The 132,772-nt window shown below is 49.1% G+C and overlaps 1 long non-coding RNA gene across 1 annotated transcript; it reads left to right on the top strand.

Moving 5' to 3' along the window:
• The first annotated feature begins 24,370 nt into the window (after window positions 1-24,370).
• Window positions 24,371-96,285, top strand: LOC109369250 (uncharacterized). Its single transcript, XR_014885320.1, has 8 exons — window positions 24,371-24,826; window positions 30,847-30,983; window positions 38,855-39,037; window positions 65,294-65,570; window positions 68,924-69,076; window positions 74,985-75,181; window positions 82,509-83,942; window positions 95,925-96,285. It is a non-coding gene; the product is annotated as an uncharacterized LOC109369250 (long non-coding RNA).
• The last annotated feature ends 36,487 nt before the right edge of the window (window positions 96,286-132,772 follow it).

Consider the following 132,772-nt stretch of genomic DNA (forward strand, 5'->3'; position numbering starts at 1 on the left):
GATTCAGTATTCACAGCATACTGATGTGCAGCAGCATGTTCTCAATCGATTTACTATAGCCAATACTTATTAATAATAGATGTGAAACAGACAAGATGGGAGCCTTCTGATGTTGTAGATAAATATGGATCTGTTCACTCCCCCCAAAATCTGCGGTCTGCTCTCAGGAGAGCCACAAATCCTTACTTATAATCTCAGTCTTTTGCCTGGACTTGTAAAATTAATGTTTGTATTGGCAGAAAGAGGTCTTTCATTAGTCCTGTTATTCTGGAGCAGGTGAGGAATAAATAGTGTGCTATTGGGCTAGATCAATGTGGTGTGGTTATTTTGGCAGACCCCGTGCTGTTGGCTGTGCAGTCCCACCAGTCCAGCTGTCATAGATGCTGTTACCCAGGTTTGTATGGAGTTGTCCTGGGATGGAGCTCTGCATTGGGACTGTAGGGAGCAGGGTGGCATCTTAAATAATTTGCAGCATCCTGCAGTGTTGCTACCTGAAAGGTCTGAGTTAATGATCCAGTTGACTTGCAAGTCAGCTGCGTGTCAATAGAAATTAATATTCACTGATGAGCCAGTGAGAGATTAGCTGTGGCTGTCAGGAGGAGAAGGCACCTTTCTTTGGTACAATAAGCTGACTTGTAGCTGGAAGCTGATGGCTGTGGCGAGTCTCTCCCTGCAGTAGGATGCTGTATGGAGGGCACTGCTGCTAGTAAATTGGCTGCTTAAGCTGTGTTTAACCCAAAGAACTGTTGTGTCCGTTGCCTGCTGGATGCATGGATGGGTATTGGCTGGCTGAGGGCAGTTTCTTGCCACCTGCAGGGTGACTTTGGAGATCTCTGCATTTAAGGGTGGTTTTTTATTATTATTTTTTTTTCCCTTTCTTGTGCTGGATTGTGCTGAGCTGCACCTGAGGCAATTCCCCATCAACCCTGGGAATCCCAGGGACGCATCAACCCTGGATGTGTTTTAGCAGGGAGAGAAGCGTGTCCCATCTCATCATGCTGCTGTTGAGCATTAGTAGGGACTGGGTGTGGGTAAATAGGCACATGACAAGTCCTGGAGCAAGGCTCCTTGCTCTGCTTTTTGCTTTCCGGGGTCCTGTGAGGGATGTTACAACATCCCCAGGCTATCCATCTCCCGTGACTTCTTTCTTGTACATCCAGTATTTAGCAAAATTCCTCTAACAGCCTTTATGGTCTTAGCCCAGTTTCTTTCAAAAGTGCCATATGCTGTGAGCTTTGGGGAGGGATTAAGAGCATGAGAAGTCTGCACTTGTAAATCCCATGGAAAGGAGACGTGGCGATCTGAGTGCCTGCAGGCAAAGAAGAGAGGGATCTTGTCACTGCTTTGGTTTTGGGGCAGAAAGACTTATACCCTTCCCAAATTTAAGGCTGCCTCCTTCAGCAAGGATTGTTCCTGATTAGAGGGAAAGCGAGGGGAATCTCATTTGCTGTTTTGTTGTCTTATCATGTGATGCTCTGAGAGGCTTCTAAAGCTTACAAAGAAATAATGAGGCCATGTAGATGATGAATTCCAAAGGAAAACCAGGTGCTGTGGAGAGTGACTCGAGCCTCCTGCTGAGTAACCAGTTCTTTCCACTTCAGCATGAGATCTGTCCCAGTCATTAGGGAGACTTCTGCAGGGGGGATGAGCCAGCCAGGTGCTTTCTTCTGTATCACTGTACTGACATGTCATGAGAGGTAACATCCTCTGGTTCGAGCGTTAAGGCCTTAACACTAGAGGTTAAACTGGAAGAGATAAGACAGATTCAGAGACAACATCCTGGCAGCTTCTCTGGTAATTTGGGATCCTGGAGTGCAGGGCTTCTAACATAGCACTGAAATCCATGAGCGCTCGTGGAGTGGGGCATGCTCTCCATCCAGTATGTCAGGCTGTAGTGCCTGCTGCCCCAGTGATGTCCTGGCTGGATCAGGAGATGGAGCAGCGTTGAGAATGCCTCCATCTGGGTGTGAATCTGTCTTTGTAGCTCGAGGAAGACTTCTTGTACTGAAGCTGAAATAGCAGAAGACAAGCATTTCTTAGGTATGCACAGGGGAGCTGTGCAGAGTGCATAAATTAAAATGGGAAGCACTTTTTCTCATGTGAAATACCTAGTCTTTGGTCTCGTGGTTTTGGTAGCCCTGTGCAGGGAGTGGTGCATCACAGCACTGGGATGGTGAATGAGGAGGGCTGTGGTATGAGTTTATTTTGCGTTTAAAGAGGGCTTTGGTGTGCTTTGTCCATCAACCACAGCCTGCAGTGATGGAAGCAGTTCTGAGAAGCAGGATCCTGAGGTCAATTAGTGAATGAGCAGGGATAAGAAAATGGAGGTTGAAAAAGAGTCAAAGATATTTACAGCCTGCATGGCCTTCCTTCCCTCTGCTGGTGCTTTATTTTTAATGGCTTGCTGCTTTTACCTCTCTTTGTTTAATGAATATGTTGCTGAGTTATTGGAAGCACAAACTGCATCCAAAAGCAGGACACTCCGAGTTTATTATATTCATATAACTCAAAAACAGCCAAATTGATTTTTTTTTTTTTTTTCCTTTCTCTCTCCTTCCCCATCTCATCTTTAAATCTTGCAGTGGGTTTCACAGTAGTGACAGATATGAGACTGACAGCACTGGAGATGGAGAAGCCATGTGTAGGTAACGACCCTCTCTGTGCCTGCTTTGCTTTCAGCCACCTTTCCTTGGAGCCTGGTGCAGATCCAGCTCTTGGCTGCCTGTTTGATGTCCCACTCCCTGATGCCACTTTTGGGCTGCTCTTTCCTACTCAGTTACCAGCATGGCTTCAGGCTGATGCGGCTGCCTGCTCTCATATGGCTAGGCTTCGGAGGGAGTAGATAGCTTGAGTCCTTGCTGTGCAGAGGGGGAACTGGCAGCTCTGCGAAGGTGGCTGGAGCCCACAGGGCGGCTTCTGGTGCCTTGGAGATGGGCAGCCCTGCCTTTGTGCCACCTTGCTGCTTTTTCCTCCTGTGCTCTCTGCTTACCTGAGAGAGCAGAACTGTACCTGGGAGGGGCTCTTGGGCTTTTATCTGGTGGGAGGTTGATAGCAGGAGGCTCTTCCTGATATAAAAGGCTATTCGATTCTCAGTCTTGCTCCTATCTGTTCAGGAGGAATTGATGAGCAACTCCTCTGCAGAGTAGGGTTTCTCAGCTTTCTAGGCTGGCTGTTCTCATGTGATGAGTTTCCTGGGAGCTGCAGCTACCCCACCTGTCCAACGGGCATCCTGTAGGTGTCCCTGTTCGTTGCAGAGGAGTTGGACTGGATGGCCTTTGGGATCCCTTCCAACTCGATCGATTCTGTGATGGGAGCGTGGCTCCAGAGGCATCCCTGCGTTGTCCTCCAGAATGGAGAAGGAAGGGGAGGAGAAAACCAAGAGGAAAGGAGATGTTTGGTCCCGGTGGGAAATAAAGGACTTCACCCTCAGCACGAGACAGAGGGAGGTTTTCATCTCAGCCCTGGTTAATGAGGGCATTTTGATCTACAATAGTTGACTGCAGAAAGAGCCCCCCTGGTATAGGGGGAAGGGACATCCTGGGGGAGAGGGTCGCTGAATATGCATGGCCCCGGGTCTCTTTGTTTAGCTGATATCTGACTATATTTATTCTTCTAGATTACACATTCTGACTGCGGAACAAAGGGCTGGCAGGAGCTGCTCTCTTGTGCTTAATAATTTGAGTGAATTTACATTTCAATGCAGCCCTGCGCCACTTCCCACCCCCCATGGAAAGAGCAGAATTTCCCTGTTGTGGGGAGGGGGGGGGGGTGAACCAAAACTCCCACTCCGATGGCCAGGCTGGGAGATTTATTGATATTCTGCTCTGAATTTATTCCTAGCAAATCCTGTGTGTGTGTGCATGCCCACCCGCCCAGTGCAGAGATGTTTGCTTCCCTACCACCTTCCTCCACCAGATCCTCCCTGCCGAGTGCTATGATTCAGCCTCAAGTAATTAACCATCCGCAGTACAGCAAGTACCTGGCTAGGCAGGAGTGTGAAAACACATCTACACCTAATGGGAACTGGATGGAAGGTTTCCAGTTTGAGTGACACGTGGGAAGCTGCGAAGTGACAAAGATAGAGTTAGCCATTGCCAAAACTCCTCAAATGTACTCTGCTTTCCATGCAGTGTCCTTTGCACTCGGCTTTGGGGCCTGAGGGTGCTAAAAAAAATTGTTTGCTGAGTCAGGATAGGGTCACAGAGGGGTCTGGAGGTGGAGAAGTTTCTCACTTCTGTTCGACCAGGTTTGGATCTCTGCCTGTAGTGAGTGATTTGAGCCCATCTCTTATTTCTGAGTTGGATTCTCTCTGTTCTGCATCCTCAGGTTAATCTGCAGTGACAGAGCAAGGGGAAATGGCTTTAAACTGGAAGAGGGTAGATTTGGAGTGGGTATCAGGAAGAAATTCTTTACTGTGAAGGTGGTGAGACACTGGTAAGTGTTGCCCAGAGAGGTTGTGGATGCCCCCTCCTTGGAAGCATGTAAGGCCAGGCTGGATGGGGCTGTGAGCAACCTGGTCTGGTGGGAGTTGTCCCCACTAAAAGGGAGCTGGAACTAGATGGTGTTAAAGGCCCTTTCCAACCCAACCCAATCCATTCTATACAAGTGTGGCTCTGTGTGCTGGTGTAGGATCCTGGGCCATGCACACGCCAGTGTCCTCTGCTAGCTGCCAGCCAGCTCTTCCAGAGCCACAGTCCTGTGGTTTAATAGTTGCACAGTCCCACATCAGCTCATGTGGTGCAGGATGAGTCGGGTCCCCCCTGCTCTAGAGACTGAAGAGCAGGTCAAGATGGATGGAGCAGCCTCAGGTGGGGGAGTCCAGCAGCCCCTCCTCCAGACTCGTTTCATTTTCTTGGGGTGCTCAGGGGATTATGTACTTTTGTTCTGAATCCTTTCCTTGCCTTCTCTTGCCTTCTTTTTGAGTCTATATGAGGGGACACGAGCACAACAGGGCTCCACGGAGCTTCAGTCTAAAGGGTAAATCAGTGGGTGGTTGTCGGTAATTGTCTCAAACACTCACTGGAACAAGAAAGTGTGTTTTAATGGATAAATATATACACTTATTTTTTCATTCGTGTTGCATTGTGTGCAGGCAGGAGCAGAGATACGTATGGATGTTACGTATGACACATACACAGCCTGTGGTATACGTGAATGCAATGCAGCATTAAAACAAGATTTTTCGCTCCTCTTAATTACCTAATTATATTGATTTTTTTTTTTTAACATTCTGTACATTTTGGTTTTATCTGAACTTTACAGAAGGTGTAAGCAATACACATCTTGTCACATCCCATTTTCACACTAGCGCTGTTGCTGTATGAACCATTGCTAGAAATAAAACACGACTAGAATAGTCAGCCATCTGTCTGGAAAGCACATGCGGTCCCAGATGGCAGTTTCTCTCCCGCTCGCTGGTAGCAAAGTCCTCTGTCTAAGGAACACAGCAGAAATGTGTAACAATTCAGCAGGGATATGTCTAATGTGCAGCCCTCCCCCACGCTGGGGCTGAGGGCCCTCCAGCAATGGAAGAGGAGGGAAACTTTGAGCACTGAGCCAGTCCCTAAGGGGGGCAGGTGTTGGGCTCCTGCAGAGCAAAGAGAGCAGCATCCATCAGCTCACTGTGCTGCTGCTCAGCTCTGCCTGCTCTGTGCAGTGAGTGGTTGTGCTCTGCAAGGGTGCGGTAGGGTGAGAGCAGGAGAGGCTCAGCAGGACCTCAGGAGGAGCTGCAGTGAGATGACAGCTATTTGTGGGACGGTCTGTAGGAGAAATGAGTCCTGCTGTAGAGCTTGATGGCTTGGCCACCAAGAACTAACACTTGTCAAGGCGCCCAAGCCTTCAGGAGACTGGAATTCTGCTTCAAAACCTGAGCCCTGTTGGGCTGTTCTGTCTGGGGATGAGCTGACTGAGAGGTTAGGATGGACTGGGCACTGAACACATGATGGAGTTGTAGATATCCCCACTGGTTGTGGGGGAGTTGGACTAGATGGCCCTTAAAGGTCTCTTCCAACTCTAAGGAGTCTATGAACACACTAAACATCCCCACCTTAACTTGCCCATGTGCTTTTCCTGCAGAGGAACTATTCCAGGCTATGGATGAGCAGGTGTCTCTGTGCCTGCTAAGCAGATGATGTCAGGTCTGTGGCACCAATAACTGGCTGGGTTTTCTTTCCTGGCCACTGGCATGACAGGGAGTGCGTGAGCTCTGCAGCACAAGAGGAGAGCAAAGTGCATGGATTGGGGCAGTAGGAGGTTAGTAGGGCCTGTAGTTATGTCACGGGGTGTGATAGGGAGTAGGGAAGGTTTTGCTTTGTCATTGAAAGCTTTGTCTCTTTGGAGATGCTAAAACTCGTTATTTTTCCAAGTTTTGCCTTGAGTGCACGAGGTCGTGGGCAAAAGATGACTAAAGGGAGGTGCTTAGGAAGTACAGAGCACATTGAGGGGAGAAGCACAGAGTGATACAAGTGTGTGCTTGCAGCCCAGAAGGCCAATGGCATCCTGGGCTGCATCAACAGAGGGGTGGCACAGGGTAGGGAGGGGATTGTCCACTTCTGCTCTGCTCCTGTGAGGCCCCATCTGGAGCACTGTGTCCAGAGTTGGGCCCCTGCACAGGAGGGATGTGGAGCTTTTGGAGGGGGTCCATAAGAGAACCAAGAGGATGATAAGGGGCTGGAGCACCTCTCCTATGGAGAAAGGTTGAGGGAGCTGGGCTTGTTCAGCCTGAAGGAGAGAAGACTTCATAGTGACCTTGTTGTGACTTTTCAGTACTTGAAGGGAGCTTATAAACAGGAGGGGACCAACTTTTTACACAGTCTAATAGTGATAGGACAAGGGAGAATGGCCTTAAACTACAAGAGGGGCAATTTAGATGAGATGTTAGGAGGGAATTCTTCACTCAAAGTGGTGAGGAGCTGGCACTGCTGCCCGGAGCTGTGGGTGCCCCATCCCTGGAGATGCTCCAGGCCATGGATGGGCCTGAGCTGGGGGGCAGCCAGCCCGTGGCAGGAGGGGGGCTGGGGGGCTTTGGGGTCTCTTCCAATCCATCCATACTGTGTTTCTGTGCTCACTCTGCTCTGAGAAGACACCTGTGGGGCACATTGTGATGCCTGGAGGACTGTATGACAGCAGTGACTGCACCAGCAGAGAAGTCTGTCTGAACTGGGCTCAACTGTGATCAGAGAAGAGCATGGGAAGGGTAGAAAACATAGACCTGCATCCTCAAAGCAGGACCCGCCTGGACGTAAGCTTCAGGCCAACGTGTTGTTTGGCAGCTGCCATGCTCTAAGCCTTCTACCCTGGGCTAGAAAGCTGGAAACCCTGGCTGGGGCTTTCCTCAGAGATCTCACCAGTATAGGTGGGATTCTGCTCTCCTGGGCTGGCTCACGTCTGTCCCAGCTCAGGCAGCCACCAGCAAGAAGGTCGTTACCGCAGGGCCCTGCTCGGCAAAGCAGGGAAGCCCGTCTCTATTTGTCACCGAGCGTCAGGGCCTTGGAGGTGAATCAGATGCACTGTATTAATAGATCTAATCATCGCAAGCCTTGGTCGTGCCGTATGTAGCAATCTGTTTCCTGGCTGACAGTGCGCTCGCTGCTAGCAGGAGGGAGAGGCAAGGGAAGAAGTATGGCCCATCCACAGCTCTGCAGGGCAGGACCTTGATGGTGGCTGAGCTGGGTGGCTGGTTGCACGGTGGGTGAAATGCTGGCCTGGTGGTCATCAGTGGCAAATCTACCAGTGGGAACAGATCCCGGCCAGGCGGGGTTTTGGGTTTTGAAAACCTTCCCATTCTTCCAGAATGGGGGTTTCTCTTTTTTTCTTTTTTTTCTTTTTTTCCTTGGGTATCCTTGAGAAAGAGAAGCTAAAACTCTTCTTGTTTTACCCTGCTGGCAATCCCTTAGTGTGAATTTCTCTTTCCTAGCACTGGTAGTTGGTGCCACTGCTGTTTTTTTTTTTCATATTGGCTTCAGATCCATAGGGAACACTCACTGGCATCGTATTAATTGAGCCTTATGCTCAGAGCCCTCGTGCTATTGATTGTAACTGTAACTTCAGCTGGAATTTGGGAAGCACTTACTTGAAGTCTAAAAAATGAGAGGAAAGCAGAATGCTGGGTGATTGGATTGACTTCATTTCCAGCAGATTACACTGTAATAATTGCGTACGTCCAATCTACTCTTGTTACTTGTCCCTTTAATAAAAGTACCAGGAATGCTTTCAGATTTCAATACGCAGGATCGTAGGCTTCTTGGGAGCAAGCACCAGAGTACACCAGGCAGGAGCAATACGAGAGGCTTTATATTAATACATAGCAGAAAATATCCACTCACTCCATTCTCTGCCCCATTCACACCTTTTTACTTTGCTTTCCTTCCTCTTAGAGAAGAAATTTAAAAAAGAAAAGAGGAAAGAAGAAACAAAAATGCCAATTACTGACCAAGAACATGAATTTTTTATTGATCTCCTGTAATTCCCCGCCAAGCTGAAGAGCCTGGAAGGTAATGAAATGAGGTTTCTTCAAAGAACAAATGAACAAGAGGAGATAACTGCCTGAACCAAAAGCCCAGTGAGATGCAGGTGGCATCAAGGGTCTGCCTTTGGGGTGCAGGGAGGACATGTTTTGGGGTGAAGAAGGATGAGAAGGGGGCAGCCAGAGGGGTGGCTGGAAGCTCCTTGCATGTCCTGGAGTTCACCCTCTACCCCAACAACCAATGGCCCTGTGGGTTGGCTGTGGACACCCCGGGGTTTTGGGGCAACCTTAGTGTGATAGCTCAGGGCTCTTGTTTTCTTCTGATGTGCAGCCTTGTGTTATTGCTCTTGCTGGGGGTGAAGCATCCCGTGTGCACTGAGGCTGAGGGTGCTTTGGCTGTCAAACCCCTGAGCTTGTTTTGCAGAGCTCTTTATGGAAGAGCCCTGCTTGCTCATGGCTCCGAGTTTGCTGGGTCTTCCCACCTTCCTCTATGCCACGCTGGGGCTTTCTAGGACTCAATTACCTGGCAAAATCTGCTCTCAAATTCATTTATTTTTTACAAAGCTCCCACCCCTCCTTTTAAAAAAAGAAAAAAAAGATGCTGGCGAAGTGCACTTCTTAGAATTCATGGTGGATTTCCTCTGCCTGCCTCTGTTACCCAATTTAAATACACAACAGTAAGAGGGGTTGAATGCCACTATGTTAACATGGTGCCAGAGACCTCTGTGAGGTTGTTTGTTAAAAGCAAATTGTACCTGTTAAGGGGCTGGGAAGGGGAGCACAGCTGCTGTTAACTGCTTTACCAAATTGACTCTGACTCATTCGTTTCAAATGAAAATTGAAATGCTTTTGACTTCTTTTTTCTCTTTTTTTTTTTTTTCCCATCCTTCCAGTGGCAAATTTGCTTTACTTAACGCTAAGTGGGGATCATTTCTTGTGATTACTGAAAAATGCATCATAACTTTTGATTACGCTGCTATTAAGGATGCAGAATGGCAATTGCTGCTCATGGAGAGAGAGAGGAAGAAATGCTGCTGGAAGAGCTGGTGTAACCCTTTGCTATGCTGAATGCTGCAAAGATGTCACCACTGTAGGGCTGGGGCTACAGGCTGCTGGGGCAGAACCGAGGGGTCTGGCAGCAAGGCAGGGAATTCTGGAGGCTGACTGCTTGGCTACCTGCTTCTTTATGGCTCCTTTCCAAGGGCTTACTGCTTTCACTGTCTATTTGCAGCTCTCGCAGGGCACTGCCTGCCCTCTGTGAGTGCCTTAGTCCTGGTTTCTCACTGGGAACTACATTTCCCAGAGTTCCTACCATTAAAGGACTGAAGCACAGTAACAGTGCTGAGCAGCCTCCAAAGAAGCACAACAAGAAGTGTTAGGAGCGAGGCTGCATGTAATTAGGTAGTAAGCAGAGAAGAACAGCCATCACAGATACAACAGGGCTGTCTTAAGAGTGAGAGAAACCATTTCTTTTGCTGCTGCAGCCCTCATTGCTCTGGGGAACGCTGCAACCAGCTGCAAACAGCTGCTTCTTCCTCCTGCCTTGATATAGCAGTGGTGTTAGTGGGAGTGAAAGTGTGATCTCAGGAGTTAGCTAGTCTGTGCTGGGAAGGGAGCCCTGTTAGGCTCTCAGCAGACTCGGGGCAGTGTTTCTGCCCTAACAGAGCTTTACACGGAATGTTTAAGGTTAGAAGAGACCTCTTAACCATCCTGCTATAAGCTTTCTGCTTGAAGATAGTGTCAGCAAGGCTGGAAACGCTGGGTATGCACTGAGGAAACAAGGAATGAATGTAAGAGCTATTATCATTGATGAGATGGGCAGTGGCCTCTGTGGGGAGCTGTGATTTTTTGCTTTTTCTTTCTCCTCTCTTCTCCAAACCAAGCTAGATGGCAGACAGGCTTGGCTGGTCCATACAGTGAAATCTGGTTGCACAACAGAGCCTGCTTAGGAAACCTGGGCAGCTGTTTTAATTGATTCTGAAACTCTCCGTGCAACTCACTGCTAACCTCATCTCCAGCTGGAAGGGCCCTAAACTACACATAGGCGTAGCTGTGTCCTGGGAGGATGGGGGTCCTCATGGCCAGAGGCTGGAGCTTGGCCACCCAATCTCAACGTTCCCAGAAATTTATATTACGCATACTTAAATATCCACATATATATGTATATGTATAAAGTATATATATGTATTTTTTTGCTGGCAGCTGAGATAAAAGGATATAATGAAAATGTAAACGAAAAACTTTACACCAGGCATGGCCTGACAGAGGGAAGATTGATATCCCATGATGCTTTGTCTTGATGAGACAATGAAAAATAACCACCACGGCAGCTGTGTCAATATCAGACTTGGTAATGCACCACTAGCTGTGGGTTTTTATTTAATCCGCTTTGCTTTAAGATGATAACGGTTGTTACTTTTCAATGCCTGTCTGTCAGCACCCTGGCATTGCAATATTCCTCCGCAGCTTTGCGAGCGGGTTTCATTTATTTTAAAATACCATTTCACACACTGCTGACTTTTAACAGTGTTCCATGTGAGTTTGGGAGATTGAATAGTGACAGAAACAACACTTTTTATGAGAATACAGAATATTAAAAATGGGGCACAATATACAGATGGCAGTTTTCACTACAGCTTGTTTTTTCCCCCCAACCTGCTCCTGCTACTCAGCTTCCCACTGAATGCATTTGTAGTAACACCATAAATGTCACTTTCGCTGACTGCCTTTTGGCATTTTATTTAAATGGGAATGCGGCTCTTGCTGCTGCCACCGCTGCATCGAGGTTGTTTTGCAGGAAAGCACGGTCCTCCTGCATCCAGCACATCTTGGAGCAGCCAAAACAGCAGCCCCAGCTGTGCTGGTGCGATGCTGCGCATCTGTATGTGCACACCTGCCTCTCTCTGGTTGGATTGGGATGGTCGCTGCAAGCCATCCGAGTGTGCTTATCGCTTGGTAAGGTACTTTTCTCTCTACTCAACTCCTCTAAGGCTCACATCTTGCCAACGAAACGCAAAGTCATTTGCTGCTGCGATGGCACCAAGAGGCGGATGAGATCTGCAGTTGGTAACTGGTGCTTTTAACTCCTGGGGCTCTTTTGGCTGTTTTCTGCCTAAAATCTGGCTGTTTGCTCTAGCTTTGTTGCTGTGGTGCTGAAGGAGCCCTGTCCCCTCCAGGTTCCCTGGGGCTGCTACCGTTAAGTGCTGCAGCCACCCAGCAGATCTCTCTGCTGGTCTTCTGCAACCATGTGCAGCTCCAAGGCTTGGCGTATTGAGAGCTGTAATGGGTGACAGTTTTTGGCAGTCCCAACCCACCTCCTGTCACGGGGCTGTGGATAACTGCTGTTCTTTGAGTGCTTTTCCTGAAAAAGCAGAAGGGAATGGGATAAGTTGAGGGCTTGCTCTGCTTTTTCCCATCCAAAACATTTGCCTGGGTGCAGCTGGAGATGACCAGCGACCTTCAGAAACACCCTCCTCTCGGGAACAGACAAGAATTTCACTGGCTTTTGCTCCATAGAAGCCTCTGAGGGAAGAGAGTGTCAACTGCTGTTTGTGTCCTGGATGCTGTGGGTCACTTTGCTGACCTGAAACATCTGTGCTCCCTGCTTTTCCTGCTGCATGCCAGCACTTTGAGCTGTGATTCTGTAAATCTGGGAGGACTCCAACCAGCAACACCTCACCCAGTATAGAACACATCCTTTAGAACGCACAGTTCCTTGTGGGGAAAAAGTTGGGGTGAGCCTGATCCATGTGCTTCTTCCCCCTGTTCCTCCTGCCCTATAGCTGGCGTACCCTCTATGCTTATTCACTGTCCTCTCTATCACAGCCACTGTAGGGATGGATTGCACTCCTGCCTTGTTTTGAGAGATTTGGAGAAGGATAGATGTAGGATTATTCTTTTTGTCTCTGCAAAATGCTTTTTTGTTTTAACCTCTGAGAACTGGAGGCTCATTGTCCCTGGATATTTGTGCATTATATAGAATATAACGACCAGAAACCACATTATTTCCCTTCTCAATATTTTCCCAGTTACAGATTGTGTTATTGCAGGACAAAACACACCTGAATGCCTCCAACTCTGCTGGGAGATGGGGAAATTTGTCCTTTTCTGTTCCACGGGGACAGAACTGCTATTTCTGGCTTTGTAGGATGCAATGCCATCAGACTCGCGAGCGGTGGTATTTTAATGTACATAAAGCTGTTTTCCAGTGCAGGCTGAATCTTTTCCCCCCCTCGGCCCCGAGGGAGCGTGTGGCGGGGGCTGGGAGGAGCGGGATGAGCCATTACCAAGCAGGTTGACTTTTTAAAGAAAATGTGAGCTGTTTGAAAATGCTCTTCCATGTACAATGTTCCAAGCAATCCTGGGAGATGGATGAGCAGCGAGAGTGCAGGTGAGGCAGGCAGAGGCACAGGAGAAAACGTTACTCTCGCATCTCTGTCCCAACAGGAATAATTTCCACATAAATAGCACCTATCTGTTATTTAACACTTAAATCATCAAAGTGTCCATCAACGCGGAGCTCTTTTGTGTGCGGCTCTACAAATGTGAAAGTGTGTGGATGGGGAAGCGTGAGATGGTTTATGGCTCCTGCGTTAGGACAAGGAGATGTTGCAGGTGACCTCTTTGCAGCCCTTACACCCCATCATCTATTCATCACCTATCATAGCTGTTCTTTGTTGCGCAAAGTTTGCCATATATTTCGTTAAGTAGGAGCCTGGCATGCACGAATCAGATCTGCGGTCTGGTTCGCCAGAGTTAACCTAGGGAAACTAAAGTTTCCTTCTGGTGTCTAGGTAAAATCACTCAGCTACACCTCTGTGTGGGTTGGCATTGTGCCATCAGTGGTAACACTCAATTTGCATGATCTGTCTGAAAAAACGTGTGTATCTTTAACCCTGATCCGGGTTCTTGGAAAAAACAACATCACAGAAAAGCTTAGGTTGGAAGGGAATGGAAAGATCATCAAGCTCCAACCCCTGCTGTTGTCCCACACCAGCTCAGGCTGCCCCATCCAGCCTGTCCTTGGGCACCTCCAGGGATGGGGCACCCATGGCTCTGGGCAGCATGTGCAACGTGGCAAAGTGGATAACAGGGATAAGCCTTTGTTACAAGGCTGATGCCAGCTTGGAATGTTTTGGTCTCTCTTCATGCGCAACAAATGGGGAGATGCACTGGGTGAGGGGATGTTGTTATGGCTTGGTGAGTTATAGTGATGTGAGAATCATGGGTCACATCTGTGTCTCAACTGTGAACCTTAAGGAATGTGTCTTTCTAGTGATGATGGACAGCATACCTCACATGCCCTGTGAATGCCTCTTAATTCCTAGCATGGCATTTCTGGAGCATCAGGAAAACAGCAGGAACAGAACAGGATTTCCCAAGACAAGCTAGAAACGGACCCCACCTTTAGGATGATTGTCAGAAGGCATTTCATCTTTAGCAGCTGTTTCTGTTCTCCCAGTAAGATCTGTTCAGATGAACCACCAAGTCAATTCGTTGCTCCCAAGGATTTAGATTTGTATTTCCACTGTGTGGGAGGAAGGACCTATTTTAAAGCTGAGTGTTCTTAGCCTTACCATGAAGCTCGTGTATTTCCACACCACCTAAGCAAGCTGTCCTTTTATTCTCTTTCCACAGGTAGGATTAGATCATGCACACTGCTCATCTGCTGCGTGCTGCTGGGCACACTGCAGTTGGCTGGTCTGCAAGTCTATCTGTGTGCCCTGTTGAGGGAGGTTCCTACCGTCTCAGAAGAAAACAAGTTTGTCCAAGGAACAGCAGCAGCCTTTGGAGTATGGAAAACCACAGAAGAAAGTGAGTAGGTCCCAATTGCCTTTGTACTGACTCCTGTTGGCTGAGTATATGCAGAGTTAGGCTCTCAAGACAGTAGATTTGGGTCTTCACTAACTAGAGTGGAGCGATTACATCTAGGGATGGCCCATAGAAGAATGTTCCATGTGATTACGTGGAGGTAAGGAGCCAGGAGGTCAATGCAGTGTGCATGTAGGAGGCAGGTGGGTTAAGGAAGGGATACTGTTCTTCCCTGACTCCGGTTTGGGACCTGTTCTGGGGTTTCTGGGCAGGAGTTGGCAATTTCATTGTAGACCTGGTGCTGCAGTTGCTGTTTTTTTCTGTCTCACTTCACATCTTGCTCTACAACACATGTAACCCATGGGTGCTGAGCCTTGAGGAAGGCTGAGATGAGTTGCGAGGTTGAGCACTGAGAAAATTCAGGGTGGTCACTGCATTATAAGGATGGGAATAATCCATCTCCTGTGGAATGCCCTGAAGGGCTGGTGTGTCACCTGCACTATGTGTTCCCTCCACTTTCTTCCCAGCACCCCATAGTAAACTTCACGCTGACTGTTCACAGTGATAGGTGTGAGAAAGGCAACTGCAAGAGGCCGAGCTGTGCTGCGTGCAGGGTTACCAGTTCTCTGTGCAGAGCACTGAATGCCATTGGGAGTTTCCAGCACTTCCCCCCTTTATTCCAATACTGTTATTATTATGGATAGCAGTATAGGTACCTGGTAACCCTTTCATGGCAGTTGCTGTTTCAGAAGCTATTAAGCTTCTGAAGATGAACAGTTCTTTGTCTAATCTTTCACGTGACAGTATCTTTAGAGTTCTACCCATCTGGAGTCTGAGTCAAAGTCAGATTTGCTTTCTGTTAAAACTGCAGATCAGGAGAATTACACCGTGTCAGCAGGGGAAGGGTGAGAGCTTTTTGGTGAAAAGATGAGGGAGATGTGGATACAAAATGGTAACGTTAAATCTTAGTCAGTGGATGTAAGGAGGGATAATGCCTTGCTACATGAAAAAAAAAACACATCAGAGAATGGACATTTCTATGAATGGAAGAGATACATGATTTTTGAGCGTGCTGGGATCTTCCCTCTGTAATGGACTACTTGTTCAGATGTTGCCCTTTAAGTTCGTTAGCTTTGTTCCACCCTCCACTTGGTATTTCAGTATATTCTGAGCATATTCTAAAACACTGCTTGCGTTACATTTGTGTTTGAAAATATGGGCTGGGAAGGCTTTAGTTATCCTTGCATTATCTCTTGCTTGGGATCTGAGTATTGATATGATTTGAAGGATGAAATACGGGTTCATGTATTTACCATGCTGCTCACTGTAGAGCTAGGAAATTACTGACTTGACACCTTCCGTTCGTCTCTATGTTTTCAGTTACGTGTGATGCTCCCTGCCAACAGGGGTGAGTTATGGATGGGAGCTGCTGGGGTTTTAATCTTCAACGCTGCATGCTGTAGGCTGAGTTTTTCATATGGCTCTGGTTCTGCTTTCAGATGAGGGTTTTGCTGTTGAAGTGAGGTGATGCTGGAGAAATGCATGCCCCTGGCAGTCCTTGGGCCTAAAATCATAGAACTCTTTCAGTTGGAAGGGTCATCTGGGCCAACTGCCCTGCACTGAATGGGGATGGAACAGACCTGTACGTGTCTGTGTCAGTATTATTTGTGTGTGTGTCTCCTTTCTGGTGCTCCATGACCCCCACATCCCTCTGAACGGCTTCCTGGATCTGTGCTCCTGGAAGGAAACATCTGAGTTTGCTCTGCACACAGAGCCGTGGGGATGCATGGATGGGATGACACCATTACACAGCACAAGACTGCAAACAGTTCTTGGGTGTGAATAATTTCCCCCGCTTCTTTCCCTTTGTGGTTTGGTTATGTTTGGATGGCCTAAAAAAAACTAAGCAAAAGCCCCCACAACAGCAAACCACCATGTACGTCTCCCAAAATGCTGTTTTGTACTTCCACTTCATCTCCTCATCGCTCACAAACCTTGTTTCTTTCTCATTGTGCTTTTGTTTTTTTGTTACCTATTTTAATTTCTCTGGATATGAATAACGTCTAAAGGGTACAGCCAGAGTTTTTCTTTCCATTTCTTACATACTTTGTTTTTATTAAAAGACAGCTTGTAAAACATGGTGTGAAAATACCTTCATCATTTCTAACGATGCTGTACCAATTTCTTACTGTGGTTGACCCTCTGACCAAACAATGCCTTCAGCTGCTTAGATATCCTCATTAAAACCATTAGGCTAAGTACTGAGGACAGAATGTACACGCTGTACCTTGAGTTCCTAATCACAATGGAGAGTGCAGATTGGCACTCCCCTTTGTTACAAGCAATTCAGTGTCTTGGATGAGGCAGTTAATTGGCTCTTTATTGTTTATAGCCTCAGTTTTTATTTTACTTTCTGTTACTGAAACCTCATACCCTCTGCTTCTGAGTGTTATCTATTTATATAGAGAAAATGTGAAGGAATTCTACACAAGATTTGTCTGTGTGCAGATTTTGATCGAAAAGGCATTTTTTTTTTTTCCACTGCAGTGCAAAATCCCAATGTGTAAATGGATCTGAAACACCAGCTGAGCTCTGAGTCATGGCTCTGAGTCCCAAGGTGAGATGAGGGGCCATGGAGGGTTACGTGGGGGAGTGAAACTTAAGGAAAATTGCATTAGAGACTTTCCATTTGTTTGCCTGCTGCTTTCAAGGACTTAACAGCCATAGAGGTTAGAAGCTTGTAATTATCCTTTAGCATGACTGCTGTGGCTCTCATGCGATGGCTTGCCACCAGCAGTTTGGAGCTTGGGAAAAGCTCCTAAAATACTGTAAGTTGAGGAAAGCTTGAGGGTTTGGGAAAGCTGCATTGCAAATCTGAACTTCCATCTCTCTGGAAATGTTGGGGAATTGCTTTGTCATGGATGTGGCTTTGGGTGCCAGGTGAGGAAGAGCGCTCAGGTATTTGCATGCATGAAGTAACTGCAAAGCAAGCTGTTTTGTACTAAAATATGAGCTACTGGCCACTGTGTGCTTAAACAACCAACATATTGTATTGCACTTCTGAGAAAAATCCCATAAGTGGGGGAATTTGCAGTTGGGTGAGCTGAACGTGATCCAGTGCTCTTGCAAAGCAGAGGAAGGTAGGGTGGCTGTGGCCACGCCAGTCAGTGAACGTGAACCCAGCCTTGTGGTTGGAGGCTGCCACAAATCCATGTGATTTCCTTTGTGCAAAAGGAGGAGGGGTTCAAGTGTTGAAGTGCCCTTTTGATTGAGAAGGTGACACTGGGGACACTGGTTCATTATGGACTGCTGAAGGCAGGAAATGCCGGGGCTAAACTTTAACCTTTTTGAGTCGAGCAGAGGTTGTTTTCCTTTCCAATCAAATTGAGGCCGTTCAGGTCTACACTGAGCTGTAGGTTCCAACCTTGAGAAGCACGTTCATTGTGGGTCACTAATTACAGGCAGGAGGGAGGGCTGACATACCTCCCTTGGGAGACTTGGTAGAAAGGTCATACACAAAGCAGTCAGGGAGAAATATATTTGTTTCTTCTGCAAGGCAGTCATTTGGGATGAGAGCACTCCTGCGCCCATTGGGGCAGAAGTGTTTATTGATGGAGTGGTTAGCCCTTAGAATGCTCTTCTGGTCATAACTTTGTAGCTTTGCAGTCCTGCAAACGTCGAGGTTGTGTGAAAATATGGCCAATGAGTACTCATAAAAATTATGAATCCAAGTCCTGAGTGCAAGTATCAGTGCTGGAGACATAACGAATTCTCATAACTCAGTGAGTATTCTCAGGACTTGCGCTTAGTCACGGAATGGCCAGGGTTGGAAGGGACCTCAAGGACCATGAATCTCCAACCCCCCTGCCACATGTAGGGCCACCAACCTCCCCCTTTAATACCAGACCAGGCTGCTCGAGGCCCCATCCAACCTGGCCTTGAACACCTCCAGGGATGGGGCATCCACAACCTCTCTGGGCAGCCTGTTAGTCAAAAAGGATGTATTAGAGCAAAATGACTGAATTGGTTTAAATCTAGGAAAATAGCTGTGTGATGTTATTTTACAGAGAAACAGTGCAGGATGAAGAGTTGTAAGCATCTGTTTTCTTGGGCAGGTTTTGAGGAGGACAGCGTGTGAGGGCAGCCTGTAGGGGCAGAAATGTTGGAGGGGCACAAAGCGTTGGCAGGAGGAGCTGGTGTGGCTGGGCTGTCCCTGTGTTGTTGTCATGGAGCCATAGAATCCTTTGAGTTGGAAGAAACCCTTAAAGGTCAACTACTCCCACTGCTCTGCGCTGAACAGGGTCGCCCACAGCTCCATCAGGTGCTCAGAGCCCATCCAGCCTGACCTTGGCTGTCTCCAAGGATGGGGCATCTACCATCGCTGTGTCCGAAATGTTCTCCCATGCTGCTGGAGAGCATCCCTGTGGCCTTGGGCTGCTCTGAGCCTTGCAAAGGAGTGGGTAGGGGACCTGCCCTGCAGCCCTGACTGTGGTGGCTGCAGGCTCTGTGGGAACTTGCTTTTGCATATGTAAGCCCCAGGTTTGCAGTCATTCTTAGCCCCACAGGGAGCTATGAACACTTATGTTAGCTGTGCTTACAGCACGTTATTCCTTAGCTCTGCGCTTACGCAGCGCCGCTAAGCACCTGCTAATGCTCAGGAGCATTTTTAGCCATGCACAGCTTGATTAAATACAAACCGAGTCAGATATGCAGGGAAAACATGGCTGTGTTTTGAATCCATGCGCCTGTAGCTAGATGTGGGTGATTGTAACTGGGTGTTCTCTATCCCAGCAGGCTCCTGGTGATAATGTCACTTTGCTACCTGTGATTGTCATTGTTGGAATTGGGTAGGGCAAATACTCCCTGCAGGCATCAAAAATTTCCTTGCTGCTTTACAGAGATTAAACAAAAGCAAGGGATGTGGCTCCTGATCACAAGCAAGTCCCTTTGATTTACAGCCTTGTGGGCAAGAGTAGAGCGACTTACAAACACTTGGAGAGCAATTTATAGAAGGAGCACAATGGCAGTGAAATAGCTTTGGAGCCTGCAAGGTGCTGATGAAATGCACGCCGTTCTCATCAGAATCCACTCATAGCTGCTGTGTAAGTTGTCTGAAAATCCCACTGCCTCTTTTTGAGGCTTAGGGCCAGGTACGCAGCTTGGGGCAGGTGGTCCTAAGCTCGTAGGGAAATGGGTTGTCGGATGGGAACTGCTCAGGAGGTGGGTCCAGCCCATCCATGGGCTCTGCTGAGGAGGGCTGGGGATGTTCCTCCCTGGGAAGAGCTGTCTGAGCTGCATGTGGGCCAAGGCGAGAGAAGAGCGTGGCTGTAAGTAAATTGTCAGCCGCCTTTCTGTGTGTGTCCTCCCCTCGCTCCTGCTTTCTCCTCACCGACATATCAGCGATGTTTATTAAGAGATGACAAGTCTATCAGGCCTCATAAGCAGCCTTTCACAAGGAGGAGATCTTATATCCAGAGAGCATCATCAATCTTGTCTCTGCTCTGCTCTTCCGAGCAGCTGATAGCAAACAAGGCTCCATCCTCTTCCCCCCTCCTTCCCACCCCTTCCCCTTTCCTCCCCTCCACCAAACCTCTGCAGCGCAGCGGGAGCCAGCAGAAGAGATTGGATTTACATAAAACCATTCTGGTAAAGAAATGAAAGAAGCGGAAATGAAAGAAACTCGGCTTCTCTTGGCAAACAGCATGGCTCCGGGTGGGCTTCCTCCATTGCCTGTGCCAGGGATGGTCTAGGTATGTGGTGAAATGCACCCCAACTCGCTGCCTGCAGCTGAAGGCTGATTTTCTCCGGGGGAATTGCACTGAGCAGGTCAGCAGATAGGCAGAGAGCAGAAAATCACCATCCCGAGCTGAGGCTGGTGCTGCAGCAGTGGGAGCGAGGCTGTGGTCCAGCTGTGTCCTTGCAGGCGTGTATCACTGCTCCTAAGGGAAGGGACTGTTGTGATAGGACAAGGGGAAATGGTTTCAAAGTAAAAGAGGGGAGGTTTAGGTTGGATGTAAGGAAAAGGTTTTTTTCCAGTAAGGGCCATGAGGCACTGGCACAGGCTGCCCAGAGAGGTGATGGGTGCACCGTCCTTGGAGACAGCCGAGGTCAGGCTGGAGCTGACCCGATGGAACTGTAGGTGTCCCAGTTCATTGCCTGGCCATTGCCTGTGAGCAAGGCTGGCAGAAAGGCTGTCCTGTGCGGGGCAGAGTGGTAAAGCAGATGCATCATCCTTTAGGATGAGAGAGGGAGGGCCAAATCCAGAAAACCCAGTGCAAAGGCTTGTAAATCCCACCTGAGAAGAGGAATCATCACATTTGTTTCTATTTCACAAAATTCATCGCAGAGTGATCTCCGTGAGAGAGGGGGCCGAATCCTGGATTTATATATGTACATATATTTGATAAAGGTGATTTTGCAGCTATCAGGCTTGCAAGTGCAGGATGGAGATTCTGATGTGTTTCAGTGTAAAACATTGCTAGAACTCGCATATCTGGTTTGTTTTCTTCCTATAACTAAAATCTCCAGGCAGCTCCTTAGGTACGGCGCGGATGCACCTCACCAAGTTCTGCGCAGCCAGACAATTTCGGTTTGAAGACGTATCAGAAAAACTGGCAATTTCGAAGAGTTCCCATTAAAACTTTATGATGAGAGATGGAACGCAAACCTCGCGGAATATTCACAGCATAAAAACTAACCCTGTGTGAAATCCCCCACCGATCCCTCCAGGAGGACTTGTACTTCCAGTGGAGGAGGCAGCAGTTTATGCTCCGTTTTAAGACTCCTCGAGCACCAGCACGGCAGAACGAGCCGCCTGTGTAACAGATCCTCGTGGGACGTGCGGTGGGAAGAAATACGAGGTTTTCTTGGAGGCATTTGAAGTCTGATCTTGCTCCCTGGAGCTCGGTGGGAAATGTGTTAGCGTGTGCGGCGCAGGCTTGAGCGTGATGAGAGCTGAAGGGCGCAGGAGGGCTGCGTGGTGTACGTATCTGTGCATCTGCTCTTGGAGCCCAAATTGCCTCGGCAGCGTGAGTGGGATTGGAGCTTGGTCAGGCTGAGAGGGGCTTTGATTAGTGAACCTACAGCTTGCAGCTGTCCTCTCTGCCACGTCCCCTGAGATGCACGGGATGTTTGGGGAGCAGGGGGTGAAGCTACTTCAAAACTTCTTGCAACAGTGCGGTCCGTAATTTGGTTTGTATTGAATAAAGGCTGAGATAAAGAATTGGAAAGAAGAAAGGAAGAGACAGAATGGCTCTTTTTTTTTTTTTTTTTAATAAATTATTTTTTGTTTTTAAAAGAACTGTTAGGAAATGATTTGCTGTTTTAATTAGTGAATCACAGAGGGACAGTAGGAGCTGGCCCACTTGACTCAGGCTGGTGTTGGTGATTGCTCCAGCACAGTGTTTTGTAGGAAGATGGAGGGAATTGTAGAGCAGGTGGCAGTGGTTGTGACTGACTTTCATTCTTCTCTCTGTCTTTCAAAGGTCATTTGATGCCCAAGGGCTTATGTCCCTTCTAAAATTCTGTAACGTTATGATTGTGTCATTAAACTTGCTGTCTGTAATAGCCAACATTACCCTTTTAATGCATACACATTCCCCTCCTGCCCTCATTCTCAGGAGTGGGGAGCTGGCTGTGTTCTTAGCTCTGCCTGACACATCTTTGTTGTCCCTGCACTCCCTGGATCCAAGGGCAGGCAGTGCCAGCACTGCAATTTGAGCTTTGCTTCAGACACAGCAACTGACGCCACAGATTTTGTTTTTGTGAGGCCTGCATTTTCCCAAAGTTAGCTACTGGTGGGCCTTTTGGAGGCAATGTGCTTGCTCCTGGCTTTGTAGGAGGACATAGGTTCACTGTGGGCTGCAGCATCCTTTCCCCAGAGAGGCGTGCTGTGTCGCTGGCTCTGATTGCTCCATCGTGGCTCAGGCTGGGCCAGCAGCCAGAAGGGCAATTAGCACTGAGGCAAATTATGTATTGCAAGTTCACCAACACCACTCTGTGTTTTGGTATGCAAGTGGCTTCACGCTATCCAGGTCTCTTTCCCTGGGGTAAATGGGCACAGGGCTTTTTGCACCCATGCAGGATTTGGTTGTTTATATATATCTCTCTGTGCTGCTTTGGCCTTCAGGACATTTATTTCCCTGGGCCAATGCCTTGCTAAGAATGGGGAGAGTTAGCTGTAACAGATCAGCTTTTGCTGCTGCCTGAGTCTGTAGCTCATGTCCAGCTGGCTGTTGCTTTGCAGAGGGGCTCAATGGCTCAGGCCCTCACAGACAGTGATCCATCACAGGCTCACATGGCCTCACCGTGTAGGCACAGCTGTGGAGATGGGCTGCAGCAGGAGTGGAGCTGGAATTACCTCCTGTCCCCTGGGATGGGCAGAGTGGCAGAGGTCACCATGAGGAGAGGCCACTGGAGGAGCACACAGAGGAGCTTCCAGCTGGGGCTGGCTGGGAGTAGGGAGAGAGATCAGATCACTGATGCTGCAGGTCTTTCAGCCACGGAGTGGACTTTTCCATCTCTATGCTGCTGCAAGTTGCATTCCACACAGCTGGGGGGTACTGGTGGGTGGCAGGCTGGATGTGAGCCAGCACTGTCCTCGCAGCCTAGAAAGCCAGCTTGCAAGGGCTGTTCTTGGATGAACTGCATCAAAAGAAGTGTGGTCAGCAGGGTGAGTGAGGTCATCCTGCCCCTCTACTCTGCACTGTGAGACCTCATCTGGAGTGCTGTGTCCAGATGTGGAGCCCTCAGTACAGGACAGACACAGACCTGTTGGAGTGCATGCAGAGAAGGGGCACAAAAATGATCCAAGGGATGGAATGCCTCTCCTACGAGGACAGGCTGAGAGCTGGGGCTGTTCAGCATGGAGAAGAAGAGGCTCCAGGGAGACCTGAGAGCAACTTGTCAGTATCTACAGGGCTGTAAGAAAAAAGGCGACAGACTCTTCAGCTGAGTCTGCTGTGATGGAACAAGGGGAAATGGTTTCAAACTGAAAGAGTGGTGATTTGGACTGGATGTAAGGAAGAAATACCAGAGCTATGGGCAAGCCAACTTCATGGCTGGCTTTTGCTCTGCCTCTGAGGTTCGAGCACGGCGTTGGGGCTCTGCCTTCAAACACCAGCGTGGCTGCGGCCGTGCTATGGCTGGTGGCCTTGCAGCCACTAATGAGCTCACAGGAGCACTCCTCGCTCCTCTGCAACACTGTGACTCACGTCTGACCGCAGAGAGGAGCAGCTGCAGCCTCCAGGAGAGCCCGTAATGAGGCCAGGATCTCCAGCACAGGGCCTGCTTTCTGTCAGCTCTTGGAGGAGACCGCGGGTAATTACCTCTCCTGTCTGCTCTTCTCCGCTGCCGGCTTCGCTTCAGGTTCAAACGCTCCCTGACAGGGAGAAGGGCTCTTAGATACATAATTTAGAATTCTGATGGCATGTTGTCAGGTCAACATGCTGCAACATGGGAAGAGATTTTACATCATAAGGACTCCGGTGTCACTCTTGGCTGTGTTGCTCGTCTGGCACGTTTCTGCCTTCGAAGAGTTTGATTTCTGGCTTCCTCGCGTTTCCTCACTGTGCATTGCTTCTTCTCTCCGGATTTTTGTAGTCTGTGGTCATCCCCTCCGTCTGGTCCCATTCTGGGGGTCAAGTAGGATGCGTGGGTTGATTTAGTTGGGAAAGGTTGGGGAAGGGGTTGTCCCACTTTGCGCTGTGCAGCCTCACCTGTCTCCATGATGTCCTGTAGCTCCCTGGCACTGGAATGGGCTGTTGCTGTCTTCTGTTTTTGGATGCTAGGCCTATTCCTATGAAAAAAAAGGAAAAAACCTTTCTTTCAAAGTAACTGATCTAAATGCTGCAGGAAAACCTTTTGTAAGAGTTCAACGTGACATTTTATCAGTTATTGGATACGTGGCCTTGTCTTAAATAGAGTTAAATCTGTGCTTTAACTGGCCTCTGTGTCTATATGCTGTGCTTTGAGAGTAAGATAATGTACCTTTTGTTGTGCAATGGAACGTCAAATGTGAAGGGCATCAGTTGGCCATCAGGGAAGGTTATAGGATGATAACCCCCTCACCTGCCATTGGTAGGACGGTGCGGAACTTCTGCTCTTCAAGGATGCCTCTTTCTCATAAACTGTGTCACACGCTCTCCTCCAGTGCAGTGGCATGGCTGCTTTGCAAAATGGCCTTGCTGGAAAGCAAGCCTAATCGGAAGGCAATAGCCCTGATGTGAACGGAGAAATTGTGATGATCGATTGAAGGACATTTCTTTTGTATAACTGTCTCCTGTTCTTCTAGACTGTAAGGGAGCTGGTCTGGGCTGCCCCACTGTGACCTGAACTAGTGGAATCACTGCTAAGCAGACCGTCTGTGCCAGAGGAAATGGCACAGATCTGCAGAAGAGGAACAGCCCTGATGTAACCTCTCCAACAGCAGCCCAGGTCTGGGGTCATGTTTAGAAACAAGAGCAGGATAGTGCCTCTGCCTGGATTGTAGTGATGCTGAAACCTGTCGTGGAGAGTGCGTTGCAGACGTAAAGCAAATGGCTGGGACTTGGGGTAAGTGTTTGGGTTTTGCTAGGGCTTTTTTAACTTTTAACTTTTCTCCATGACTGTTATCCTTTCAGCCAGGAGGTGGCTCTGGAGCACGCTGTGGAGCTGGGCACAGCTTGGCGTGCATAGCCAAAGCGACAGGGAGAATCTGTGTCCATCACCAGCTTGCAGTGGAAGGCAGATGGCCTTCCTTCTAGCTTCCAGACGGGACGCGTGCGTGTCCTCTGACACACATATGCAAAGGCAGCTTCGATGCATTTCCACATGCTCCTGACATTGTGTGCTCTGATGCAATGTTTAGGAAGTGGGGAACATGCTTCTGGTGCCGGTAACATACGCTTGGCTCAGACTGTCCTTGGGGAGCTGAGGGTGACTCCAAGCACGCGTCACACCAGATGTAGCCTGTTCTCGAGAGCTCCAGGCCTGCAGAGAAAGCTGTTGTGTAAAGCAGCCGTTCTGCGTGCTCTGAAAGAGGGGAGCGGTCCTTGTGCTCCCCACATCCCCAGGAGAAAGGTACCACAAGGGTGGTAAAGCATTGACAGAAGGAGCACAGAGGAGTGTAACTGCTGTCTAGGAAGGCAGTAGCAGCCCAGGCTTTGGAGTCTGTGCCAAAACTTATGCCTGGGGCATGCAGGGCTGCCAAGTCTGAATGACTCGCACTGTGTCATCCTTCAGCAGCTCTATACAAAGGAACACTTGACGTCTGCAAAATGCTGACCCTTAGTCCTCCTGTTTGTGGAGAGCAGCAGCCCAGGCTTCAACCTCATGGTTGACGAAGCCTTGACTCTGTCGTGTAGCTCCAAATGATCTCCTCTAAGCAGAAGACTGTTGTCTGGGGGGAAATTGGCAAAACACATCCACAAAACCCTCTGGAGACAAACGTTGATATATGCCATCTTTAAATGTGCCTGTGGAAGAAACTTAGAGGAATTAGTCATGGAAATCTTAATTACTCTGCATTTTGCTGTTTACTGGAGCTCAAAGAGGGACCTTTGCTTGCAGAAACTGGAATTTGCATTTTGAGGAGCAAGAAAGATGGTGAAAGCTAATGAGGCCCAGACTCCTCAAAGGATACTTGCAGTTTTAATCAAGAAACAGGCGCAGAGCTCCTATGGACCAGGACAGAGGTGTGTTCACTTAACTCTGTTTCATGGAAATAACATCTAGACTCCACTTGATAGGTCAGATAGAAGAACTAGAAGTCAGTTTCCCTCCATCCATGGGGTGAGAAGAGAGAGAGCCATTACCTGGGGAGTTCTATGGCAAAAGGGAGAAGTGTGTTGTGACAGATAGAGGGAGGCTTGGAAGCTTGAGGCTGGGCTGTGCCAGCACCAGAGCTGAGCTTTCAAGGATTTTAGAGTTTCCCCTTCCCAAACCTTTTGATTCTAGTGACCTACAAATGTCAAGGCAAATACTGGTACTCGACAGAAAGCAAGAGCTGTCCCAGTGCTTGGCTGGGCGGGAGGAGATGGGAGACTTTCAGGACACGTCCCTGACACCCAATTAACATGATGGTTGTCCCATCCCCATGGGGCCTGGCCATCCCATGCGGCCCAAAGTGTGGCAGTTCAGGGCTCTCAGCATGCTGCAGCCTCTGCTTATGCATGAGATGCTTCTGGTGCTTTGTGTGCTTACTCCAAAGGCTTTGTCACCTCTGATGATGGTGCAGGGTCAGGACAGTGCCTGGGGAAGCTGCCTGCGCTGACCGAACAGTTGCTTGTTCAGATGGGGACAAGTTGTGCTCAGCATTGCTGTCAGCTGGTTGGGGGAGCTCTGCGCTTTGGCGTCAGCATCCATACTGCCAGCTGCAGCATTAGGCTGCTGCAATTAGCAGCTGATTTGTGTGCCTGCCCTGGTCAGGGGAATGGCCAGAAGTCATTGAGTCTGCATTAGGTGGCTGTCATGAGGAAAACACAAAGCAATCCCTTGGATAGGATGTGTGGATTTGCCTGGGCTTCTGTGGGCTGCAGGAGACAACCTGTAGCAAGCAGAGGAGGGCAGAGCATGCTCGCTTAAACCACACTCTTACGGGAATGTATAAATACAGATCCACTGCTGTTATGGAAGCAATTGTCACACTGCACACAGACAGTGCCCTGCCCAGGAGAAGGTCTGACAAAGCTTTGTCTATCCCCAGTGCCTCAGCTGTGCTGCTGGCAGAGCAGCCCAAACATTTGGTGCCCTTTCCAATGGCTGGGATGGATGGGAGCCTTGCACGGGCTTTGTGAGCTTGAAGATAAGTTCAAAATGATTTGCCTGCTGACCTGCAGAAGGCTGTGGCAGGACCGAGGGCTGCAGCTGAACCTCAGCCTTCTGTTGATCTGTCTGCAGCCTGTCCAGCTTGGCTGGGAGCCAGTGGCTGCAAATAGGCCCTGCTGTGAGCCTCTGTTTGCTTTTCATGTCCTATTTCTGTGGGCAAAAGTTGAAGAAGGAGCAAGAGTAAAGGTTTTTAATTCAACTCTGCAGTCTCTGAGGTTTGCCAGCATTGCCCAGGAGTGATGCTTCAGTACCGTTGCTCATAGGCTTCAGTTTAGGATTAGACTCCTGAGTACAGACTTACCCCAACCCTAGCAAGTCCCTACTTGCTAAATGAGTTGAATCTGGAGATACAGCTGTTTGGTTTATCACTGCAGTCTATAAGGTGAGACCCACGTTTGTGATCTGAGAAAAATAGCACGTATTGAACTCAAAAACCCAAACTTGTTGCTGTATTTCAAAGTGTGCAGTGAAGCCTGTCAATTTTCTGCGTGCCTATTGCTTCTATCTGAGCTAAACAGAAAGGGAAGAGATTCCCCAAGCGCCCTGTGAGGTGCAACTGTAATTCAGTCTGGGTTGCTGGATGCAGAGTCCATTGTGGGCTGTTGGAGCAATATGCGCTCTGCTAGGGTTAAATGCTTACATGAAATCAATAGAAGTTTTATTGCCACCACGTGACTTCAGCTGGAACTCTGCCACTTGTAATAGAAGCTGTGTTAGGTCTCCCCCCTCCAACTACAGGACAGATATATTGGTCTAGACAACTGAAAAATAGTGGTATATTGGGAGGCTGCATTTTCATTATGTAAATGGAGCTCTGCAGGAGGATTAATTGATTATTCAGTTACTGTGGATCTGTCTTGGATGTCCTGGCAAGATGAGAGAACCTGATGGAAGCTCTCCAGTGATGCTGTTTTGTAGTACAAAGGAGTCCTTGAGCATCACCTCCTCCACTCCAGACAGAGCACAGCACGTGCGCGTTGCATATCGCTCTCTCAGCGGGAGGACTTGCATCCTAGGGTGGTGTAGCTGTCTTCATGTCTGGTCTGTGTCACGGCACGGGCAATAGAGACTTGCTGGGAAAAGCCTGAAGACAACCTACTGCAGCCTACAGAGCGATGAGGTGCTGACAGTGCTGCCCAGAGAAGCTGATGGTGCCTCATCCCTAGATGGCCAAGTTGATGGGGCCCTGGGCAGCCTGAGCTGATGGAGGGCAGCCAGCCCATGGCAGGGGATTGGAACTGGGTGATCTTTAAGATCCCCTCCAACCTAAGGCATTCTGTGATTATACAACAGTGCTGTTGGAGAGTTGCTTACCTACGGATTGGGTGTTGCTGATGGCAGCTGGGGACCTAGCTGAAGGCAAGCACAGGGAATTGCTTTACCTGAGCCCTGCAGGTGAATGATACAGAAACAAAGAGGGACAAAAATTTGAAGAGGTACTTTGGGGAAAGGAAGGAACCGCAATGTGAACAGGTGAGCAAGCAGGGCTGTCACATCTTTATAACAAGTTATGTCCCTTCTGGCCAGGGTAACACATTATTAACTGCATTGGAAATACCTGTAATGTCCTCTGCAATAATGAGAAATAGATCTGCACAGTCTGTTGGGTTCAGGTTGCTGGAGGAGGAGAGGACAGCTGTGGTGAGATGGATGCACTCACTTTCTACTGTCCTCTTGCATGGCATATAATTGCTTTATCGTTCTTTGTTTTTGCAGAACCATTTCGGTACTGCTGCCCAGATCAAATTTTGTGGAGATCATTTTAAAATGAATCTTAGCCTTTGGCCTGAAATCCATCACCTGCAGAAACTTTTACAAGCAATCCTGACATCTGGAGAGTGGGTGTGGAAAAGCTGTGATGTTGGTCAAATGAAAATTTAGATTGTGTTTCAAGTGGGAAAGGGCAGATGATGGAACAGAGCATCCCTTGATTTGAGTGGGAAACAACTCTTTGAGAGTTGAAAATGTTCCAGTGCTGAAAGTACTTCTCAGGAAGAAAGCTTTTCTCACCTTGGGAAGATCTGATTACACTGGTGAAAGAGGAAAATTTACCTGTTTCCAAACCTGTAAAGTGGGGGAAAAATGCCATCCAGCACACTCTTCCAGAGGGTCTGCAGACTGTCTTGTGGTCCTGCTGAGAACTTCCTGGAGACCAAAGGCCACAAATGATGAGATGCTCAGCATTCCATGAGAAGAACAGGCTGCCCAGGGAGGTGGTGGGGTCACCATCCCTGGAGGTGTTCCAGACCTGTGGAGATGTGGCACTGAGGGTCACGGTCAGAGGGCATGTGGGGATGGGTTGGGGTTGGGCATCTTAGAGGTCTTTTCTAGCCTTAATGATTCTATGAATCCATGGTCAACTGCAGTGCAGAAGCTTGCAGACATGAGGTCTGTTTGCACAGATGCATTTGCACGTCCTGTCTCAAGGATTCCCGAACAAAGATGTTTATATAGGAAAGGAGAAAAAAAAGCACTAATGCTTTACTAGAAGAGAAGAAAGTATAATGTATTCTTAAAATGTTTATATGTCAGCAAAATGCCTGCAAACCATTCAATAGATTAATCCTGTAGCTGGCCTAAAAGGAATGGATTTCTAGCCATAACTGAGATTGGGAAAAATTGATTTCCATGTTCTTGTTGACTGAATAAGATAAAAACAACTGCCTTGGTGCTTATTACCTGGCCAAGTATTCAGATCTCTGCAGCTGAGCTGCAGTCGGCTTGAATGCTAGCGCCGCTCCAACCCGATGCTGATGAAAAGGGACTTTTCAGGAACCAAACCTTAAGCCCTTCTCCTGTTGCAAATGGGACTTGCAGCAGAGCATGGCTCCTGAATGCGTGGTGGCTCTGTGTAGGCGCCTGGCTGGGTGCTTTGATCTTTCAGCCAGAACCGTCAAGGCACTTCTGATAATCAAAAATGTGGGGAGGAGAGGGGGAGGAAGGACGTAGGGTCATTTCTCTGCATCAGAGAACTGCTGCTAGAGATGACGCATGCCTTGCCACCTGGATTCTGGCTGTTCATTCAAGCTCCTGAACAATGACTTCAGCACTTTGGGGTAACTGCTGCTTTTTGGCACCCGGAGTGGTCCATTGCAGCCTGAGTTGGAGGAGGGAGGTAGCGGTTGGCCTTTGCTGTTGGTGAGAGTGCTGATACCAGCCTTAGATGGTATTGAGCTTGCATCATCCAGTGGACTTCTTTGAAGTTGTTTCCTCTAGATACACAAATCTCATTTCCAAAGAAGTGCCCTTTTCAGAGAGAATATTTGCTGGTTTCCATGCTAGGCAGCTCTTAGTGTGGAGGGGTTTAATAAACATATGCTATGCTTTGGGTTGGAAATGCTCCTTGCTTCCCCAGCTTCTGTCAAAAGACATTGAAAAATATGGGGGAAAACATGCTAGTCTGGTCTTTGCGAGTTATTCCAGGCTAGATGGGCTGCCCCATCCCACTGGGTGCTGTACAGGAGAGCTGACCTCAGCTCAGGCAGGGATGTGGACAGCTGTGATGCCAGGGTGGCTCTGGTGTGGTGGGATGTGGCTGGTGATATGTTGTGAAGGAGCTCCTGTGTTTGGGAGAGGAGTGAATAGATGGCACCTGGGAAGTACTTTGCATCTTATTGTTAACAAATAAGCAGCTAATGGGATTTTTTCATTTAAGCTTTGTGTCCGGTGCACCACTGTGCATTAATCAGACTCCAAACATGGCTACAGAATAGGACCCTTCAGCTTGGCCTAATCCTTTTCCCACTTCTGTTTTGTTTTACATACAGCTGGAACTGTCTATGAAAGTCAACCCAGCCACCTCTTCAAACACTTGGGGCTACGGGTGACCTTCCAGGCTTTGCTGTTACACCGTTTCAGGAGCCCTCCTTCCCCCTGGGGCTGGCTTTGCTTGAAAGCAGAGGAGGTAAGCAATACAAACTCAATTTGAGGTCTGGCAGATCCAGACAAACACCGCTTAGATCCTCAGTTTCTCGTGCCGTGGATTAGCCCATGTGAAATGGTAAATCCCTGTCCTAAAATTCCTCAGGCAAACTGGGAATCGTGGCAGTTTTCAACTGACTGCAAACAGATCACTTGATAACTCCCCGTATTATTGACATAACTCTAGAAATACGCTGCAAAGTGTAAATAATAAATGTGTAGTATCTGCACTGGAGCAAGTAAACACCGCCTGATGTTGTCTGATATTTCACTGGCAAGGTGTCCTCAGCGATGCTCCAGCAGAATAATTTTCCAAACGAGTGGCTTGCGTGACAGGTGGATGTGCTGAGCTAATGCAGCCACGCACGGAGCTGTTGGATCTGGGAGAGGGGCAGCGTGGCTCTTTGCTGGGGCTGCCAGCAAGCAGCCCACCATGGGTCCCTCCTGCAGCTCTGCGGGGAGGTGGGAGAGAGCGCCTGGCAAGTGCAACCTGGGCTTGCTGACACGGGTATGTTGCTAAAAGCTTTTTTCCTGTGTGGTGGGGATGTATCCGCTTCTGAGGCTGAATGACATGCTGGTTAATAATTCATGCTGGCAGTATTGACTGGTGGGAGCTCATCTGAGGATGCCTCAGTGAAAGCTGCTTGTACGTTTGCCCTGGGTGAAGAAGCTGTCTTCCTGCCCAGGTGTTGGGGTCATGCAGCAGGATGATCTCCTGCTGGTGTGTAGCCAAACTCTTTCCAGGCTGGCAAGTATGCCAACCAAGTCTGTGCTCCTTGTTAGCAGATCGTGCCCTGTTCTTCTGCTTTCTGGAGTGTCACCTGTTGGCTGGAGACCTTAGTCTCCAACTGCTGAAGAATAGCTTCTACTGTAGTTTTATAGCTTGTAGCTGGACCCTTGTACCTCCTGTCCCAGCAATGAAGTTTGAAGTCCTCCTCCAACAGAATGTTCTCTGGAGTCAAATGCCTGGTCATTTCATCCTCTGCTGTGACCCTTCTGGCATATGATTGGACTAGGTCATAGAATCATAGAATTACGAAGGTTGGAAAAGACCTCTAAGATCACGAGGTCCAACCCCAACCCACTCTCACTGTGTCCAGTGACCACATCTCCCAGTGCCTCCATGGTTCTTGAACACTTCCAGGGATGGTAACCCCACCACCTTCATGGGCAGCTGTGCCAGTGCACGACCACTCTCTTCTCTATTTGAGAAGAATTTTTTCCTGATATCCAACCTGAATACAGTTGGGCTAGATGATCTTAGTAGTCTTTTCCAGTCTCTATGATTCTGTTTTGCTTTGTCTAGGCTCAGACTGTGTCTTCCCTGGGGGTTGCAACTCCTAGGAGAGCAGATCTAGGCTGAGCTTGAGCGGCCCATCTGCTGAAGGTCCCACCTGCCAAGTTCCCTTAGTGATTTGGACGGCAACATGACCCTGGTGAAGCTGCACACACCATGAAATGGGTGTAATTTCCAGACACTGGAAACCCCACTTGGAATAAATATAGATGTAAAATGAATACATGGATTTGAATTCTGTGGTAAATCCTGGGTGGAGGGTGCCACCTCCATGTTGTGTGTTGTGCCTCTTTGACAGAGATTTTCTTCTCTGATTATGGAGACAACAGAAAGCCTCTGAAATTTCCGTGGGGGCTGAACATCCTGGATTCACTGTGTGATTACAATAGCAGTCTATGAGGAATGTATTCATAGGTGGCAGAGGAGAATAGTGATGTGTCCAGGAGTCCTTGGGAAACAGTAAATCCTCTCTCACCCAAGATCTGTCTTTCACCTCTCCTTGTCCTGGTGCACAGTGCAACATTGCAGTGATTTTTTCAAATAAGATGTAAAAGTGAGCTGATGGGCTTTTACAAGCGTTAGACACTGTAGCACTGTTAACAAGAGCAGGGATGTTAACCTTGGAACCCTGCCCAAATTGAAATGGACGTAATCTCTAAATAGCTAATACCAAAATGAAATCCACTTACAAGGGAATGTTTGTTCCTTTCTCCCCTGCAGCGTTGATGTGCTGAGCGCAGAGAGGACAGCGAGTTGTGGGTGAGCTGTGGCTATGCAAGATCTTGCTGTGTCCTGACCATCCATCAGGGCCAGAGCGAGGCCTGGGAAGGCGCTTGCAACTCCAGCTTCTCCAAGCACTTGCTCTGGCTAATGCAAATGTTGCTTTGGAGATGCTGAGAGGGTTTTTTTTCCCCCCTCTTAAAAAGAGCATATGTTCTCACTACTAACAAGCAGGTTTGCAAAGAGTCTATTTTTAAGATGATTACAGGGTATCAGTAGCTGTTCCAGTGTCAACTGTCGGTTTTGTTTCCTTGTCGGCAGTAAACTGTTGGCAGGTTTGTGCACCAGAGGTTTACTCCTTCCCAGCTGTAATTGCACAGCGCAGAAATTACCACTTGCTCTGTGCCTGCCTCTGCTGGTTTCTTCCCCTGAGCCTGCTGTTCACAAGCAGCACCATCACACGTGCTGTACCCAGTGAAGAGCTGTGTTGTGGCATCTCTTGCTGCCAACACGCAAGGCCTGGGTGGCTCTAAGCAGCAGAAATGGAAGGAAAAGTTGCATTTTATACATGTCTACTCAATGTCAGCACATCCCGCTCCTGGGAAGGAGCCCAGAACCCAGTTCATTTCCCAGTAACCAGAGCACAGAGGGTAGTTTTCGCAGACAGTTTTCCTCAGTTGCTTGTAACTGTAGCCTCAACTGGGATCTTCGAGGTGCTGAGCAGAGGTGATGCGGTGGCTGGTCTTATAGCAGTGTCAGCCAGTGTGCCTATCAGGCAGATAGCTCTGTTTTTCTGCAGCTTGCATCCCCGTTTGACCGGCAGGGAAAACAGCCAACCTCCAGAAGGCTTTTCTCTGCGTGGCCATGGATAGTTTGAAGTCCTCTGTTGCTTTTGTGAAAGAGGATGCGAAGTCCTGCTGTTACAGCAGAAGCTGTTGCTGCAGGGCACTGCAGAGTTAACTCACACCACCCCTTTTGTCCTGCTACAGCACTGCTAAACCAGCAGTGACCTATGGGGGAGGAAGCATATAGGATCCTTTATTGAGAATTAAGGAAATCACATTGTAAACAGTTGCATCCTTTTATTTATTTATTTATTTATTTATTTATTTTCGAGAGTCTAAATAGATCTATGCTTTGTGGCTGCAGCTCTGCACACAGAGGTGACGAGAGCACAGTGTGAAGTGTCAGCTGTCGGGAAGATGGCTCAGAAGTCCCCTTCCTTACCCTGCAAGACGTGCTGGTAGGAAATGGCCACTTGGAGCATACTTGTTCCTTTTCATGGTGGGCAGCCACCATCGCGATGATGCTTGGCTGTGAAGTCTGCTCCCTGTCCTTTGGTGCAAGTCCTTGGCACACCTCTGCGTTCAGACTCAGCCTCTCCCCTGCACTGAAAGTTTCCAAGTGCCACTGAACCGATTGGAGAGAAACAATTGTTGTGTTTCCCAGGCTGACACCTCCTGCTGAGCAGCCTTCCCTGCAGGAACGGCAGTCCTCTCGTGTTACTCTGGGGACACAACGCCTCGGTGCTGATGGGACCAGACAGGATCCGTCACTGTGCTGATGTGTCTCCTCCACAAAATATCCTCAATGACACCAGTGTCTGAGAAACAAGGAACAAAGAACAAACAAACAAAAAATATCTGCTCCCTTTGCTCCCCCTCCGGTCATCCCTGTCATCCAAATCTGGAGAGGGAACCGTGGGTTTCCTTTGTGGAGGAGGGCTTGAGTTTGGAATCTGCTGGGGTTATGAAATGGGTTGGCTTTTTTTGCACGTAGGATGATGGATCCTTACAAGTCAGAGCATTGCTTCTGCTGGACTGTGCTAATGGACCGGTCTGTCCCTGTTTAGTTTATTTTTAGAGTACAGGCTGCTCTGGTACCATAATCAGTCCCTTGAAGGAGAGCAAAGAGGAGAAAGTGTAGGGCTCAGTGTTCCTCGTGCTACAGCATACGGCCACAGAAGAAATGGCATCAGAAGGACCTTGCCAAGGTCGTTTGAATCTGTCTCTGTGCCCCAAGGCAAGATCAACTCTACCTATGTCTTTTTACACTAATCTGTTTTTAAAGGCCCTTAGGGATAGAGGTTATTCAACCTCTTCCTGGGTTTCAAAGAAGAATAACAGAACAAGCATAAAAAGTGTGCTTCCTCTCCGCCTCAAGGCCTGACCTAAATCTTCCTTTCCAGCCTTGGTGTTCACCCTGTTGTTTGTTTTCTATAACAGCATCCTGCTTGAAGGTGGCTGCTGTGTTTCACCTCGACGCTGCTCTTTGACCAATAAGGACCAAGTGGAGTGACTGTTTTCCTGCACAACACTTGAGATGGATGTGTCACCTCCTCTGGGTTTGCCCTTCCCAAATGATTAATTTTTATCATCAAACAAGGTGTCCAAAACCGGAACACCAAACTTATGGTGAAAATTAAATGAGAACCTAAAATGTTGGGCGCCTCCATGGAACCAGTTATTGGGCACCTGCAGAGAGAGTGACCCACCACCTCTCTGAATAGCCCGTGCCAATGCACCACTACTTTTTCTTAGAAGAAACGTTACTTAATATCCAACCTGAACCACCTCTGATGCAACCTAAAGCCCTTATCTCTCATCCTATTGTTGGGAAAAGGTGAATTTCCTGACTTGATTCTCCCTTCGTTTGAGTTTTGGCAGTTATGAGTCATGTGTTCTCCAACGATCTCTTCTTGTGTGTGACGTTGTTATTTTGGAAGCTGCCTTGACCGCCATTTTGAGCGGCAGCGCTTGGTAGTGTGATGGAAGGGCCTGGTTTTGGAGAGGATGGAAGAGAGGAGGCTTAGGCAACCTGCAGAGCGTTGCTGCAGGAAATGGCAGCACGTCAAATGGTATGGAGACTACCAAGGACAGGACAACCAGCCCAGGAACAAACAAATTAAGCAAAGACAGCCAGGCTAAAATCTTTCAAGGTTAAGACTTTCTGGCCTCGTAGATCAACCCCCGACAAATGATTTTCTTTGGACTTCAGAGGAAGTTTGTGAGGAGCTGGCTGAGGAAAACACAACGTGCCTTCCATTAACCTGGGAACATAAAACATCCAGTTTACAAACGCCCCAGTCTGAGTGGCTGAAGGCCCGGAACACAGCTTTAAAAATAAATAACTGGTAACTTTGACTAATTACGCAATAAGGCCAGCGCTCCCTTCCATGGGGAGGTGGAGCAGGTTGGAAATGCAGCGTTACCACTATGATGACAGCAGATCTTACGATGGAAGTGCTGGGCCTTGTCCCTGGGCAGCCCTGCTTAAGGAAGAAATACATCCACAGGCACCAGTTCTCCTGCCTGCTACTGGGACTGCTTGCTAGCAATGACATCTCAAATATGTTTTAATAACCAGCGGCTGTTAATAAGCACTAGCTACTCCACCAGCTTAGATGCATCTCTTTAAATTTAAACAGGATTAGATAAGGTAGGGAGATTATTAAATACCCAAATGAACATTAAGCAGATATATTGGAGGCTTAACAACTCTGCAGCAGATTGTTAAATTGCTCTAAATATTTCCCTGCTAGTCTGGGGGTATTTAATTAAAACAACCCCTCTAGTCTTCTGTAATGTGCCTAGCAGGCCTGCAAGCCCCGCGCGGGGCAGGACCCTAATTGGCAGCGTTACTGCAAAGCTGAGCTGTGCTCGAGGACAATTAAAAAAACAGCAGCCCCCTCCCCCCCAACTCCCCACCCCACCTCACAAACCACCCCAAGCCCCTCTAATTAGTGTGAGAAATGACGACAAAACAACTCCGAGTGTCTCCAGTGACAGGTGCACAAATAACAAGGCTGATGAAAGATTTTGCAATTAAGATTGCGCTATGAAGATTAATGGGATATTTTCATAAACTGATGTAAGATTGCCTATAACCCACTTGCCTCCACGTAGCTCTATCTCCTTCTCCCCAGCCCTTCCATATCTGGTTTTTCAGTCTTCCCCCCTGCACGAGCTTTCCCTGGTGTGTTTGGATTTTGGTTTCCAGCACTGTTTTCAGGTTTCTGATGTTTCCAAGCATTTTTCTTCTCTTCCTTGGGCTGGTGTTGTCTGAATCTTGAGTTTCTGCTCTATTTAAGCTTCCTGGTGAGTGTCCACATTGACGTCTGTGTGGCATTATGCTACTGCACACAGTCTGCATTATGAAGGGTAATGGGCAACTTGCAGGTATTTCCTGCCCAGCTCTGGTGCTGCTCATGGTGCTGTGTTGCACAAGGGGACTGTGGCATGCCAAGTCATCTTTCTAGCCTGCTTGTTGAAGATGATGATATGGCTGCCCCCATGCTGGACAATTATTCCCCCTTATTTACTTACTTTCTGGTTTCTTTTGGAGCTGCTTAGCTGTTTTCCCAGCAGTGACGGATCAAAATCTCAGAGGGATCAAGTTTGTGCTGGCTGCATGGAAGTGCATGGCTGGCTACCAAGAGGACACTTCTAGCTCCCTGCAGCAGAAGGGAATACACTATGTGATCAACCTTTGAGTGCCCCAAGGATCCAGCTGCCAAGTGTACACCTGGCTCCAGTGCTGTGTGTGTGCCCATCATTTTCTGAGGTCACACTGCCCGTGCCTCTTCCCAACAATGTTTCCCTTGAGCATGCCAGGGGTCCCATTAGCCCACAGCAAATGTGATATCGTATGTTCGATAGGAAAGCTTAAAGTGGCGAAGAAGTATACAGAGAGCTGGAGCTGACATCCTTACCTCTCAAACCCACTCCTTTCCCAGAGATGTTTGCCCGCTGCTGCTGTCATTGCTACTTCATTATTCCTAATTGCCTGCTACTCTGGTTATCTCCAAGCCAGGCTATTACACACAGAATTTACATTTTTAATCTAGTGAAAGCAGTGATTGGACACACAGCCTCTGGCCTTGCTTTTCTTTCTCACTCAATTGCTCTGATACGCCAGGTTTGGTGTCTAGCTTTCCAGTCTGCCCGTGCTTACTGGTTATCCCCTCTCTCTGCTTTTACCTTCCAGACCTTGGTCCTGACCAAAGCCTCAGTGTGTTGTTCCTTGCATCCCTGTTTTTCCCCATCCCTAGCTAAGGCACTGTACTTTCTCTTTTCCTACAGCTTATGAGCAGGTTTAAATGTGAGTTAGTGCAGCAGCAGCTGCTTGTTTAGTTGCTTCTCTGTGTGCAGAGGGAGATGCTGTGCACTCCATGCTCTGATGTGCTTTTCATAGGGTCCACGTGAGAAACCTGGTACAGCAGGAGGGTTCCAGCCTCTGAAGGAGAAGGCAGTAATTGCTGGTGACATAGAAATGTAGTTTTTCTTGAGCGTGGTATCTGTCTGACAATATTCCACTCACTAAGGCAAACAAGCAAGAATTAGGTCTCTCTGTCTCTTGTCCATGAGCCTTTTTGACTTGATATCTCGTTGTCTCTACTTTCCTTTTAATTGCTCGGTTGTTGTCCTATTAGTGTCACCACTTGGCACAACATGGGTTAGAGCTGAGATACTCTGGCTGATGTTACGTAGGATGTCAGCCTGGATAAATGCAGTGGTTCTTCCTGTTCTCACCAATCTCCTTTCCCTTCCCTTTCCCACCATCAAGATGCTGAAAACAGCTGACAAAAAGTGAATGTTGTCAGAGTGACCCAAAGCATCCGGGTGTATTGTCTCTTCCTCCCTGCCATTGGGAAAGTTGCACCATTGCTCATGGTGCTACGTAGGGTAGGTTTGGGTAGGCACCAGGGTTCAAATTTTCTTTAGGGATTGAGCTGCCCTCCTTGGAGTTTGTTTCTTGGCAGTGTTTTATCTGTCTTTTTGGGCTGGGCATGAAGGCCTTGGGTAACTCCAATCACAGCCTTTCATTCCTGTTTCTAGGCCTGTGGTGCTGCCAAGTCCATTGCTGCAGACCTCTTGGTTCCCCAAGAGGAGGGGTAAAGGCTCTTTTTGATCCCACTGCGCATCTCTGGGCTCTGCTGACCTCCTGACATGGAGAGCACCACGAGGAGGAAGAGGGCTCAGCACGTGACTGGACTTTGCAGCCAGCTCTGGACCACAGAGGTAGGAAATGGCTCTTGCCAAAGGCTGCACAAAAAAATACTTTCCTGTGCCCTGGAAGAAGCACAGATGGTGCCAACCTGAGGCTGCCAAAGTCCTGTGGTCGTAATCACCTGCGGTTCTGCTGTGACCTCTGTCACCGGTTCCCTCTTTGCCCTGGAGAGCTTAGAGCAATGTGGTTGTGCCTCCCTGCTCTGTAGAGGGGTGGGATCTGTCCAAATGGACGAGCACTGACCCATATAACAGCCCCCCTCCTGTTTGGGCGATGCGTGTGGCAGAGGTCCTGAGGAGCAAGCAGGATCTGGTCCTGCCATTAAAGATGCTTTGAAACAAGAGAATAAATGGATGGGTGGGAATTTGTGTTGCAGGGCAGATTTAATTCCTGGTATTTTATAACCTCAGAGCTTGACTTGTGCAGATATGGTTTTACTATCCCCTCCCATCTTAATAGCTATTTTATAAATATTATTATGAGGAAGTCTTGGTGGTAATGCGAAAGAAAAGCTGTGCTTTGTTTTATCTGAATAGTGCTTGCTTCCAGCTTGGGATAAGGGCTGTAACGCTATAGAAAGAAGCTGAGCTGGAACAAAAGGAAATCTATTCATTAACTTAAATCGTAGTAATTTTAGCATGACCCAAGAGGAGCCTGGTGAATCTAACCCTCTATTTTCCCACATCCATCCTAGCAAGTGCCTTTCTTTCTAGCTGAGATTGGAGGGCTGACTCACTTTCTAGACTAGAATGAAATCTGGGTTGGATTTTTTTCTTTAAGATTAAAGTCAGTGTGGTTACAACAATTACAGCAGAAAGAAAAATGATTGTCATCGTTGATTTTGATGTGTAAAGGCTAAATCTGAGCTGTCCACTTTCCAGGTTCCTAGTTATCGGGTCTATTTTTGTTATGCTTTGTTACAGATCTCTGTAGCTACTGCTGCCCACCCCGGATGGGAGTCATTGTGTGATTCCTCCTGATGTTAGTGATTCTCTGCTAGGGGTGTGCCCTTGGCTTTTGTAGAGCTGTGCATTTTTGGGGGATGAGGGATCAAACCAGGTGTCCCAAGAACTAAGGAGAGAGGGGGGCAGGCAGAAGGGGACCTACTATTGCTAAGGCAGCTCAGAAATGCTGGCTCCTCATGGTGTGACCAGCCTTACTAAAAGACCCTGGATCTTTTCACCACCGAGGGTCAAAGGCAGAGCTCAAGCTCCCTTGGCAGGTTTTATTGTTGTAGGAGTTGTGTTTTTATTTTCCAAGCAGCACAGTGGACAGAAGGAATGCTTTATAAGGATAAAAGAGGGATACTTGGAGGCAGAAGGCTGTGCAGGAGGTTGCAAGTCTCTCTGCCTTTCGCACCTCAGTTTCCCAGTCTATAAACCAGGGGCAAAGAGGCTGATGCTTTACGTAAGAGCTACTGGCGTGCATTCTTTTGTCCAAGCTCCAAAAAACCTTCTGGATGGCAAAGCACAATGGGAGCACAGACAGCCTCATCACTCAGACGGCGAACTCCTACGTGTGAAAACGTGAGCCAGGAGTTTGACGTAGCTGCTACCCAAATGCTAGCAGGTGACGAGCAGATGGGGCCGCCGGGTGCTCGTCTGAGGTCTGCCTGAGCAGAAGGTGGAAGGGGAGTGGGGATCTGAGTGCTGGGGCTTTTTTTGTGTGTTGTCAATAGCTGACACGTGCTTCTCACCAAACATGTAAAAATAGAAGCCGTTGGCTTCTGTGGGGCCGTGGCACAGCACTGCTTTATCTGGGAGGCTGGATGTCATGTTTTCTTGGTTACTTACAGGCAGCAGGCAAACCCTGGGAGGACAAGCAATATAGAACATGGGGAACATGTCATGCTGTGATGTGAAGACCATGTGCAGGGCAGGACAAATATCCCCTGTGCCCACTGGGCACTACTCAGTGCTGATTTAGGCCATGCCCCAAGCGAGTGGAGGGAGAAGCTCTGTCCCAGGTCTTCTCCTAGTGATGCTTCTGTCAATCCTGCAAGGACCAACATGGCAAAGGGAGCCTGGCTTCAGAGGGGCTTGCTGTTAGTTTCACACTTGCCCTCTCATTTGGTTACCTCTGGTGTTCCGTTGCTGCAGATCCATAAATTTCCTGCCAATACTCATCCTGGAGCAGGGGTGATTTAGAATCATGGTATCATAGAATCGTGCAATGGTTTGGGCTGGAAGAGAGCTTAAAGATCACCGAGTTTCAACCTGCTGCCATGGGCAGGGTTACCACCCACAAGGTCGCGTAGGCTTTGTTCCTATTGCAGTTATCCAGGTGTGCAGCAGAATGGGAAACGCTGGAGCACACATCAGTGGAGATTTGTATTATTCAACTTGAAGATGGCTTGAAACTCGAACAGTTGTAATTCCAACCAATTATTACTTAATGGGGAGGCATTCCTCTCTTCACAGCTGTGTCATGTTGGTGGTGGCCCAAATGACCTACACTTCAGCTTGCTTCAAATTCCCAAGCTCTGCTGCACCTGGTGTGGCTGAGAGACTTTGTAGCTTTTTAAGCACAGGCATGGTGCTCACCCTTAAGGTGTCCTGAACTTTGCAGTGAGAAGGCACTGCAGTCATTTCTTTCTGATCCATATGTGTGACTTGCCTAGGAGACCGTGTGGACTGATGGTTGGACCTGATGATCTTTGTCATCTTTTCCAACCTTAATGATTCCATAATTGTATGATTTAAACACAGGAGAAAAGAGAAGGGGATGCATGTGGAGGAGTGTAAGAAGAGATTTTCAGTGGGACAGAACCAGCAAACAGCTCAGTTGATGTCTAGTGTTTCAGGAGTGGGGATCCGCTTTTCTTGCGGGCAAGCTGGTAAGGCAGTGCATGCACCAGGGGTGGTTGGGGGGGATTGTCCCTGCTCTGGACTTCCCAAAGGCATCAGCAGCCTCCTTTCCTTCCCTACAGCAGCAAACCATGGCAGTTGATAAGCTGTAGGGAAATGGATGCCCTCACATCCCCAGCGCTGTTGCTAATGTGGCAAGGAGAGGGGCTGGCACACCTGACGGTGGCTGGGAGTAGGAGGCGAATGATTACAGTTGAAGAGGTCATATAGCATTGTAATCCCAAAAAGAAACATTATGATTCATCATTCCCGATGTAATGTCATCTGTTTAATAAAGCCGTAATTCACTCTGGCCTTGCTTTTAATGGGGCTATTTAAGTAATGGCGTTGGGTTTTCTCCTTCCCGACCTCCCCCCACACCCATACTAAGTAGGGTTTGGACGGAGCACTCGAAAAGAGCTATTGGAGTTGAAGACTTTTTTAATATTTACAATATCTTTCAGACCGTAGCCGAATGGGGTATTATTTATGTCAAATCACTACTTTCCCTGAAATATGGGGAGAAGGAAAGCCAACAGCTGGATATGGTAATGAGTAAATAAACCATGTGTCTCCTTAATGATAGGGACATGAATTTGTGCCGCATGGGGAAACGGCCGACGATAAGATGTCTTTGACTGGAGCTGACCATAGAGCAAGGGCACCCCAAAATTTATGTTACCAGAGGGCTCCCTTGACAGCTTGCTGGGAAGAACGATGCTCTGATGTTTCAGGGGTGGAACAGAGCTGGGTTCAGGGTTGGCTTTGCCGCCTGTTCTCCATAGGGTGTTGGCCATATGCAAATGCAGTGGCATTTGCTGCCTCTGCATTGATTGGAAGAGCACGCTACTTCCCACACAAACTGTGACCTGAAGTTGCTGGTTTCAATGGATGTCTCAAACTCTAGGTCCAGAAGAGGGTTTCTTAAAAGCAAAACCCAATTTTCATTTTGGAAAGCAGTGGTAGCAATGGGTGTGTCTGTGTCACCAGCCCAGAGGGCAAAGATGTAATTGATTTTTCTTACGATATGATTTTTTTTCAGGGTTATTTTTCATATGTTGGCCTCTGCTCCCAGATAACAGTGAGAGGATCAGAGGGAATGGTTTCAAGATGTGCCAGGGGAGGGTCAGGATGGGCATTAGGAAAATTTCTTCTCAGAAAGACTTGTCAAGCTTTGGAACAGGGACGTGGTGGAGTCACCATCTCTGGAGGCATCCAAGAACCTTGGAGATGTGGCACAGAGGGACGTGGTTAGTGGGCATGGGCATGGTAGGGGGTGGAATGATGGTTGGATAGATGATCTTGGTAGATTTTTCCAACCTTAATGATTCTATGGTGACTCTACAGTGTAGAATGTAGTCTCTTCTTGACAGTGGCCTAGTGCAGATGTGAGAGCTGGGCATTTATAGAAAGATCCTGCCCACTACGTCCACCTGGCGTTTAGCAGCCCTTAATGTAGAGACTTCACAGAATAAAGGAGTCTCTTAATGTCAAAAAGAGTTGGCTTTCTGCATAAGAATTATTTAACCTTTTGGATTTGATTTGTATACACTGTGTGTATGGCTTATTGAAAAACCAAGCCATGACTACCGTCTACTATAGTCCTTTTGAAAGAGAACCTAATCTAAAGCTTGGCACAGCTTCTTTTAAGATGTTTTAATTGTTAAAGCCCTTAAAAATATTGCACCATTCCACCCAGATTGCTTATTTGGAAGATGCATGTGAAAGCCAAAAGGATTTTATCAAGAATGTGCTGTTTCTGTCCAGACCTATTTTATCCAGTTCAGAAAGTGAGGTAATTGCCTTTTAAAAAGTCACAAATTGAAAATAACCTGAAGAGATGCACAGATCTTGTAGCTAGCTGCACTCTGTGTTTTTCCCTAGACTTTTGAAATAAACAATAGGAATTTTCCAAATAACTCTCCAGTTATCACACCAGTAGCAAGAAAGGAAACAAATAAGGAAACATGGTGGAGGGGGGAAAAAAAGAAAGCACCTTAAAATACCCCACTCTTAAGGCAGTTTCTACTTTTGTCCTATCCGGCAGCAATTAATCACAGTGGAATTAGGAGGATGCGGGTGCCAGAGCTCCATGCATTGGAGGCAACCAGGAAAGGCAGGGAGGTGGGAAGGTGGGTCTGGTGGGGGGGGGCGGTGCACAGTGGGTCTGGTCTGAGGCCATTGGGCTTCCTGCATGCTCCCTGCTGTGTCCTGCAGGCTGGAGCTGCATCCTGTTTGGGCTGTGGGATTCGGTGATACAGGGACCCAAAATGAAGGTCAGCGTGAGGACATTTGGACTGTCGGCCTGTGGAGGTGAAAGGATGTGTGGTGATGGAAGGGGTCGGGTGCCATGCATTGTGGTTGGGGATGTGGCATTTGGGACTTGTATCTCTTGTATCTTCTTATTCCTCTTCCTTCCTCGTACTGGTCCTCACCGATAGGATGGGGTGGTGGTTTTTAGAGGGCTTTAGATCTGAAGTGCTCCGTGGCTGAGACCTTGATGGGGTCTTGTTGCCACTTTCTTGTGGACATCCCAAACACCTGCACTCGTGTCAAACACTGCCCAATTGCACCCGAGGCCTTCACTTGGGCTCAGGGGAGCACGGGGCTGGTCCTCATTACTTTGGACTCATGTAAGCAGCTGCTAGGGCTGAACCTCCAGGGCAGTGTGAGGAATGGTTCCTGTTGCTCTTTATGTCTGTGCTCTCACCTGAGCAGCCACCAGGGCCGTGCTCACATGGCTTAGAGCACACTCCAGGTGGGAACTGAAACCAGAAAGTCTCTCCTGAGCCAAATACCAAAAATCACATCTAATGAACGCTGTCAAGAATGCGAAATCTGTGGGTAAATCATAACGTTGTCCGCGAGGTCAGCACAGAAGGATAAACCTGCCATTTACAGATGTTCGAGGCAATGAAAAGGGCTCGTAAAGAGACAACCCTTGTTGCCAGGTGAACCCACGGGTGCAGCTTTGCTGTATGTTGGGGCCTTTCTGGAAGGACAGGAAGGGGTTAAGGCTGAGCCGAGCGCTCGGCTTGCTCTGTATTATGTCCAGGTGGCATGACGTGTGAACAGACGAAAGATAAAAATCGCAGCGGATAAAATCACAGAGGAAATGGCTCTGTCTGAGCCCGGATCACGACGCCTTGCGCTGACCCCGCAACCTGAGCTCCATCAGTCAAGTTGTCCTTCCCTTGACTTCTCACCCCATGCTCTGCTGCTGCTGCTACTCCATAAAGAGAAGGCGGGTGGGAGGGGGGGAGACGCAGCTCAGCCTGATGACTAAGAGGGTCTGAGCACACAGGTCAAGTTCTTGCTGCTGGAGTCTGGAACAGAAAGCTGAGCGCTCTACCAGACCTTGATGTAAAACCATCATTCCCATAAAAGGACCGAAAGAGGAGTCGGGAGGCGAGAGCAGCCGTCGCCTTGCTTTGCCTTGAGATGGGGTTGTGGGGCAGAGCCAGGCTGTGTGGCTGGTGGAGACCCTTGGCAATGAGAACAGTACAGTGTTAGGCTTGAGGCTTTGCTTTTGAAGCCATAAGGTGCTCAACTCATCTGTCACCCATTTGGTCCACCCCAATGGGGAAGTGAGTCACCTTTGAGAGAGAAAGTCTTTGAGGGCTTTGATCAACTCCTCGCTGGGGGAATGAAAGTCCTCATTCTCCTTGTTTATCTGAGACAGGTGGCATTGGTGACAGAAATACATCGTGCCACTGTCCCGGAGCCAGGCAGCCACAGCTGGGCCAAGAGGCACTCCTGGAGCAGAACTGTGCCTCGCTCTCAAAGGAGCAGTGCGAGGGCTGGAGGACGCTGGAATTCGCTCCCTTTGTCTGATCCAAAAGAGCCTAATTTTGGGGAAGGCCTTCTGGGCACACTGCATAAGACATCTGTTTTACGGGGTTTTTAGGACAGGGCTCAGCTCAGGCTTCCCAGAACTGGGAAGGGCTGGAAGTGGTTCCCAGCAGTAGCTGGCTGTGTTCCCCCACCATCATTATCTCTTGCAGTCCTGGATTGGAGAGCGTTACCAATGACACTCTGAGAGGACAGTAAGAAGTGGAAGGGAATTTTTAGGTGATTAGACAATAAGCAGCTCCATGCTTTTAAAATGTACATATATGAAAAGATGGGATTTGCTTTGTCCTCTGGTATAAGGATGTAGAGGGCCACCACTCTGGTATCTTACAGCTTCACATTTGCATGGAAGCTTGAAGTTTTAGTTCAATATTAATTAGCTCCATGTATATTTCAGTTCAGGTTGACTCAGTTTGGTTTAATTGTTACTTATGACTAAAATAACCACGATCATTTAGCTGACTGGCACCCCCTGAGCTGCAGGTGGGCTTTGTTTTTAAAGAAGTGCATAGAGGTGCAGGATGCTGTTACCATCTTTGCTGGGAATGTGCTTGGGCATCAGTAGTCACAGGTACTGAGGGGCCTTCAGTCAAATAGGATGGTGTGATTTAGGCTGAGTTAAGCATCATCTGAGTTAGTGACTCATTCTGTATGTATATGAGGCCAGTGGGTGCTGAAGGTGGTAATGCCCCAAAGTTGACGTGCCATGCTAACCTGCCCCTACGGTCGTTCCTGGGGCTTGTGGTGGAGGATGAAGGCTTACAAAGTCCTTTCCTTCCTGCAGCATTTCTTCTATGAGAGCTGAAGGGTGTTGACCATTGCCTGCTTTATCACTGCTTGCTCGGAAGGATGTACGATGACAATGACAGGGTGAGCACCTTCAGACTGAGGCATGACCTGGTAAAAGGAGTATGAAATTGTCCTTTAAAAACTGATTTAGAGCTGATTGAATTTCAGGAGGGTGCCTCTCCTTGCTTTAAGGAAGGTCAGGCTATGGTGAATAGATCCTACCAGCGAGCAAAGCTGTATCCTGGTTTGAAAGCAAGCTATTGTGGCATTTGGCAGCACAAGTAGCAAGAGCAAGCGGGCTCTAAAAACACCAGTAGTGGTCGAAAAGACTGAAGATCCTTTCCAGAGTGAACTGGCAGGGGGAGGCAACCCAGGAGCAGACATTCTGGCAAGGATATCGGGAATGTTTCCAGGCTTTGGGGCACTGCCCTATGTGAAGGATCAAGCAGCTGCATTTTGGGATTCTAGTAGGTTCAGTGGATCGGCGAGCAGACGGGAAAGCCTGTCCACACACGTCTCACTCCTGGAGAGGCTGAAGAGCATCACCACTTCTTCCCCAGGGAAGGCAGCTCCGTGGCACGACCTCCCACCTGGGGAAATGAGATCAGCAAATGACTCCTAAGTAGCGTGTCCATCACTGTCAAATTGACCACGGATGTCAAGCGTGAGTCGGCTGTCCCCGCAGCGCGGCCGGAGCCAGCCCCTTAGCTGGCTGAGTCAAGCTGTGCTGACTCCCTGTGATAGCATTTTAATGTGAGGGATGACAGAGGCCTCCAAGTTAATGTGTGCGGAGAGGTGACAGTTTTGAATGTCAGCCAAAGTGGAAGGCCTGCCTGGAATTTTGCAGGGAGTTGAAGAGGATGGGCATGAAATTAGCACAGGCAACCACGGCTGCCAGCAGCCTCGCCGTGTCCCACCTGAGCCACTGTCCTGCTCTGTCCTTGGAGGATGACTTGGGTGCCCGCGAGTCTCCCTGCTATTCCCAGGAGTTTATTCATGATCTGCAGGAGGATGTGCAGCCTGGAGCTCATCTTTGCCCTTCTCTTCGGACCTCTGGGAGGTGGAAGTACTGATAGAAACACTACGCTCCTCTGGGCCTTGCAGGCAATAGGAGGTGAGGTCAGAGCTGGGTTGGTGTCTGCCTGCCGTTATTGAGAGTAACTGTTGTGTGAATTGAGATGAGGCCTGGCTCTCAGGAACCTGGCCAGCTGCCTCATGGAGTCCCACCGGGAAGGCACTCCTGGTGATTAAAATCTGATGGCAAAGAGCATCTGAGTAATTCCTAAACAGCTTATTCACAAGAGGGAGCAAAAGCCCCCTGATGCTCATCATGAGATGAAATGGATCAGCCCAGCCCAAATGTGAGTATGTTGTCCTATCCTCTTCCCTGCTGACCTCGGGTCAAGTAGCTCACTTCGCCATGCTTCAGTTTCCCTCTCCTCAATGGAAGAGAAGACTTGGCTTCCTCATGGAGAAACGCTGGGAAAATAGATGGCCCCAGGGTTGCAAAGAGCCAGAAGCATGCAGGTGGGAGGCAGGCGCAGAAGGAGACGAAAGCAATGACAAGATACTGTACACTGCCAAGAGCGAAGCTGGATTTATTAAAGAAAAAATGAGGAAGATGTCTGTGGTCAGCCTGATAAATTGTCTCCCCCTCAAAGCTGTATTTCTGTGTTATTGTTTGCCTGCGATGGGATCTTGACAAACTCTCCCCGGGTTCAGGGGCTAATTGCTGAGTTCACAAAGTTGCAGATCTGCCTCACCGTCATCTGAGTTGGCACTGGGCTGAGCCAGTAGACTAGCCATCCAGAAACCAGGAGTTGGGACTCTGTGGTAATGCACACAGGGTGCAGTATTGTCATGTCCTAGACTTCAAACATCTTCTGTGTGAATCTGGTTGATCTGTGAGGAAAAGGATTTTGGCAGTACTTCCGGGCAAATCTCCATCAGAAAACATCTCCTGGTTCTCGGGATGTCCTGGAGACACCAGCAGCACTAATATTGTCTTTGCACCGTTGGGAAAGCGCCACAGACCCAACTGGGATAGTGTTAGCACAAGGGGATGTAAGTTGTGGCTCCTCTTATTTTGGGGCATTCACCTCCAGCTGCCTACAAGTACATAGACATGGGGATGGGGGAGGTTACGTCTCCACCTCTCTTGAACACAAAGTCCCACTTTGCCATTGACGTTTTATTCTGAGTTGCAGGAGGGCCTCAAAACACCGTGGATGTGATATAAAAACAGTCCCAGGTTCCTCACAGATGCGTTAAATTTCCATTATACATTACAAAAAGAAAGTCCAAAGTCCACATGTCAGCTGTGCAGTGAGTAAGAAAAGCTTGTTTAAAATAAGGGAAGGAATATATCAAAAGAGGTTTTCCAATTTCTCATTTCAAGTTTAACGCTGTCTTTAGATGCCTGGGCTTTTGACTGCAGAAATCCTGGGCTTTGTTTAGCTCTTTTTCTTGGCAGCGCTTTGACCTCTGGGTCCCTCCTGGTCTTGACCTCAGCTCTTTTCCAGTGAGACAGCCTTGGAGGAATGCTGCAATTTGCAGGCTCTTAATCCCAAACCATCGAAAACCAGCCTTGCGTGTGCTGAAGTACTGACCCGTGTCGTCCAAGCCACTGCTGCTCTGCTCTGCTCTTTAGCTTCACATCCCTTTGTCTCCAACAGCACTGCGGGACCCCAGGAGCTGGCCCGTATCTGGAAGGTATGGTGTGTGACCCTCTCCTTTGGGCCCAACGTCCAGCAAGTCTCACTGGTCTGGAGCTGGCACGGGAAGGACCTTGCAGGGAGTCTCTGACCCCAGTGCTGCCCATTGGGGATGACCAAGAAGATGCTGAGCCCCTGGAACTCGGGCTGGGAGCTGGCACAGAGCAGAGATGTGTGCGGTCGTTCATCCTCCCGGTCGACAGATGGGATCCGACAGCTTCTTCCCTTCTGCAGTCACAGACTCCACAGCTTGCATCTTTTCCCCTTTTCTGCCAGGAATAACTTTGGGGGAAGCGGGGGGAGGGGTTAAAAAATGTTTCATTAATGCTTCTGGAAATGTTGTTTAGAGTGTGAATTACAAGAACTATTTACAGTAACTTCTCAAATGAACCTTGTGAAACAGGAATAATTTCAAAGCGTGCAAATTTCACAGCCTTTTGCTGTTCAGATTTTTTTTTTTTTTTTGATGGCTTCTACATTTTAAAGTTATGGCCTCGGGCCTCAGAAATGTGGTGTCTTTGGGCCAGGTGAATTATGAACCAGCCTTGAACTGCCTTCGTAGCACCCAGTATTAATGTGTCCATGTTGCAGAGGGTTAGTGACTTAACCAGCGGGTTGAGCAGGGAGCAGAGAGGGGACTGGAGGTCTCCAAGTGTTTAAAGCAGGGCACTATATTCTTTCCCTGCCAGACAGATGGGAGACGGTGAGGCCTCGTGGACCTTGCAGGAGTTAATGGGGACCTCTGAAAAAAACATCCTGCTGGGAAATGAAATGTTGGCTGCATGGCCATGCACTCTGTGTGGTTGCTCTTAGTTTTATTGGTCCCATCTACATCTGCAGGGCTCTTCATCCTGCAGCTTGCTGGGCTTGGACTCCTGATAGCCAAGCACGTAGTGAGGGGTAAGGCTGGATGCTGCTGCAAGGCTGCATTTGTCTGTATGGAGCCATGCTTTTTGTTTAAGAATTTTGTTAACAGGATTAGTGCTTCTGAGGGATGATTCTTGAAAGGAGTCCTGTGCAGGCACCTTCCTTCTGATTCTTCTTTGCAAATGAGCGCATGCCTCTATTTTCCTAGCAGAAGGAAAGCTTACATGGGACCTCTGTTCTTGCAGAAAATGAAATACTCTGTTAATTCTAAGTGCTTTTGCCCACTGAAGAGAGGTGTGGAAATGTAGCAGATTTCTCATTTTCTCTCAAGGATTTAAAGGTTTTGGTCACTTTTAAAATGTGTTGGTCTTTCCTAACTTGAGTGAGTTCCTCAGCTTCTGGGAAAAGACGTTTGCTGATCATAGAATGGTTAAGGTTGGAAAAGACACTAAGATCGCCAGGTCCAACCCATCCCCACCACTGCCCATCTCTCCATGGTTCTAGAACACATCCAAGGATGGTGGTCCCACCACCTCCCTGGGCAGCCTGTGCCGGTGCCTCACTGCTCTTTCAGAGAAGTTTTCCTAATATCCAACCTGAATGGTGCAACCCTTCTTCTTCCCAACACTGAGACTCCTTCCTGCCTCCCAAGGCAACCCTCTTGACTTCAGGCTTAGCCTTGCTTATGTATTTATATCACTCTGCTGTTGAGTTTGTCTGAGTAAGTCTGTGTCTTACGTGGTCCAGGAGTAAAATTGATGTTAGAGAATTGAAAGCCAAAAGGAAACACAGCGTTTCATTTTAGGTAATTAATAGATTTTTGATAGGAGAACAGTGCTGGTATTTTTGCTAATATTTAGTAATAAGTGCTGTCACTGGAATGCCTCCTTTGAAATATCATTTTAATTGAATTTGAAGCAGAAAGAATTTCAAGATGAGGAGAGCTGAACCGCTAGGCTCGAAGAAGTATTTCAAATAGACGTTTTGATTTTGCAGAATTAAAACATTTCAGAGTGAAGAGCGTTCGATGTGAAGGAGTCAGGAGTGATTTGAAAAGCACTTTGATGTTACTGCATTTGCATTTCTCTCTGGTTATAGACATAGTATGCATGGGTGGTACTGGAACGCTGTTACCTGCTTCCACATGGGTAGGTCAGAGAGTCCTTTGATGAAAAGCCTCAGAATTTGAACAAAGAAACTGGCAAGTGAGTTCACCTCTGGGTACTTTTGCCTGCCAATGAAAGAAGGATTTCTCACTTGCCCAGTTCAGTTTTGGCCAAGCTAAGAGCTGAAGCTGGGCCTTCTGAGCCCTTGTCCGGCATCCCACAACAAGATCCCTGTCTTTTCTCTTTGTTTGTGATTTGTGATTAATCACCCAAGTCCACAGATATTATTTCTGTTCTGCTCCTTGACTGTATGATTTGAAATTTATAAACAGGCCATAGAAAATGCATGTGACATACAAAAATATGGGTATTCATCAAAGGAGCACAGCTGCTCCTGAAACAATGGTGCTAAGGAAGCCCATTCATACTAATTACAGTGGCACAAAGAATTGTGTTGCTAAATTTGCTGGCAGGTCCGAGAAATGTTTTGGCTTGGCCTGGAACGGTCTCTTTTGGGGAAGAAATTTCTGGCAAGTTGAAATGTTTTAGTGTAGCTCTAGAAGGAGCATTTTGTTTCGAACCCGAAGGATTGGCTTTAAATAGAAATTAAGAATTAGAAGGTGAAACCTATTTTCTTTTTTTAAATTTATGTTGAAGTGGAACTTTTTTTGTGAGCATGGGGGAAATTCCTCTCTTCTAAATGTTGCCAAGCCTAAAAGAAATGGGACGTGATTACCCTCCTCGTGTTGGTATTTCCATATACTCCTCTGATGGCACTTCAAGCACACAATAATGTTTTCCTTTCTGAAGATAAAATACCTGTTTAGTAAAAATCCTTTAATGTTTAGAAAATCTGGAAATGCATAATTGAGGTATCCAGCCAATTCCCCTTTTTGCCTTGTAATTATTGTTTGTTCATTATCACCCCGACTGACTTCCGCCACCCACTCAAGCTTAACTTTGCCCCGCAGATCTGTCAAAATAGAGACACACATCAACATTGCAAATTGCTGTTGCAACAGAGGGAACAAACTTTCCTTTCCTCTCAGATGAATCAATTTTCAACATAATTTCACAATCGTGCAGTAGGTAGAAGGATTTGCTGCTGAACAATCTCTGTCTTCCTTCCTCTTTGACTGTCTTACCCACTCCATGTTCCTGGTTGTGTTTTGGGTACCTAAAACAGCCCCTAAGAATGGTTGCGTTCGTAGAATAGAATCATGGAGTCATTATAAGGTTGGAGAAGATCTCTAAGAAGATCATACATAAGGTTGGAGAGGATCTCTAAGATCCCCAAGTCCAACCCCAACCCATCCCCACCACTGACCACATCCCTCAGTGCCACATCTCCATGGTCCTTGACCCTCCAGGGATGGTGACCCCACCACCTCTCTGGGCAGCCTGTGCCAGTGCCCAACCACTCTTTTGAAGAACAAATGCTTCCTAATTTCCAACCTGAACCTCCCCTGGTACAAGTTGTGGCCTATTTTTGTTACCTGGGAGAAGAGGCCGACCCCCACCTCGCCCCATCCTCCTATCAGAAAGTAGCAGATCTAATGAACATCCAACATCACAGCAGCGAAAATCCTGTTCCCAAACCTGCGTGGGAGCTGGGGCACTAAAAGCTTCCTCACCACAGCTTTGCACCTGAATGTAGGTTGAAAAGCAAAGTGTTTCCTGTCCTCGGCAGCTTTGCTGACTTCACCGGGAGCTGCTTTGCTTTGGCAATGTGGGGCTGATTGTTGTCCACGTGAGTTGGTGAGAAAACTGCATCTCATGTTGTTTCAGTCCCTGACATTATTAGACAGCCATTCCGATGACATATGGAAATTAATGTTATATTTAGGCATGTTCCTGGATGTCCACGAAGACAGTTAGAAATCTATTTTTAACTCTAATGCTTGTACTAATCCTCCTAAAACTCACCGAGGGGCACTAACTCTTCTCCAGCAGCAGAGGAAAACTCAAGGTGGGCTTTAGGGGGCTGTTTCTGGGTATAGGAAGGTATTTGCTATGATTCCCCCTTCAGTTCACTCTGGTTCTGCTCTCATCTCAAGTTGCTGTGCCCTTCTTGCCAGCACCCTGCTGCTTCCTTTGGCTTGCAGTACCCGCAGCCTTGCCTTAGCGAGTCCCAGGGCTTGGCAAACGCCTTGAGCTGCTCCTGGTTCTGGCAAGCACCAGCAGATGTGTTGTAGAGCTATTCCAACACACATCTGTGTGGGGCTGTTCCTGTCACTACATGTCCCGTGTCAAAAGCTGGGATGCTGCTGCTTGTGCATGCCCTGCATGATGTTCCAGATGCTGGCTTGCAGTTCATGGGCTGCGTGTGTCCACCTACCCCACAGAGGGCTCGTGAGCACTGCAGCCAACCTGTAGCATCTCTTCTCTCTTGCAGGCCAGGGCAAACCATAAAGACAAAGTGGCCATCCAGGTTGCCCATGGAGATACACAAGTGCCACTAAGAGCTCTGAGACTGATTTTTTTCAGGGGCATTTGCAGAGAGGCTGGAGATGGTGGGCCAGGACTTCCTGGGATGGCTCCTGTCTGGGGTATTCCTGCAGCTCTGTGCTTGTGAAACCCTTGTTCCAACCTGCTAGGGCGTTTTCACAGATCACAGAATCATTAAGGTTGAAAAAGACCTCTAAAGCCACCTAGTCCAGTCAGCCCAGCCCTACCATGACCACTGACCGCGTCCCTCGGTGCCACATCTCTATGTTTCCTGAACATCTCCAGGGACAGTGACCCCGCCACCTCCCTGGGCAGCCTGTGCCAGTGCCCAACCTCACTGTCACAGCATAAATTTTTCCTAATACCCAACTTGCACCTCCCCTGGTACAACTTGAGGCCATCACCTCTTGTCCTGTGATGTTACCTGGGGGCAGAGGCTGATCCCCACCTCACCTCATCGCCTTTCAGGTAGTCATAGAGTTCCCTCAGCTGCTCCCATCAGACTTGTGCAACAGACCCTGCACAGCTTTGTTGTCCTTCTTTGGACACACTCAATGATTTCTTGTAGTGAGGGGCCAACCACGGGGCCAACGCTTCCCACTTAGGTAATATCTCAGCTTACTCCAACTGGTGGGTAGGGAAGGATCTCTTTGCTGTTTTTTCCTCTCTTTAGCATCTTCTGTCACCCCACCCCATCCTTAGGAAGGCGTGGGGCTGCTCCTTCTCCTGGGTGAGGGCACTTCTACGGTGCTGTGCAGCATGCATGCCTCCTCCTGCGGCTGTGCTGCAGGCAGCTCTGGCCAGCACACCATTATTATTACCTTGCACTTCTGCACTGCGGTGCAGAGATGACTGCAATTTATCAGGCTATTCCCCAGTGGACTGGATTCGACCTGAGCAGCGCTAGAGTGTCTCAGTGCTTCCAACTAGCTCCAATCACGTGGTGCCCGTGCCAGCTTTCCTGGAAGGCAGGCATTGATGGCGGGAACTGCCTGACACATCGCCATCAATGCATAATAACCTTTATTTAAAAAAAAAAAAAAAAAGGAAAAAGAAAACCCAACTTTCAGCACACGATCCCACGGTAACCCTGGCAATATGGGCATTAGCAGCCAGAGAGCTTTCTCCTCTGGAAAGGGGGGAGTTAATGGGTTTAGATTATTTGTGGTTATCTGGATTTCAGATTGACACCATAAATATTCAAACTCTGAACCTGGCTGGATGCAGCCGCTGTTGACTTTTGTATGACCTAGCTGGAAACTTTAAATCAGCTGTCGGCTTGACTTTCAAGGGAATGAAATGCTCCAAATCCACTAGATAGCATCTCCTTGGTGTTTTATTACCTCCTGAGAACCTCACTTTGGTAGGGACCAGCTCCAGGCTGCTTTCAGAAAGCGGAGCTTTGTTAGCCTTGCAGAGTCGTTAAACCTGCCGTGTGGGAACAGGGGTGCCCTACCTTGTGACAGCACACTGGGCTTATTATATAAACCGCACATGATTAATATACAAGTGGAATGAGTCCAGATGCAAGCCTAGCACTGTGTTATTAATAGGCTAACATAGATCTCTATCAATGACTCTCTGTTCTCTAGATCACATTCTGTGCTGTATTTTTTTTTAAAGTGTTCATTTGTCTTTTGGGATAGTTAGATAGGGCTTCTCTGTAGGTGCGGGACACATTTTGCTCCCCACGCATGGTGTGCTGTCGTCCTGGTCCAGAACTCAGGGCTGGTTTGTAAAGTGCTGAGTAAGCCCAAAATGGAACGCCATGAGCTGTGGTTGGGTTTGCCCAGCGACTAAGAGCAGGGCAGTCCTCTGATGCCAGATTCATCATAGCAGCGGTCTGCATTGAGGGCCACTGTCAGCTTAATGGATGTCACAGCAGCCACGATGTCAATGAAGGTTAAAGCCTGCGCTACAGTGAGACACCCAAACACCGTTTAAGTAATTGCTTTGTGATGGTGGTGGAGGGAGATGGCAGTGACGTATCTGGCTGCTCTACCTATTCACCCTCCTCTAAAGAGATGGGCAGTGCATTCAGAGATGATCAAAAACGTCAGGGCCCGTTGTTTTGCTGGAGTGTATGGGGACTCCATGCCGAGGAGGAGATCTGCAGTGTGGTTGACGCCAAGGCTTCCAGCCCTCCGTAGCTCCACAGCACATGCTGGGGAACTGGCTGCACCTTCTGTCTCAGCCCCTTCCCTCGGTCACCTTGACTTACTTTTCTGAAGGCATTCAATAGCCCAGCTTTGGGCTGGCCTGCTTTGGCACTGGGCACTTCAGCACCAACAGGCACGTGGAGCAAAGTGGTCTCAGGTCTGTGTGTCGTGGCTGAAGGTGGCCCAGGGTAGTAGCTGGCTTTGAAAGCCGGCAGGGGTTGGCAGCACTGGGCTGACAGCTTTTAGACTAATTGGTTTCATGGTCGAATCCTTTAAACTAATGTTTTATTAGATCCAACAGATTTCTGTTCCAAATTCCCTGGGGAGCTCTCCAAAATAACTGTTCAATGAATAGCTTTTCCCTGCAGCTAAGTGAGAGAGGCGCTGGCAATAGAGAGATTTTGGCAACCCAGCCCGACAAAGACTTGGAAAGGCTCTCAGTCCAACCTTACGGATTATCTCACATCTCCACACGTCTTGCTGGTACTGAAAGCATAGAATCATAGACTCATTAGGGTTGGAAAAGATCTCTAAGTTCATCTAGTCCAAAGGTTCACAGAACCCCAATATTGCCTGCTAAAACACATCCTTGAATGCCACATTGCCGTGGTTCTTGAACACTTCCAGGGACAGTGACCCCGCCACCTCCCTGGGCAGCTGTGCCAATGCACCACCACTCTTTCAGAGAACAAACGTTTCCTAATGTCCAACCTGAACCTCCTCTGGTACAACTCAGGGCCGTTCCCTCTCATCCTGTCAAGTCACTGACAAACGGTTGGGTCTTCTGATGGCCAGAGGTGTCAGCTCTGGGTCTTCTTTCTAGCTCCACCTACCTTAAGAAGCTCTTCCTGTGGTTCCACATCATGATGCACGAGATTCCCTCTGCAGAAACCCTCAGACTTGACCAAGGACAGGAAGCTGGAGGTCCCCGAGTGGCCCTAGCCATCCTCTCATGTCCACAGCCCACCCGGTGTCTTCTCCTGTGGGCAGTGGGCTCTTGTAGTGACATCCTCCTCTAACCTCACTCTGCTTCATGAAGATACCTGGACTCTCTAAAACACATTCTCATGCCTTGTGCTTTTAATATCGTGTATGAGTTGCTATCTGCTGACTAAGATTAATTGAATATGTAAAACAAAAGGTGCTAAGTATTAATACAAGGCTTCGTAATACAAGATGACTTTTATTCTAGTTTGAATACTTCACAGAGCAGCTGTAAGTACATTAGTTTTATTGATCTATGTTCACAGAATTATTTAAATGTACTCTCTGGTGCTGAGTGTCGGGGATTTTCCAATGCTTGCCACGATGCGTTTTTCATTAGAGGCCAGCAAAAGCAGATCCAAACTTGGACTGCTCAGGCAAGATTGATTCCACCCTGGCAGCGGGGGTGAAGCTACAGCATGTGAGCTGACCACTAACCACACTGCACACCCCACAGTGGTTACCCCAGCTCCCTGTGTCGGGCTCTGCACCGTCAGCATTGCAGCAGTGCCAGGGTGGGCTGCCTACCAAACAGGCTGTCCTCGCCCCAGCTTTTCTTCTGCTTTTTGCTTAAAGAATGAGAATGGATCTGTTCCTATATATAGCTGAAGCTCTTAAATTAAAGCCCCGTCCCTTCTGCGCATACTAAACCTGCCCTGATCTCTCAAGGTCAGATGTTTGGCAGGTGCCAACTGTCTGTAGCTGGAACAAGGCTTTTTTTCCATCCATATGGAATAGGGCTGTCTCTTATTTCAGCAGATTTTTTTTTTCACTTTGGTCTACAAACGCTCGCTTCATCTTCTAATGGAAGATTAAAACAAAAAAGGGGGAAACATTCCAGCAAGTTTCACTGCTAGTGAAAAGCATTCTCAGCTTTCCCTTTTAATGGTGTTCGTAATTATTAACCAAAGGGAACGGAGATGTTTTTGGGGAGCTTGGGATTAGAAGAATTATACTTCCCAGAGACCAGTGAAATGCGGTGGGTTTTAGTGTTTAGAAGTAAGGTGAGTGCTCAGGTGGGAAAGTCAGGCTTCCCACAGGTTGGTCTTGAGATTGGGAGCTCTCAAAAGCTGCCTTTCCTCCAACCCGCTTGTTAAACTGTGGCGATTCTCAGGTGTCTGCTATGAGGCTGAGCTCACGCTGCAGCCTTTGCTCAAGAGAGGACACTGAGAAAGTGTCTGTCCTCTAGCTGACAGCCCACTAAAACTAAAAGTTCTCTGTTTCAGCTGAATGGGGATAAAATTAGCTGACAAGTTCCAGAGTGATTGGAACACACAAGCCCACAATGTAATTGCATAAGCCACTTTTCTTGGGAACGGAGTGAAAAGGCATCAGTATTTTTTACAATGCTTAATCTAACAATCATTTGGCATCTGGTGGTTCACGGTGCCATCTGAATATGAACTTCAGGAATGCTGGAGGGATACGTGGCTGATGGGAGGATGGACATGTGTGCAGTAGCAGAAATGCCTTTGGGATTTGGGAGTCTGGCCTTGCAGAGATGCTTGTGTCAGTCCTACCCTGCGTAGGGAGATTGCTGCTTGTGCTGCTCTGTGGGGTTTTAGAGGAGAATCTATTCTTTTATATTTTATTTCTGTGTTTTTAGGAAGTGGAGGAGCTGGACTGGGAACTGGCCCCTACCATCACCTTCTCCCCATTGTTCAGCATCCTCCTTGCAGTGGGGTTGAAGATTGAGTTGGGGCCAGGAGCCAGTGCTATGCTGAGCATTGCTCTTGTCCCCAGCTCTGCCTCTCCCAGGGCCCTGGTGTGCCTCGTGTGGGGACAGCTGACCCGAGACCCGTTGTTCCAGTGTTCAGATTCTGGGTCTGGGAGAAGACAGCTCTGGGAGAGGGTTCGTGAACTTTGCTATGTTTTATAGCCACTAGAGGGGGGTCAGAGACTGCTGGCTTAGGCTACTGCACGCCAGGCTGCCCAGGCTGGGGGGAGCACGGGGCAGCTGGATGGGGGACTTCAGCTGAGCCCTCAAGAGCGCAGCCAGGGTTTCCTGTCCCATAGTGTAATTTCAGCATCTGTCACAGCCTCGTCGGGAATTCCTTTGGGAAGGTCAGAGCTGGGATGTGCTGCGCGCAGCCACCTTGCTTCTTACCCCTGGGAATATGGTATGGCAGGATGCATGGGCTGGGAGCAGTGAGCTAGCAAAGAGCCTAGCTGAGGAGTCCTTATAGCCTAGGACAGACTTATCAGTAATGCTTTGTAGCTAGAGAGCCAAGTGGTGTAACCCAAAAACAGCCATCCTGCAACGCTCCCTCTCCAACAGGACTTTGGGCTCCTGGGTAGCAGTGCAGCCCTTTGGTTCATGCAGGGTGGCTGCAAAGTGACAGTGGAGGACAAAGCACTGGTAGCTCAAGGCACGTGGCATTGGCCTTGGGAGAGGGGGGACACTGAGAGCTGCTGAAGAACAGCAGCCTTTGGGACCACTAGCACAGATGCAGTTTCAGCTGGCCAGAAGCAAGTCGGTCGATTGTCTTCATGACCAGGCATTCAAGGTGCTGAATTCCCCTTGATAGCAAAGTGCAGAGCAGCACTCTGCCAAGATGAGAGATTTTCAGAGTGCGTCTATAGCTCAGCATTTTCCCTTGTGGGTCCCTCTATATGATATTTTTAAAGGAGGAGGAAGCACTGGGTTTTCCATTTCTTGGTGCTGCTCTCCAAACTGTGTGACATGAGCCATAACACTTGGTAACTTCCCACAGGAGCCTTGGCAAGACTTGGTGAATTTCTAAAGAGCAAGAACAGGGTGAAGGGAGCCAACAGTTGCCCTGAACAGAGTCTGGAACAGTACTGGGAGGAATTTTGTAGAATCGTAGGATCATTTGAGTTGGAAGGGACCATTAAAGACCATCTGGTCCAACTCCCCTGCACTGAACAGGAACACCCACAGCTCCATCAGGTGCTCAGAGCCTTGGCCCTGAATGACTCCAAGGAGTTTTTCTTCCTGTGAACAACACCCCTATGCTGCCATTGCGTGGTGGATGTTCCTGGTGACACCGGAGCAGGATTCAAAAGCAGGTATCTGATGGCATCAAACCAGTCTTCCAAGGTGCTGTACTTGTTGCTGACAGCACCCAGCCCCTAACGCCTCATGGGATGTCTTATCTGCTTTCCGTGTCACTGGTGAGTGATAGGAACTTGTTGCGTTAATGGATGGGAAGGATTTGCCCTCGACACAGCTCTGGGATTGTTTTAAGTGCAAGGCTCCGGATTATAAATTATACAGCATTTATAATCAGGAAAACATCTGCTGGGTGCTCTTTGCAGTGGACAGGGCCAGCCGAAGGCTCCAGGACACGATGCGTAGGGGTTGCACCAATCGCCACCTGTCTGCTCCTATAATCGAGTTGATTTTTTATGGTCTTGACATCAGCTTTCAAGACGCATGATCTATGTGTTTATTTAGCTGTCTTTCCTGGCGTCCCTTAGTTTTGAACTCCTGTAAATCCTCCCACAGTTGGATTTCTGCACTTTTCAGAGATTACGTTTCCTGACAGTACATTTCTCCTTCCCCCTCACTTCAGTGACAGCTTAGGCGAGGCTCCAGGGACCAAAGCGCTCAAACCTGGCTCTGGAAATCTGAGCTCTGACACAGAGCAAGCCTAACTTTTTAGGGGCTGAGCAACTCGTGCCAAGTGAGAGGATTAGACCCAGAAATGCTGATTTGAGGCTGGTGGTCCCATCCAGGAGCTGGGTCATCCCACCAGGACCTTGCAGGTGGACCACAATGGGGTTTTCTCTGCTGGGACTTCCTGGTCAGCCTCGTCCAGTTCAGCAGAATTTATGATTGAACATGGAGTGATTTACTCCTGTGTAACGAGGTGCAAGAAGATCTTTTTTACACTAGGCTGGAGGCTTGCCTTTATGGGCATCTCAAAGCCTTGGCATTGAACGGAAACCTGTCTCCTGCTAGCAGAAGATTGGATACACCTCATCATCACTTGTGCATATTTTTGCTTGCCAGGCAATCACAGGAAAACAGATGAAGAAAGATTGATCCATAGGCCTTAATTTTATGGGCTTGAGTGGAATCCACCTCCCATCAATTTACCAATGAAGTTTAGAAGAGCCAATATCCTTATCATTCCCGTCATCATGGCTGGGAATAATCTGCCAAATGAGCTATCCTTTTAGAAGGGTGCTATCATGGAGAAGTGCATTTGCACCTGCGAGAGCTGTGGAGTTATTTGTACTGTTTAGTGCCTAGCTGAAGTTGTTCCATCTGTGCATGGGTTGAACCCAGCCTTCCTCCTCCATTTGCAGAGACTCAGTGCCCTGCATCCTCACTGTGGGGCCTGGGAGTCTTGCCCAACCCAGCATTCACATCCTTTGTGTCCCCATCCTGCAGCTTGGAGGGACATGAGAGAGCTATCCTTGCCACCAAGGGCTGATGATATGCATTTCTACAAGTGTCACAACCAGATTTTGCCCTCAAGGATGTGGAACCCATATTAAAAATGCAGTCCTTCTCTTTGTGTTGTTTCGTTTATTATTATTATTACTTGTTAAAAGTCCCCCAGAAAACTAAGGCAGAGAAATGGAGCCACTTGCCCGAGGTCGCTTAGCAGCTGCAAGGCTGCCCTGATTTCCTGCTGTTGTGTCACGAGTGTGAGCAGCTCCTTGCTCTGATGACAGTGAGGGCTTTACAGTAAGGAGGAAAAAACCCATCTTTCAGCAGGCACCTCGCTGTGCTCCCAAGTGCATCCCACAGGGTGTGAGTGAAGTCAAGAGGCTGCTGTGGAAGGGTTGTACCAATTCTCTGATCACCGCCGGCTAATGACAGCCCCAGGGAGCCAGGCCCTCGAGTTGGCAGCCAGGAGGAGTGCACAGAGAGCGACAGAGTTGTAAATGCAGCGGTCAGAGCTCAGCACAGAGCAATTGCAGTGCTCAAGCTCATGGCAACAGTGAAGAAGCATAGAATCACAGTGTGGTTGGGTTGGAAGGGACTTCAAAGCCTCCCAAGCCCCACCCCTGCCATGGGCTGGCTGCCCCCCAGCTCAGACTGCCCACCCATGGCCTGGGGCACCTCCAGGAATGGGGCACCCACAGCTCTGGGCAGCAGTGCCGGCACCTCACCGCTCTGAGTGAACAATTTCCTCCTAACATCTCACTTAAATCTCCCCTCTTCTGGTTTAAGGCCATTCCCCCTTGTCGTATCACTATCAGACTGCCTAAAAAGTCGGTCCCCCTCATGCTTGTAACCTCCCCTCAAGTACCGTAACGCTGCAGTGAGGTCACCCCGAGCTAAACAAGCTCAGCTCCCTCAGCCTTTCTCCATAGGAGGGGTCCTCCAGCCCTTAAGAAGTCAAAGTGATTCCCCCATCCATCCCAAAAACTTGCATCCAAGCCTTTAGCCACCAAAAACCTGCTCTGATCGATCAGCTGTAACATGTAGTACTTAACTCCAACAAGCATGCGGCTGCTCCCCAGCAGAGAGAAACTGAGGCAAGCGTTGGGATGGGGCAAGCAGGACCTGGAGGATCCCAGCTCTCCCTGCGCCGCCGTGCATCCAGCTTTGTGCTGGCCTCAGCAGAAACCTTCCCTTAACGTAATTAAGGGATGAGCAGAGACGGCTGCGAGCGGAGGCGGCTGTTTATGAGCACAGAGAAGGAGGGCATGCCGGGAAGCTGCGCCGTCCTCCCGCTCGATCCCACTGCTCAGGAGCACGACCCCTGGGTGAGGCTGTGTGCAGTGCTTGGAGGCCCTCCAACTCCACTGCATGGGGCTGGAAGCAAATTGGTTGTGGTGGTTGTGGTATGGCATGAGATGCTTGCTCTTCCAAGGGCTGCGGGATGGAGGAGAAGCCCGTGCTTCTTCTCGCGACTGGTCTGAGCCCGCTTGTTAGACCTGGTCAATAGTTTGCTGTCAGAAGCGATTCTCTCATCAAATAGGTGTTGGGTTTTTTCCTTTCTGCCAGAGCAGAATTTTTCTCAGAATGTGTCAATTTTCAGCCAAATTTTTTGCTTTCGGTGCTCTTTTCTTTTCTTCTTTCTTTCCTTCCTTCTTTACTTTTTTGCCTGCTTTGAAGAATAGCAGAATAGCACTGGCTGTCAGCTCCTGAAGCCTGAATCTGAGGGCTCAAGCCAGCAAGGTCTCCTCGTACACTTTTGATTTAATGTCAAAAAGAAGTAGTGGAATAGAGGAAAGTTTTTAAGGGCTGATTTTCACAGGGAGAAAACGGTATGTGTTTAAGGGCTGTCAGGAAAGTTTTTGGAGGCTTAGACCTTATAGAGAGCCTGGGAGTGGCTCAGAAGGAGCAGTGCTCAGGGACAGGAGTGGCTGCAGCCAATTGCTGGTGACATCCAGTGGTAAGTGGGTTTATGTTTGGGCATGGGGCGCCTTCGTCTCTAGTTCAGCTCATGCATTGTTCACATTCAACACTAAACATGACAGCTTCATGATACAGTGGAAAATGTGCCATCTGGAGCAGTGCTTATGAAAGCTTTCAATCACAGAATCATAGAGGTTGGAAAAGACCTCTCAGATCACCAAGTCCAACCCCAGCCCACTCCACCATGCCCACTGTCCCTCAGTGCCACATCTCCACACTTCTGGAACACCTCCAGGGATGGTGACTCCAGCACCTCTCTGAGTAGCCCATTCCAACTCATAATATCCAACCTGAACCTCCCCTGGCATAACTTCAGGCTATCACCTACTGTCTTATCTCTGTCCTTTGGATAGGCTCTGCACTCCATCCCATTGGATCTGCAGTGGTGAAGCTTAGCTGGTGCAGGTGATGTCAACTCAGCTGCTGCCTCACCCCAGAGGAAACGAAGGGACCACTCAAAGGGACCATGGTCAGTGGGGATGTGCCCTGCAGCCCCAAGTCCATGGGCTCGTTGGCTTCACAGGGCATTTGGGTGTTGCCAGAGTTAATGCAGGAAGCGCGCGCGCCTCTCCCGTGTGTGTTTATGCATGCAAAGACGTGCCTGCTGGGGAAGGAGTGGAAGGCTTGTGATTTATCATTGCTTTGTAATGGGTGCCATGCTTCTAGTGAAAGAGGTCAGCCTCCCTGTGAGATACCAAACCCCCTCCTTATTAACGTCCTGTTAGAGCTAATGGCTTGGGGTAGGGCAAGCAGGTCTTACAAGGAAGGCATTAAAGAGCAGCGCTACTTGGAAGGGAAGCCAAAGAATTTACAGCAATATTTACACAGAGGCTCTCCCCAGAGATAAGGAGGTACACAGTCGCTCAGCAGATAAGCAGAGCTGTGGGACGAGGCGCAGAAGGCACTGTTGTCTGTTCATCCTGAAGTTCAACAGGAGTGTAAGCAAGCCAGAGCTGCCTGGAGTGGAAGGAAGGGATGTGGTTGGGACCACGTGTACCAACTGGGAGGACCCGGTGCATTTATGACCCGGATACAGCATTAGTTCAGTGCCTGGGAGCGAGGAACGGGACCAGCAGAACTCCATCATGCACCTAATGGAATCCCCAAACCTTGGTTTGAAGGCATGAATTAACTCCTTAGTGATTGCCATTGCTCATCCTAGTTGAAGATGGGGCGGTATGGGCTGAGTGGACGTCCCATTGCAGTGCTTTCTGTCCTGCTCACCATGTGCTTTGAGAGTTGCAGGCTAAGTGAGAGCTATCCCTACAGCAGCTCATGCTGCTGTCTTCCAGCTCTGGCTTGGAGCCCTGCCACGACCCTAGGAGCTGTGTACTGAGGGCACAAGGACCTGTTCTATGGGCTGGAGGAAAGCGGAGGACCTCCCCTCTCTTTTGTAGAGAGAGATGTGAAATCTAATCCTTTAACAAGTGTATTTGCTCAGAGCACAGGTCATGCAAAAATCCCCCCAGCTGGGGGGCAAGTGAGAGACTTGGGGCTCATTCCTGTCTGGCTGTCGTCAGGTCCCACCTCCCAAATGCTTCACTCCAGGCTCACCTTGTCACACATTTGTCTTGTTTGCCCCATTAGACCTGCAGTGCATCTGCATCCAACTGTCCCAAAGCCACTGGGCTTTGGATCCAGCCATATCTGCAACAGAGAAACCCAATAGCTCCAGCGCAGCAATCCATAACGAGACACCCCTGTCTGCTCTGTGCTCCTTCTTCCATCCCTGGAGGCCTCCATGTGCCCCCCATTTCCCTCCCAGCCTCAAATAACCCACGGCCACCACTTCATCTTGCACTCGGCCATGTCTTCACTCCGCCGACCTCCCCAGCCCCTAATAGCACTCGGACAGCGATCTCCAAGCACACCATCCATCACTTGACTAGCACATTATTTATTTACCATGGGGGAGAGAAGGGAGTTGAGTTGTCTGGAGAATGTATTAAATTTTCATTTGTTCTCATTGATTCCTGAAAGGAAATGCTGAGTTATGCCATCAGGGTGGACTAGTTACAATATAGAGAGTGTCTTCTATAGAGGGAAACTGGATGGGAAATGGGGACAGAGTTAAGGTTATTTGGAATATTGAAACTATGGTAATCATTTGTGAAATGTACCTGAGCATGTTTTCTCTGTTCCCCTTCTTTCTGCTGCAGCTCCTTGCCCAGATACATGCTAGACTCTTGCTGATATCCTTCGCCATATGGGACGTGCATGGTGCTGCTTCCTCCTGGCTGCCACTCATGGGGTTCTGCTCCGACTCCGAAGCTCCGTGTGTGGGAACTGCTCCTGGCTGTGGCTCATCTCTGTCTGCAGGAGCTGCTCGACCTCTTTCAGCACATCCCGGTCTGTTTGGACCAACCATCTCTTCTCCAGGTGTAGCCGCTTCCTCTCCCCTGCATTTCAGCTGTGGTAGTTATCACATTATTTATGGTAAATTTTCCTTTTTTGTTGTTTTTTAAGTGTATGTTAATAACATAATTTGTACAAAAATGACTTTTGCATGGGAATCCTTGTCATCCAAGACCTGCTCAGCTTCCTTCCCCAGCCAGAGATTGTGTCCCAGCCAAAAGGGATGATGATGGGTCACGTTTCTGTGCTTTGAAGCCCACCAAGGACTGACCTGGAGTCCAGAGAGCTGTGGGTGCCCCAGCCCTGGAGGCCCCCCAGGCCGTGGATGGGCCCTGAGCAGCCAGAGTTGGTGGGGGCAGCCAGCCCATGGCAGGGGTGGGACTGGACGGGCCTTGAGGTCCCTTCCAGCCCAACCATTCTATGGTTCTATGTCCTAGGAGTGTGGACTGGAGAAGATCTCATCTTGGAAGAGGCTGTTGCTCCTCTGCCCCTCCAGCCCTGCTCTCTGCCTTCTGGCACTGAGTCTCCTGAAATCAGGGAAAGGCAGTGCAGAAGGGGGGTGGCTTTACTCTGGTTTTATTTGTGCAGTCTGGAGGATAATCAGGGGTCCTCAAGTTTCTGTGGGAGTTGAAAGAAAGGACAGCACAGACTGGCACTGTTCCCAGTCCAAAATGTTTTTACTAATTGCATGCAACCTTCCTTACAAGAGAGAGAGACTGCAAATACCACAGGCAGTTTAATTACCACTGCTGGTTCACATTGATCTTATTTATGCTGCTCCCGGTGCTGTGTGTGCAGTGTGTGTGTGCGGGGCAGGGAAGGGCTGCGCGGGGAACTGCAGATGACTGGAATTGGGTGGGGAAATCCAAGGGACATGCATGTTTATTTCGGGTATGGGATCTCTCCAAAAAAGCATCACCATTTGCATCTGGTGTGCAGGGCAGCTGTGCCCCAAATGCCCTGGTGTGGGTGGGATGGGGGCAGAGTGAGGATGAGGATGGGCGCAGAGGATGCGCATTGCGGTGAGGCTGATGCCACCATGGCCAACTCGCCAGTGGCTGGAGGAGCCCTGAGCCCTGTTGGCAACCTTCCCTTTGCCAACCTTCCCCTCCTCGTTTCCTCCCCATCCCACAGTGGGGAGAAAGCGGCATGGGAGGAATCTGAGGCGAGCAGGCTGATGGCTGCCGTCCCAGTGCAGGCTCAGCAAATGGGGCTCGTGATGGATGAATGTGCAGGGCAAGAAGTAATAAAATGGGCCCCAGTCATGTAATCTTCCATTAAAATGAAATGCATACCAGAAATGAGGCATTTCTGCAGCTTGTACCATCTCCCACGGAAGATCATGAATAAAAGAGGCAAGTGTACTGTTGACAGATGCCGGCATGCATAAAGGACAGTTCCTATAAAGGCAAAGCCCCGGCTAACAGATGGACTAAAGATGTGAGATGCAGGAAGATTTACCAGTCTAAATAATTCAAGGGAATGTCGTATGGGGAGGCAGTGCTGGAGAGGGGAGCCGGCAGAAGGTACAGATGGAAAGGCAGGCCAGGCCTTTCCCACAAACCCATTAAGAACGTCGCTTGTCTGAGTGACAGTATGTTGCGCGCGGCACCGGCAGAGAGGGGTGGATTTGCCTCCAGCGCTCCTTCTGCAAGGTCAGGAAAGGAGTCAATCTCAGAGGCTGCAACTTTTGGAGGGCACGCTCTGCCTCCTGCAAGGCTGCTTCCTCTGGGAGGCTTGGCACGGCAAGCAGAAGGGCTGCTGGATCGGGATTTGGGAATGGAACGGCCCCAAATTGCTGATGGAGAGCTTCAGTTCCCACCGCTTCAAATCAGACCACGAGAAACCTGAGGCGGGTGCTGGGATGGATGGAGGGCTCCTATGAGTTGGTCATGTTTGTGCTGTGCTGAACGTAGTCCATCATGGGTTGGGCGGCTGCTAGTGCACATGGGGCTGCACATCGAGCTTTTGCAGCTGAAAACAGGAGAGCTGATCTCGTCTGCCAACCTTGGGCCCCCTTTTGCAACCTAGAGTCGGCAGGGCAATGAGAGCTGGAAGCATGGTGTCAGGCTCCCAGGTACCAAGCTGAAGGCAAGAAATGTCCCAGAAGAGGAAGTGTAGGATATAGGGGAGCTACTGCTCATCACCCCTGGGTGTGCCCTGGACCCCTCTCCCCTCAACCCCAGGTGAGCCTGGGGCTTGCTGGGTGAACATGAGACATTTTGGGAGAAGCAGGGAGATAAAGGGCAAGATGCAGAGGGTTAGATAGAAGTTGGCGGCAGCTGCTTGGCAGAGATTGTGCATGCTCTTCGCTCGGAGAGGACGCCTTCCCTGGGCTCGTCAGCCGTCTGCAGCGCAGCGATTAATCATTGGTGTCAGAATCCCTAATCCTATTCAATGGAAAACAAACAGCGCGGCATCCAGCCCTGTGCTGAGCCCAAGCAATTAGCATGTTTACATGGACTGGGAAAGCTCAACAAAGAGTGGCCAACGGGGGCCACGGGAAACGAACTCTTGTCAGCCTGCGATCTTGGAGAGCCTGGGGTCCCTGGGCTCTGATGAAGGCTTGGGCTTGGAAAAGAGGTTTGAAGGGGATGAGTGTGGGCGTCCTTGCTATCAAAAGTGATTTTTCTTGATAGAAGCTCAGAGGTGAGCAGGTGTAAGCGGATGCTGAAGTGGGGGCTGTATTCAGGTTGTAGGGTCAGCTCAGGAAATGGAATCTGGGGGCAATGGGAGTTTTGCTTGTGATTCGATCATAGAATCATAGAGCTGTTTGATTTGGAGGGGACCCTTAGAGGCCACCTGGTCCCACTTCCTGCACTGAACAGGGACACCCACAGCTCCATCAGGTGCTCAGAGGCCCACCAGCCTGACCTTGGCTGTCTGCAGGGATGGGGCACCCACACCTCTCTGTTCAACCTGTGCCAGAGTTTCACTAACATTGTTGAGTCAGCAGTGGGAACAGCAGGAGAAAAGGCTTTTGCAATTCCACCATACTAAATCCTTTCTCCAAAAAAAAAAAAAGTTTACATTTAAGTTTCGAGTGCAGCGTGAGAGCTTGGGAGACTGGGAGTGAGACAGCCCTCATGAGCACTTGGTTGCTCTCGAAATGAAGGGCCATTGCTGGGTGCGTGGCTCTCCTGCTTCCCTCCCAGAAACACATCTGATTTTGGGGGGTGGAAAAGGAGAGGATTGATTCAAATAAAAATGTATTTGTATGAGAAAAATTATTTCCTTCCATGAGAAAACACATAGTTTGAGGCAAATTTATGGCTTTGGCCTGGTCATTAATATCTGGTTGTCAAAAAGTATTGGTTTGAACAAAAATATGTTGTAATAAAAATGCATTGTTTTGAAGAAATTTATTGTCCCCATGAAAACCTATTCAATTCAGAAAGATATGTTGATTTCAATGAAAATCTATTTGTTTTAAGAGACAGACAGAAGTTGCATTCAGCTGAGAGCCGGAGGCTTCTCTCGGTACAAATCGCCCTGCAATGCTGCTGTGTCGGGATGGAGAAAGGCAGAGCCGCAACCGGACTGCAGAGGCAGCTCAGTGACCCAGTGCTGCCCCAGGCATGCGATGGGTGAGGTCTGGGGTCCCCTTTGGGCTGAGGGGAATTGTGTGGGTTTGCATTTCCCAGCCCTGCTGTGGGGTTGGCCCAAGGTGGGACTGGCTTAGGCTGTTCTGCCTAAGCCTCTTTCCCTGCCAGTCGGGACTAGGTAAAATTCACTCTGAGCTCAAAAGCCGTAATGCTGCCTTAGCTGGGATTATAAGAGGAGCCACCACGGCATCACCTGAAATCCACCTCCCGGTGCCTTCCGTTTAAAACAATCAGCACTTGTTTGCAGTGGGCTTTTGCTTTCATTACGCTCCAACTCTGCTATTTAATCAGCTTCTTCCTTCCTCTGTTTGTACAAGGCATCGCTAGCCCATATTAAAAGGGGGAAGGGAAGGCACAAGATAAAATAAAATCGCCTACCCAAGAAATGTCACTGCCTCAGTGTTATCCCCTCCCTGCCAACATGCGCTCGGGTGCTGGTGTCAATGGAAAGGTTGCCTCTGATTAATATTAATAAAGAATTAGAGCTGTGTTTGTCATGATCACCTCGTTTGGTATTGCTCTGTGTGGCAGGTGAAAGCAGAGGAAGGAAGGGAAGAGGTCTGCGTGGCATTCATTAATCATTTCATCAGGAAGGAGCTCAAAGCAGAGCCCTGCCTTAAGAAGGGCTGCAGGCAGGGATGGGGCTGTGCCGATCCACACGGTCCTCCTCTGACCTCCCACCTGCCCAGCTGCTAAGGTACCTCTAGGATCTGGGGTGTTTTGGTGCCCAAATGTGGGCTGTCTTGGTCTTGGATGGGCCAAGCTGATGTATGAACTCCTGTTGTAGGTCTGCCATTGGTATCTACAAACCAGTTAGAAAACAGACAAATGACTCTGGATCCTTAAAGAACATCTTTGGTTCCCCTTTGATTCAAGAAACATTGATGAGACCAATGTCTGAGCAGCTGGGTTTTTCCCTCTTAGTCAGTAACCCTCCTGCACACTGAGATGCAAATCTCCTTAGAGCAAGGACTTCTGCTTGGTCTGCAGGTGAAGAGTGACCAGGAGCTGGCGGGTACCAAAGCCCCAGGAAGGTGTGTTCCACCTCCAGGATGAGTATGGTAGGGATGCAACTGAACTGAAAATAGGTATTCGGTCTAAGAGAACTCCTTGACTTCCAAAAGGTGGTTTTTTCCACTGTAAAATAGGTCACCAAATTGGAGGAACCCAGATACCCTTCCTTCACTGGCTGGAAAGATGTTGTAGATGAACAGAAACAGATAGTAGAAGGCTTGAATTCTGTGTGGGCTGATGCTAGTATAATGGCCTAACGTGTACAATTAATCTAGCCTTTTAGCAGTATTTTATTTCTTTAACATGTAGAGATTCCTGTACATCTTGTCTTGTGTCCACGTCTGTATGTGTCCAGAACTGGTCTGTGCTTTTTTTTCTATCCCGTATTTTCTGAACACAAGACAAGAAAGAGTTGCACTCTTACATCTTGTAAAGAGTCTTTGCGTTAAGAATTTGCAGCTCAACCTTCTTGTTCCCTTTTCCTTCTTTTTGTTTGAGGATGCTATTTATTATTCAAATGTGGGAAGAGTCGAGCCAAGTGGTGCATTGCTCTCATTAATTATTCTCTGGGATTAAGGAATCAGTTAAATCCATATCTCCCTTAATCCTGTTTTATTAATTTTATATTCTTGGCAAAAAAGAAGGAAAACAACAATCCCCCACCCTCTTTACAAAGGGATCATGCAGCTTTCTGCTGGGACCCTGAGAACAGGAAGTCTCTGGTGTTCCATGGATGCTCTTCTTTTTAATTTGATAAAATAAATTAGCACAGGATTAGTGCTTTCCTGCGTGGGCCTGCAGCGTGGCTCAGCTGTGGTTGCTACCTTAGGGGGTGGCATTAAGCATCGTTCTGGTTGCACAGAGGTGAGATGTGAGAGCCCCAGCCAGTTTGTTGCTGGGAAGGAGAGCTTTCTTCTTAATAACAGCACATCTTGCAGCCTTTCTTCCCCAAGAGGCCTTCGTAAAAGTGGCTGCCTTCTGCCACGTACAAGTTTTGTGTTTGAGGAGATTTGATTGCTGGGAACGAAGATTATCCCAGATTGGTGTGGGATAAGGCAGGAGAACGGGAATGTGGAAGGGGAGCTTTTGGAGCTTTCATCTCTTTGTGGCAGAGGTGCTCCAGCTGATGCATCAGGACTTTGGTGACCCTTCTGTCATGAGAATGGGGAAACCAGGCTGTAAGGGAGCAGCCTGTAGCTGCAGGGAAGGCTTAGTAGCCTCCAGCCTGCTTGTTTTATGTGGCTGTAAGACAGAAGAGAAAGGCCACTGGTGGTGTGTGGCCACATAACCTGTTTCTTGGATGCAGGGGAACCCACACTGGATTCTCATGAGCAGGATAGAACCAGCCCAGAAGGGAGCTGGGGCTTGCAAGGCTCAAGGAAGTATCTGGTCCCTCACCCAGGACCAGTGATATTTGGGAAATCCCTGCTATTTCTCTATTTAAATCAGAACTGATAGGACAGTGCTCAGAGCTCTGCACAGGAGAGCATGGGGCTGATGAAACAGGTTGCATCAAAAACCAACCAGCCATCCAACCAACCAACCAACCAACCAACCAACCAAACAGCTAATGCCTTCATGACCGATAATTTCTTATCCTTCTCTTGTCTTGAAGATGACCTCAGCCAGCACCGAGCTGGGCTCAGGGGATGCAATACTATTTAACTTTACTCTTTGATTAAGGAAAGCTTTTAAAGCAGAATTGTGCCTGAAGAATTGCCAAGTGTTTTCTCCCTAGAGAGGGTGCCTTGTTTGTCGATAATGACAGGACTTAGAAATGAGTCTGCAGCAATGTTGGCTGGGCAAGGTCACAATGGAGAGGGGTTCGTCCTTTAGCAGGAACTGATCTTCAGTCCACCTTCAGCTTTCCTGTGAAGGGCTGTGTGGATTATCAGGTGTTGGCAGATAAATCCCATCAACACTGGGGTCACTTCTGAAAGCTGTTCTTTCTTTTGAGGGTGTCTTTGGCTCACGAAATCTCTTCTGGCTTCACCTGAGCACCTTTGCTGCAGAATAAAGGGACACACCAAGAGTGGCTGGAGTTGCTTTTGGGGCTTTTTGTTATGGAAATTCCCACAGTTTCAGCCATCTGAGAAGTGCAGAGATTTTTGTAGAAGAATTTCATTTTAGCGTAAAAGAAGGCAGAAGCTGTCAAGACCCTGCAATAACAGCAAAACATCTTTAGGACTGTATTTATTAAAGATCCCAAATCTTCTTCTGTCTTTTCTATTCCAACCAGGGATTGCTTTTCTCCTGCAGTGTATCTGCTGTGTTTTCTTGTTTGTGAAGATTCACTAGATAGTGGGAAAGCCTATTCATATAAAAACACAGTTGCATTGGATGAAAGGTATAAAGCAAACGACCTCATTTGTTTTATACAGTCTAGGAACAACTTCCTAGCTCGCTGTGTTAGCAAGAGCCAGCTCCTTCTCGTTCTGCTGTTAGTGGAGCAGGCAGGGAGCAAGAGGATGTCCCACTCCCAGGCGTGGGGAACACCCTGTGAACACAGACTGGTGTTCCACGTGTACTGGGACACAAATAAGATTCAGGCAGGATTTTGTGGCTTGATAATTCTGGGCACTATGGAAAATCACTGGGAACCTGGAAAGTGCCAGGCTGGCGTTGAGGAAATCCTTATCTCAGATTGAAAGGCCCAAAACTGGACAGATGGTGGAGTGGGACACATGGAGCTGTTTGGAGGCAAATGGTGCTCTGGACCTGAGGAAATGTGAGGGAATCCTCTTAGCCATGCCAATGAGTTAGGCTTTCCTTTGCTCCTGAGATCCAGTGTTGGCTGGGAGGAGTTTTTTTCAGTGGTGTTTGGGTAGAAAATATAATTGAGGACTGATGCCTGGTAGGGTTGGCAGAGCCTTCCCTCTTGTTGGGAACACAAACCATAGAAAAATGTGGGCTGTGAACACTACAAGAATTTGCTTCAGCAGTCATTTTCTTCGGGGAAAAAAAAAAAGAGCTGAGGAAAAGCCAAAAAGACGTTAATAAAGATTTCAAACAGCATTCTGCTAAGTGCCCCAGTGGTGGCTTGATCTCATTTCCAGTCTTTTCGGTGAAAGACCTCTTTTAAGTTAATTTGCATTGCGAAGCATCACTGATGCTCTGGTGAAGGAGACCTCGCACAACCATGCACAAGGCAAGCCAAAAAAACAAAGGCGTGTATTTCAAATTTGAGGTAGGAATTATATACACTTAGAGTCATGAACTCTGGGTAATAATTGAAAGGTCAGATTGATGAGAGCAGCCTCCGAGATACGATTTCTATGACAGCTTGATGGATGCCCCACTATCAAGGTGTGCTTTTAATCATAATCTCATTACTCCACTTCTTATGGTTCGACTCACCTAAACTCATGGGAGGAATCAGGGGCCACCTCTAAAATGTGAATCGGCTTTTATTTGGAGAAAGAACAGTTGAGTGGCTGGGAGGACAAAAAGGGAAGGAATGAGCCAAAAAAAAGATGTTCCTGGCTGAGGATGAGTCAAGAGCAGACATGGAAGCAACGCCTGCATGAGTGGTTCTCCAGCTAGCTCTCCACAGGCTGGAAATGGGACCAGTGGAGATAACCTGACTCAAAGGAGGGAGACTTGAAGCTCTCCCAGCGTGAGCACGTGTCATTCCCACAAGGCTTGCTGCATTGCTGCCCTAGAGAGAGTGGGCATGGGGCTCTGGAGAGATGATCATTACAGCTCTCCCAAGCAGGAGAGGAGCTTCATCTTGGGGAGAATTCACGTGCTCTGATTTATTCGTCCAAAATCCATGCTGAAGCTCTTGGTTGATGGCCAGCTGTTAAAATGCATGTGTATAGATGGAGAACAGCAGCTTCTAGCTGGGATCGCTGAGACCTAGAGAAGGCCAAAGCCTTCTAGATTTGCTGCATGGGAATTAAAAGATAGAGCTGAGCTCTGTGTCTGCCGGGCCCCTGTAGCCAATAAGGCACTGCTTCTTCTCATTGCAGTAAATACCAAGTATACTCTGGAAATCCACCACTTCCACTGGTCCATTTGTAACATGGCTACGCAGAAACTGCACCTCGGTACCACATCAGTGGGAATGGGTCCTTTGGCCATGTGCATTTGGCCATGCCATACCAGGGGGCTGCCTGGCTGGGAGCAACCCCAAAAGCATCCTTGTGGGCTCCTCCATCAGAGGTTGGTGCTGAGGCCAGAAAATGCTGGGGTGGCACCGTGCAGCCCATCAGCCAATCCTGCAATTCATCCTCGTCTCCCTTGAACCTCCTGGAAGAGTTAGTATGGAAATTTCAACCTATTTTTAAGGGTTATTTTCACTCAAGTGAAATCTATCAAAGAAGGAGGGTTATTTTTACAGCGCGCAGCAACTGCCGGTTGCCATGGCAGCGGGCCGGGCGAAATGCAATAAAGCATCCCTCTGTTATTGTAAACACAAAGGGAACCACTGGCACTGCAAAGAAAGGCTATTGTCGTGGTGGGAGGAAGGCAGTGCTGTGGTGTGCCCGCCAAGATCTGGTCCCAGCTGGGCTTGGGGAGCCACGTCCTGGGAAGTTTCATGGGGTTCTCTGTGCCAACATTGGTCTGGGATCCAAAAATATTGAGCAACTCTGAGCTCCCCTCTGTGCATCTTAGGGGCATTGGTACTCAGCCCGAGCTGAACTTTTCCCCCTCCTTTGCAAAAAGTTGGAAGAAGTTCTGAAAATGTGTCGCCTAAGGAAAGGGACAGGATGGGGAAACCTCTGCATTTTTCAGCCTGACTTCCAGGGCAGGGAGCAGTCACAGATGGTTGTGAGGTCACTTCTTTAATGTGTGGGCAGGCTGCAAAGAGTGATTCTGCAGGTGGTGACAGGGCTCATCCTCTCCATCTCTTTGAATGTTTCTGTGCATTTAGGTGCCCTGTTTGGCTGAAGCAGCTGAATGCATGTGACTGAAGTGCTTCCTGACACTGTCAAACCATGGATACATACCAGCAGCTCCCAGAGAGGTGGAGGATGCCCACTGGGATCTATCTCATGACCTGTGGCTGTCCCCACCTGAGCAAGCCCTGGGGTCTTCCAGCAGCACAAGAAACTGCATCAGCCCCTCAAGGTACGTGTTTTGTCCCATCAGCCTGTACTGTGTATTGTGGTGCCTTCCATGCTGCTGCTGTGGCTGAATGGAAGTCATATGGCTGCCCCTTGTTTCCCTTGGTCACGAGATGCAGGCTGTCATAAGGTGGCACATCTTGGGTGCATAAGGATCTGCCTGGGTAAGGGGAAGCCCAGCAGAACTGTCTTCATGTGTGGAGCTCTCCTAAAGTACCATGTGGGTATTTTCATCTTTGACTCTTGCTGAGGTGACCACTAATAAGGTGGAGGGAGAGCAAGAAGACACAGGGTCTGACCTTCCCACTCTACAGACACCTCTTAAAGACCCTGATGTTCTTCTTTAGGGAGTTCTAGGCACCCAGAGCACTTTTAATTTGTAAGCATCTTGAACCGAGTACCAACACCCAGACCCTGAAAAATGCCTTGCCATTTGTCTCACCCTAGCAAAGTCACTGTTATCTTGGGGTTGTCACTTTGCTCTGTCATCAGACAAAGCCAGTGGTTGCCCCATCACTGAATGCCAGGAGAGGAGCTGGTGTAGGAATTGGTCAGAGGCAACATTCCCTCTCCTGTCTTACAGCAGAGACATCCCCATGTTGGCCAATCCCTGCAGGGAATGATTTTTGGAGATCTGTGGCCTGTTTTTTCAGCATCTCATAAACAGGGAAAAGAAACAAAGGCAAGAATTGCCATGCGACAGCATGTGTATAAATAGATCCTTAGGAGGGTGAGACTAGCAGGAGGGAAGAGATGGAGATGATTTCTATTTCCAAAGGAGCAGCCTTGAAGCCGCTTGCCTTTGTGCCTGACCCTTTGGTGTTAGGTCACTGCTCCTCGTGCCCAGTGCTCGCTTATCCAGGAAAAGATTGTATAGAAAACTTGCTGCTTGCCACGAGAAGGGAGGTTACTCCATGTTTTAAAGAGGTTAATGGCTTTTTTTGTTGCATAGTAAGGAAAAAAATTATGATAATGCTCAGATGGAGCTGTATCTCATCTAAAAGGGTTTCTAATTATTGGGTTTAATATAGAATTATTAGAAAGTCAATAACCAGGGCAAGTGGTGATCTGGGAGTCCCTCAGAAGAAGGAGTCGAGCTGGTGATGCAGCCACTGGATTTGTTAAGGCCATCTTAGGGATGGTGGGACCCAGGGTCCTAGAGAGTCCAGGACCATGTGTGTCCCATCCCATGGGGTCTCCTCCCACCACCCCTCTGTAGCTGTGGTTGGAAGGACTGAGGGCACATTGCTGTGATGGCTCTGATCTCAGGTTCCTAATTTGCAATCTGGGGGCTGTTCTTTATTCAGTTTTGGTGTGACCCAGCATGGTGACAGCCACTTCTTCCATCTTTATGATGAACCCTGCCTGAAATACCAGCCTTGGCTGTGCGTGATCAAGCTGTAGACCCCAGGGAACGGCGTGGAGCTGTATCAGGGGAGGGTCAAGGTTGGTGTTAGGAAACCAGAGGGCAGTGGGCATGGAACAGGCTGCCCAGGGCAGTAGGCACAGCACTGAGCTCCACAGGTGCTCACGGAGTGCTTGGACAACACTTTCAGAGTTTGAATTTTGAGTGGTTCTGTGTGGATCCAGGAGCTGGACTTGGTTATCCATGTGGATCCCTTCCAACTCAGGATGTTCCATGGTTCTATGATCTCCAGGAGGTATTGAACCACACTCTTGCTGAAGGGCAGTGTTTTCACCGAGGTCTTCTCCAAAGCAAAGTCGAGGAGCTTTTCCTCAGTGGACTCAGGTCTGAGCCCTCCCCATGTCGGCCCACCACAATAACCTGGCAGAGTGCTGGATGATCTCCTTGAGATGAAACTTAATTCACAACTCTTTAGCCCAAGGTTCTCATTCGTAAGTGGCTCGTTATTAAGGGGTGAGTACATGGCAGCTTCATTCTTTAATAGCATATATAGCGTGTTACACTTTACAATGCATTAGCAATAAATGCTTAATGGAAGAGGCTATATCAAGCTGTTAGATAGAAAGCCTATTATAAAACGTGGGCTCCTGCTCAAACAATGCATGCGTCTGTTTAACACCTGATGTTAACTCAGAAAGTGTGTTAGAAAGCACCACTCCTTGGCATCGAGAAAATAAGAAGCACTTTATGTATTAAAGTGTCACCAAAATTTCCTCTCTTGTTTAAAACATTCTCAAGAAAATGTTGTCTAAAAGGTGGCTGGCAGAGATGGGAAGCCTGGAGCAATGCGTCGGGAGCAGGGCTGGCAGGGGAGCAAGTGCTTTGTGCATTTCACATTCACAATCTCTATGTCCAGAGTGCATGCTACACTTTGCAAAACCCACAATGGCTTTGGCACCAATGGAACCAGACTGGGCTTCTTTGACTTTCAAACAGAGCACGACTCTTCAGTCCTGACCCCTTTGTCTCCTTCCAGTGCTTCAGCAGTTAAATGAAAAGTGGTGGTTGAGAAGATGAGAATTAAGTTATTAAAGCATCTGGACACTTTTAAGAGGATTGCTGAGTGTCGTAATACTCAAGATTGACTTGAGAATTTGGGGGTGGATTTGCAGCTGGAAGAAATTCCTCATGTACTGTATACCTGCCCCCTGTGTATATGTTAGCATACTTGGCACAGATGTCTCTTTGTTTCCGTACAGGAAACTAATTGCCTTTCTTGTTTCAGTCTGAAGTTTTCCTGTGTCATTCTGTAAATAATGAGAGGCATTTCTCAAAGTTTGCCAGGCGCCTTTGTCTCTCCTGACGGTGCTTCAGCTGCGTGCCCCATTCCAGAGGAGCATCCCCTTGCTGGAAACCCACTGCCATCTCACACCTCTGCCCTGGCCCTGAGGTTTGTCAGCTGGGAGAAATCTTGCACGGCAGTAGGGAAGAGAAAGCAAGAGATGAAGGCTTGAAGTGAATGACACGCTTTGCCTTGGAGCTCTTTCCAGCTTCCATTTTTTTATGTGAATTCTTGCTCCAGAGATTCAAGTCCTTTATTTATCCTAAGCAGTACCCAGCACAGCTCCTGCATGATTGTGATGATGTGCTGAGGGGGAAGGGGCACTTTCTCATCCCATGTTCTGACCTTCTTCTGTCCTTCTGTGCTCCTTTTAGAGGCTGAATTTTCAGTATGCACTCTTTCCTTGGCCATCAAATACATACTCCTGAGGTTTGAAGAAGTACAGCAGAAGTTCAGGGCTTGAGATGGAATGAGAAACAGGCAATGCTGTGATGGAAATCCAACTCTCTCCTCCAGGCACCAAGTGATGGCTTGCTACTGACCTGTGAGAAAACAGAAATCCTCAGAGCCCTACCAGGCTGGGAGCTAAAGCAGGCACAGGCAGAAACAGGGATGAGAGAGCCTAGAGCTAGCCTAAATCTGCGCCCGCTGCTCCCATTTGATGTGAAAGAGAAATTCAGGTCAATAATGAGAGCCTGGATGTGGTAGTGGGGAGGGGTTTACAATCAGCAAAAGCACCAAGAAGGGCTCATGGTGCGGGCAAGGCTTGCTGTTTGCTGTTTGAAGCCCTCTGGGTGGCCAGGAGATGCCCTCATGCCCTGCTTGCCCTGATGCGCTCCCACCACTGCTCCACTTGTGTGCTGGCGTTGGCTGAGCCATGCCTCAGTTTCCCCTCCCAAAGAGCAAGGGAAGGAGCCTGGGCAGTGAGGAGACAGCACAGGGCTCTGATTTATAGAGTCATAGAATCATAGAATGGCCTGGGTTGAAAAAGACCACAATGTTCATCTAATTCCAACCCCCTGCTATGTGCAGGTCGCCAACCAGCAGACCAGGCTGCCCAGAGCCACATCCAGCCTGGCCTTGAATGCCTGCAGGGATGAGGCATCCACAACCTCCTTGGGCAACCTGTTCCAGTGCATCACCATCCTCTGAGTGAAAAACTTCTTCCTAGTATCTAACCTAAACCTCCCCTGTCTCAGTTTAAAACCATTCCCCCTTGTCCTATCACATTCCCTATGATTGAGGATGTGCAGAGTGCTCTGCAAGACTTTATTGGTAACAACATATGGACATCCTAAGCCAGCTCAAGCCAGCAGTTCTCTGTGAAGGATTTGGCCTTGACCTTTATCGTGTTTCCCTTGTCACTTTTGGATGAGAGGCACTGGGACATGGTGGGTACTTCATTGCTTGGGGCTGTCACATCAGCTGCAGGGTGAGGACAGTGCAGCGTGTGACAAGCCGGTGCCATTACTGCAGATCTCGGAGGCCGCTGTCAGTCAAGATCTGCTGGACAGGCTCTGCAGAGCCCCTCAGCTGGGCATAGAACCTACCTGGTGCTCGGCACCTGGTCAGGAGGCTGCCATCTCCTCCCATTGGAGGACACGCTGCAGTGCTGCTGATTGCAGGGGGGCTAATGCTTTTGGCACTACTGGCTGCAGGCTGCCAATCACCCCAAGCACCGGGTATAGTGTCGGAGCCATCACTGTTTGCTCTGACATCGGCCTGGCCTGCGCCTGGGCAGTGATGAACATTAATTGGCCCCCCCCTCCGCACCGTGCTGGCCGGGCAGTGTCACCATGGCAAAGCAAGCAGCGTTGAGAGCTTTGGGATGGACACGGACCCGTCAGGCTCTGCTGGCTGCAGGCAGCGGGATGAGCCCGCAGGTGCTGTCAGAAGCATCGGGCTGCAGGTAGCATCTCAAAGGGGGCTGGCACTCATTTAAAGACACTTGTAAATCTGACGTCTTACCTGGCTGAGGCGGCTGCAGATGCTGCTGTAACAGGTGAGCCTGCAGCAGGACCAGACACAGCGCTGCCGCTTTGGGCTCACCCAACTGCCCCCAGTTCATAGCATCCCTTTCTCACCTCCCCACGACCTTCTTGTGTTGATGAGGGCAGCCTTGTGACCTGTCAGGGTCAGTAGGGACTCTCTTGCTCTTGACTTCTATAGCCATAGTGCCAAAAGAAAAAGAAAGCCATGGAATTCAGGAAAATGTTGGAAAAAAAAAAATAAGTACAGCACCCAACTTGTTCTGTCAGTTTTTGCTTCTCTTGCTGCTGGCTTCCTGCAGGTCCTGCTCAGATCATGGGAGGTGGCTCTCCCCTTGCAGCCTGGCAGAAGCAGGGATGTTGCCTTGTGGAAGCAGGGTGTCCTTTCTATTTCATGGTATGTATTCTGTATTTTCCAGGCGTTTTGGACCACATTAATGATTAAAGCAAAACAGGATTCTTATTGGCAGCACAAATCACTTTTTCAAGATGACATGAGCACTTACAGCCTTATTACTGTCATTAACATGATTATTACTATGACTTTGCCATGCTCCCCCATTCTAAAGAAAGAAATACAAATCCAAACATACTGGCTTAAAGATATCCTGGCCTTGCCTTCCTCTCTAGCCAAAAGAGAGGTCATTCCATATGAAAGAAGAGCATCTTTCTATGGATGTACTTAGGCTGTGGGCATGCAGGCTACCCTGAGATTGGTTGCCATGCAGTGAAACTGTGCTGTTGGTGCTTGTCACAGCTGGGGCTGTCCTCATCAGCCTAAAGGTAGCTGGATGATAGGAGACACAGGAGAGGACACATTGTTCCTCATCTTGGCATTACAGCTTTACAAATGACTACTCCAAGCTTAGATCCAAAATGGTGTCGTGGCTTTCGCTGCTGTCATCAATTGCCATCAACACTGCATTTAGCTGACATAATTACTTATTGTTACAATCAGTGCCCATTAGGTTAAAGCTAAATTACAGTCTCAGTCCTTGGGAACTGCCAATTACATCCATATGAATACGCAAAGTTCATCACTCATGATTAACGTTGCTACAGTGAATACAAAAGGAATTAGTGAGGACCTGTCACTTATTGTAAAGTGCTGCCAGATTATGGTATCAGAAATGATGTGTCAACTGTTAAAACTTAATAATCCATGCTGGAGTGCTGTATCTGATTATAACACTGATCAAAGGAGAGGCCTGATTGGCAGTGGGAAACCCGGGCTGGGTGGTGATGGCACTGATAACCTACATGGGTCAGGAGTTCTGTGCCACGCACTGGGGCTGCTCTCCTGGTGCTGTGGGGCTGGGACCCCGCTGGGGCACATGGTTGGGAAGGATAGATGTGTCCGTGGTCCATGGGCATGTGCCTGAGCCAGGGGGCTGGTTCAGCTCCAGCCAGTGGTGAGAACAGCTGCTGCTGTCAGAGCTGCTGACACAGCCCCCACGTCTCACAGTGAGGAGAGATGGGGAAGTTTGGGAACAACTGGAGATCAATTTCCCGGTGCTCATCACCAATGACCTGGGAGGTCTCCTCGATCCAATGGGTTTGCTGGACTCATTTTCCTGGGGGAGAAGCGTACGTATATATATGTCAGTACATGTATGTGCAGGTATGCATGAGTTTAGAACAAGTCCTGCATCTTTGCTTTGGCATCTCTCAAGGCCACTATCTGATTTTTCTAATTTGAAAAGACTTTTTGCTTTTAAACTGTTTTTTTTTTTTTCCATTTTTCTTTTAAATTCTTGAGACTGAAGAAAACTCTCTTCTTGCCTTGTTAGTGGGCATAGTGGGGATGGGTGGATGGTTGGACTTGGTGATCTTAGAAATCTTTTCCAACCATAAAGATTCCATGATTCTATGAATGTATTAAGGAGCCTGGTAGTAGTACGAAGGTTCCACATAATACCTGCAAAATTGAAAGCTGTGCATAACTTAATGTAGTTGTTCCATACTACAACTTTCCTCTTACAGGGGTTTTTCATCTTTGGTTGCCTAACCATGATGTCAAGAGCTGGATTTCTTTCTTTCCTGCTGCAACTTCAACAAAACAAAGCTGACTAAAGTAAAACCCCTTGCTTGGGCTAAATTGCAAACATTTTCTTAAAATTTCGTAGAATATATATTTTGTAGAATATCTCAAGTTAGAAAGAACCCATGAGGATCATGAGGTCCAATGCCTGGCTTCATAGAGGACCACCCCAAAATCCAACCGTATGTCTGAGAGCGTTGGCCATATGCTTCATGAACTCTAGCAGCTTGGTGCCATGATCACTGTCCTGAGGAGGCTGCTCCATGCCCACCACCCTCCGATACCACTCTGAACCTTCTCTGAGGTGTGAACCTGCAAACCTTTGGTGTGAGCCTGCAAACAAGTTTATGCTCTGTTCCCACTCAACTGGTATAGTTGATCTTTGGAAAAAATACTTAAACATTTACTCATTCTAGGCAAACAAAACTCTCTTTAGAGGACCTGAAATGCAGTCTGTCATTTTCGTTTCAAATCGTTTTAAATGTCTCTATAATTTTAACCATAAAGTGGAAAGTGTGACTGACTAGTCACTGCAAATGGAAATGTTCCTTTCTAAAGCATTCAAATGAAACATTTTTTTTTTTTTCCTCACAGGTTTCCTGTCTGTTGGCTGGTTTGGAAGTCAGCAATTCCCCGAGATGAAGTTGTATGAAGTTGGATGGTGCTGAATTTGCATTTTTTCCCAGAAGAGAAAGAGATCGAGGGAAAAACGTCACCGTGCTGCATCACCAGGCGCTCCATCCCACGGGTCTGCCCATCCTCACCCCTCCAATGCTGACGTCCTCGGGTAGTGATCCCCATGTCCCCGCTCGGACGCGGGGATCACAGCTCCGGCTCCCCTTCCCAGCACATCATCAACATGTTGTTTCCAGGGTCATAAATTTGCACGGTGATGAGACACAACCAGATGTTCAGCTACGTGAAGCGACTGGCGAAGCAGCCTGCCTGGCGCAGCCCCCGCCGCCGGAGCCAGCCGCCTGCTAATGAGAAGCAGGTCTCTCGCCTCGCGCCGGGCCAGCACAGACGGGGAGCGTCCCCGAGAGCACCTGCAGAGCTGCCATCCCGACCCCCGGCCTGCTCTCGGCGTCCTGGGAGCGACTACAGGCTCTTTGGTGTCTATCGGCTTCTGGCGGCCATCTGGAAAGCGAGTTCGGCCTAGCGCAGGGGGGACGTTCAAGGCCGCGGTCCTTCTTGCTAGCAAGGAAGCCGGTCACAATGCAGTGTGATGCTTTATCGTGTACAAATACTTCTGAGACACGTGTTCTGTATGGATGAGCAGTTTGGTTCCTGATGGAGAGACCCACAGGGATGTGAGGTCTTAGCTCAGGATGCTGAAGCAGTACCCTCTGCTGGGAGCTGGTGTTGACTCGAGATACTCATTTCCATGACTTTGAATGCCTACATCCCCTGAGTGGGTTGAAAAGTGCTGAGAAGGGAACATGGGCTGCAATGGTCCTCAGGACAACTTTCGGCCAATGCATGGCAGATGCTACCCCTGCAACATTCTTGTGATGTTTTGGGATATGTACTAAACATCTGGGAAACACACCCTGATGGCAGTCCCTGGGCACAACCATCCTGTGGAGGCTTTCTCTCTGTCTTCTTCTGGAAGCCTCTGGAGGTCCCAGGGATAAGGCTGAGCCCTGTGTGAGACTGGCATGGCTCCATCTCTGCCTCATGGCATCAAGCCAACCCTTGCATCATAGGGTGAGTCTAGGATGAAAGATGACTCCATATGAAGGCATGGCCTTGGTGCCACTTTTCTGTTCCTTTGTTTTTCCCTGGATCACATGGGCAATGGTGGCACCTCCTCATAAACCTACATGCACTCTTGCCTGGGCACAGACAAGTGATAGGAGTGTGCACATGGGTGGGCTGCATGGAAGAGAGAGAGGACCTATTTGAAGAAAAAGAATGAGGAGCATTTTGATACAAGACTCCAGAGCTGCAAGTTGATCCCAGGTGGCCACTCCTTGCTTGGAGGTTCAGGAACAGCCTCCAGATTAGAAGAGAAGAAGATGGATCTTGGTGAGTGCTTGGAGGGGACAACACTGCAGTGCTTGTGGCCATGAGCATCCCTTCTAGCTGGCAACAATGGAGGGGAAGCCAGCTGTCTCTGGAGGTCTTAGTCATCGGCCCAAGGGGTTTCTCAAGGGTGGGATGGGATCCTTGGACACATATCCACCAGCCCCTTTCAGTGACATGAGGGGGAGGGCAAACACATGTGGCTCTGCTCGGCCTCACCACATACAGGGGAGCTACTGTCCTCCCTGATGGAACGCCAGGTGACACAGGGCCATCGCCTTGCCATCCCAAGCATGTATAGGGAAGGAAGGGATGCAGCCCTACAGGAAGTAAGGGACCTTGGTGCCCCTGCTGTGTCACACATTGGTCGCTCCATTGTGTGGCAGCACTTTGGAGGGAGTTTGGGTTAAAAGGGGTTAACAGCTCTCTGCTGTAACACATGATTGGTCTTTATGAGGTTGAAACTCTTGTCTGTTTGAGGCCTACAGATGATGCTAAAGAGCACAATAATGACAGCAATTCAAAGCAATCTAATTATGCAAACGGGAGGCTAAACAATTTCATCATCCTTAAATTAGATTGTCCTAATGAGATAAAGACACCAATTAATCCTGAATTAATTTCAATAGCCTATTTCAGGCAAACACTTTAATATGCAAATGTAAATGAGAAACAAAGCCTACTGTAGAATGCCAGAGTTCAAAACCTCTCTCTGCACAGCTGCAGCGGGTGTAAATAGTGTCTAATGAGTTTGCATGGAAAGACACAACCAGTTGAAAATTTTAGCCTTCATAAAGCACAGCCGGTGCCTCAGGTACGTGCGGCGCGAAAGCGGGCAGGGAACCTCGGGATGGGACCCACGTGGGACAGAGGGCTCCAAGATGCTGCCCTGCCAAGCCCAGCACTTCATGCTGGGTACCTGGCCTGCCGCCTTTCTAGGACACGGAGATGGTTTTAATTAGCTGTTGCATAATTGTTTTAAATTAGCTGGTTTGCTGTGTGCTCACAAAGGTCCGCTCCCGGTTGTTCTCCCAGGCACTCAGCAGAGGAAAGGGCAGAGCCTGGGATGTTGGTTATGGACAAAGGCAGATGTCCTCCCTATTCTCACACCTTGCTCCTCTTCTGTACTACAGAAGGCATCCCTTTGGTTAGGGATTATTGTCAGCATCACCCTGTGGTAGCACATACTGCAGGGTAAGGGCTGTCCCATGTGGGGATGTGGTGTAAACACCATTAGCAGATTCCTCTAAGTGAACAGTTAACTTCTTCCCTCTGTGTTAGAGGGAATTTGCTCTTTGTTTTGGCACTGTGTGGTTTTTCTGCTGGACAAATCATGGAGCAGGGAGGGGTGTGAACTTCCAGCCCAAAGGGAGGTCCTGCCTTGCTCACATCACCTCTGTCAGGATCTTTATGGACCAAATAATGTCCCTGCAGTTAATTGCCCCTCATGCTTCACTTAGGAAGGCATTAAGAGTGGAGATATTGGCACTTCTAGCAAGAAGGCTTGGGTCAGCGTTGTTTGGCAACATGGGGTTTAATCTTAGTGGGTGGAGCACAAGCATCCCTTTCCATTTCTCCAGCCTCAATGGGCACGGTGGTTTATTGACAGATGAATTGAGACAGGGAGAGGGCTGGTGGCCCAGAGCTTGCTGCGTGCCAGCAGATCTGGAGATCTTCTGTCACACATGTTTGTCCTTGGAAAAAAGACAATTGACTCAGTAAATTGCTTCATTTCTGGCATCCTGGGTACCAGCACCGCCTTTTCCTCTGGAGCAGAGGAGATATTCTCCAAAAGCTCTATCTCCACTGGAAATGCTGTGCTGTGGATGGAGATCTGGGCATGAGCTCACTGCTCGGTGTGCCTGCTTCTGGCCAGGAGCAGAAATCCATCCTGTAGGAGCCCGACCAACACCTTCAGATGGAGGCATGCACAGATCTGGAGATGAAGCATCTTTGGTCCAGCACACAGAGCTGGGGGATCACTGCACCCAAACTGGGGAGCCATTAGCAGCCACAAGCTGCATCCAAGGGAGGATGACAGATCGCTGCCTCCAGCTGTGGTTTCCCCTTAATTAATACCAGATCTGCGCATTACCCGCTCACCCCATGGGATGAGTTGGGTCTGAATCGGGGGTGAGCACATGATCGCGCTTTTGCCAAATTACCCGGCTCATGCAATATGGTGTGCAGCTGGCTGCCTGCCAGCGGCGGGAGCACAAAGCAGTACCTGATTCAGCAAAAAGTCTCCATGGCCCCTTCGGAGACCCTGCAAGGCAGCAGAAAGAGTTTCTCTCTCTCCGGTGTTGTTTCCCAGCTGGGACTGGGTGCCATAAAATTGGATTTAGTGTCTCAGTGGAGCGTGGCCAAAGGAGTGCAGGCTTTCCTAGGCATGCAGCTTAAGCCTAGGCATGGAGATGAGCACAGAAGTCCTGATGTTCACCGAGGATGGGCTGCATTGCCTGGATTCATCTGCTCCCGAAGCATCGCAGGAGGTGAGCATGCTTCTGAGCCCCAAACGGGAATGCTCTCTCACGTGTTGGTTAAAGGGCTCCAACAGCCAGCGGGGGGACTTGTAAATATGCCACCCTGGGGGCTCCCATTTATCCTTGTGCTCTCTACGCTCTGCTCACAAATTAAAAGATGGCATTTTTCTAGCTGCTGTCTGAAGGATCCAGCTGTTCTCCTTCCCCCTCTAAAATCACAGTGGTGGCTGGGGGGATGCTGGGTGCACACACACTCAGCTGGGGATCAGGGAGGTAAAGCCAGGTGTTGCTGGTTGTAGGATGGTTACTGATGAACCATCCGAGGTGCAGTGGGGAATCTGCATAAAATATTCCTGGTGGAGCTCGGGTAGCTGGTTCCAGCCCAGATAACAGGCTGACAGGCGCCGAGGAAGGATGCCTTTAACCTTCACAAAAGTGAGAGGACGGGAAAGAAATGAGGCAGGCAGCGGTGTCATGAAAAGCACAGCCTCAGCGATTTGGATGTGTTTTGCTGTGCTGCGGAGCGGTGTGCGGTGGAGGGAAAGTAATCAACACCGGAGGAAGCCGGTGGGCAAGGGGCAGGTGTGAGCCATAAATGTTTTGGAACACCCGTTTCTATCATAGAAAGGGTTTCTAGGAGCACAGAAGGGTCTGCGCATTGGGCTGTGTGCTGCTGGTTCCATTTCTGCCTGGTGATATTGGCCCAACCTGAGTCCCTGCAGGCAGTGGCCGTGACAATTCACGTCCAGATGTGGTGTAAAGAGGTGGGAACAGCCCCATGGGCTGGGGGCATGCCATGCTGAATGATTCGGGGAAATAAAGTAGCTTTCAACGGGGTTGTCCCTGCTGAGCATGAAGCCAGGTGCCTCCCCACTAGCACAAGGCAGCGCTTCGGGGATGCCTCGTGACACTCAGAGAGACTGAAGAAAAGGGAGAGGAGGAGATCAGCCCTTCATCTGGAATGGAAATAAAGCTGGTGAAAGGATGGATGTTTTCTCTTTTGCCTTGAGGTTAGAAAACAGCAGGAAATCCTTGCTTGAAGAAAAGGCACATGGCCACCAGTGTGACTTGTGCAGGCTCTGCTGCCTTGAAGTCAGCCTGCAAACAGAGTTTTGCGGTGGATACAATTTCACAGACTTTCCATGGGTTGTGGCTGCAGCCTTTCTCGTGCCTGGCTTGCAGCTAGCTTTACATTTTTGCCATATTTGTGCTAGCCTGGGAGGCTGTGTTCACGCGATGGGTGTCACGTAGCAGAGGGAAGCAAATGCTGGTTTTATCGTGCCAGCACTTGCACATGTTTGCAGCTTTACATGTGGCAAGATTGTCTGTGTGAGTTATTTGGGGGAAGTGTTTGGAGTCACCATCCCTGGAGGTGTTACAGAACTGTGGAGGTGTGGCACTGAAGGATGCGGGCAGCACACGTGGTGTTGGGCTGGGGTTGGACTTGGGGATCTGAGAGGTCTTTTCCCACCTTGATTCTGTGCCTCGGTCTCTGTTCAGACCTCTGATCCAACGATGTTTTACAAAGCAAGCACTGCCTGTACTGGTGACCCCACAGCCTGCAGAACTAAGTTTGCCTTCCTCACTTATTAATAAGCATCTTTTCTGAGTAACCAAGATGTATTGAGTTGGGACTCCCCAAGTGCGAGCAGGCAGAGACAGCTTTGACTTTTCCTTTTTTTAATTTACCTTGTGGGACTGTGGGAAATGAGCAATCCTTCTGGCTGTCAGTGCTGCTGGTGGTGGCATGGCAGGGGGGGATGCAAAAGCAATGCGCCCCAGGACCGGCATCTCCTTCTTGCTCTGACCAGGGCTGACAGGGCTGCAACCAGCAGGATGCTTGTGGCTCCCAGACAATGGCTTTTGCATCAACTCTCTCTCTGCCCAACCTGCCCCATTCCTTCTCTTTCCTTCCCCCGCCCTCCTCTCTCCATAGAAGCCAGGGCTCTTGTGGTGTTTTTTGGGGCCACCCAACCCCAATTGGTGGTGTCTTCTTCAGGGCAAGGGAAAGCAGTCTGGGCTTGCAGGCGGCCAGAGAGTGGAGGGCATCACCTGCACTGTAATTGGGAATGAAGTGAGGTGTTGCAGCTGAGTGTGGTGCAGCTGGGAGGAAGGAGGGGGAGGAGATAAAAGGGATGGAGGTGGACTTAGGGTGCTTGTTGGCCCGGCACTCTTCTCTGGGCAGGCCTAAGGACAGCAAAGCTGTGGGGATGTAAAATCATAGAATGGCTTAGGTTGTGAAGGGACCTTGAGGATCAATGAACTCCACCCCCTTGCTGTGGGCTAGCAGCTTAGGCTCCCTGGGGCCCATCCATGGCCTGGGGTACCTCCAGGGATGGGGCACCCACAGCTCTGGTCAGCACTGCCAGTGCCTCACTACCCTCTGAGAATGCTCATCCTCTGAGACATCTGCCTGAGCTCACAAACTGTAATTGGGGCACTGGGGCGGACTGAGCGGGTTTGCTGTGGGATGCTGTTTAGTTGTGGGGCCAAGAGATGATGCCCAGGTCTTTGTTGTTCCAGGATCCTATTGCATTTTTGGTTCCTCCCTAGGCTTCTGCTGGTGTTTTGTGGGCTGCAGGCAGCAGTGAGACCTTGTGCCAGGTTTTGAGGCGTCTCTTTCTTGTGTGCTGGAGTTTAGTTTTGGTCACTGCAATAGGATCGCCTGCAGTGAGCACACAGATATACCTCCTGTTGCATGGCATGACTTCTGGTCTAGTCTGGAGGAACCTAATGAAAGGATGGAGCAGGTGGACTGTAAGAAGAAGGGCTGCTTCCCACCTCTTTCCCACAGCTGTTGGCAGTGACCTGGATGTAGAATCATTAAGGTTGCAAAAGACCTCTAAGATAATCAGGTCCAACTATCAACCTGGGTGTGGGCCAGGTGCCTTCAGGAGCCTCCTCTGGTGCTCCTTTGGAGGAGAGGTGCTGTTTTGAGGCATTCAATAGTTTCTCATGGCTCCGTGGTCATCACAGTTGGTGGGAGCTCTGTCTTGGTGCCATTCATCTCTGATACTTTCCATCCGCCTTGGTGAGATGCTTTAGACCCAAACCACCCTAGGTGATCTAAAACGGACTGTGATCAGCACCTCCCCCTGTCACTACAGCTCCATTTCATTGTGGCAGCAATGGCCATCACGGAGGTGGTGTAACCCCATCAAGTCCACTTAGCGTGGTTCATTTTCCAAAGGATGCTTGTGACAGCGCAGCTGGGCAATGTGAGGAGGTGACTTAACCCTGGTGAGTGGTGGAGTCGGTGAGCAGGAGAAGGGCCCTGTGGCCCAAGAGGAGCCAGGCACGGGAGAGCCATTGATTTTATGACAAGGGGCACAGCGATGTCAGCGCGGTGCGGGGACGTTTCAATTAGCACTGGTGGGAGGAATCCTGGGGATGGTAGAGAAAACGACGAAGCGGCTGCTGTTTATTTCCTAACAGTGAAAAATGAGGCCCAAATTAGAATCCTTATTAACAATTAGCATAATCAAAGGAGACACGTTATAATTTCAGCAGAAATGTGCTCTCTGATGATATGGTGGCCTGAGATAATTATGGCCGGAGTGGTGCTGCCTGCCACTCACACAGCTCTGCTATTACCCTGCGTGTGATGCTGTCCCTTTGCCACCCCTGTGCCTGCACAGAGCTGTCCCTGAAGCATTCTTGGTGCTGAGCCCATCACCCAGTCGTGCTGCAGCCTTTCCTGTGCCGCGGTGGGCAGGGCGCTGTCTCTCTGCCTGGGCCCATGCTTTGCAAGCAAAGTTGCTCCAATTTTGGCAAATTATCTGAATAATTGCATGAGCAGAGCTACCCCAGAGTGTCGGAATGTGCAGCAACGCGTCCCATCTGCGTGCACACAGCATCAAAGTCGCAGCTCTGAAAGGAGGTCGGGCTTGTTCGTGTTGCAATTTGGGGAGGGAGGAGAAGGGGGGAGGGGGGAGAAGCTAAAAAGGAACCGCTGCCAAAATGACCCACTTGGTCTCAGAGCCAAAAGCTTGCGTTCTGAGGGCTTTTTTTGGGTTTGAGATCGTTTTGGATTACAGTTTACATAAGACAATGCGAACCTTGAAAGCATTCAGCTGGAAGCAGAGCTGTCAATTCTGTGGCAAAGGAGCGCTTTGATCAACGGGAGAGGAATTTTTGTTCTTGAGTTTTCCTCCACTGAGGATCTCGAACGTGCTGGGGAGGCTCCTGCAAATCTGGAGCAGAGTTGGCCAAGTGGCTCCTGTGCCTCTGAGTGCCTTCATGGGGCCAAACCCATGGATTTGGGGGCTCTCCCCACAAGCCTTATCAAGCTGAGGGGCTGGGGACCTCTTCCTTTCCCATCCATTTGGTTTTTGCCTGCAGGAGGGACCCAGGATGCTCCGCTCGAGCAGCTTGCTCCCACTGGAAGGCAGTTACTGGCAATTTACAGCGTGTGCAGGGAAGTCCCCCGGAAGAGGGTTTAAGAGTCGTTGAGTCAACACTAAACTATATATCAGTTAATGAAGTTTAATAGCACCGAATAAGAACTGCACTGCGGCTCTGGGATCCTCTTGCAAATGCAGTTACAGTCTAAAAAGAGAGGCTGGGAAAGCAGTCCCCAGCTCCTGCCCATATGTCGTTCCCTCCGTGCTCTGCAGCTCAGATGCCTCTAATGGCGAGGCGGTCCCACAGAGGTGCTAACAGAGCTGCCTGGCATCTCATCTGCCCTGCAGCGTCAGCAGGAGAGTGCTGGGCATTTCAGAACAGTGAGTCAGGCCTTTCCCAAATTAGCTCCAAACCTGGCTTTCCAGTAGGAAGGCCCATTAGCAGAACTCTTCCCTACGCTTCATTCCTCTGAAGGCCGTTGGAGGAAAGGAGCTTCTCTCATTTCTGGAGATATTCAAGAACCGTGGAGATGTGGCACTGAGGGATTTGGTTAGTGGGCACGATGGGAATGGGTCAGCAGTTGGACTAGATGATCTTAGTGGTCTTTCCAATTGCTGGTGGCAGTTCTGTTGGGAATGCTGGGATGTTTTCCCAATGGGAGCTTTGGGATATCAGCAAAAATAGAGGAAAAGGGAAATAGGAAAGAAGACCAAGTACAGAAGTGTTCCTAGGATGGCAGATCCCACTCCTAGCTGGGAGTACTGTCTCTGCACCTTGCTGCCATGCCCTGTGATCGTGTAAAAAATACTGGTCTGATAAAATGGTGTGTGGGATGGCAGAGCTGTGCATGTGCATCCCTTCTGCACACGCAGCCTCTGAGGATGTCTTCATTGCTTGTCTTGGTGCCATGCCACCATGCACTCATGCCGCCATCTCTCTGCTCAGGACACAGGGCTTATGGGACCCATAAGTGCCTTAGCAAAGAGAGCAAATTCTCTGTCTGGTACCCAGATAGTGACTCACCCTGTGCTTGAGTGGCACGGCGCTCCTGCTTTAAGGCACCTGGGTGTCCTGCTCCTACAGCAGCAGGCGTAGGGGACCTGCAGGGAGCACTGAGCATCGTGTCCCTAAACTGGGGTGCAGAGATGGAGCCTCATTGCCCAGCCCTACAGTTGCTTTTATAGGAGGGTGGCATGCCACTTGGCACCCTCTAAGTTCCAATATCAGAATAAATGCTGCCTGACCCCCTTCTTCTCCCTTTCCTCCCTTCCTCGCCTTTCCCATTGCCAGCTCCCAGTAACCCAGGTCCAATAATTTGGTTGTAATAAAAAGTGACTGCTGGGGCTATTTTTACGGAGCTGGCATTCATTTGCATGCCGGCTCCGTGTGGGGCCTCAGGCGATCTTTTTTCCTCTCCCTCCCTGCGCTCCCCCCACTTCCTCCACCCCGCTGGCATGGCTCTGATCAGAAGTGACAACAGAAACACAGCCGTATTTCCTGGAGATTTACCGAGTTAGATGATGAAAGCTCGGAGGAGCGGCAACAACGGGAAGGGGGGATGCGAAGGGGAGCGAGGGGGGGGGAAGTTCCTAAACTGATCACTTTCAAATGTCAGCTCCGTTCTCGGGGGCTCTTGGAGCGAAGCCGCTGCTTGTGAAAATGCTGCGAGACAGCCGAGGCGGGGATGGAAGAGGCCAGCTCCCCATGCATCCCACCCCACGGGGCATGGAGCTTCTGCTCCCTCAGGGTGACTCTGAAGGTTTTGTTCTTGACTGGGCACTGAGGGTGTCACCCACGTCCTTGTGCTCCACTGCTTCCCTCTGTAGCTCTGGGCACAGCATCCCAGGGGCAGAATGAGATTGAAGGGAGGGGACCAACACTTGGATCCATGCAGAGGAAGGGACTGGGGATCCATAGGCAGGGTGGAGGAGGAGACCAGGACTGGGGAGCCATGGGCAGGATGGAAGGGAAGGAACCGGGGGCCCCCATGAGTGGGATGAATGAAAAGGAAGGGATTGGGGACCTGTGGGTCAAATGGAAGAGGAAAGACTGGGATTGGGGTCCCATGGGATGGGTGGAAGGAGAGAGAACAGGACTGGGGGACCTATGAGATGGATGGAGGGGGAAGGGCCAGGACTGGGATTGGGAACCCAGGGGCAGGATAGAAGGAAAGGAATGGAAGGAATGGGACTGGGACCAGTTCCTCTATTGAGGCTAAGAGGTGTGAGGTGTGGTGGCACCTCTCCTCCTGATTGGTGTCAGTGGTGCCATTAAGCTGCCCCATACTTATGGGGATGAACAGGATGCTCACAGCCAGAACCAGTAACATAGCACGTGGTCACCCCGTCTTCCCTCCTGTCCTCGCCCTCCCTCTGCTCTCTCTGTGTCTCTCTGCAGCACTGCTGTCAAGCCGCTTGATCACCTGCCAGCCCGTATTGATTTTTGCTTCCCAATCTCCAAGCTGGATGGAAAGAAAAGATTAAAAACAGTTTGTCAGTTTGAAGTTGAATAAGAATTCAGCACGAGGGACATCTCAGTGGCTTGTAGGGGGGAGAAGGGGTCAAGGCCGAGGGATGGTGCTGGTGGGAATGTAACCCTTTTCCACTTGGTGATGCCCATGTCCTGCATGCCTGAAGCACTCAATGGACCCCCAGCTGCTGGCATCGTCCCTGCAGGCTGGGCATCCTACGGGGGGCCTGATGCTCCATATTGGGGTGCCTTGGTTGCTTCTTCCCCTGCTGCTCCACCAGCAGTGCCCAGCCCCGGTGCTCCCATCCCCACGTGTCCCCGCTGCCGGTGCCATTAGTATTCATGTGGTGGGGCTCCTGCTGTCCTTGTCAAGACTGAGTGGGCAGGCTAAGGAAATTTGCCCTTCAAAAAATGAGAATCATTTGAGTCAGGGAAGCTCTTCCCTCGTGCGTGTGGTTTCCTTGCCAGCCCAGGGGATGACGGATGGTTTGCCGTGATCCCTGTGCAGCAAAAAGGGACCGCTGGGCTGAGATTTGGTGGGTAGTGCTGGGTGCAAGAGGGAGAACAGGCAGTGTTGGTAATGTGGGCTGGGAGCTGGGCTGTGGGAAATTTGGGATAGATGAATGTGTGCTGGCCTGGGGTGCAACATTCCATCAGTGCTGGAGAATGCTTATATGGAAGAGGTGACTGTGGCTTGGTTTCTGAATGGTGACTGGGTTCAACAGGGCCAGGTCCTCAGCTGATGCCATGTTGTTGTGAGCCTGTGCCCCTCTGTGAGTGAGGCTTTCTCTTCCCTGCTTCCACAAAACAACAGAGCTGCAGGCTCTTCCTGCTCTCATCTCTGGCCAGTATACAGTAAGGATCCGCTAAGACGTATTTGCTTACGTAAGAAAAGTAGAGTGGGTTTACTTATGTTCATATCTGCAGGTGTATTTCTTATCTAAATAATAAATGGTTCTGTTTTCAGCCAGAGTAAGCTGGCAGAGTTCCTCCAAGGTCAGCAGAGCCACACTGGCTCGCATTCAGAGGAGAGAACTCGGTCCTTCCAAGAAATAGAGGTGTGTTGGCAGAATATGGGTGCAGAGGTTGAGGGTGGGAAGCGCTGAGGATGGAAGTGTCCTCATTTGTGGAGGGTCTGGGTGGTCTGGGTTGCATTCCCTGTCTCTGTGCTGGGTGATGTGGCACAGGCCATCTTGGAGATGGAGATGGCAATGAAAGACCGGCCATCTAGGGGATAGAGAAGATGGTGCTTCTTTGTTCTTTGTGTTTTTAGCTACCAACCTGCCACCTCCCTGCACAGGAACCCGGTTTCTACCACAAGCTGGTACCAGATCATGTGTTGGAGCCTTCTGCTCTTGAGACAACCGTGTGGCCGTGTCCTGTGGGGATGGCGGCCAGTTGGTGCAGAGCTGGGAGGTGCTGGGGGCTCTGTCTGCTCTTGTTGAAGTTTCACTCAAAAACATGTGGTTGACGCATGGGTGATGCAGGGCCACCTCCATCCCTGCCCACAGAAGGTACTCTGCCGTCTCCATCAAATGCAAGCCTGGAGAAAATGGTGGCACTGCCTGGGGAGGTGGGGGAGCAAAGGGGAACCCCACTGTGCGCTGATACCAGTAAGGCACCACGCACAGCCAGCTTTCCTCTGTACCCTGAGCAGGGAGCTGAGCATTCCCATGCTGTTGCAAAGCCCCGAGCTGAGGGGACGTGTGGCACACTGACAGCAAACTGCTGCCTGCCCCTCCTCTCCTACCCTGGGTTTTCCCTGCAATATGGAGCTGTGGTCGCCCCACCAGCCGAGGGTAGAGATGAGGTTGTGGGGCTGCCACCCTGCCTTGCCGCATGGCCAGCACCAGCTCCAGTGCTGCCTCCGACTTCTCCCCAGCCTTAATTACCAAATTTCCATATCATCAATTCCCTGCGAGTCAGCACTTGACAGGGAAGGCTGTGGCCACTGTCCTTGCTGCTGCCATCAGAGAGCACCAGCCCCGTCCGGGGGACAGCTCTCAAAACGTTATTTTTATCTCCATCTCATAAAGCCTGTTCTGTATAAATATATTTTAATTAATTAATAAATGGGACGTAATGAGTTCTGGCAGGGTGACATTTGAGCATAAAGCGAGGCTTAAACAGATCCTGACATGTGTTAGCTGGGAAAACACGACACCCACGTGTGCACCACACACACATACACAGACATATAGGTTTTGTTATTGGTGTTTGGTGATCTCTGGTCTCTGCTCAGCAGTGAGGACTAAGCAGGGCTCTGCTGGAGTCCCTGCTCTTTCCTATGGGTCTGAGGGCTGGAGGTGCACCCAGCAGTGACCCTGCTGTGGATTTGGGTGCTCAGTGGGGCAAGGAAGGTGCTGTGGCTCATCAGGTTTGTGTTCTTGGCCTGACTTGGGCCAAGTGGAGGGAACATCTCAGAGGTCCTAAATCGTAAGAGCTTGCACATGGTGGCATAATGGAATAGCAAAGACCTCCCCTTCTTCTTTCCATACCTCTGTGCATCCAAAGATCTCCTTCCTTACACGTAGCTGGTAGGAGGGCTGCTCTTAGCTGGGGTTTAGGATTTGATCCAGATGAGGACTCTGATCGTTATTTGTGTGCGAGGGTCTTGGTATGGAAAACTGAGGGATGAGTAAGGTGAACATTGTCCATCCTCGAATCTTAGAAGTCTTCTCTCTTCCAGATGTTGGGACTGAGTTTGTGACTGTGCCCTGCTGCAGCTCCAGCCACCAATCAGTAAGTCCCCACCACGTGCACTCCAGATGAAAAGGTTGCACCTACATACGTCAGTGCATGTGAAGGGAAATGTAGTAGGGGTGAGTCATCCAGCAACGTGGAAATGCTGCCCAAAGACCCATAAGGCTGATAAAGCTTTCTTCCTCTCTGCAAACCAGCCCTTGGTGGACTTGTCTCTTCCTGCACGTACCCCTGGCTATTGCCTGCCGTGGTGGTGATTGTGGCAATCTGCCCTCTAGGCTCACCAGCAGCAGTGTGGGGAATCTGGGGAGAATCTGAGAGAACAGGACACTTTGCCCTCCTATACACGCATGTAATTTTGTGTAAATACATATCTGCTTTTAGAGTTTGCTCTGATAGGAGGGATGTGGCGTTCTGTTGAGATTTAGTCACAAGCTTTGGCTGCTGGAAAGACCAAGTGCATGAGGCTGATTGGACGCTGGGCTCATGTGGGAGGATGGGTAAGTGGGGATTTCAGTGTTTTCCTCCATGGAATGGGTCAGTATTCCTCCCCTCTCCCCTGAGTAGCTAATAATATAGTGGTTGGCTCTTCTTCGCCCAGCAGGGCTATTGTCATCCTTGCTAAAGTTTGACATTTTACACTTTAACTAAGCACAGCCTTAGGCAAGAAGCTGCTAAGAGACACATTTCCTTATTAAAAGATGTCACCAAAAGAGCAAGTCAACAAATATGCCACTGCCCAGAAACAGCCAGGGAGCAGGGGAGGCACACAGGGGCCATGGGGATGTGGGCACTCCTTGTGACCATGCACGTGACACCTGTGGCACTGGGGCCTGGGGACACATTGTGGCCATCATCCCCAGCTGTGTGGTGCTTGGGTGTCTGCGTGGGAGATTTCTGAGCCCCAAAAACATTTTCAAGGATTTTTCTCAGTATTGTGTTTGTGAAATGCCAGACACAGAGCTGCAGGCAACTGCTCTTTTTTCTTTCTATATTTTTTTTTATTTTTTAAATCCGAGCGTGCCTGGTAATGTGCCTTTTTCCTATGCTGCTGACAATGGTTTTTTGCTCCCCTTTATGGAGTTTAAGTATAATGCACTTAATAGCAGTTAGTGATGTCAGTGCTCTTTGGTATAGCAAGTCTCTGGTGTGAGATAATCTTAGTTAATGACCAGCATAAAACAGATAGAGGTCAGTGTTTTAGCGTGGCTATAAATCCCAGGTTTACCACGACAGAGTTGGAAGGAGGCGATCCCATTAACCTTTCTGCTGTGTTGGTAGGGCGCGTGTCCTGCCATGGCCATCTGGGCTGGAGGAGCATCTTGGGCTCATGTTCACCCTGCTTTCACCCAACCTAAGCATCACTGAGAAACCATGTTGGCCTCAGGGCAGCTCCAAGACATCACTGGACCAACAACTGCTGTGGATTTTGGCAGTAATTCTGCTGTGGTGGAGTGGATGCTCGTGATTGTATTGCGTAGTGATATAGGCAATGTGGAGGGGGAAAAAATAAGATGAAGTCAATGAAGCGTTATGGTTAAGAATCAAATGGCATAAAAGGAAGGAAATAAAACATTTAAAGCTCCTATAGGAACATTAAATCGGTGAGGGCTGTGCTTAGGTAGCATCAGCCCTGGCTTTTCCCTGGGCATCCATGTGTCTCAGCTTCAGCTGTGCAGTGGGCAGCAGAGGGGCTCACAAGACTCTCCAAGCTTTGGGAAACGAGCTGTTTTCTGGCTAATGAGGACCAGGAAGCAGCTTCCTTTGAGGAGGAGTGGCTGATGGCATCAGCATTTAGATGCAGACCGATTTGATATGAAGCCTTTGGGCAGAGCTCAGCTGATTCTGAGGGTGGGAAGGGAAAAAGCTGCTGTCTCTCTGTAGGGAAATATTTGTGGTGTCTCAGCTGAACTTTGAGGTTGCTCAGAGGCTAGGACCTCTGTGAAGGGTGTTTTTCAGAAAATCCCCCAAGATTTGGGCTGTAAAGGCCTGTGTGTGCTGCACTGAACTCATTGAAGCAGCTGGCATTAGAAGAAAAGAGTCTTGGAGAAGTCCATGTGCCTTGGCACAGCCAGAATGTGGAGCTGAACGTGGGAACTTGGGAAGATTTGGCGAGTCCTGCTGCTGCCAGAATGGCTTTTTTTCACCTCTCTTAGAATGGATGCAGCAGGGTGGCACGCAGTGCATCTCTGCACTGCTCCAGGGGTGTCCTGCTCCTGGGACCTCTTGTCACCACCATGGTGCACATGTGAAGGTTTAGGCAGGATGGAGACCTGGGCAGGCAGGTGGGATGGTGCCAGCTCCCCATCGACATGGCCTTGGGGACAGGCTCTGCAACAGGTCATCTGCAGCACTGTCCTCTCGCAGAGCCTTTTTGGCCCTCCCTTCCAGTGCTTCTAGCAGCAGGGACTTGTCTTGCAATGTGACTCAGGGCCTGGGGCTTTGCTGCACTTCAGGCCACACCTTCTCCCCAATGTCCTTGATTAGTTGCCTTGGTTGTAGGGTAGCACTAATTCGATCAGCGTTAGAAATCAGTGCAGGGCTGGAACCTTTTTCCTTGTCTTTCAACTGAATGGATAGAGAGGGCAGAAATAAAGGCTCCCTCGGGTTCTGGTTCATATGTCACCATGAAGTGCACTAATGAATCACTGGTCCCAGAGCACATTTGCAGCTTGTTACTAGCAGATAATCCTGTGCTGTGACCCAATTGCTACTTGGCTGCCCAAGAGGAGATCTTCCTCCAAGGCCCCGAGGAGCAAAGATGGTCTGGGCTGGAAGTCGCCTTCAGCTCTGGAGTGGAAGCGATGCATTCATTAGGGAGTTATTTCATGGCTAGTTCTACTTTTTTTTTTTTTTTTTTTTTTTTTTTTTTTTTTTGTGCTTTTCTTTTCTTTCTCAATGGAGAAAGCTTGGAAAAATAGCCCCAAAAACAAGCTTCTGCATTGCCCTGCTGCTGGAGGTCATCCTCTGCATTATTACCTGGCTTTGCTGAATGCCTCTTGCTTTTAATTGGCTGCAGAAAGGCTCCATGATGCTCCCAACTGCACCAGGTCTCTGTAGCATGGGGGCTTTGGCACAGGGTAACGGCTCCTACAGTGAGCAGAGTCACAATGGGCAGAGGAGCAGAACTGGTGACAATACTGGTGCAAGCTGCTGAGTGGGATATCAGTGCAGCGCAGCCATACCTGCCTCGCTCATCTGTCCCAAGGCTATTTTGCTTGGGAGAAAGCTGCTGCACATCATGGTGTGAAGTTGGTGGCGGATGCCTGGACAACTGCTCTTTGGTGCCAGTATGTTGGCAGGTAATCCTAGACAAGGCTAAGTATTGCTCTTCCTCCCCTATCTCCAAAAACAGCCATGCAATTTCATAGAACCATAGAATGGTTGGGTCGCAAGGGACCTCAAAGCCCCCCTGAGGTCTGACTGCCCCCTACCAGGTCAGACTGCCCAGAGCCCCATCCAACCTGCCCTTGGGCACTACCAGGGATGGGGCACCCACAGCTCTCTGAGGACTCATGAGTGCTGTTGGGGCACAAATGAAGCATGCACATCCTCCAGTGATGCCAACCATTGGAGGCTCCTCCATTAAAACCGGAGGAACCCATGGGAGATGTTGTGCAATGTCAAGATTTGCTAGTTGGTGGAGAAGTTAATATTTTCTGCTATAAGAAGTATGTTTATGAGCATTTTCTGTGTATAACTACTCAGTAGAAGGGGCCGTGCAGGTCAGGAAAGTCATTGGGAATCAGCAAATACAATCACCCCTTATTTATTGGGAAGTTTATCTCTGCCTTAAATTTTGACTGAAGAGGGTTTCATTAGGCCCACAAGGCTGGTATAAATGGGGAGCTGGAGCGGTGTTTTCTACCACTCCAGAGCTAATTTCTTGCACTGTTTTTCAGTTTTCTCATTGCTCGTGCACTGGGACCGCTGAGTGCGCTGAGAGCAGCCTGTATTCAAGTCAGATTTTTTTTTATTTCCTGCATTTGAGCAGGCCAGAATTTATATTGCTCAGGTCTCCTTAAATTAGTCCGAGAGGATTTCATTTTACAGGCCTGCTTGACTGGGATCCTTTTGGCACGATGGGCTCAGCTTTGTATACAACTGAGATTCATATTTTATGTGTGTATAAAAATCTCAGCCATGAATCTAGCGGCTTAAAACTTCACCTTCATTCTTTACAGCTCAATTCAGAGCGTTCCACACGCTCCCAGCCGCTTGGTCTCGCAGGCAGCCAGGCTGCAGGAAAGTGACAGAAATGAGGGAGCTGGTTCCCAAGGACCACTTGGTTCTCCTTGCCCCCAGAGGTTGTTGGAGAGCCCTGAAAGCCCATGGTGGCAGCAGGTCTCCAGTTCATGACGAAGCAGTTCACGGCGATGCTTATCTCCCATTCGGAGTGCGATTCTAATTCTGAAGTGAGACCTAGGAGATATTTCCTGGGAATTAGGGGGACAGCAGCAAATTGGGGCTCTGGGCTCCTTCTGTATCTCTAACCCAGATTACTGTGGACAGGCCCGACTGAGAGTGTAAGGCTGGTTAAAACCTTCATCTGCGTGTGAGACTGGTCCTTTGCTCACTTGGAGGAGGAGATCTGTGGGGCTTTGCCCCTTTGTATGCATCCATCCCCTTACAAAACACAACCTCTATGAGATGTGAAGGAAATAAGCTCTACCTTCCTTTGCCCCATTAGAATCATAGAATATCCCAAGTTGGAAGAGATCTATGATGATCATTGAGTCCTGAAGCTGCTGGCCTTCATTGTTACCTGTAGCGAAGTCCTTTGGATTGATGGTGACCCACTGAAGTTGGATGTCGGTGCTGCAGTGATGTGGGTATTGGTCTGCAAACTGCAAATTCAGTCTTAAGTCAATGGGTCATCTTGAACAAATGGGTTAGCAACAAATGTTCCAACTACGCCTCACAGCTCTCGCAGCTTGAACAAGCAGACATGTCATCCTCAGCAATCATTTTCTTTGAGGTTTTCTTCTTGGCTGGGACTTCCAGTAGAATTCAGCAGAATTAAATTTTGTAGAAGAAAGATTTTAAGAATATGGATGCACAAATGTTGGGTTTTACTCCAGGCTTCTTGGCAATACCTGCTCTACATTTGGTTGGCAAGCGTGTCCAATGTCGTGCTGTCTTCCAGTGTTAGCGCAGTTTGGCTCTGTACGTGTGAATCCCCCGAGGCTCACGTCAGCCTCAGCAGATTCAACCTGGTCCTGAGAAAACCACAAAGGAAACTTGTTCAAGAGTTGAAAAGCAATGGAGAAACAGGCTGCTCTTGGCTTAGTATTGCTGGCGCAGCCTAGCCATAGCACGAGCATCACTGCTGTGCACTCCGGGTTGTGAATCCGAAGCACATCCAGCCCCATGCACTCCCTCCCCAAACCATGTTTGGCTTTCCAGTGGTTGGGTTTTATCGAGCAGTTCTTTATTGGATTTATCATGCCAGTTGTTAAAGCTTCCAGCTGCTTAAATTTACTTTCTTGTTTTCTCATTTTCTCATCTGTCTTTTCTGTGTTCTTTACAACAAAATCCACACGGCCCTCTATATCATTAACTCCACAGGCAAGTTAATCAAATTTACTGTCAGGCACAGCTATAGCTGTTGGAATGTTTCTAATTTCTTTGGAGGGGATATTGGGCTTGCAAAGAGTCAGCCAGTGCCTTCGTTTCTGCTGGCTTTCTCTGTAACATGCCCTGCAGTTACCACGGTTCCCCAGTGAGCTCAGATGCTCCGCTTCCCACCGTTGTCTTTCTGCTCACTCCATGTCGTGGCTTTGGTCTGAATTTTTGAGTTTAGCATTGAATCATGGAGTCTTTAAGGTTGGAGAAGACCTCTAAGGCCCCAAGTCCAACCCCAACCTATCCCCCCCCCCACTGACCACATCCCTCAGTGCCAAATCTCTACAGTTCTTGAACACTTTTAGGGATGGTGACTCCATCACCTCCCTGGGCAGCCCGTGTCACTGCCTGACCACTCTTTTGGAGAAGTTTTTCCTAATATCCAACCTGAAGTTGAGTGAACTTCCGTGCTGTACAGCCCTCTCCTCAGGCTGACCCCTGTGCAGGAGCATTGGCAAGGGGTTTGCCTTCTATAGGCTGTCCTTTCGGAGCAGAAAGAGGTTCTCAGGCCTTTGTGCCAGGCTATCAGTCGCTGTGCTCAGGTCACGTTAGGAGCATTGCTGAATAGTCTCCATGGTGTCCTTGGGAAGTGGGCTGCTTCACTGCTTTTGGATGCATGGCTGTAAAGACTTTTATGGGCTCTCCTGCCATGTTTATGGGTCATGGTGGGATCCAGAGGCAGAACAGAGACTTGAGAGTCATGAGCGTGCTGCTGCGTGACCTTGCCATTTACCTGCCCTTAGTGTTCAAAGGCACATTCTGGAGCAAGTGCTTTTCTTTACAAGTCTCAACCATCTCTCTTGTGATCATGGGCTTGTCACATGTGGGGCAACCACCAGTGTCCCATAGCCTGCAAGCGGAGCTTGGATTCTGTCCCCAGCTCCAGGTGGCTCATAGCAACGTGGTGTCACCAGGGCTCCCAGACCAAATCGCCAGCAAGATGCTGGGGCTGCATGTTGGGCTGGGGTGGCATCTGTAGGTCTCATTTGTTTTTTGGAGACACGGCCCAGGAGGTGGGGAAGGGAGGAGGAAGGGGAGAGGGGCAGAGGAGGGCTGGGAGAAGGTGAGAGAACAGGGGGAAGGAGGGAGGGGGAGGAGGGAGCGGAGCGAAGTAAACAGGGCTGGAATTGCAGGTAAAAATAAAGCTGAAGAAGCCCAGGTGGAATTCATGCAAAGTCTCCTCATCAACACTGCGACTCCCTCCTGTCACGGGAACTGTCATCCGGGCTCGGCTCGTAATGAAAGGGAAAATATTTTATTCAGATTTATTAATTTGAAAATGAAGCCCGCCTGTCGAGAGGGGGACAGTTCTTCTCAATCTGTCATCGTTGAACCACACGCTCCTGACACCGGGATTCATTTGTCTTGTCGGCTCTGACAGTCGGATTCTCCCAGAGCTGTTCCTGGTGGATCGCCCTGGGATTTTAAACCGGATGAAACACATTCCGACAAGGAACAGCCTCTTTATTAATGCAAATTACACGAGGAGAGAGCGCGAGGGAGGGGGAGAGGGAGGGAGGGTGACGCCAGCAGACGCGCTGGTTCCTCTCCCTGTATCAGTCATTTGTTATTTACTTTTGCACGCATTTTTCAGGTTTAATAAAAGGAGACTGGGATTTTCGGTGACATTTATGGACGGGTTGGTTAAAAAAGAATGGTACCGTCGCCACAAATGTATGCAAAAATACATATGTGTGTGTGTGTATACGTATATATTTTCGTGTGAGCCAGCCCAGCCTCTCTCTTGCTCGTCCGTGGGGAAGGGGTGGACTGGCCCAAGACGAGGTGCCTTGGAGCAGCTCCGTTAGCCCCTTAGCTCATCAGCATGGCATAAAACAAATGCCAGAGCCGGGAGTGTGGAGAGCCTGAACGTATGTGTCTAATGATGTCTCCACAGTCTATAGAATGAATATTTAATAGCGCTTGTCAGCAAGATCTTATAGAGGGATTTCTTTCCTAAAATGCTCGTTAACTCTTGTGATTTCCACAGCGGCCTCAGTTTTAGTGTCGGTGTTTGTGGTGGCATCTGGCTGGCTTGTGGCTGTCCCCTGTGTTCACCTCCTCGGGGTCCCTGTCTGCTTCAGCGAAGGCTGCTGCCACTATCACAGCCCTTGGCAGCCCTGTCCTTAGTGATGCTGAAGATGCAAGGCTGTGGGGTTAATGGGCACCATTCCCAGATGGGAAGGCAAAGAGCTTCAGGCTTGAGGACTTTGGGAGCCAGCGGTTTGCAGTCCCCCTGGGCCAGGATCTCCTCAGTTTCAGGAGAAACAGGATTGCTCAAATATTGCCACTGCTCTCCATACGTGGGCCCACAGAATCTTTAGAGTTGGAAAAGACCTCTGAGATCATCATGTCCAACCACCCGCCCCCACCATGCCCACTAAACCGCATCCCTCAGTGCCACATCTCCACGGTTCTTGAGCACCTCCAGGAACAGTGACTCCACCACCTCCATGGGCAGCTGTGCCACTGCACACCTTTTAGAGAAGAAATGTTTCCTAATATCCAACCATGTCATACCCAAAGTGTGCCTGTGCCTGGATCACAGCCCGTGGGTAGGTGGGAATCCCTGCCTTAGGGTCACCTTGTGGGTCTGAGACCCTCCCTGAATTCCCACACCCTGCACAACCTTTCCTGGAGAGACGTTCAGGCTTGACTTGAAGCCTGCAGGTGATGGAGAATCTACCACGTCATTAGGCAAATTGTTCTGCTGGTTAATTAGCTTTGCTTTTAATGTGTGGTGAGAGCAGTAATTCACATTAGGAACAGGAATGTGTGGTGAGGTGCTGGAGAGGTGGGGAGGAGGAGGATGGAAAGTCAGAAAATGGACTCGGAATTACAGCAGAGATGTTTTTCAGTGAATGTGTAGTTTGTGAGAGATAATGAGAGAACAGGAGGAAAAAAATAAAGGAAAAAAAAATAAGCAGAGAGGAGAAAGAACATTTCAGAGGGACTGATGTTATTTTTGAATTTGGGTTGAGTTTTGCGAATACTATTTTTAAGACAGAAAGCTAAAGGCTGGAAATGCCAAAATGCCATTTGGTGACATCTCTGAAATGTACCCTTCAACTTTTCATTGCCAAACGGTAATTTTTTTTTTTACATTTAAAACATGGTCTGGAACCTCAAAACAGAGAGAGAGAGAGAGGAAAAAAAAAAAAAAAAGGGGGATGGATGGAGTATTTGACCCAGATTTATGTTTCTAAGATGGAAAAAAGAGTGAGATGGAGACCTCAGTGGGGTTTGCCCTGAAGGAACATGTGTCTCTGTGGCCACCCAGGCACATCAAGTGGGTGCTGCCTTCAGCAGCCCAGTGGCCATCAGTCCCCTGAAAGCCGTGTTGTTTCTGCACTGGGGTGGATGCAGCCACCAGCAGAAGCCAAAGGGACGTGGTTCCAAGCCCATCGTGAGGACAGCTTTGAGTGGAGCCACCTGGAGCCCCAAACCCACTGTGCTCAGAGCACCTCTAGATGGTACCAAGGAGCCCACCAGGTCTGTGGGGACTATGGGAAAAATCACTTCTGTCCTTGGATTCCCATCTCCTTGCAAAGCCCGTGGCTAGGGCTCAGCCCTGGGGTAATAGGCATCTGCTTGCAGTAATCTCACCATCCCTTCCCAAACCTACTTATAAAATAATGTACCTTGCACCAATTTTATCTGTGACATTGCATTAAAAAAAAAAAAACCATTAAAAGAAATAAAAGCAGGTGCAGTTTGGTGCTGCAGACACTCCTTCACTCTCATTCTCTCCCTTCCGTTCTCTCTCTCCTTCGCTCCTGGTGTTTGCTAGTTTGTATGATTAATTTTATCAATTTTCCTGACCTGCTTTGCCACTGAAATAAATATGACAGCTGCAGTGCTGCCTCAATTCGTTCTCTTGCCAAGTGAGCTGCTGAGATGTGTTTTCTTGTTGATCGCAGACTTTGGTAAATATCAAGTAAATAGACTGAAGAGGATTCATTTCAGCAGCTTGGATTGTCAGGACTTCAGCCCCAGAGCCCATCCTTCAACAAGGAGACAAAGAGAGAAGGCAGGCTCCCGTCCCTCCCCAAAAAAGCAATCAGGAAATTTGCACGCTGTACCAAGCTGTGTCAGCCTGGCTGGTGATTAGCAGTGTCAGCAGGTGTTGTGGTGGGGACTCCGAAAGGCTGGGTGGAAGAAAGCCAGCCCCATGGCTGCTGTGCATGGGGCAAGTTTGGTGCATGGCGTGGTGACCTCCTGGCCCATTTTCTTTATGGCTCTTTTCTATATCTTAGTGGTTGGCAACCCTGCCCACGGCAGGAGTTGGAACACGTTGATCCTTAAGGCCCCTTCCAACCCAAGCCACTGTGTGATTCTCTGATCACAAATGTGATCCATCATCAGCTCTCCCTTAGCATCTCGGTGTTGTCTCTTGAATGGGAAGGTAGCAAATGGGAGTATCCAAACAGACATCACTCTGTTCAGGGCCGCTGTTGGTGACCAGGGAAGTGATGGGGTGACAATGTGGCTTTGCAGCCTGTCTTCACATGGATGGGTTGTGTCCAGTAGAGCATTTCTCCTGCGTGATTTCGTTTCAATGATCATAGAATCATAGAATCACCAAGGTTGAAAAAGACCTCCAAGATCATCCAATCCAACCATCCACCCATCACCATATTTGATATAATGACATTTGCAATATATCTTTCCATTTCCTTTTGGCATGGCCAGCCCCTAGATAAGATCCTGCGATAGGTCTGCCTGCAAACCTCTCACCTGGTAACTCAGACACCTGATTTTTCAGTTCTCTCTCTCTTGGTGGAACTCAGCTGATGACCTCCTATCCTTCAGGGAGCGTCTCCGGGAGATGTTTTTCTATGGGGAGGGTGCTGGAATACAGCTGTGGGCGCAGCATCTTCAGTGCTTCCAGTCCCATGCAGCATCATGAGCATGGGCAGATCATGGTTATATGCACCACATATTGTTGTGCACATAGGGAATTGAAAACATTAGAGGGGAATTCTGGAGCAGACGTAGGCAGTAACGTGCCTACTGCACTCTTAAATAAGTGGCTGTAGTCTGCCTATTTGGAAGTATGTAGGGCCGTGTCTACAAAAGAAAACCAAGCAGTGCTGGAGGACAGTTATGTTTTATTCTATAAATAAAAGGGTTTTTGCTGATTTCTATAGGAATTCTGTGTATTTAGGAACTCTGTGAGTAAGGAATCTTGAATTCTTTGCAGTCTAATCACTGATAAACCTGAGCTGTGCTCCAGCTAACTGTAAGGAGCAATACCTGGCTCAGCCCCATGCTAAGACCTCCAGCTGGCACGTACAGCCAGGTGGGGAAAGGAATAAATAGAAACTTTCAGCCTCCAAAATTGTTCCGAGAACTTGTAAACGTGACCCAGATAAACACGATGCGGGACGGCTTCCTTGAGTCAGCAGAGCCTAAAATACCGCCTCGTGCGACCTTCATCCCTGTGTGTCTGAAGCCTGAAAATGCCTTTTGCAAAGGCTGTGTACCCTGCAAACCACCCCAACCTGCTCTTTGCTCATCCAGAGCAGTTGTGCATGGCCAAGCCAAAGCTCAGCAGCTTGAAGGCAAGGAGGAGAGCCCCATAAAACACCCGTGGTTGCTTGTAACACCAGAGATGTAAGGCTCCCCTGCTGCCTCCACTCCAATTTCTTGCAGATTGACTGTGCACTATAGCTTTATCTTTTGGAATTATTATATTATTACCATCACTAAGACAATAATTTTCATTAACGACTTGCTGCTGGAAGCTGCAGCTCTCTGGGACTCTCTATCAGAGGGAAGGTCTGCCCAACTGCAGGATCCCACCTGGGCTGTGCAGGTGCTCTCCACTCCCCATGGATGAGCTCTGATGGCTAAACTGACCAAGCAGATGCCTTCTACCCTCAGCAGAGAGAGACCAGCACTTCTTTGTTCAGCCCAGTAGTCTGGGTCTGACTTCTGACAGTCCTTTGGTGGAGCCAGACTCCACTGATGGTGGAAGATTTAGAGATGACCAGCACAACCAAGGCTGAAATGTCTGTAGGCAGTCATGGGACACTCACCTGGAAACCAGGAGCTACTGAAACGTCCCTGCTTTCACTGGCCTTGGGGCAGTTACAGTACTGTGGTAGTGTCACGCTGCTCTAAGTCCTTGTATGGCATGCTCTTGGACAGAAAGCCCAGCCTGAAACAAAGCTCCCGACCAGCCTCTGTTGTGATAAGACTTTTTGGATGAGGACGCCAGGCATCACTTCTTGATGCTGGTGGAAATGCCCAGGGGATGGGAACCCAGCAAAGCCGTTGGTTCAGCAGCATCCATCCTACTGGTAATACTCAGCTGGGCTGAGCTGACCAGCAAGAGCTGGGAGCAAATGCTGGGTTCAGCGCTGCCCTCCTTCCCATGGGGATGGCCAGAAGCTCAGCTATGTTGACTGGGCATATTTTTCTCACTGATGCAGCTCACCTTGGTCCAGAAAGGAGTGCGCACAACAGCCGCCTGCCATCAATTCAGATACCCCCTCCCCTCATTTCAAGGACTTGGGAGAGCACAAGGCTTGTGGCTACAGAGATTTACACCCCCTCAGCAAGGGTTAACTTCATCTCGCCGCCACTATTGTCTCAGGACAACTTGTCAGTCTGCAAGAACGTGCCGTAATGGATTTGAAGTGGATTGCTCAGCCCACGGAGAGGGTGATGCTGTATTTATTGAATAGACATTAAAAAGAACATTTCTCAATTTCTCAGCACTGAACTCGAGGTCAATGGATCTTTTTGGCACTGACATGCTGAGTCAACTCCTAGCTTAAAGCTTTTAGAAGGACCAGGGTTAGATGAAAGGATTAGACTCCGTCTTTAACGTTTCCCTGGCAAAATTGTTGGGTTCTAAATCATTTATGTTGCTTTGCTCTGCTTTGCTTGGCCTCTCCCCGTTACCTTGGGAAAAAAAAAAAAAAAAAAAGTTGGCTTTTTTCAGATTGAAATGACATAAGTTGATTATTTTCACCGTGCTGCCCCAAGATGGAATGGATCCAAAGTGCATTGGGTTCCTAGGGTGTGGATCCGCCCCGATAATCATACAGGGCTTCAGGCAGTGGCGGGATGTTTGCTTGGGCAGCAAGGAGGGGACATCTCAACTGAGCCCACCGGCTGCCAGCGATGTTTCCATGGATATGAGCAATGCTGACCTCCTTGCTGCCTTGCTTGTTGCTGCCATTCCCTGAGGTTCCTGGCAATTTTGTTGAGGTACGTTGGTGTCACACTGAGGGCAGAGCTGTAGCGTGCTGGGCAAGGTTTGGATGAGCTTAAGAGAAAACCTCGGGGAAGATGTTTTTTGGAACCACAAAGAGCGTTGAGCGGTGCGAAACCGCTGCACATCTCTGGTCCTCATCCTCCTGCAGCCAGCGTTTACCTGGAAAGGGCCCACGGTTTCAGGGCTTCTGGTAGCAGTGCAACAAATAAAATGCAATCCGCCTGTATCATAAAGTCCAATAAAAATGAAACTGAACATCCACTTTGCAGACAGCAAGTACACTGTAAATTTATGAGATCATATCTCGTGGAGGACAGGGTAGTTAAGGGGGGAAGGAAGGGGCTGGCAAAAATGGGAGAGAGCGGCCAAGGGGTAGTAAATATGTTTTCAATAATGAAGAGGCCCGATTACCCTCTTTGCAATAAAAGCGTGCACAAGGCAGAGCTGCTGTAAAAATTACTCCCGAGCAGCCCGGCATATTTGCACCTTGTCATCTTGTCAGCTCCATGCAAATCCGCGGGGCCGCGGAGGGCCAGGTGACCGTCCTCCTTCCTGCAAGAGCCATTCCATTTACAGCCCCCGTCACCCCGGTCCCATCCACCACCCCCTCCTGCTCTGCAAAATGCACAGATTTGCCCGTAACCGTGGCAACCAGCGAGGCTGCAGGATGCAGGGATGGAGCCGAGGGCGGCCGCGTGCCCTGGGTGCTCCCAGCCAGGCGAGGTGGTGGAAGGGGCTTTGGTTCCTGTGGGATCCGCGGTGTGAAGCTCTCCCCAGAAAGCAGTCGGGAAGCCCCATCTGCAGCCTCCCGACCTAGCCACAGTACAAAGGGATGTTTCCCATTTTTGGGGTGCCTCATGCATCCTCACTGAGTAAGAGGTAAGCAGATGGAGCTGGGTGCCATCGGGCATCACGTAACTAAAGCAAAAAAATGTTTTGTTTTCTCCTGGCACAGAACAAAGCAAAGGCCGAGGCCTTGCTCCTCCAAAGGGGCTTCCTCGGAAGGTGTGGGTTGAAACTGAATTACTGGAGGTGAAGTAAACAGCACAGGTGCTGCTTTGTGTCGTCTGAGATTCAGTCTGAGCTATCCTCAAATAAACCACCACTGGGCCCGGGAGAAAGCAATTACACAGGGGCTTAACTGTGCTGATTTAACAAAGCTGCAGTAATTAAACCTCAGACACTCAAGGCTGGGGATTCAGTGCTGAGTGCTGGCAAGATCCTGCCTCCAAAGGTGAATCTGGTCTGTGCTGGCAGCTGGGTGGCTTTCAGCACTGGGGTGATTCCCTCTTCCTGCCCCACTGCTTCTTGGCTTTGCCCTGCGTGGTTCACAGCCTCCATCTGAGCATTTAACTCATCATCAGCAGGCTCTGAATTGGGTTGTGGAGGCAAACATGGATGGAAGGGTCCAGGATGGGGGCTCCCCATGGAGCATCCCAATGCACTGCATCCCCAGCCCCCAAAGTGCCATCCTCCAACCAGCCCGAGTCATGGGATTTAGGGACAGAAGAAAGGAATCATGGCCGTGCAGCTTGACCTCTGCTATTCAGAGTGAGATCAAAGCAGGGGCAAAAAAAGAGCAGAGGGGCTGCTGGCCTGTGAGCTGAATGCTGAAGGAAGTGGGGGGGGCTGGGGGCTTCAGCTTATGATGCTGCAGCAAAATGCAGCTCGTGGGCGAGGTCGTCTTGTGAAGACAAAATGGTAATAGGATGCAGCTGGAGCAAGGAAAGTGTGGGCTCCAGGGAGGAAGGATGGTGTGTGTGTTGAGGGTGCACGTTCTTCTAGAGAGCTGAAAGCTAGGGGAGTTAGACCTGCTGGGTGTTAAAAGGAAGAATGCCAAGGTAATCATTGGAGGGGTGAAGGGGGATTTTGGTGAGCGGTTGGTAGCATTGCTGGATCAGTGCGGGGTATCACTGCCTGGGGAAAGAGGTCCCAGCAAGTCCTGGGGTGTGTGGGTGACAGTCTCCACCAGGGAGGGTGGAAGAGGCTGGGACCTCTGCAGTACAGGCTGGCTGGGGATGTGCAGATGGAAGGGCCCTGTGCCAAGGGAAGGGGTGGCTGAGCTGGTGCCTTGAGCAGGGGGAAAGGGGGCAGCGCTGAACCCATGAGCAGAAGTGGGAAGCACGGGCAGGTCACCCTCCCGTGAGTAGATGAGTACATCCATGGGGAAAAACATCGTGAAGGGGGTGCTGCCAGTTATTATGGGCACGGTCCAAACTCCGGTGTTGCAGGAGAAAGAGAAAAAGCGTGGGGAAGGATCATGGAGCTCGGATCTGAGCAATAAACCTGGGGGAAATGAAAAGTAGGTCAGGCCATGAAGATCAAGTAGAAAAGCGCAGCGTGCGCGTGCAGAGAGAAGATCAGATGAGCCAAGGCACATGGTGAGATACAATTAGCAGGGGACATCAAGTGTAACGAGCGATCGCTCCAGAAGCACATTAGCAGTCGCAGGAGGGCTGCAATTTTGGTTTGGTGCTCGGGGAGAGGAGAAGCGCTCGGCAGATGATGCCAAAGGAGCGTGCTGTGCCTTTTTCCCATTTGTTTTCACCTTTAAGGTCAGCGAGGATTCTGGTTAACAGCAAAGGCCTCAGGAGAGGAAGGTGTTTGGGCATCGCAGAGATAGGTTGGGTGCTCCTGAGACCTGGGATGAGTGAGCTTCATCCCAGGGTGTCTGAAGAGCTGGGTGCAGCCTTCCCACCAACGGCTCCCAAGGGATGCCTGGAAGGTGGGCAGTGCTGGGAAAAGGAAAATATCCCTATAATGGAATTTTTTGAGTTGAGGGGGACCCTTCAAGGCCATCTGGTCCCATTCTCTGCACCGAGCAAGGACACCCACAGCTCCAGCAGTGCCCAGAGCCCATCCAGCCTGACCTTGGCTGTCTGCAGGGATGGGGCATCACCACCTCTCTGGGCAACCTGTGCCACTGCCTCACGGCCCTTGTTGCACTTTCATGAATCTGAAACACCACTGGTCATGTGTTGGACGTCTGTGTGCTGGTACTGGCTCAGCTTAAAGTACAGAGATCAGACAATACCATCATGATAATACCTGTTTATTGCAGTACCGAGGCTGGCAAACTTTGGGAGGTATGGCTTTGAGATGCTGAAATTAGGAGAGAAAATCCTCCTGGCCATTCTGCAGCTGAAACATTCTGGAGTGAATGTAGATACTTGTGCCAAATCTATTCAAGCAAATGGAGGTTTTTTTTCTGGTTCAGATGGTAAATGGTCGGTTATGTGCCCCAACCTCTCCTGTTTCTCACAGTGGATGCAACAGGCTCGTAGTTTTTGGATGCCATGCAGACTCAAAGTGGTTTTATCTGTCTATGCCTCATTCACGAGGCGTTTTGGAAAGAGGCTGGGTGGAAAAGCCCTGGTGTGGAGAGCATCCCATGCGTGGGGTGCACCCAAACCAGGGGGGCTCAGCCACTTTGGGTGCTCTAAGTCTGTAATGTGTCAGGTGGAGGAAGACTCCAGCCTGAGCAGCCTGGAGAAGTGTTTCTCAGGCCTCAATTGCGCCCATTGCAGGGAGAATATTTAATTTCAAAGCCCAATAGATCAAATGCAGCTGTGGGGCGGAGCTGCATCTTCCCTCTTGCCTACTCCAGTAGTTGGAACAGCAGAACAAATGATTTGATCATGTTTTCCCCCTGCTTCTTCCCCCTCCCTCCTATCGGGGAACCATAAAACAGAGAGAGTCTGCAATTCTCCCTGGTTAATGGCATTGCTCGGCCACCTGAATGCCAGTGCCTTGCAAGAAAATGCCCTATGTTTCCTCAGTGCTCCATGGAGCTGGCTGTGTGGCTCAGATCCCAGCTGTCCCCAAGGTGAAAATTTTTGGATACGCACGATGGGCATTGCGAAGGTGTTCCTCCAGCCCAAAAAGTAGGGAGGACGTGATGGGGAAAGAACCAGAGCCCGTGTGCAGGGAAATAAGCTAAAAATGGGTAGGAAAAATGGCCATTAGGCTTCATATTTCAAGCCCAGAGTGGTACCCAGTAGGATGGAAAGCTGTTTAACAGCAGTGGAGACTTGAAAGCCAGCAGGCTGCTGGCTGATTTTTGCTGAAATATTAGCTTTTTTTCTTTTTCTTCATTATAACAGGGTTAAATGGAAAGGAAACCATGTGCTTGGGGAGAAGCTCCACAGTGTTGACAAGAACTTGCCAGCCATGGCCGCTCCCTGCGGAAGCTCCCTCTGTGGGTGATGCTGTGTAGAGTTGCTACAGCTCCAAGCCACGACCCTCTGACCCATTGCTCAGAACATGCAGATTTCCCAGCTTCTGGGTTCAATCCTTTCTTCTTTTTCCCCCCATCCCCTGGACAAAGAGAGGTTAAAGTGTAAGGGAGTGTTTCTGCGCCGCTGCACTCGGAGGAGGTAGGGCTTGGTGTGTGGTGGGGAAACTGAACCTGCTGGCACACATTGTTCCTTTGGGGTTTGTCCAGGTTTGTGACCTTTTATGCAGGTCTGGAAAGTGCTTTTGCTTTGCATGGTGATGAAAAGCTGAAATTTCAGAGTAGCCATTGGAATTGGCATAAAACGCTATAGCAGTGTTTTGCTGCTGAAATATGGAGCATCCTAAAAAAAAGTTCAGGGTCAAGGGGAGAAATCCTGTTTGATGGCCATGAAATCTCGCCTTGAAAACCTCTTGCTTTTGCAGAAGACCTGGAGTTGCTGAGGCAGCGTTTCCCAGCAAGAAGGGCTGTGGGAGTGCATCTTAGGGCAAAGCATATGAGCTGGGGTTGGATGCAGAAGGTTTCTTCCTAGGGTCCCTAGGTGCCTAGGGTCCCCCCTTTGCTCTGGGGCTGTGCCCTTGGCTCTGAGATGCCCTGACCTCTTTGCCAAGTGGAGTTATGTCAAGCTGTCATGTCAATGCACACCCAGTGGGAAGGGCAGAAGTGTTGCTACGTGGAGGGCCATATTTTCCCCCATTGAGTAAAATATGGTGTAATTTTATCTAGTTACTATAAAGCAGTTTATAATCCTTGTTTATAAAAGAAGACAGGAAATAAAACCATTTTTCACTTCCCTACTGACAGGGCATGGAGGAAAAATAGGTGTTTTTTCTGCATTTAGTATTTCAAAACAAGTAGACCAAAAGAAAAAGCAGCAATTAACCACAAGTACCAGCAATGTGTGCCCTGCATTTCTCCTGTCTGGATTCAGCTGCCAGGAGTGAGTTTGGAACAACTTGTTTATAGTCACACCATATCTTTTAGAAGCAATTCTGTAGGCTGGGTAAGGAGGAAAGTAATTGGCACGTTCACCTTTCAGACTATGGAGCTTTGTGATGAGACCTGAATTTAGTGTGATGCCGTGCATGTAGGAGCCGCATCCTTTATGGCTAGTAATGATGAGCAGATATTTGACCTTATGGTGGAGTGCATTTACACATAGAATCAAAGGACCATGGTTTCATTAAGGTTGGAAGAGACCATCAAGGTCAACAACCATCAGCCCATCACCACCGTGCCCACTAACCATGTCCCTCAGTGCTATGTGTACGTAAGGGAATCTTTGTAAAGAGCACACACAGGTGTGTCTTGCACGTGCAGAGCCATGTATTTTTCACCTTCCACACAAGACCTGCTCTGTGACCCCAGGTGGTGAGAGGAGCCTGAGTGTTGTTCTGTCTGTGCCTCCTGCATCACCTTGCCAGCACTGCTCGGGCTCTTGCCACCGAAATAACGTGTGCTGTAAAGCCAGGATTAGCTGAATGCTCAGCAGGAATCCTGCAAGGACGCCGGGCTCCTCGCCTGCTGCCTCTTTCTCTAAATAGCCCGCACCCAGGCTGGCAGCATGCTGTGACTAACTCTTGTAGACTGGATTTCTCCAAGGGAGGACCGGTGCTTAATTTGGCTGACTGCGCTCTGTGGGAGCTCTCATCCATGCCAGCTCGCGTCCTTGCAAAAACCCATCATCATTAGTCCTCGAAAGGAGCGGCTGGGATCTTCTCCACCCCCATTTGCACAGGCGCTGTGCCTTCCCCCCAACTGAAATTCCCCTGCTAGGCTCAATTACAGCAATCTGCCTTCACGCTCCTTTCCATGCTGCTGGCTCAGCTCGGCCACCGTGCCATGCCTGGGGGTGGCTGTGCCCCCACTGGGGGACAGTGGCACAGCTGTGGGATGCCCTGGGCACAGCTCTGTGGAGTGGGCAGAAAGCAGGGTGCATTCACTCCGGTGCAATGCATTGGGGTGGGGAGGATGAGGCCAGTGTATTTCTCCCTGCTAACATGTTTGGAGACTCGATGGATAAAACAAATCCAGAGTAGGTCTCATGGCTGTTAGCAGGGCTGAGGAGCACCAGCTGCTTGGCACTGGCCTCTTCTGCTGCCCTTGGGGTGAGCAGCGAGCCGCTGGCCCCTTCTGCAGCTTTCCTTCCGCAGCTTTCCCACTCCAGCTTGGGATCCAAATCCAAATTTCATGGCTTCACGTGCTGCCTGCACTGGGCTGGGATCAACGCCTTTGCTCCAAGTGCCAAACCCCTCCAAAGAGCTGGGTGGTGCCAAGGTTCTTCCATCTTTGGGGATGCCTGGCTATGTGTCACGCTGACTTTGGGGGGGGTGCATGAAAGGGATAAGGGCAGAGAGGGGACATGTTATTTTGGCATTAACTAACCCTTTCTTGGAAACAGACTGAGCCTGGGAGACCCGCTGCTCCTCTGTGTTTTGCAGCCGTGGCTTCTGCAACACCAGTTGTAGTTGAAGAGGGCTCCACATCTGCTGTTCAACACAAGAGATTGCAATGCCTGGTTCCAATTGGGAAGGGTTTGGTGGAAGGAGCTCCATTTCCTTTCCCTCTAAGATCCACCAGTTGTAAGCACCAGGGAATGTTAAGCATGTCACAAAGTCTCTGCTGGCCAAGGGCGCAGCTAGAATCATAGAATGGTTGGGTTGCAATAAGCCCCAAAGCCCACCCAGCCCCAACTCCTGCCGTAGGCTGCCTATCAGATCAGGCTGCCTGCGGCCCCATCCATGGCTTTGGATACCTTCAAGGATGGAAGACCCAGGCAGCCTATTCCAGCACCTCACTGCCCTATACAAAATGATCTAGTGGCACAAAACCAGGGTACGTTCTATATTGCATCTCTCTTGCAAAGCCCTGGAGTGCAGGAGGAGATGGGCCAGCCAAAATGCCTAACGGTCCCCATGACAGGTCCAAGATGCTATTGGGATGTGTTGTAGGTGTTTCTTGGTAGGGTGTAGATCCAGCCACCGTTGGCTGGGAAATTTCTTTTCCCTTTTCCTTGAAAATATAAAGAGGAGCAAAGGACTCTAAGCAGTACCACACAAGTGCAGCTCTTGGGGTGCAGGGTTTTCTGCCTGCCCTTCTCCCAGTTCCCACCCTGCTGTCGTCTCCTCCCTCCTCCTAGGATTCCCCTCCTGAAGCCTCACCCTGCTGTGGCACCTACTGTCAAACGCTTCACACGTTTGTCACCAAAATGTTTTGGCAGCAGCAACATCTCTAGGTTTTGACATAATCCCGACAGGAGACTTTCTCAATTATTACTAATGGAACATTATGCTCCTCTTTGGGAACTCCTGCATGAATAAAAAGGGTCATTAATGACATCTGCGCAGAGCCCGGAAATTATTAGTCAATGCTGATACAGTTTGATTTTATTTTTTTAATTTTTACGTATATATTTTCTTAAGCTCCTGGTAATTTCCCACCTTGCCTCCCACCCTCTTCTCCAAAGCCTCCCATGCAAACCAGAGCTGAGTTGCGTTACTGCCAACATTCTTGCTTTGTTCAGGTAAATGCAGCTCCCCTCCCACCCCTCTTCCCTTTTATTCCCTCTTGGTTTCTCTAAAGATTGTAGCTCTCGTTTTGCTCCCAGGAGATCTCGTCACACCTTCCTCTGGGCTTCATTTTACTGTCAGTGCAGCTCAGACAGTCCTTGGGCCCGGAGAGCCCAACATTGCCTGCTTCTCCTGGCTCCATGCTGGGTTATCAGTGCACCCAGCCCCGCTGCCCTCTCAGACTTTGACACTCAGTGGGATTGGAGGTCCCCACACAAAACAGAAGCTCAACCTGGACCATTTTCAAGGATTTTCTACATTGCAAACTGTTGTTTTTCCTGTCTTTCTGCCAAGTATTCAGTTCTCTCTACTCAATAACCCTAAAAATGACCCCTGACATATATTCTTTTCCCCCTCTCTAGAATAATGCAGCAATTGGAGAAAATGCTATTTTGCAAGCAGCTGTTCCTGCGTGCGAGCATCCCAGACATGAGCTGCGCCTTCCCAGGCACTTCCTTTTGCCCACCAGAGCATGGGCTCCATGGCACGTCACTTCCTAAAGAGTGGGAAGATCTGAAGGAAGGGAAGGGCCGACCTTCAGGTACACAGATCATCCCCTGACCTCATCACCCCCTGACTTCCCTTATGAGCCATAGGTGGGAGTGCTGAGAGCAAAACCCGGGTCTCACCTCCAAGGAGTCACGGCGTCTTCCCCATGGCCCCACCGGGGTGGGTAGGAGCTGTGGCTGTTCCCCATGGGATGTCTGTGCCCACGACAGAGCTGCTGCGTGGCCCTGGTGAAGGTCAAGCAGGGATCACTGGCTGCAGTTCAAACCTGGCACCAGGGCTAAAAGGTTGACGCAGTAACTCTGAAAACTGCTAAACAAGAAATAGACTCCTTTACAAGGAAAAAAAAAAAAAAAAAAAAAGTCCCTGGGAGAAGAGATATTTCAACCCCTTCTTGATTTATGACCTACTATAGGATATTGAGACATTATTTACAATCGATATATGCTCCTGCAGGACTCCCGCCGGAGCCATAGACCCTGCCTGTTAGAGGCAGACCGGTCAGCTCGCGCCTCCGGAGCGCGGCCGTGTCCTGTTGGAGCGAGCAAGGAGCCCCACGCCGCCGTATATCTCTCAGAAAACGGACCTGGTTACACGTGTCTTTGGGCAGCTGACAAGGGGATGTAGTTTAGGGCTAAGACAGCAGTTCGGTGACAGAAATCAGCGTTCTTCAGCCTCGCCAATAATGAAATCTCTCGCACAACACACCGAGAGCTCCGCAGCCTTATAGGTGCAAAATGGAGTTGTTCCGTTGGCTTGGAATGGAGTCAGGCCAATTTTGAAGCAAGCGCTGGATTTTATTCTGGGATTTTATCTTTAAAGGGGGATTTGCAAACACTTGAAGGAGAGGAGGGGGGAAGTTCATTCAGCGTAAAATTGCGTCCTGGCCGAATTCCAGTTTGGGTAATTACATTCTCTTTCTGTAGTGGCTGCAGGACAAAGGGCCATTCATCACGCTCCAAACTGCTGCAAAGGGCTCCCGTGCTCCTCTGCAGAAGGGGTTGAAACTTTTCTCCCCGTGGTTGAGGCCACTCCAGAGAGTAATGGAGCTTGGCAGGGTTTTAGGATGCTTTTGGGTGAGATATAGGGGCAAGCGCGCCGTCACGCGCCGCTCGGCCTGCAGCAAATCTGGGTAAGTAGGGCGCTCGGAAATAGGCTTGTGCTCGCCCCGAGGACACGCTTTGCTTTGCAAAGTGCCTCCGGAGCTCCATGGGCACTCAAGGGAGCTGGATTCCCTCTCTGCCAGCCTGCCCTTTGGAAATGCCTCCGGGCTGGAGGTTGGGAGCTGAGTGGGTTACAAGGACTTGGGGCTCGTTTGGAAGCGGAGCAGGTCCTCTGTCCTTCTCGTCCTTTATCTCCCTGGTAAAGTCCAGCTTGGTGAGACCCAGTGAGGCTCCGGGCTCCTCCCTCCATGGGGAGGCTGTGTCCTGTGGGGCCGTGGGGCAGGAGCATGTCCACGGGCTGTGTGCCTCGAGAGTGTCCCTTTGAAGCAATTTGTAGACTGTTATCCTGTATCATTAACCTAATTAGTGTAATTGCCGCCATTTATGTAATGAGTATAAATACTGGAGGAATCCCATAATTAGAAGATGTAATTAGGTAATTAATAGATGACATGGTAACAAAAATCCAGGGGAAACTTTGCTAGGTGGACAATGTGCGTGCATGCACGCGGCTGCTCAGGCACGCCAGCCCCTACTGCAGGCGTGCTATGGGGCTGGAGTCCTCTGCATGGCTCTGGACACGTCAAGGGCCCTCCAGGAACAAGGAGAAGGCTCTTGTACACCTCCACCAGCCCTGCACAGAGCCAGCTTTGGTCAGAGGAAAGGGCAGACCAGCAGACATCGCCTTGACATCCTTTGCTTTTCGGGTCTGTGGGAAAGCGAGGTGAAGTGAAGAGCTCTGCGACTGGCTGAGGAAGTTTCTGCTCTGCGTGGAGAGCATTTTTTGGAGAGGTTCCTGAACTGTGAATGTTTTAGCTGGACCCTTGCTCGTTGTTGAAACACGGAATTTTTCCTGCTGTTCTTTCTCTTGCTCCTGTTCGTGTTTCCAGAGTGTTTGCACACAGAGATGCACATGAAGAAAACACGTTAAGGAAAAGTTTCCGTGCTGTTGCTGAGGATGGTTGGATTTCAGTTTGCACCTGCCAGGAGTCATTCCCTCCTGGCCTCCCACCTCCCTGTAGGAGCATCTCCTCTCCAAGAGCAGTGCTATACCTCACTCCATTGCCATAGGAGGTGACTCCAGGGCCCGTAACACTGCAAGAGGGTTCCCAGGAGCCAGAGGGCAACCTGTGCAGGTGTCGGGTGGCCAGAGGCTGCCGAGTCCCCAGGACCAGCAGCTAGAGGGAGATATGACCTCACTCTCAGGGCCAGCCTCCTCCTGCTGCTGCTGCCTGTTGGAATGCCAAAGCAAATCCACTCGCTTTCCAGTGTTTAGGGTCCATGTAATGAATAACCATAATGCAGGCTTCATTATGTGGAATAAGTAATTCTCGAGATTAAAGACTTTGAAAATGGCTCTTGCTGGAGTTTCTGCCAAAGCGTTTTTTAGTCCCTGTCTCCATGGGGAAGTTTTATCAGGTGTATCATGATCTGTATGCAGGGGTCCAGTTACACCAGGAAGACTCTGTCTAGACACTTTAATTCCAGCACAAAAAGGGCTTTTTTTCCCCTTAGCTTAAATTCATTTGCAAACAGCCTTCACAACATCGGTGCTGCTTGATCAGTGTCAGAATCTCCCAGAGCAGAGCACGACGTTTTGATGTTGAATCCCCTCCCAAACACCGCTCTGCTCCCATCACGGCCCTGGCTCAGAAGGTGGAGGTGACACAGAGAGCTCTCAGTCCCAGAGTTTTATTCTGAGGCTCCCCCGGCTCTCACCTGAGTCCTGCCAGGTATCCTCTCTTGTATTTCTTCATTTCCAGATGTGTCTTCCTTTGCTAATTTCTCTTGCGACTCATCTTTTTCCCTTTGCAATCCTGATGCTAAGTGTGAATACCCTTTTCCTCTTACGGCTCAAAGCCTTGCTTGAAGGGTTGTTCCACCTGCCTGTCTAATTAAAAGAAAAAATCTGAAATCTCCTCCCTGTTCAAGTCTTCAGTCATGTTGTGCATGTCAATAGCGTCCTAGTTCTGCCCTAGTTTTTGTGCGTTTTCCCTGTGAATTTCAATATCCAGGATCAGTACGAAGTTATTTTCTTTGCCAAAACTATAGATAAATGAGTGTCAGAAGAATGCCCAGGAGAGGGTGGGAGCTTGGGTATAAGGAGCAGCCCAGTTTGGCCAGTTTGGAGCAGCCATAGAGCAATGGCTGACACTGGAGGAGGGAGCGAGGCTTCAGCTGGTAGTAGTTAATTATGTTCCTCTGTAAGCTTTATTCTGCTGCAAAGCAAAATGGATCCAAGGACGTCGCACAGTTCATGTTAGGCGAGAAGATCACAGTGTTACACATATTTTTTCCTCCTAACTATCTGTCTACATGCTTACTGCAAGTCAGGTTGCCAAGAGTGTAACTGAATAATTACCCTGTGCTGCCTTATGGTAACCTTTGCAAAAAGTGTTTAGATCGAGGAACTGTGTGAACTACTCGTTAATATCTTATAGGTCAGAGTTAAGGAGGTTGCATTGTGATGAAATATGTATTTCTCCTTATTTCTTAGGAAAATGGGCTCCTGAGACAGAGGAAGATTTATGGTGATCTTAATTAGTTATTTCCTAGCTTTCAAAATGTTTGGGTTTCAGCGATGATATGATAGATAATTAACTTGTTGTCACACGGTGACTTTTAAAATTAAATGTTTGTTCTCCATAATATGTAATCTCAGTACGCATCACACGTGTGCCACAGGACATACACGCAGGTATAGAGAGAGAGGAATGTGTGCACATGCATCCCTGCAGTGCTCCCACCGTGGCACGATGCTCACGCCTTAGATGTTGAGCCCAGGGTGTAGCAACACCCTGCTGCTAAGAGGTGGGGTGTCGTGATATTTTCTGCTGAAATAGTAAGGTCTAAAGGAAGGGAGCTGTATCATTCGGTGCTGCATCCCTCGGGGATGGCAGGGATCTGGAGAGCAGCTGCAGGGAAGGCAGAAGGAAGGGCAGCACTGAGCCCAAATGGAGGTGGGCCCTGTGCCCGTGGTGCCTTGTTGCTGCAGGGAGCATGATATCATTTTTTTCCTTTGTCTTCGGGGTTTTTCATCAAAGCTTTATAAATAACAGACAAAACCCTCCCAGCCGGCCGCCTGTTGCAGATCCTCCAGGAAACGGGAGGCGGAGGGAAGGAAGGCTAAATTTGGTGGCTCTTATTTTTAACAAGAGTTATTTCAATCCATTTAAACCCACGCAAAAAAAATGCAGAGCCATGGGAAACTTTTGCTGGTGCCAGAGGAGCTTGGTAAGGTCTGCAACATAGCCAAGGGCATCATGGGGATGGGGAACTGGGAGCTGGAGTGAGATGCTCAAGGCTTTGTACAAGCAAAGGCTGTCTTCAAGCAAAGCCAAGAAATGAGCTTGCGTCCCTCAAATTCCAGGCTTGAAAGCTGCTTTTATTTTGCTTTATGAAAAATTCCATGATGAGCTTTTTCCTCCTGGCTGGACCTTGCAGGAGTTGGAGGCACATCCAGCAGCTTGGCAGCATCCATCCATGTCCCCTGGTACTTTTCTGAGAGTGAAGGTGTTAACCTTGGTGTCCTGGCCTCCCGTCACTATAAGTAATTACATTGGGCCTCCATAACCGAGTCCACTGCCCCCAGGTTGCACAGTGCCCAGCGTGCCCCAGCCCAGCACCACGGTGCAGGAGCTTGGGTGGTAACCAGGTATGAGGGACACGGAGAACATGCTCATCCCAACACCGCCATGTTTCCCGGTGCAGACTGCAAGCTGAAGCTGTTGAATCAGGTTGGATCCAGGACACAAGTGAGGCTGCAAAAGGTCTCAGCAGGAGGAGGCACGGAGCCATGTTCCAGGTCACCTTGTCATGGTCCTTGTCACAGGTTGGCTGCTTGGGCTTCATTTCTGAGGCTGGGGACTGTGAGTCTGAGGACCACAGGGCCTCCATTTTGGAGTCTGGTTGGCTGCTGAGCGGTGTGCAGACCTCAGGAACTGCTCTTTCGCATTGCTCCTCTGTGTGTGGGAAAGGATTTCAAGAAACTATTGACCAAATGAAACCTCCGTAATGCTTCTAAATACTCAAACACATTAGACATGCCTGCCCAGCTCAGAGATAAATTAGAGCTATTATCACTAGAGCCCAGACAAACAAACGGAGGGCTCTCTCCAAACAAGCCATTCACTCAAGAGACTGGATTTACAAGGGTCAGGGAAGCAGTGTGAGCTGCAGGCACCTGCTTTCTTCTGAAACCTCTTTAAATTGGCCATATTGACTGGGGCAGAGGGAAGGGAGGGAGCACTGCTCTGCCCTTTGGGGTGTGGCGATCCCATCCATGCGTGGCACCACAGTGTACTGCTGGCGTTCTGCTCTCTGTCTGCAATTAAAAGCTGCAAATCCAACTCTAATCCATTCTGCTTTTCTCCCAGATGTGGAGAGGTTTGAGAACGTCAGGGATGCCGAGGCTGTTTGCTCTGCTCTGCTCTTGGGTTTTTGCTTCTGCTTCTATGGAGGGGTGGGAGCTGCGCTGGTGGTAAGGTGGCGATGGGAGAGGTCAGATCAAATCAGCATCTTGGGCATCACTGAGACTGCCTGAAAGGGTAAACAGAAGCTGCAGTGTGTATTTTGGGCTTGGTTTCATGTGGAGGAGGGAGGAAGGAGCAGACACAAAGAATAAAAGGAAGAAAAGAGAGCATTATTCTGCTGCCTCGATGCAGGGAACCTGGTAGCACTGCTAGCCACAACGGCTGCAGGACTCAGCCCCCAGCACGGCTGGGTGTCTGCAGATGGGCCGTGCTCAGTCCCAAACCCAGCCTTGGTGCAACCAAAGGGAGCTGCAGGCTCAGCAGCACCACGACCCCAACCGTGCGCTTGGCATCATCGCATGGTGGCTGTGATGGAGAGCACTGTTCTCCTCAGAGGGATATTCTTGAAGCCAAAAGCTTGGTCCTGAACCTGCATCTCTTCTTGGAAGACATCCAGTCTCTGTGTGCGACCTCTGGCTGGTGATGAATTTGCCATTTCCCTTGGTAACCAGACCTGGTGATTAACTACCCTCGCTGCTCAAAATTGTCTTTTATTTCCCATTCAAGGTTCCCTCACTCAGTGTTGTCAGCTCCCGCTATTTATTTTGGGTTGTGCTGCTTACTGTGCCTTTTACCTGCGAGCCTAACGATCATGCCAGTCTCAGCTATTTTCACTCTGTGGGTATCTGGGCTCAAGTCACGACGAAGATTTCCTCTGACTGCTGAGCAGACAGAGCCCTTTCAGCCTTTTGCAGGGTTGAGCACAGGCGAAGCAGGAGCTGTGCTTATCACTGCCTCGAGCATCTCCCAGCGCATGGGATTTTATTTAAAGTCCCAGCCTCTGGACTCGCACCATTACAAGGACTTGATTTTGCAGAGGCATCAAAGCATCACTCAAAAGGCAAACAAAAATCACCATATTCAGAGGGATTTTTTCAATTGCGTAAGGAATTTTGTGATGTTTTGGTTTATTGGGAGTTAAAGGGCTGAGGGTGCTGGCTTAGTGACTAATTAATGAAGCTGCCAGCCCACTTGGGACATCATGGGGATCAGGGGGTCTCCGGTTACATGTATGTGGGCATCCTGCAGGATCCAAAATTCCTATGGCTCTTCCATCTGTACATCTCCCTCTGCTGCATTTGGGGAACACCAGGGTTTAGGCTTTACTCATCTGCCATTGCTTTGGCCACCTCACTGTCTCCTGGTGGTGGTAGATGGTGGCCACCCCTACATGGCCAGGACATTCCCGGAGCTGGAACTGGTGACTGCACAGGCTTCATGTGACAGAAAAGCTGCAAACAGAAGAACGTGGAAGGGAAATGGTAGTAAGGTCTTGGAAAGAGTGGAAAAGGATCTTCTGTGGACTGGCCTGGAGGTCAGAGGTTGGGGACAGTGGTGCCAGCATATGTGGGACAACTAACAGGTCCTCTGAAATGAACCAAGAGTGTTTTGAATCGGCACAGCAAGATGCCTTCTTTAAAAATAGTGAAGCAAAGTGTTCCATCTTTCTTCTTCCTTCTCCTTGCATTTCTTTCCAGGAAAAAAATAAATAATAATAATAATAATAATAAAAGACCTATTAGTGAAGTTGGATCTAGAGCAGCAACAGCTTTGGTTGCTGGCCCAAAGTGCTGAAGCCCCTGGTACCTGGGTGCTGAGGGTCAGGAGAGGCTGGGGGCTGCAAGGCTTTGAAAACTTTCCTTCTGTCATAGGACGGATAAGTTTGTGTTTAATACCAGCAAGTTGATGAATTAAAGGACAAAGGATCAAATGAATGTTCTTTTTTTTTAAAAAAAGCTGGCTCATCTTGGCTTGCAGTTACTGCAGGAGCAACTGAGAGCCATTCACATACTTTCTCTGCAAAATTGGTAATTTTTCCCTTTATTGTATCTGCCATTGCCTACCTATCCAGCACCTAGAAAAACGTCCTGATCTTGTCCAGGGAGCAATACCAGTGCCAATTACCTGCACCTGGAGACCCCGTGGGTTTGGAGCTGAGCTCTGCGCTTCTGCTCAGCTCAGTGTCTGAGGAGGCAATGGCCTGTGCTGCTGAAGTGTGGGCACGGGCTGCAACTCTATCTCCATGTACCGCGCTTCTTGGGTTGGGAGAAGCTTTCCTGGCAAACTGGAAAGGAATCCAGCTGGGGAGCTGGTGTGATAGGAGCTGACAGGGCTGGAAATTTGATTTCTGACTGTGCGTGCCTATGTGTTTCTTGTGAAAGAAGAAGGAGAGAAAGCCAGGCATACTTTGAATCCTGCAATCATTAAAACCAATTCCACTCTTCCTGCCCCTGCCCACCTCCTGATATGTGTGTGAAACAATCTTTACAGCTACACAGCCATCAGATGGTATCGACCCAGCGGTGGAAATTGCTATTGACTGCTGCTGGTGCTGCTCTCTGCACTTCCGTGGCTTTTAAAGCGACACTATCCAGGTGATTTCATTTTGCCTATGATAAAGCCTGGGAAGCCGAGCCTCAAACAGACCAGAATGGGGATGTGTGTGATGTGTGTGAGCAACAGAACACTGCTCACTGCTGCACAGACAGGGGAAGGGTGTTAGAGCCAGTGGGAGAAACGCTGACTCCAGAAACGCTCGCCTAAAGGGGAGGTTCAGGAGTGTGCTTCCCATCTTTACTCCAGGAGGAATGGATTCCTGCATCCAGCTGCAGATTTTCCATTTCAGCTCTGCTGCTTAAAAATCTGCTGCAATTCCAGCATCAAACCAAGACTAGCCCACTTCACTCGTGAAGGATCCATCCAGTACTAGAGAGATTGAGGGATTGGGTACATTGATTTCTTGTTTTAAGGGACCCCTCTGATTCTGCATTATGAATTCTCTCTCATCTGCACTAGGTTTCAAAGGAAAAAGCAGGACATAATAATGTTTGCCTTTTAGCACGAGTGGTTTGTGCAGCCTAAAGAAGTCCTTTCATCATGAGGCATGAGAACAGGACTCCAGATCAGAACTGTAAAAATGTGCATTTTGTTTCCTCTGAGGCAATTTAATTGATGGCATTTGGTTAATCCAGCACTTGGAGCTAAGTGTGGTGGGAGGGGAGATGGTATAAAAGCTAAGGCTGGAGTCTGATTCCAGCAGCACAGAGTAAATGTGTAACACCATTCTTGTGTCACCAGTATCACCTGAGCTTCTAGAATATAAAAAGCCCTGAGACTGAATGGAGTCAGCCCAACCAATGGAGGTGCAATGGGGAGTATGAAAATAGCCCAAGCAAGCTTTGGTAAATGGTTGTGGTCATGGAATAAAGAAGAGTGCTACTTGCAACCACAGCCTACGGATACCTGGCTCCAGACCTGGCTAATTTTCCATCCTTCCCCTACCAGCAGAGTTGGAGGTGCTGTTATGGAAGGAAGGGATGTTGTTCGTTCTCATAAAACTCTGTGTTTGCTCTTCCTCCTTGTGCCTTTGACTTCATCCACACGGCAGTGCTCAGGAGCAGCAGCTGGCAAGATGTATCCAGGAGCACGTCTCCTTTCTTGTGAGCTGGAAGTGACAGCCTCAAGCTTCTGAGACCCCAGCTCAAATGCAAGTAACCAGTGCTCCAGCCCCTAACTGAGACTTGCTTTCAGACCCACCAGTGTCTTTCTCTCTGCCCTAATTCTTGTATTGCTCCAGAAATAAACTGTTCCACTGGGGAAAGAACAATTAGCTGGAGAAAGGAGCTGAGCAGTCTGGAATGTCGAAGGAGTTTCAGTTCTTTCATTCAAGGCCAGGTAAGTGTGAGCCTGGTGAGGTCTTCTCTTGAAATTCAAGCTCCTATGCAATGCTTATTTAGGGACCCTAAAATCTGAAAGTTAGATCTTCAGTGTGAGTAAACTGGTACTCAATAGGATCTCCTCCTAAAGTCACAAATCTGGTGAATTTGGCTCAGGGCTGAGGCTTGCCCTCGTAGTAGGTGATGAGCTGACCACCCATTGCATCTCAGTGCTTGGTGGATTTGAGCTCACTGCAAAAGATGCAAACACGTTTTATTGTGAGGGCTTTGCTCTCACTGAGAGGTAACCACAGTCTGTCCTTTCTGGCTTCCCTTTGGGACAACTGTGCCTGTTCCTAGGGAGGGCAGTGCGCTTCCCCAGCCCCCTGCCAGCCCTCTTCCAGTGTCCCACACTAACTAGGTGCCACTGTGCCCGTGTGCCCTTATCAAACAAGCAGCCTTTGAGAGTTTTTCTTTCTTCCAGGCTCAACCTGCCTAAGTCTTTCTGGGGGGAGATACGATATGTGATTTGACAGCAGTTCTAGGTGAGATTTTTTCCTCCTGGGAAAGCGTGGTAAGAAATTAAGCTTTGTGGGTTTTCTGCCCAGTCGACCAGGAAAAGTGAAGTCCTTGGTGAACCTGGGTTGGGTCTGGAGGCGGGAGAGCTGCTGCTGTGATTTGTGGTTCTAATCTCTGCAGCACTGCCTCCTTTCTCAGAAGTGAGAGGCAAGTGGCTTTGACACCTCTGTATGACCTGGGAGCTACAGGGAAGCAGCGGTGACATGTTCTGGGAAGACAAGGTCGTCGGCAAGGGTGGTGTGAGCATCTTTGGTCCGGCTGACTGTACAGGAATCCAAACAACTAGGAGGAATTCACGAGAATTAAAGGGAAATATCTTCGATTTGGCTTGCTGTGTGTTTGTAACGTGGTGCTTCCCAGGGTGGTGTGCAATACAGCAAGGTTACCGGCAAAGCAAAAACAGCAGTGAAAATGGATGTCCAGTTGTGAAACCTATCTGTCCTGCAACCTTCAGGGCCTGCCAAGGGACATGTTCCATGGGCTGTGAAGAACCAATATGGGACATGACCATATATCAGTGATTATATCGATCACTGTCTCAGACCCGCTCAGTCAAGGGCACCGGCACCTTTGCAGGGGAAGTTTTGCTCCTGCTCTGTGAGTCAGGGGAGTGCACTGAATATGTGGCAGTGGCTGCCTGAGAGGGGAAATGACCCCATTTTAGGGAATGCTGTGCCTGTGCTCCAAACAATTAGTAGAATGGAGCTGAGTAAAGTACAGGAGGGACCGGACTGATAATAAGCAAAGTGCTGAAATATGGGAAGTTGGGGAAGAAGCCAAATGAAAATGAAATGAAAGGCTAAGGTCCAATTTCAGCAGTTGCATAGAAAGAATGGGACAGCTGATATTAAGAAAGCCTGCAGGAACACTGGGTCAAAAACACCACTGGAGGAAGGCACGGAAAAGCCAAGGGGATGATTTTATCAAAAAGCGAGACAGTAAATTAGAGTTGTTGGTTTACTGACAGCCATAGAGACCAAGTGTCACACTGTGACCTCTCTGCTCGCTGCTCGGTGCTGATGGCCAGCTTGAGGTGTGTGTGGGGAGGTAGGCTCTAGCTCCGAGAGCAGCAGGCGTCCCCTTGGCTGGAGGTCTTTGCACAAGAGGGGACAATTCCCACCAGCTTTACTGTCTGAAACCTGCTCGTACTTCTGCAGCCTTTCTCAGCCTTGGACTTCTGTGTAAAGCTCCAGAGAGGAAAAACGACTTGTGCTTGGGGATGAACCCAAGAGATGAGGGAAGGTGACACTGTGGAAGACATCCCAAAACCCCGAATCTGCTTCTGAGGCACAAAGGAAGTCATTCCAGATACCTATAGCTCACATGGAGCAGCGGGGTTTTCTTTCACACTGTGCTTAAGGTAGATCCTGGGATCACCCTGTGTGATTAACAGAGGCTCTTGCTGATGGTTCACAAAGCTGAAGCCCTTCTTGCCCCTTCATTTTTCCATCTGTAAACGAAGGCCAGGGGTGTGCCTGTTTTGCCAAGTATCTGGAAAAGGGCTTGCTACAAAAACGAGCCCATAGTGCTGGCGGTGAAGAGGAGCTCTTGTTTAAAGGCCTGACTTGTGAGGTCTCACGGAGAAGCTGTGGAATACAGTCATGTTTTTGTCCCTCTAATGTGGCTTTGTCTTTTAAAAAGTACCGTGCAGAATGTGAGGCACAATCGATAAGAGTGAATTTAAGGGCTGTTTCCTATCCTTTGAGGAACATCAGTATTGGCTGAAAGAGGGAAAAAGGCTGTTGTTGAGACCTGCTTTTATTGGAGGAATCTGAGTGCTTTTGCTGATATTTCCTTTGATAGTTTTTACCTGACTTGTTTTCAAAATCGCGTTGAAATTTTTCAGTCTAAAGAAGCTGTATTTCCTCGCTGAAACTTGGGTTTGAGATCTGGAATGGCATCCAAAATGGCTTCACAAATGGCTCGCTACAATGTCAAAGCCTCAGAAATAGGACATTCCGCAGGGTAAGTCACCTGCTTACATCTGGGAGGGCAGAGAATTTATTTCAAACAATGCCATTTGCTTTTCAATTACAGACATTTTTGTGGGGAAAAAAATTGCAGCAGCCTCTAAGAAAAAGCACGTGATCACAATTAAAGAATGTGTTGTGCTGTATCAGAAGGTAGCATTTAAAGCGGGGAAAGACTGAGTATTGGCTATAACTCATTGTAATTATACCATCTATTTCAAACATGTAAATATGTTTGGTAGCACTTACATGTTTATGTCAGCTATTGGGAAAAGCAGTTTTCCTTTTTGGTAAACTTCTGATGATAAGAGTTTTGTTACTTGCATTTGAATAAGCAACAAACAGCAAGTTTAGGCACATTTTTATGACAACAGAAGTTGATCCTCTCCCCTGTGGCTGTAGTGTGTGAAGGTTGTTTGTAATAACATTGTGGGTAGGAGATGGTAACGGACAATGAAAAATAGACGTATTTTAATAGAATACACCATTAGGATGTTAAAGTTGGAGCGATGCAGAGTGTGATGCCTGGAGTCAGGCAGCTGGGAATCCATTTCTGGCTCTCCCAGTCCCAGATGAACACCAGCAAATCCCATCCTTTAACTGGGAAGAGCCGTATTGAGCTCCTTTGAAAAAGGCTTTGAGATCTGCAGATCAAGATGACTCTAAAAACCCAAGCACTTTGCTAAGGTCTAATGTGTAAACCAGGCAAAAGCTTGAACGCTGATTTAGCCTGGCATGGTGAGTGAAGTCACGTCTCTGCTAAAATGGATGAGAAAACTCCCTTAGCTTCTGGGGACTGGGATCCTTCGCCAGGGGAAATTATTCTGAGCCTATTTCCTTTCCCTTTGACATTTTCTGTCTTATCAAAAGCCAGATGAGTAAGGGAGAAGGATAATGACTAAACTGACAAATAAACAATCAGTTCAAAAAAAGCAACACAATGTTTCCGAGTAAATTTAAGAATCTTTTCTGAGAACCTGCTAGGAATTTCAACTCTGCCATGTTTAATCCAAGAGAGACCATCCACCCAGAGCTCAGTGCACTGCCAGGGCTGTGGTGGGCTGGGGAACGGGATGCTGGGCTTACGCATGGAAGAAAGTAAGGAAAATTGCAGAAGAGAGAGGAAAATGAATTTGGGGTACCAGCATGGAGGGGTCTCAGTCTTCAGACCCCAGAGCTAAAGAGTCCACGGAACTGAGGCTCTCCTCACCGAAATGGCAATATTTAGGGAGCCACAGGGCAGGAGATCGGTTTTCATCCCATCGTGATGTGGGTGCTGTGGATGCTGATGGGGAGATGCTTTACTCACACTTGGCCTCAATTTTCCAGGGCTTCGCTTCGCTGCGGGAACGATGCATTAACAACAGCTTGTTTTTCATTTAATAAATAATAGGAATTACGTCACGACGGAGCCAAGATTTTAAACAAGAGGCTCCCATAAACATTTTCTTCAGGAATCTGTGATAAACCAAAGACAGAGATAGACCTACTGACAGGGAGCAGAGCCGGCAGACTTGGAGCCTGTCCATCTGCTTCACCATCGAAACAAAACCACTTTACAATAACCGCAGAGGAAAGGAAGCAATGCAGCTCGGCGTATACACTTATAGTATGTGTGGTGGAAATGTTTATTCTTTATTTCAGAAAGATTTAGTGGGTGTAGAGATAATAGAGAATAGCGCCTGCTGGTGTGTTGGGGAAGGAGGGGTGATGGTGTTTGGGCTTTAAGGGAGTCCGGTGTCGGCTCCCAAGGGGAATATTTTCGGTAATGCCTATTGCAATCTCATGCACTTGGAAGTGGAAGAAGACAGAAGAATGAAATGTGCTTTTCAGGAGAGGTGTTGTAAAGGCCCCAGGATTAGTTATCTCTGACAGGAGGGATTTCACAGACTCCGGTAGATGGCAGAGAGTCCTGGCCATGCCTGACTGCTCCTCCAAGGCTCCGTGCTGGATGCTTGCCTGCCCTGGAGCAGCTGCTTTGGGGCAGCTTGGAGAGTGAGGTTCCTCTCCCTGTGACACACCACAGGGTTGCCTTGGGCTCATGGGACCACCTCGGGCTCTCTGCCCCACAGACAACTCAGCTCATCTCCACACATGCCTACCTCATGTGCTGAGGCATCAAGCTGTGACTTGGGAAATGGGGAAGGCTCAGCAGGCCACCACATCCCACGTGCCCCAACATCACTGGAGTGCCACTGTCTGTCCTCCTCGGACTGGCCTGTCACCACGTTTTGATCCACCATGCTTCCTCTCCTTGGAGTTGCTCAAGATCAAACTCAACAGATCCTGTACTGACCTCTGGGGATGGGAGAGTCCCTGCCAAATTTTGAGACAGCATACGTCTAGACTTGGTGTTCGAGTAAGGGAGATGACTAAGTGTCTGAAAGGTTGGACCTTCGGAGAGAAGTCCGTTGGCTCCTTGTTCCTTGGATTAAGTTCCATTTCCTGTGCAGCCATGGAGATACTGAATATTTTCTCCTCGTTTTTGGCCTTTTCAAAAAAAGCCAAAAAAAAAAAAAAAAGACATAGATATGTCTTGGGTGAAAAGCTGATGAAAAATTTTGGCAAGCCAAGGAACAAAAAGAATGTGTTGAGTGGAACATTTCGCAGCGACAAAAATCAAAACATCTCGCTTCGCCTTCAACTGCTTTAAAACATTTTAATGGTTGGAAAGGAAATTTCCAAATGGAAAGCCGTGTTTTGCTTAAAATATTGGAAGGCATTTCATTAAAAAGGAAGGACAGAAGGAAAACAATTGCCTTATTTTTTTTTTATCTTTCCTATAAACTGGATGGCTTCATCCCCGACCTGAGCTGAGGTCAGGGACTGGGGCCGGGCCTTCCCTTATGCTGACAGAGACAGCTTGGCAGCCCTCAGATCTGATGAAACCATCTGCCAAGCAGGAAGTTCTTGTGATCACCGTAACTACCCTCTATATTTTTTAAAGACAAGTTAGCAGGCTAGCCTTGTTTTCGGCTGCCCTTGTTCATCATCTGATGCTGACAGAGGTCTGTTTGGCCACTGGACAGTCTGAGATCGATGGGAACGCGGATGGGCATTCAGGAAGTCCTTTCACTCTTGTGTGCCATGACACGTAGATCTGAACTGAGCTCTCCATGGCGTTGGGAACACTACCAGCTTCTCCTGCCTGGAAGATGTATGTTTTGGCTAGAATCCCTCGTGGGACCATCAAGGCATGCATGTGTCCTGCGTGCATTCAAAGTAAATGCCATGCACCATGTTTGCTTGTGATGGGGCCTTTCGGGGAAAGGTCCCACACCACCACCCCCTGGGGCAACGGGTCCCTGTGAGCCCCCTCCTCTCTGTCTGGGGCTGCTTTTGTCACCCTTGTCTCTCCCCATCCTTCCTTAGAAGGATCAAATCATGGCTCCTTCCCACGAGCCCTGCAAATCCCACCACTGGAAGAGAAAGCAAAGGGACTGTTCATGCATCAGAGCGCTGGCAGCCACCTAGCAGCATCTTTGGGATGAACTGTTTGTTCGTTAACTGACCACAGCCCTTCATCTCCCCACCGTGCTGGGGTGAGACCACCAAACCTCTGCGGAGGCCGCCTGCGCGGCTCCCTGGCCACACGCCTGGTGTGCGGCACTGCACCGGGCCCGACGATCTCAGAGGTCTTTTCCAGCTTTAACAATCCTATGCATAGGAGGTACGAGGGCACGGATTCGCTGCTCGGCAAGGCCCCGCCGGCGGCACCTCGTGGGTCGGAGAAGGAGAGAAAGCACAGCGAGGAGATGCGGATGGCTGAGG

Source organism: Meleagris gallopavo, chromosome 10, assembly GCF_905368555.1.
Source record: "Meleagris gallopavo chromosome 10, MGAL_WU_HG_1.1, whole genome shotgun sequence".
In the NCBI taxonomy this organism is placed as follows: domain Eukaryota; kingdom Metazoa; phylum Chordata; class Aves; order Galliformes; family Phasianidae; genus Meleagris; species Meleagris gallopavo.